Consider the following 144,179-nt stretch of genomic DNA (forward strand, 5'->3'; position numbering starts at 1 on the left):
GCCCCGATCCCCCGCCACACCTGCCTGTCAATCTACCCTGTCAATAATCAAATGTGATTTTCCAAAGAGGTATTTGGAGAAAATGCCTTCTAAGCAGCAACACATATCTTATTCAGACCCTCCAGAAACGGCCACCATCTTTGGCCATAGATGGCTTCCTCTTTTGGTTTCTTTGTCAAAGAAGGCATAGGAATGTGACTGCTGTGTGACTCCAGGTGTGGAGTTGTCACAGCTGTTCACCCTGGGGTCAGGGTTGAGGCTCTTCAGGAATCATATTGCATAGACCACAGCACAGATCCAGAGGGTGCAAAGGCTGCTGGGAGAAGTTGTGAAGCCTGTGGTTCGGGAACTCAGGAAGAAGCAGAGAGAGAGCCCTGGAAACTGGAGCAGACCCTTGAGTGTCTCAAGGTCCATGGCATGCGTGTCAAGAGCAGCTCTCTGGTTTCTGGAGAACAGGGGCCAAAGCAAAGGCAGTCTACTTCAGGATCACCCAAATGGCACCTCTTTGGCCTTCAAGAAGCATCACATTGCCCCTGCACAGTTGCCATGGCAACCACAGTGCAGCGCCTCCTAAGGGCATGCAGCGAGGAGAAGGGAGGTGTCGAAGGCACATGGTGACTTTTCTGGAAAATCCCATCTGCTCCTTTCCTTCACCTTGGGGGTGGGGAAGGAGTAGGTATTGGGGTGTAGAAGAGATCTTTAAGATAGAGAAAAAACAGCCTTTTGGCTGCAGGCGCTTCCTCCCATTAGGGGAGGCAAGTCACCAACAAGGACAAGGCACGGTGGGCCTTGCCAGGTATTGCTACTTAGGAGACCAAGCGCTGGTTCAAGTAGCCATGTGACCTTGGCCTTTGGAGGATTGCTGGCTGAAGATGACCATGGGCACGGTTAGGGTGGCTGCAGAGGGCCTCCTGTCAGCCACAACAGGATTTCTTCTTGGCTGGGGGGCCAACCTGAATGGTGTCCTTCCTCACTGTGTCCTCTTGCTCCTTGAGTAACCTGGGCAGTGTGGGGATGGGGGAGAAGAAGAGATAGTGTCAGCCGCAGAAACTGCCAGGCTGGGCGCTGGCACCGTGGACCAGCAGCCCTCACCTGAGCACCAGTGTCTAAAGTCTACACGGAAGCATGACTATAATTGTGAGGACAGAGCTCAGTCACCATGGACTCGTCACGACACCTCCACCGGGAAGCCACCCCTGATCACCTTGCTGAACCTCTGTCCCTGCTGCACGCTAATCCCTCTCTGTGTGACTCCATCCCTCAGGGTGACCAAGAATGTGCCTTTATTCTGGGGACTCTGCAGCCAACACAATAACAGATACATATCTGAAGCTCAGCAGATGTTCACAACTAGTTGACTAGTTGTCAACTCTGCAGGATGGCGCCTGTGCCCAGGGCTCCAGGTTAAACATAGGAGGTAAGAGGTGACAATGGCAGGGTCTTCCTCTGTGCACCCCAGACACCCGCACCTCCTTTGTCTCCTTTGATTTCTCCAACCTGTTAGCAGGCAGGGAGGGTGTGACTTATTGTCTTACATTCCCAATGTAGTCAGTGAGTCAGTGGCAGAGAAAGGTCGAGTACTTTCCCCTCAGTATATGCCACAACCCTTAGCCTCTCCAACACATAGAAGACTTGTTCTTGAGTCTTAACTCCTCAAAGTCAGATATTTTCAGATGCCCCAGCAGGAGTGCTGAGTGTAACACCAGCAGCGCTCAGTGTTGGCTGGAAGGATGGACCGAAGCTTGGGTGCTGAAAAGGCTCTGGGGTGGTTTGGTTTGCCTGGTTTTTTGTTTGCTCTTAGAGTCTTTCTACGTGGCCATCCCTTTCAGCACCGTCCTGCCTTCAGGAGGGTGCCCTGCTGGCTTCGCTTCTACACTGCCCATCTCTCTGGTTCCCCACTCTCCAACCCATGAGTCCATACTGTGAACTTCACATGCTCCCAAGCAGGCTCTCAACTAATCCCGCTGCAAAGTCAGCTACTGCTAAGGCGGACTTCTGATGGGACGCTTTGGAGGTGCATTTTCTGGGCAAAGGGCAGCCTCTGTGACTGAAGGGGACTGCAGTAGAGGTGACAAGCAGGGGTGCTTGTCTTCCCCCCACTACTATTTCAGAAGGCTGACTTTGACCCCCAAAGTCCCCCCATTAAAATCCTATTTGTGCCTGCACTCAGGGGCTCAGAAGACAGGAAAAGAGGCTCGGATCCAGCCTGACCAGGAACTAGGGAGGGCAGCAGGCACCATCCAGGCCGACTGCAGCTGGGCTCAGCATTGTTTCACTCGCTGGGTGCTTTTCCTACCTGGCGAGGTGGAGCAGGGACTCTTTGGTGTTGTGACCAGAACAGGCGCTGCATTCATAGAAGATCAAACTGTTATCCTGGAATCACAGAGCAGAAGGGGCATGTGGAAGGAACTGGAAGAGTGTGGGGACCAAAGGAAGCTGGGGAGCAAGCCCTGTGACTACAGCCTCGCCTCCTCATCCGTCGTGATTGGTTTCTTTCTCCTAAGGCCCCTGACGAATGCTGGTTCTGTATGGAGCTATCGGCAAACAACAATATAGCAATCCAACGATAACAATCTAGTGCCGGCCTGTGCTTTACACTTTCTTGAAGCTTGGTCAAGACTAGACTTGCTTGTTTCAGGTTCACATCCGCCTTTGGAGCAGGTAGAAAGGCCAAAGTAGACAACGCTGCTACCATTTTTTAGGCAGGGAAACCGAGTTAGAGAGGCAGTGTGGCAGGTCTGGTCAAGTCAGGCATTTAATGAGCAGAAGAGCTCCCCTAAAACTGCTGTTATAGGGACATTGCTCTTCTGTAGACTTGGGCAGAGATCATGGGGCTCCAGTAAGCTTGTACTCTGGCTGCCCAGGCTGTGAGCATCATTATATGGGGCAACTGTCCATCACTCATTAGGCAGAGGTGATGCTGTGTACCTGGGGGCTCTGGCCAAGGACCCCATGTCCATTGATCACTTCCATTAATAGGTAATAGGTTACTTACTTCATAACAACAATGCTAAAGGAACCGAGCTCTGGTTTGGATGCTCTGCCTTTGGAAGGTGGTGTCGGTGGTGACTGAGACCCCCTGAAGACTAGCTCAGGAGGCATTGAAAACAGTGGCTTCCAATTCAGCTCTTTTCGTCCACGCTCAGAGACCCTGCTCCAGTCTGTGCCTTGTGCCCCACATGTTCTGTATCTTCCTGTCTACTTTCTATACAACACTGACTCTGGAGAAGGCTATAAGAGGAGCCACATCAAGGATGGAGGTGCAAACAGAAAGGTCCAGAACCTAGACCTGGAACACATGGCTTGCCTTTCATCTTCAATTGTTCACCCTGCACTACTACACTTGGAATGAATTATTCAGCTCCTGTCCACATGTTTATTTATTTTTTACCAATTGAAAATTAAATTTGTGTGAGTGTGTGTGCACGCACGTGTGTGTGATCCCCGGCACTACATAAAAAGAACATGCTGGCACACATCTGTAATCCCGGCACTTGAAGGCAAAAGCAGAAAGATCAGAGTTCAAGGTCGTCCTGGGATATAGTAAATCTTGCCGCAATACAAAAATAGAATCAAAAATGAAAAAAAGAAAATATAAAAGAAAAAGGGATGATAATAATAATAATTCAGGTTTGTATTCTTCAGCTGCAGTTTTTTTTTATCTAGATGTATTTGGAATTCCAAAGTCTCTTATTTCAGAAAGGTAATAAATATATACTACATATTACATAATACCCTCAGTGGGTCTGGGACAGATCATTGTAATCAAATATATTAATATTTCTCTAACGAGACATTTGGATATTCACTATAAGTGAGATAAGGTTTATAGAGAGCCTCATGCCAGTTCCAGTTAGATATCCTGATAGATGGGATGCAAAAACAAGCAAACAAAGGAACAAAACCCAAAAGCCTGCCTATCGTCAAATCCTTCGAATGTCAGGACCGTGGCCGTGCCCAGTGACCCCGCCCAGACACCAGTCAGACCTGTCAGCATCTTCTCCTATGACCCTTACCACCTGTGCTCATTTCGGGATCTGAACTTAAGTAAGTCCTGTTTTGAGTAAACAATTTAAGAACTTAAAATCACTGGGCACTGTGCCTTCTCCTGAGTACACAGTTCCATGAAACCAGAGGCAAGAAAGGAACACAGGGGGAGCCTTTCTGCTCCCCCAATTTCCACTGGGCCCTGTTGGTCCCAAAGGCTGCTACTTATTTTGATACTTTTCAGACTTTTCCAGCCTCTCCTTTGAGTTTTTCAGATCTCACTTTTGAGATCTTATATCAAAAATATTCCACAGCAAAGTGGTCCACACTACTGCTTGGGAGATGGTGAGGTTTTCATTGTCTTGGATGATCAAGTGGAGATGCAGATGGTGGTATTTCAGCACACGAACAAGATTCTTAGAACTTGTAATTCCATGTTCCACATAAAAGGGTTTAGGGCAACTCTCCTCCCAGTGTCTATCTTATGAACCTCACCTCTCTTTACAGTTGTACACATATAGGACCCGAGTCATTCCCAAGATGCCAAGATGTTCAATTGTTTCCCTTCAACAAGGCTTCCAGAAGTTCCTACCAGGGCTCCTGAGCTTATTTCTGCATACTGGGAGGGTCTCCACCCTATCCAGAAAGAGGAAAATATGGGCTTTTTACCTTGGCAAGTTGCTCTCCCAGGCCTCTGGGGACTTCCCGCTCCTTCTCATTGTCAAGTTTATTGCCCAGCAGCAGAACAGGAATTCGGTCTCCCACAGCTTCCTGCAGAACACATCATCCCTTCACTGAGAGAAATCTCTCTGGATGATGCCAGACAGCCGGTTCACAGGGCTGCCTGGAAGAATCCAGACTCATAGGAAAGCGCAGCAATGAAGAGTGAGATTAGAGTCTATTTGCCATGCTTCTGCAAAGTGCTAGGACCTGTCTCTTCCCTCCTCTCCACTCCCCATCCATGCAACGATCTCTCTCTTTTCACCAACCTCTGGCTCTTGTATTAAACACACCAACTTTCCACTTGTTGAAGAGGATGAGAAAGAGAGGGAGCATGGACACCAAGGGATGGTGAATTCTGACTTACAGAGCTTTGCTAAAGTCACCAGACCCAGGCTAACAAAGCAGAACAAACCTAGGAAATTAGTCATTGTAGATTGGAGTTGGTCTGTGGTTGCTTTGAGGAGAGGTTGCATCTTGAGCCTCTGTGACACATGAGCTCCCTGAGGGGACACTTAACTCTGAATCATCGTTGGCTTAGCTGGGGAAGGCACTAAGGACTCACACTCCTGGGAGCTCTGACTCCTAAGAAGGCCCGGCTTAGGGAAGAGCTATGTGCCGTGGAAGCCCCACTTCTCTGTTCAGAAGAGATGACTTCACACAAGGTGACAACCGTGTTTGTTCTTGTAGTGGCTGTGGCATCTCGGCCATATCCTGGAGGCTCTGCCCTATCGGCAAAAAGGGGAGTGCTACATGTGTGTCCCCAGAGGCGGAACAATGGGCCTGGGACACAGTTATATAGTAAGTAAATACAGTAATGTTTACATTTAAGAAGGTTGTTGTTTTACTTTTTGAAATACTTAATTAGGGGCTTTTAATCATAATTTGGTAACAAATAGTTATTCACTGTAGCTAAATGTTTTGCTAAATAGAGGGGCTGTGGGAAAATAGACGCTTATAAGCCTAAGTTACCGCTTTGCCAAAAGTCTCACTGCTTTACCTCGGCATCTCATGCAAACGGCTAAAGTGCATATGATCAGAACGCCTAATCTAAAGTTTAAATGCAATTACCTCTGAAATTAAACCCTCCGTGTTTACTTAATCTGCACGTTCACTTTTTTACTGCAGTTCAGTGGGAGAAAGTAATCCTCATTTGCTAACAGGGACCTCAGGCTCAGAGGACCAAAAAGGCACAATTCAGCTGCAGAACAAGAGATGAAGGCCGCCGAGTCCACGGGTCCATCCTTCTCTGAAACTGCTGTCTAGACTCATATTTCTAGGGAGCACTCTGCTGCCTGGTACGTTACTAAATAGAACGCTCTAAAAATGGCACCCACTGGGAAGAGAGAAACGTATGTTCACAGTGATATCTCCCATCTTCTGACCCACTAAAATAAATCAAATCGCATGGGCAGTTGACAAGTGAATTGTACTTCTCTACAGTGAGAAGACCAGCTAACAGCATCTATGGACCGCTACATGTGGCTCCTTATTAGCCGAGAGTTGCCTAACGGGAATGCCCCAATCCTTCCTGTGAGTGCGCAGACAGCAGAATGCTTATGCAAAGTATTTTTCACATTAAAGGAAGAAAAGAGGAGGATTTGGGGAACTGGGCCAAAAGACTTGCTGTTTAGAGCACATGAGAAAGATATATTTGTAGACGTATGTGTGAGAATGACTAAGGTTTGTGGGATTTCTTGACATGGAAATTCTGCAAATATGAGCATCAGACCTAAAATCTTGGCACAGAAATTCAACCCAGGTTTTATTAGTAGGTAGGATGGGTCACGGCTACAGCTTCCTTGCACAGGGGATGATGGGCACCGAATGTCTGAGTAAGATAGGGTGGAACCTGCATCTCATGCCTGATATGGACCTTCTTCAGAGCGAACACCAACGCTGCTCTCAGGAAGAAGGACACGCTTCTTTGGGAACTATTCCTAGACAGAGGAAGGGGAGAGTTTAGAAAGAACAGAAAAGCAGGCCACACTCCCAGCTGCATCCCATTCCTGTCGTTTGCTTACTTGTCCATTTGCACAAGCACTCTGGACAGCTCACTTCCCCTCTGTGGGCTGCCCTGAGAACAGAGAACATGGCACAGGTCTAAGGTAAAGGAGATCGCACAAGGCCAGGGGGTGTGACAAGTAGCAGTCCTCATGACCCTGACCCCATCACCCAAAGAGTGATAAGGAGGTTTGCTTGTGTCTCTGTGTTCAGATCCTCCCTGACTCCTGAAGTATCTACCTGAAGTTGATGCCTTCCTTATTTCTAACAAGGTTTTCAGCCTATCTGGTACTACTTGGTACAAAGAGGCATAATTACCTATTAGATGATGCAACACTTTCCTCTTAAATTTATAATTATTTTAATTTATCATCATTTCTCATTATCATTATTTTGGTGATGGGAACAGAAGGCAAGGCTGGCACTCTCCCACCAAGCTCTGCCTCCAGTCGAACATCTCCTTTCGAAAGTGCAAAGTATTCTTCTACTAAGCCTGGGAGACTATGGTGAACAGTTCTTTTTTACCCTCTGTTGTTGATAATGCTCTGGAATCCCAGAATATGCACCATGGGCTCTTAGCCCATTGGCCAGGCACAGACTCTGTCCTCAGGAGACTGGGAGCTGCCACCTTCTCTCTGGATGATTCCTCTAGCAGGTACTGCTCTCTAAGCCACTAGTCTCTGATTCTTAAAATAGGCTTCTAGAAAATGTCTCTGTTCTAGAATGTTCTAACAGAGAAATCTCTCCAGAACTTTGATTTGCCATAGCTGCCTTTCTTCATATTTGAGTGTGATGGAAGATAGATTTGTTGAAATTTCATATCATCCATCTCTAGCTTTATAGAATAAGAGCTGTCAACTAGGAGCAGAGGACTGTCACTCAGCCCTGGGTGTGCAGCTGCTGGGTTGAGCTGGTGTGTGTGTGTGAGCATGTGTGCGCATGTCCAAATGTGCATGTGTGAATATCTGTTTGCTGGAGGCATGAAAACGCACTTAGCTGGGAGAATGTTGCTATTTCTCTGGAGCCAGAAAAAAAATTTTCTCAGCACATTAAAGCACGCCGTTATACTAAGAAAAAAAATGACTGCAAAATTATATCTTGAGGGTTTCCATATTTATCCACCCCCTGGACTATGAGTCAAAACAAGATTTATTTGTACAGTTCATTTTAAACTGCCAGCACTTCAAGTTCAACTTGGAATGGGTGTGTGTGGAGGGAGGGGGGGAATCAAACTGCTATTTTTGTTCCCTGCTGTGCATTGTCACCAAGGACAAAGATCACAGGCTGAGATTTTTGCTTGCAACCAGGAAGGGAGAGGGAAGTAGGCCAGAACCTCTACAGATGAGACTGGAGAAACAAGGCCCAGAGAAGAGACCAATACCCCTACATTTTAGGAGATTTTTGCATGGTCATATGAAGAAAGAATGCAGGGGCAGAGCCAAGAGCCAGGTTCTAGCTGCACCTCACAAGCTGTGGGTGCTTTTGGACAAGTCGCTTCCTCTCTTTGTTCTCCAAGGTGAGGTAGGTGTGTGTGTGTGTGTGTGTGTGTGTGTGTGTGTGTCTGAGAGAGAGAGAGAAAGAGAGAGAGAGAGCTCGCGCACACATACATACATGTGAGCGCATGAGTGTGTTGTTTGTTTAGCTCAGAGATGCTGTTCTATATGGATTCACCTTCCCATCATTTCCTACTTCCTTAATGGATAGGCATTGCAATATGCTACCTGAATAATTAAAAGAGAAAATCTGAACGTGAAGTTCAATAAGCAGAACAGGCTTTGGAGATTTGCAGCCTGGACTTGGGGTACACACCAGCCCTCATTGTTGTACCCAGGTCTGTGACCTCTGCCAGATAGAGGTCCCTGGGGATCTTTAGATATCTATCTTGCCCATGGTCTTAATATGGCGTGCTTCAGGCCAAACTGTTTCCTTCTCAAAACCAGAATGGTCAGATTCATTCTCCTAGAGGTGATGAGAAGCTGAGGGGCTGGGATGCAGATCTGGCAGGAAGGACTTGTGGCTCACAGTTGAGTCATTAAAAACCATGACTGGGCCAAGCCAAAGCCTCTTCTGAACATGGCTCGTAGGCAATGTGGAGCTACCTGGTGTGGGGAGAGCTAGAAGGGGATGCAGGAGAGATGTAACGGCAGAGCCACCTCATCACACAAGCCACTTCTGTTCAGTGAGACTGATACCCATACCGTCATTGCTCTCAGTGTGACGTTGGCGGGAGAAATGGGGCCTAGCAGGTTGTATTAGGTCATGAGGCATGCACTCTTGGAAGGCAGTGAAAATTCTCGTGAGTCCCTGGTTAGTTCTTTTGGTTTTGTTTTTCAAGACTGGGTTTCTCTACGTAACCTTAACCATTCTGGAATTCACTCTGTAGACCAGGCTGGCCTCAAACTCACAGAGACCCGCCTGCCTCTGCCTCCTCAGTGCTGGGATTAAAGGTGTGCGCCACCACCACCTGGCCCTGGTTACTTCTTATAAGAGAGTTGTCATAAAGAGAGTAAGCCTGGACCCTCCACTTCTCCTTGTCTCCCCACCACCTTCCACCATGATGCAGTAGAACTACGAGGGTCCTGGCAGGGTGAAGCCAGTTCAGGTACCATGCTCTTGGTTTTCCCGAAGTGTGGGCCAAGCGAACTTTTCTTCATATACAATCTCTCTAGATATTTTTCCCGCGAAATGAGTCAGAGTAACTGTCCAGATGTTCTCTTACATGACGGTCTCTAATATCCTTCAAGCTGGAAGGACCCTCAGGTTATCTCATGTGTCCACTCTTGTTCTGCCATCCTCCTGACCCCAGGAGTTCAATGCTATGCACCATACATAGAATTCCAAGATTCAGGACCAGAAATTGTCAGAGCTGACAGGGTAAGAACTGCCTTTTCAGGGAGCTGCACCTACTTCCCTGTGCACCTGTCCCCTCTCCACACCACCTCTTCGAAGACCACATCTTCCTCATTCATGGCAAACACAACAGTTTATGGCTTGGTTTCCCAGATTTTAGGTGGATGAGAGGTTACGGGGAGGGTGCTGGGAATAGCTGGCCACCATTCCGTTAATAACACAGCTTCAAGCCCTGAAGACTGTTATTAAAGCTCCCCCCCCCCCGCCCTCCTTTGGCGAGGGAGTTGGCGAAGTGCTCTGAGCTCTTTGACAAAATAAGGTTCTCCACAAATATAAAGCACTTATTACTTTCAGTTCCCCTCAGATCAAATTAGGTGTCAAGTTTTAATCTATCACCTGACACCTCTGATTGCCGGTTGCCAAGGCAGAATGACTTAGCTTTTCAAGAATGGAGGAATAATTACATCCATGATGCTTCTTTTCCACACCTTCAACACACAGTCAACCATTTGACACAGCCTCCTCCTCTCGCTCCTGAACCCTGAGCCCTGGAACAGGGAGTGGGAGGGGAGCCTTCCCTGGTCCAGCTTCTCAGGTTCAGCAAGTGCTGGGCACATGGCCCGTGTTTAGAAAAGTCCTGGTCAGGGGCGGAGGTGCTTTAAAAAGACTCGGAGCCTTGCTATTCTGAGAGAGGGAAAGCAGCATTGGCCTCCCTGTGAAGTTGTTAGAGATTTGAAATCTCATATGCCTGCACCTATGAGTGGCTCTGCCTTTTAACAAGGCCCTCGGGAGACTCCCAGGCATGGAGGAGTTTGGGAAGCTCTTATTCGTGGTAGGAACTATGAAGGCTGAAAATCAAAATCACCGGCTGGTTTTTGTTTGGTTATTTGTTTTGTTTTTTGCTTGTTTCTGTTTTCCAGGCCTGGGGCTGGTTCATCTCTAGGGAGGGCCTGGCCTTCAGTGTTGAGCCCAATGCTTAGGCGCTGTCTCTTCAGAGTTCCTTCAGAGTTCATCAGCACCTTCTGTCAAACTTGTTTTAAAAGACAAGATTCAAACTACAAATTACCCACACTTAGAAGATCCCAAGTTAGTAATGTACAATTTACCACCTCAGCCTGGTGTCTAAGCCCATGAGTGAGTGACTCAAGGCTCCTGTGAGGTAAGGTACCTGCCTAAGAACCTGCTCACAGTGTTGATGACCCCATTCCACCAGGAAGAGGCACACAGCACTCTCTCGGCACACGATTGTGTGAAGGACCAAGCTCCTACCTCCCAAAATTTCTTCCTGCTCACCACATTCAGCCTGATCTCTTCCTCTCTAGTGAGATCCCAGATTGTCTGGGAGCCCTGGAGACTAGTGACACCCTTGTGACAGCGGAGAACACAGTCCTGTGTTTGTCTCCATCACTGCCATCAGTGCCAGACATTAGGACTGCCCAGCTCAGATCCAAACTTGTGTGTGTGGTCTGAGGCTAGGGGAAGAACGACTAGATCTGTAGAAGTCACAACTCAGTTTCTTCACTTTGAGGTGTGATAGGTTATACTAGCGTGTACTAGATTGTACTAGACTATTTTCAAATGGAAACCCCGTTGTCTAACAGCATTTTATGTAGACCTCCAATGTGCAAAACTGGAAAGAAGTTGAGCAGATAGTACAGAGAAAGGAGAACATATGTAGCCAGAGACCGCTCTTAGATTTCCCAGCCACCCAGACCCAAATAATCACACAGAAACTATATTAATTACAACACTGTTTGGCCTATTATCTCAGGCTTCTTATTAACTAACTACATTTTAAATCAACCCATTTCTATTAATCTGCGTATCACCACAAGGCTGTGGCTACAGGGTAAGGTTCTATTCTAGCATCTTTTTCCTTCAGCCGCTACATGGCATCTCTTTGACTCCACCTACTCTCCAATATTTATTTCTTCCAGCCTGGCTATATTCTGCCCTGCTATAGGCTGAAGCAGCTTCTTTATCAACCAATGGTAATAAAGCATATTTATAGCATACAGAGAGGAATCCCAGTCACTAAACCTTTCCCTGCCCTGCCCTACCTTCCTGGAAATGTCACCCTGATTCCAGGACTTCAAAGGCAAAAAGTATAAAACAACAACAACAACAAAAAAAAAACCCCAGATCATCAGTATTGTTTCTCCTGGTACTGCCAACAACAAAGAAAGTAGATCAGGAAGAAGGGGGGGAAGGGAGGACAGGAGAAAGAGAAAAAAGGAGGATGATGAGGATACGAGGAGGGAGGAAGAAAATGATGCTGACAAGATGAAAGGATGGGAAGGATTATGTCATGAGTTTAAAGTTCAAATAGGATCTACCCATATATGCCATTGCCACGTTCATTAGTTAAGTGAAAAGACAACCCATGGCATTTCAAATTTTAGTTCTTCACACCCATAGGTGTTTTAAGGACATGAATTTTGAGAAATGATTTGTATTAGCCATTCTCTCAGAAACTTTTTTTTGGTTTTTCGAGACAGGGTTTCTCTGCAGCTTTAGAGCCTGTCCTGGAGCTAGCTCTTGTAGACCAGGCTGGTCTCGAACTCACAGAGATCTGCCTGCCTCTGCCTCCCGAGTGCTGGGATTAAAGGCGTGCGCCACCACCGCCCGGCCTCTCAGAAACTTTTAAATCTGCTTATATTTTGTCCCTTAATGTTCTTGGTAATGGGGCACACGCAGATCGGCAGCTGACAAAGAGCATGGTTCAGCTGAGTGATGCCGGAGGAGGGGCAGATTAGGGTGGGAGAAGTCAGACATCAGAGCCAAATGGGAAGAAGAGTCCAGGATGGGTAGGCGGGGCTGGGATAAAGTTGTGAATGTGCTGAGGGCCACAAGGGAGAGTCGGGGAGCAGAGAGAAGTCTGGCAAGCCCAAGACCTTCCAGGAAGGGGACTGCTCACCTCCACGCTGCTCAGCCACTGCCGGATCGACAGGAAGGATTGCTTGGCTGTGAGGTCGTACATCACAACCACGCCATCGGCCTTTCTGAAGAACTGCTGAGTGACACAGCGATACCTGCCACGGGAGAGCCAGCGTCAGGTACACACCTTCCTTGGGAGCCCTGGCCTAGGACCTGGGTGTGCAGCACCTCACCTCTCCTGCCCAGCAGTGTCCCACAGCTGTAGAGCCACCTGTGCATTGTCCACAGTGACAGTCTTCACTCGGTAGTCGATGCCTGCAAGGTGAAACAGGCCCATGAGAGCTGCCTTGGTCATGGGCATCCTCGGTTCCAAGTTCAGAGACAATGCCTCTCTGTCTGGAACCAGGGCAGCCCATCTTCGCTGAATAGTGCCTGTAGAACAGCATGGGAAGATCAACTGAGCACTGCACAGGGAGCCATGAGACTTGATTTCTGGTCCTGTTTCAGACTGAAGGACTTGATGACATAAAAAAAAAAAAATCTTAGTTGTGGGCTCCTTACTATACCACCATGCACCTACTCTAGGATGCTTGGTGTGGGAAGTCCTTCTGTGATGTGTTGTTTTTATTGGTTAGTGAGTTAAGAGTATGTCTTGGGCCTGGCAGGGAAGAATAGAGGTAGGCAGGGAAAACTAAACTGAATGCTGGGAGAAAGACATCAGAGTCAGGAGACACCATGTAGCCGCTGCCAGGAACAGATGATCCAGAATCTTTCCGGTAAGCCACATCCATGTGATGATACACAGACTAACAGAAATGGGTTAAATTAAGTTGTAAGAGCTGGCCAGTAAGAAGCTAGAACTAATAGGCCAAGCAATGATTTAATTAATATAGTTTCTGTGTGGTTACTTTGGAACTAAACAGCTACAGATACTGGCTAAAGTCATGTCAGGGCCTACGTACAAAAGCAACATGCAATGAGATTTGCTGAGATAATGACCGTCGTCACATTTATTCCTTACTCTGTAGCTTGCCCCTCTCATTCTCTTCTTTTGGTGAAACCACTTTCAAAATGTTCCTAGTAAATTCAAACATCCTGAGGGATGGAGCATACTTTAATATTCCTATCAGATAATCCAAAGGCATGTAGAGGGTGAGTCTGAAGAGGAGGAAGATGACTGGAGGAGGAGCAGGAGGAGGAGGAGAGGGGTTGGCAGGTGGCAGAAAGAACAAAGAGGAGGTAGGAGAATGAGACAAAGGCAGTATTCACTCCTGAGAAGGGTCTAGGTCTCTCTGTTTGTGTTTATTTCATTCGTTAATAAAGAAACTGCCTTGGCCCATTTAATAGGCCAGCCCTTAGATGGGTAGAGTAGACAGACCAGGAAGAAGGAAGTGAGGTAGATGCCTCAGACAATCGCCATGTCTCTCCTCTCTGAGCCAGTCGCCATGAAGCCAGTCACCAGGTCAGACATGCTGAATCTTTCCCGGTAAGACACCACTCATGGTGCTACACAGATTATTAGAAATGGGTTAAAGCAAGAGATGTGAGAGTTTGCTAATAAGAGGCTGGAACTAATGGGCCAGGCAGTGTTTAAATGAATACAGTTTATGTGTTGTTATTTCAGGGCATAAGCTAGCCAGGCGGCTGGGAGATGGGCAGGACGAAGAGCAGGCCTGCCCACAGCTCATCACTACATCAGTCATCATGATCATAAGTTTATGATCGTCTCTTCAGTTGTGTGGCCCTTACCCTCCCTGGGATGGACTACCCAGAGGGTCAGGGGCAGGTCAGTGACAGGTAGTCTGTGCAGTCCTGAGAACTGAAAATCTCAGCACAAGGTCTTCTAGGATTCTCCAACCTTCCGGATTCTCTGAGCTACATTGAAAGATGAATAATTGTCTCGGGCCACACATTAAACTCAGTGGGGGTATGACTGTGGTTTGCAAGCATACCTGTGCTTTATTTTGTGTGGCATAGCTTATTCTATGTATGTATATATGTATGTATGTATATTGTGTGATGACTACACAATTGAGTCACACACAGAGAAAATCAGGTAATGTTTCAGGTAAGTTTACACTTTGGTGTTAGGCCACATTCACAGCTAGCATAAGACACATATGGCCCTCTGCTCACAGGGTGAACACCCCTTTCATAGGCCTTTTTCGCTCCTGGGAGCCTAAGAATGTTCAAACATGCATAAAGATGCTTTTTAAGCCTTATTATTTATTTCTCCTGGTTGCAGACCTCGAAGGCATCCCTTTCCACTTTCCCAGAGGCCCAAGACTCCTTGCCCTGCAGGGAGAGAGAGCAGAACAAGGAACAAGCCTTCACAGAGAGTAGCAAAAGAAACTCAGCAGTTATGGAAGAAGCAGGAAGTGGTAAATGTCACCCCAGGCCCTTTGCTTCACAGACAGGCTCAGACAGGAATGGATTCATCTGGGTGAGAAAAGAGTAGAATGTTTTCGCTATATTTCCACTGTTTCCATGTAGGCCTCCAGCCTTCAGTGTCTTCAAGATAGTCATGAGGGTATGCAGATACACACACACACACACACACACACACACACACACAGGGGGGGGGAGGAGAAACTGCAGTCAAGGCTCCCCACCCCATTCCAGCATCCTTATCTGGAGCACAGGCTACCTGAATCTTCCTTTCCTCAGGCAGTCCATGGTCATGTGTACCCATCAAAACAGTTGACAACTGCTAGCTTCTGAACTGGGGGTGAGTTTTCTTCTTGGTTAAAAGCATGAGAGGGAGAGATACCCCAACTCTATATGCTTTGGAGAAGCCCCCTTTCCTCCTTTCTTACTACTTTTGAGTAACCACCACCAGCAGGGTCAGATCTGAAACCACTCATAGGGCCTGAGGCCCCATGAATATGGAGATTTCTGTTCTTGGCATGGGAAACTGGGAAAGGATGAGTGGGTATTGCTGGGGACAGCTGGTGTTGGCTGCTTCCAGAAAGCCACCTCTACCTTTTTGATTGGTTGCTAGAGGATGGACAATGTCTATTTTGCAGGGAGTGAGGTAGACAGAGGGCTGGACAAATGTGTTCTGTGCAGTGATGGAGGATTCTCATTGGCTAATAAACAAACTGCCTTGGCCAGCCCTTAGGTGGGTGGAGTAGACAGAACAGGAAGAAGGAAGTGAGGTAGATGGCTCAGTCAGATGCCACACCTCTCCTAAGTTAGTCAGACTGCCGTGCCTCTCCTCAGGGAGAGAGATGAGATGGAGCCAGCCACCAGGTCAGACATGCTGAATCTTTCCCAGTAAGACACCACTCGTGGTGTTATACAGATTATTCGATATAGGTTAGTCAAGATGTGAGTAAGAGGCTGAAAATAATGGGCCAGGCAGTGTTTAAAAGAATACAGTTTCCGTGTAATTATTTTGGGGCATAAGCTAGCCAGTGGCTGGGAGCCAGGTGGCCAGGAGCTGGGCAGGATGAAAAGCAGGCCTGCCCACAGCCCCACACTACAGAATAGCACCTACGTGGATAATTGAATCCACAGAAAGCTTGAGAAAGCTTGGGAAAGAATTGCTTCTTGGTAGCAGCAATTTCTCGGGTCTGAACATGTGTTTTTCAGTTTTCAGCCATAGCAGGTAAAAAGCTGTGCCATTTTAAAATGCCAGCTTTCTGGGATGTCCTGCCAGGGCAAACTCTGACTCTTTCCAGCAGGCAGTCCTGACTATGGAGCTTTTGATTGTTGTTTAACACTGTTGCAGCTTGCTAGCTGGCAGGGACCTTGAAACTCTGTAGAGCTGTGGCAATGAACATGGCTCTGGCTGGTACCTCAGCCACAAGGCTGTAATCGCAGAAAGCTAAGGAATGGGCTGGATCCAGCCACCAAAGTCAGCTTTAGTCCTACCGATATTGCTCAGTAAATTAAAGACTCATGTGGTCAGAAAAAGAGAGACAGAGTAAAGAGAGATTCAAAAACAAAGAAAACCTCTAAATGATTTACACTGTGTTAAAAATATATGCATGACGAAGGTTAAAGTTCTTAAAAAGAAAAAAGAAAAAAGGAAGTAGCTAGGGTGTGGTGGCACACACCTTTAATCCCAACACTTGGGAAGCAGAGGTAGATTGACCTCTGTGACTTCAAGGTGTGGTAGCACACACCTTTAATTCCTGCTCTGGGGAGGCAGAGGCAGACTGATCTCTATGAGTTCAAGGACAGCCTGGTCTACAGAGTTATTCCAGGACAAAGATATACAGAGAACCTGTTTCAAAAAGTAAAAGTAAAAATAAAAGAAATAGAGGTTAAAACAAAGCTGCACAAAGATGGAAAATACACAGAGAACCTTGATACTGTATGCTATTATGCTCTCTTTGAATTGTTTGAATGCTGAGGAAGGAAGAACAGGTGCTAAAAGATATTTGTTTGTAAATGCTGCTGAACTAATCCAAGAAAGATATCTTGAAAATACCTTGACTTCAGAATTTGGATCTAAGGATATGATACTTTGGAAAAGAGATTCTTCTTTTGTTTTTACAGAAAATGAGACTCTGTGGATTGCTTCTATCCCAATATGGTATGATAGACCACGTCCTCCTGAAAGGTTGCTGTGAACACCTTCAGAAAATTACTTTACCCAACTGATGACTGAGATGAATCTGGCATACAGGTTACACCATGAAAAATCTGATTAACAGTGTCCCCATTCAGCAGGAAGCAGTTTGGAGAGAAATAACTGCGCCCATGTTCCCAAATATTGCCTATAAATGTTCTTTTACATTTAAAGGGGGATATGATATAGATATGAATAATTTGCATTGGTATAGATTTTAAGGTCAATTTTGTTATATGTATATGTATTTCTGCTCTTGATTAAGGTATTGTGATTGTGTAATTCATTTAAAAATGTAATGTATAATTAGGAAATATAGGTTGTTAATGGATAATCTTTGATAATAGTTAAGCTTGTAGTCATGTTAGTTAGATTTTCTAGATGTGCATAGATATATTTTAGATAGACATTCTTCATACATTCCAAAGACTACAGAATATGACATTTAATGTTTTAATAAGTTGGGACTGTTCTTAACAATGAGACATTTCTGCTCCTGGCAGCACCAATCTACTTCAAGTGGAAGATGGGCATCGAAGAGGCTACTTATGGACTTTGTTAGCCATTTGGGCAAGAAACTGCTCTTGCCTGGACTGTTGCAGAAACTGGACACAAAGAACCCACAGAGAGAGGACTATTGAACTTGCCTAAAGGTGAGATGATTCTTTGGGGTCCCTAACTCATGAAAGAGTCTGCGAGACATTCTGCAGGACACAGCAGATAGTGACTGAACTGCCTTTGAAATTTCCTGCTTCATGGAAATGTCTGCTGGAAACTATGGGCCTGAAGGCCGAAGATGGATGCCCCAACGGTACAGAGGAACTTTGGGTGACTGTCCAGGCAGCGAGTTGTCTCTGTCATTTCTAGAGTTTCTAAGTTGCTTACTTCTTATTTACTTAGGTAATATTATATCCTTCTGGAGTCTTTGATGGAGTTGAAGAATAATAGATAGATAGTTATAGTTTTCCTTAGTTATGATAAGATAAAGTAGATATAAATATTGTAACTGTAATTCTTGCTTGATAACTGTTTCGTTATATGTAATTTTACTATGTTAAATTTAAAGCCTTTCTTTTTTGTTTAAACAGAAAAAGGGGAAATGATGGAGGATTCTCATTGGCTAATAAACAAACTGCCTTGGCCAGCCCTTAGGTGGGTGGAGTAGACAGAACAGGAAGAAGGAAGTGAGGTAGATGGCTCAGTCAGATGCCACACCTCTCCTAAGTTAGTCAGACTGCCGTGCCTCTCCTCAGGGAGAGAGATGAGATGGAGCCAGCCACCAGGTCAGACATGCTGAATCTTTCCCAGTAAGACACCACTCGTGGTGTTATACAGATTATTCGATATGGGTTAGTCAAGATGTGAGTAAGAGGCTGAAAATAATGGGCCAGGCAGTGTTTAAAAGAATACAGTTTCCGTGTAATTATTTTGGGGCATAAGCTAGCCAGTGGCTGGGAGCCAGGTGGCCAGGAGCTGGGCAGGATGAAAAGCAGGCCTGCCCGCAGCCCCATACTACAGTGCAGTGGTGAGCTTGGTATGAGCTGGATGCGAAAGGCATTTCCTTGTCCAGCATCAGGCAGGCAGCCAGAGAAGCATGTAAGCAAGTCCACAGAGGCTGGGTGTGCAGCTAGAGAACACAAGGACAACATAAGGTGAGCATAGAATAACAATGACCACACCCCGACACCCTGGCAGGAGAATAAGAGCTCAACAGAAGAGGCAGTAGATTACTGTGCAGCCAAAGGGCCCGGAATAGATGAGTTTTAAGAGCACCTGGCACTCTAAAGGTCCAAGCACCGGAAGACCTGGGCCCTGCCAATGACAGGCAGCACGACCTTGGTGATGTCATCCCACCTCAGTTTTAGAGATTCTTTGAATAATAAGGTGGATGGAGGTTTGAAGGAACTAGATTGGTGTTTCTTAATCTCTAAATTCGGCTGGAACATTCCATGATGATATTGAGATGTCCTTCAACTTGCCACCTGATTAGACTGACAGCTACAGTAAAGAAATCATCAGTCACTAGAAATGAGCTGCAGAGTGGTATGGGTTAAAGTTGAGCTGAAGGGTCCCCCAGAAGGTGACACCAGCCATTCTGGTGAAGGCAGTCCAGGCTATCACCATGCAAGGAGGGGAGGGGATATGTCCACAAGTTGCCTTACAGGAGGGCCCTAGGGTGCTTCAGGAATTCCCTACAGGACATGGGGATGGGGACCTCACTGATTGTCAAGAGAGAGCAGAGGGCATTCTAACAGGAGATGATCAAAACAGGGAGGGTAAGAAACCATGTGGAGTAATGCACCCGAGCCCTGGGGATCAGCCAGTGAAATTTGGTCACTTTCACTGAGGGCCTCTCTCCCCTCACGATCTGACTGGATGTGAATAGACCTTTCCCAAGGGTCTTTCCAGCTCCAGGGCTCCACAAAAAACATCAGTTGATGTCTACAGGTTCAAACAGCTGTTCATGAAGGAGCAGGCAGGGTCCTGAGGTAGAGTAGGCAGGACCCCACATGGTTCACCTTATTGTACACAGAGGCAAGGGTTCTACACACCATTTTTCTCCTGGAGTGTAGGAGACCAGGAAGTCAACTCAGTGAGTCTGAAGAAAGGCCCAGTGTTTCTTGCTGAGTGGTGTTGTGGAATATTAGTTGAAGATGTGTTACATTCATTTATGCTGTGAGACATTTGTTTAATGATGCAAAGACACATTGCACTCTTTTATGCTGCATTTGTTTAACTCTGTGAAGATGTGTTACTTTGCCTGTAAAACACCTGATTGGGCTAATAAGCTGAACGGTCAATAGCAAGGCAGGAGAAAGGATAGATGGGGCTGCCAGGCAGACAGAATAAATACAAGGAGATAAAGAGAAGACTGAAGAGTAAGAAATGGGAGGAGAGGAGGACACCAGGGACCAGCCACCCAGCTACACAGCAAGACACATGATGTGGGGTTCCCCTCTGTATACTATGAATATGTTTTATTACCATTGGTTAATAAAGAAAGCTGTTTTGGCCTATAACAGGGCAGAATATAGCCAGGCTGGAAGAGATATATAGAGAGAGTAGGAGGAGTCAAGGAGATGCCATGTAGCTGCTGAAGGAGAAAGATGCCAGAACAGAACCTTACCAGGTAAGCCACAGTCTCATGGTGATACACAGATTAATAGAAATGGGTTAATTCAAGGTGTAAGAGCTAGCTAGAAATACACCTAAGCTATTGGCCAAATGGTATTGTATTAATAAAGTTTCTGTGGGATTATTCAGGCCTGGACACCTGGGAAATGAACGAGTAGTCTACTACAGTCACAGAGTAAGAAGTACAGAAATGTATATAGAATAGAAAAAGATAAAAGCCCAAGGCCAAAAGGTAGTTGGGATCATTTAAGAAAAGCTAGCTAGAAACAAGTCAAGCTAAGGCCGGGCAATCATAAGACAGAATAAGTCTCCGTGTATTTTTGGGGGGAGCTGAGTGATGGCTTACCAAAGAGCAAAGAGTAAAACCAACTACATAGTGGAGTCCTATCTGCTGTTCTGGACAAGGGGTTGGCCAGAGTTCTGGGTTGGGGTTGGGTTGCTGTGGCCTTGGGAAACTGACTCTGCTGTGATGTGTCATCCTTAAAGGAACATATTTGGTGGTTGGTGTGACAGTTGCTAATCAACTGACACACAAAGGACAAGGTCAGGCTCCCTGGGCTCGAGAACTTGCCCTAGAGAACCTGCTAGTACTCTGGTGTGTTTGTGTCCTGTGATAAAGGACCTGTAGTTTGTCCTTTTCCTAAATTGTGGAAGTTTCTCGAAATGTGTGGTGGGCTCCAGGGAAGTACAAATGGGTAGGTTTTCTTCATCAGAGCATTCTATCTCAGGCCTGAGGTGGGAAGTACAAATGGATTTGACTCCACTGTCAGGAGAGACGAGCCTGGGGTCTCAAAACACATCTTCTCGGTCACCATGAGCCCATAATAGACCCTGACTTATAGGTCCCACAATGGAGCACCCTCCAGGAAAGCCAGCCAGCCCGTCTGCCTCCAGTCACTGTGGCACTGTTAGAACACGATTTCCCCTCCTGGAATAGCTAGGTCAGACTGTCCTGGGTTTTCATCCAGTGCTTGTCCTGTTTCCTTTCATGTCTTTTGCTTTGTATTGGGATGTCCTCCGTCTTTATGTGGAGTAACGCAGGAGGGAGGCACAAGATGCAACAGCATAAGAAAAGGCCCGCCAGGAAGCAGAGGGCACGGAAGCATGTGGGAAAACACATGGGGCTGCATCTCCCCCAGGAAGGGTCCTGGGTCTTGGAAAGCTTGGCGTGTAGAGCTAGTTTGTCAGAAGCCATTGGAAAGGGTAGTATGGCCAGAGACCTGGGCTTGAAAGCAGGCAGGGTACCCACACCCAATCCTTTTTTTTCACATAAGAAAAATTAAAGCCCAAAGGGGAACTGTGTCCTCTTGGGGTCACAGAGTCAGACACGTTGGTAACAGAGTCAGGATGAGGACCTAGGATTTTCAATGGTCCACTGAAACTCCCAGCCTTTCCTGCTCCCAACTTCTGCCCACCTCTAAAGGCAGAAAAGGGACCCTCCCACTCACAGGGTGCTCTGGGCACACGATGCAACATTGTTAGGGTCCTATGGAAAGGGCTAGATGATGTCCTGTGTGTGAGGCGAGGGAGGGTCAGCCCTAATTGTGGGAATGTGGATAGGGCTCCTAATCTCTCTGGACCTGTTTCTCAATCAATCAGGCTGATCACAATGATCACAGGTTGAAACGGCGGCTATATGGTCATGGCCAGTGTTCAGATGGTAAGATTACGTTGACTACATTGTCAAGTTCAGCTGGCTCATCAGTTCAGTTAAAGAGGCACAGCGAGCATTCACACTCTCTTCTTTTGTCGAGCGACTCAACATGGTGGAAGCTAAAAGGTTAACCTGCCCTTGATCCCGCCACACACTCCAATGCCATGTGCAGCTTTGGGTAAAACAAAAGCCTCTCTTTGAATAAAGGATTATCCATAAGTGGATAATTCAGCCATGATTATCTAACGGCGGCTGAGCCTAATACACTCCTACAGTTAATTTCCCATGACTCCCAGCAAATCCGGGATATGGGACAAGGCAAGTCAATGTGTAAAAGAAGCCTTGCAGGGTGCTGGGTGTACATGTGTCCACAGGCCTAAGGGCGAGGCAGGCAGGGGTAGGCCCATAGGAAAGGTTGGGGGTAGCAGGGCTTGACTCTGTGGGAGTTCCCATCAGAGCTGGGGAAGTATGAAGGTCTGGGGCCCCACTGATTGAAACGGGGACAGAGAGCTAGTGAGATGGCTCAGTGGGTAAAGGTACTTGTTGTCAAACCTGATGTCCTGAGTTTGATCCCCAGAACCCACACAGTGAAAGGAGAGAACCAACTCCTATAGACTGTCAGAAGACCTTCATACTTGTATTCTCTCTCTCTCTCTCTCTCTCTCTCTCTCTCACACACACACACACACACACACACACACACACACACAGAGTAACATATACCTGTATGCATGCATGCTTGTATACATACATACATAAGATTATTTTCTTAAAGTGGGGCAGAAGTAGCAAAAGGTAGGTGGGGGCTCACAGAGGGGAACAAAGACCTTACACCCACCGCTGCCAATCACAACTCCCTAAACACAAGGTTGGGACTATGAAGCACTCGCCCCGCCCCACCCCACCCACACACCATGAGCCCAGCAGCCCAGCAGGTTGAGATGGGCCTCTCCTTGCTCCTCCTAGCCCACTACTGAGCAGCCAGTGCCACCATTCCTCCCGTTAGCCCTTGAGGAGAGAACTCACCCACGGTGGCCGCCATGCCTGGGGAGAAGCGGGCCTCACAGATCCTCCTCAGGAAGGATGTCTTCCCCACAGCGGAGTCACCCACAAACACGATCTTGAAGAGCCGGTCTGGGGTAGAGGGAGTGTTTTCCTCCTGTGGACAGAAGACAGTCTGTTGGGCACTGTCACTAGCCCCTGCTGCTGCTACGCTGCCTTTTATTGTCACTGCGATGGTCCACTGAGACCCTAGCACCAGGGAGGCCACTTCTGCCCCAGAATGCAGCTAGCACTGGTCTTGGAGCATGGGGCTCCTTCAAGCACGAACAAAAGATTGTTAGGAAAAATAACAGCCTTTCCCACGTGTTCATGCCAATGGGACTCTGGGACAAGCAGGCAGGCCCTGGCTGATGGAGTGGATACTGAGAGTGGAGTGTCCAGAGCTCTGGAGTGTGAATTACAAGGGGCCAAAGGGCCAGACGGCAGGGGCTTGGTAAGAAGGCAGAATTCTCTACAGGGGCAGGGGAAGGCAAGTGTGCTGGGATTGCTTGTTTGTTTTCGTCTGCTTGATATAAGATACAGTCATCTGGGAAGAGGAAACTTCAACTGAGAAAATGCCTCCATCAGAATGGCCAGTGGAGAAGTCTGTAGGGTATATTTTTTTTATTGTTTTTATTTTTCTTCCTTCCCCTCCTTCCTCTCCCCTCCCCTTCTACTCTCTCCCATGAACCCCATGCTCCCAATTTACTCAGGAGATCTTGTCTTTTTCTACGTCCCATGTAGATTAGATCCATGTATGTGTTTCTCTTAGGGTCCTCTTTGTTGTCTAGGTTCTCTGGGATTGTGAATTGTAGGCTGGTTTTTCTTTGCTTTATGTCTAGTGAGTACATGTAATATTTGTCTTTCTGGATCTGGGTTACCTCGCTGAATATGATGTTTTCTAGATCCATCCATTTGCCCCCAAATTTCAAGATGTCATTATTTTTTCTGTTGTGTAGTTATCCATTGTGTAAATGTACCACATTTTCCTTATCCATTCTTTGGTCGAGGGGCATTTAGGTTGTTTTCAGGTTCTGGCTATGACAAACAATGCCGCTATAAACATAGCTGTGCACATGTCCTTTTGGTACAATTGAGCATCCTTTGGGTATATACCCAAAAATGGTATTTCTGGGTCTTCAGGTGGGTTATTTCCTAATTTGGGTATCTACTGATACCCAAAGCACCTATACCAGTTTGCACACCTACCAACATCAGAAGAGTTCCCTTTACCCCACAACCTCTCCAGCATAAGTTGTAATCAGTGTTTTTGATCTTGTCCATTCTTACAGGTGTAAGATGGAATTTCAGAGTTGTTTTGATTTGCATTTCTCTGATTGCTAAGGATGTTGAGCATTTCCTTAAGTGTCTTTCAGCCATTTTAGATTCCTCTGTTGAGAGTTCTTTGTTTAGGTCTGTACCCCAATTTTTTATTGGATTATTTGGGTTTTTTGATGACCAATTTCTTGAGTTCTTTGTATATTTTGGAGATCAGACCTCTGTCTGACATGGGGTTGGTGAAGATCTTTTCCCATTCTGTAGGCTGCCGGTTTTGTGTGTGTGTGTGTGTGTGTGTGTGTGTGTGTGTGTGTGTGTATGTGTGTGTATTCTTTACTTTGCAGAAGCTTCTCAGTTTCAGGAGGTCCCATTTATTAACTGTTTCTCTCAGTGTCTGTGTTACTGGGGTTATATTTAGGAAGTGGTCTCCTGTGCCAATGCATTTTAATGTTCTTCCCACTTTCTCTTTCATGGGGTTAAGTGTGGTTGGTTTTATGTTGAGGTCTTTGATCCATTTGGACTTGAGTTTTGTGTCTGGAGATAGATATGGATCTATTTTCATTCTTTTACATGTTGCTATCAAGTTATGCCAGAACCATTTGTTGAATATGCTTTCTTTTTTCCATTTTATATTTTTTGCTTCTTTGTCAAAAATCAGGTGTTCCAAGTAGTGTGGATTGATATCTGGGTCTTCAATTTGGTTCCATTGGTCTTCCTGTCTGTTTTTATGCCAATACCAGGCTGTTTTCAGCGCTGTAGCTCTGTAGTAGAGTTTGAAGTCAGGGATTGTGATGCTTCCAGAAGTTTCTTTATTGTACAGGATTGTTTTGGCTATTCTGGGCTTTTTGCTTTTTCATATGAAGTTGAGTATTGTTATTTCGAGGTCTGTGAAGAATTTTGCTCGGCAATGCATTGAATCTGGAGATTGCTTTTGTTAAGATTGCCATTTTACTATGTTAATTCTACCTACCCGGTCTGTAAAGGATTTTGCTGGTATTTTAATGGGCATTGCATTGAATCTGGAGATTGCTTTTGTAAGATTGCCATTTCACTATGTTAATTCTATGTACCCAAGAGCATGGGAGATATTTCCATTTTCTGGTGTTTTTCTTCAGAGATTTAAAGTTCTTGTCATACAGGTCTTCTATTTGTTTGGTTAGAGTTACTCCAAGAAATTTTATGCTTTTTGTGGTTATTGTGAAGGGTAATGTTTCTCTGATTTCTTTCTCAGCCCATTTATCATCTGTGTACAGGAGGGCTACTGATTTTTACGAGTTAATCTTGTATTCTGCTACATTACTGAAGGTGTTTATGAGTTGTAGAAGTTTCTTAATAGAATTTTTGGGATCGCTTATGTAAACTATCATATCATCGGCAAATACTGAGAGTTTGACTTCTTTTCTGATTTGTATCCCCTTGACCTCCTTTTGTGCTAGCTCTTGCTAGGACCTCAAGAACTATATTGAATAGATATGGAGAGAGTGGACAGCTTTGACTTGTTCCTGATTTCAGCTGGATCATGTTGAGTTTCTATTTAGTTTGATGTTGGCTGATGGCTTGCTGTATATTGCCTTTATTCTATTTAGGTATGTTTCTTGTACCTCTGCTTTCTCCAAGACCTTTATCATGAAGGGATGTTGTATTTTGCTGAAGGCTCTTTTAGCATCTAGTGGGAGGGCTCAGTACATTGTGAATGGTGCCCCCTCCCTGAACAGGTGGTTTTGGGTGCTACAAGAGAGCAGGCTGATCAAGTGATGGGAAGCAAGGCAGTAAGCAGCATTCTTCAAAGGCCTCTGCTTCAGTTCGTGCTTCCTGGTTCTTGTCTCAACTCCTCATCATGACTACGAGCTGTAATTTTAAATAAACCCTTTCTTCCCCAAGTCATGATGTTTATCACAGCAGCAGAGAAGTAGAAGATAATATTTAGAAGGTAAAGGAGAGAGAGAGAGAAAAAAAAACCTCCACAGGGTTGGGTACCATTGCTTAGCTTCTTCCTTTAACTTGAAGCATTTCTCCTGGAGGGAGGAGGGAGCTTCCTAAGACTCAAGAAACTTAGGAGGTTTTAAAAGCTCTGAAAGCTCCAAGATTCACAGACTCCTTAAGGTTACATAAATAGAGACAACTAGTCTTGGGGAGGGGACTCTCTGGAGTTCTCTCTAGAGGGGAATTGCCTGCAAGGTGTGCAGGCAGATCCAGTGATACAGCGTTCTGGAGTCACCATCCTTGCTGGGGTAGGCTAGTTGGTGGTAACACTGCTGTTGAATTTTTCACCCATGCTCTGGTAAGTAACCCCAACTAGCCTACAAGTTCTCTCATTGACTGGAACCCTTTATTTGCTCTGCCATAGGTACCCTGTCTATAGTAGATAGTTGTTAATGTTCATGTGTCCCCAAGAGAAGTCACCGCATAGTCTCTGGGTGGAATGGGGACCCCTTGAGTCTCTGCACATGGCCCTTGCATCATCTCTTCAACATCAATTATCACGTGGTCATCGGCCACGGATAGCCAGGTGGTGACTTTCCACATTGTGCTAGTTAGTTCTTGTCTAGAATCATCCGAGAAAGGAACCATTGAAGATGTGCCTCCATCAGACTGGTGTGTAAGCAAGGCTGAGGGACATGTGCTTGACTGATGACTGATATGGGAGGGCCCAGTCCACTGTGGATAGGACCACCCCTGAAAAGATGGTCCTAGGTCGTATACAAAAGCAAACTAAGTAAGCCCTGGAGAGAAAGCCCGAAAGCGGCAATTCCTTCACAGTATTTGCCTCAGTTCCTGCCTTGAGTTCCTGTCCTGACTTCCCTCAACAACAGACTGTGACCTGAAAGCGATAAGATAAAATAAGCCCTTTCCTCCCTTTCAGTTGGTTTTGGTCAGTGTTTTGGTCGTGGCAACAGAAGCCAGGCTAGGACACCCTCCCACTCAGGAAGTGGGGAATCTCCACAGGCAACCACACCTCGCTCCGTCACCGAACCCCAGAGAACAAACCTGGACTGAACTACCATCAATCAGCCTTGGACTGTGACCCGGGATGGCTGAACTTTCTCTGGGACAGACAGTGAGCAGGAGGTCGTTAGGGACACCTCCCACAGGCAGCCATTCCTTCCAGAATACTATCTCACCACGTGCCTCACCTTCAAGCTTGGCTCAGCACCGCAGGTCGGTCAGAGGGGGAGGCTCTTTTGGGTGGATTTAAAAGTGGATTTGAGGGAATTAGCTTATCTGGTGAGCAAATACTATAACAAAGCACAGCTGATGTGAGCAGCACTTGAATTTCGGAACAAAGCCACAGTAGACTTCAGGGGAGAATTTAAAGTCAACTACAAGAATATAAGATAAAAGTAAAACAATGCCCTGCACCCCATATTCTTTATCCATTGAAGACACAGGGCACGGGCTTCTGCCTGTCTTTTGTCCGGGTGTCTCCAACTGTTACTTGTTCACACAAAATGTGGCAGAGCAGAAACAGGTAAGGGGTGGGAATGTGGCATCCATGGAGGGGGTGGTAGAGAGTAGTTGTGGCTGTGATTGCAGGGTTGCCTGGCCTTCAGTCCCATGGCTACCCTGACCTTCCCTGGGAAGAACTCACATAAGAGACCATGAATGGTCCAGACATGGCAGCTTAACCCACAGGAGCAGGGAGGCCCTTCAGCCTGCTGTCTCTTCTTGGGGTTGGAGGGACAGGCAAGGTACAGGAAGCCTGATTATCACATCAGGACATATGATGTCATCTTTCTTTCCCTCCTACATGCTTAAAAAGCAAGGGTTAGGGTGTACCTAAGACATAAGGGATTTGTCCCCCATTACAGGGCCCTGAGTTTCTGTCCCCAACACCACAAAACAGATGACAGACAAACAAGAAACAATAACACCAAGAACCCAAGTCAGAAAATGAAAACCTCCAAGCAAAAATGATATACTCTGGGCTGACAGGATGGCTCAGCGATAAAGGCGCCTGCCACCAGGGTTGACAACCTGAGTTCTATCCCTGGGACCCACAGAGTGGAAGAGGAGAAGCGACTCCCACAAATTGTCCTTTGACATCTACACAGGTGCCTCACACATTCGCAAATAAAATAGATATTTAAAAATTTAAAATAATATAATTTTTAAGTTTGGGAAATATACAGTTGTAGGAAGAAAAGTAAAAATTCTTTATGATCTAAGATAGCCACTATTCACATTATATGCATTTTCAGCCTTTATAGATATTAGAAAATGTTTTATTTAAACAGAGTTGAGAGATAAATAATTATTCAATAACAATACAAATCCCTCCAAATCACTAAAGACGTTTTTGGAATTGTGATTTCTTTTAGCAGGTATGTAACAGTCTACTAAATTATTGCAATATAATTTATGTCCCTTTAGTAGCCTTATTTTTTTCTGTTCTTCTATTCTAAGCACCACTTACAGTCTTGACCTTTTACTAGTAGAAGTACAGGTTGAAAGGTCATGGCCCTTGATTCCTATTACCAGGTTCTCTCCAGAAGATGGCATCACCTATGCCTCATGGAGGTCTGCCTCGGGGCAGCCTTCCATACGAGGTTCTCTCTGTTGTGGCAGCAAAGGGGCAGTATGGCCTTGTGAGGCACCTTGGGGGCATTGGGGTGCTCTGTGAGAGACAGACAGCTACAGAACACAAAGCTCCAAAGGCTAAGAACCCAGCAGAGAAGCAGGCTGCCCCATCATCTCCCCTCTGGGTTCCTACCTTTCCTTGTGGCAGGGGGGGAAAGCACTTGTCAACATCCATCAGACCATGGAGAAGACAGGCCTCAGCACACAGGAGCATAGACTTCCCCTCTAGGCCTATCTCTTACAGACCTCTTGGTCACATATTGTGATACTGGGTGACATCTTGGTGACTTTGATATTGATCCATCCGGGCCCATTCAAAGTGAGTGTAGGCCTACGTATTAAAGGGATTTATTTGGATGGGAGTACAGGGAGAGGGAGGGACCCATTGGCTGGGAGCTGCCCAAGGGAGGTGCCCCTTGCATACCGCCAAGGAATTTCTAGAGATGTTTTGAAGGTGATGGCCAAGGGCTGCATGGCCTATTTCAAAGTGCACATTACAAACCAGCAGAGGGTCATAGGTCCCACAAGACAAAGAGGGATCATCCTTCTGGAGAGCATTCGGGAATAGAAAGCAAGTGCCATGACCTTTGAACTGTTCTCCTTACAGAATTCAGAGGGAAACCTGAATGAGAGGGGGGAGTGCAGAAACACCCGGAGGGAGGAGTTCATGGGTCACTGGGGAATGGAAGAGACTCAGCCGACCGAGAGCAACAGAATGAGGATGGCTGGCACACTCGACAGAGCTGTACAAAATGAGTGCTTGTAATGGGTCTTAGCAGACACTGACTCCAGCGGGAGTGTTCAATAAATGCTTCAGATCTGAGTTAAAAGAGGGCGTGTGAAATATTGGGGAGCAGAAGTTAACAAGGGAAGTTATGAAACCAATGAGTCTCTCTGCTGCTCAGCTGAAAAGGTGTAAGGAAGGGAAGGAGACCTTTGGGACACAGAATATGGTGAATCCCAAAGCCCACTGCAGCCCCTAAGTGTCCTTTGGGGTTCCTGGGCTCAAAGGTAAGGGGGCAGATCTCAGTAGCGTTGCCTGGAACTCACCTTGTAGAGGGCTTCTTTTCCAACAGGCTGCCCTCGGGGAGATGTAGGGATGAGTTCCAAGGCGGGGGCTGTCACACTTTGCCCTTTTGCCCCCTGGTCAAAGACCTCCTCCTCTTCTGGGCATTTGCTCAGTGGCTTCTCAAAGCCACCGTCCAGGAGGTGAGGCAGGGGGTCTTCCTCAATGGAGATGATTCTGCGGAGTGCATGACGACGTGGAACCCCAGTCCCTGGCTCCCCAGTTCCAGACTCCTCCTCTGCCAGGAGATAGGCACTCAGGCCCAGAGAGCTTCTCCTCCTCAGGATGCCAAAGGCCTCATCCTCCTCCACTGACTGGCTATCAGAATGGGGACGGGAAGAAGATACATAGGAGAAAATGATAAAATATCAATATGGAAATGGAGAGATACTTGCCTGCCAGCAGCACTGGAAAAAGCTCTGGGGAAGGAGAAGCGACAACAGACCCATCATTCAGCTCATGGTTTTGACAGCCTCATAAGGGCTGCCACCTGCTGCTGCTGCCGCTGCCGCCGCTGTCACCACTGCTAGTGATGAAGATGCTGGTGAATATCATTACCAAGTATCAATTAAAACTAAAGGCCCTGTCCTTGTGTGGTACCGGACTAAGAGAGGATTGATGCAGCAAACAGCACACATACATTCTTACGGCCTGGTTTTTTCAATGGAGGAGAAGGGAATGAAGAAAGGGATGCACAGGGTTTGAGATAGGTACCCTAGGAGAACAATAATGCAGCCAGGCTCTGCTCCCGCCACATGCCCTCTTCAACTGCATGTCCTTATGGAAGGACATCGACCCCTCACGCCTCTGTTTCCCCATCACAAAACTCATCCATCCACCTAGCCTGTTCATATGTAAGAGAATGCATGAGAGGGATAGCCAAGTAGCACACACACACACACACACACACACACACAGGGCACACTCATACAGGACATACCCACATAGCACACACTCATATAGGATGCACTCATGCAGGGCACTCTCACACAGGGCACACCCACACAGTGCACACTCATACAGGATACACCTACGCAGGGCACTCTCATACAGGGCACTCCCACACAGGGCACACCTACACAGCACACTCTCATACAGGATGCACCCACACAGTGCACACTCATACAGGACGCACCCACGTAGGGAATTCTCATAGAGCACCTGTGCACAGAGCATCCCTCTGCAGTGTACGGGTACTGTCGCTGTGGGGGACCTCCTCCTACCCAAAACAGATGTCTCCTGACGCAGAGACAGATCATTATAAATGGGCTTGGGTCATGCATCCCCCTCTTCCTTTCTGATTTCCTAAAATAGAGGGAGAAGCAGGTGGCCTTTACTTTAGTATATACTTGCTTCTGGAAGCATTTAGGTGCTGCGAGCAAAAAGGACAATAGGAGAAAGGAACCCTATGCAGTTGGGGCATAGGGCACAGATTGTGTTTTCGAAGGGTTTGGGGAGCAAAATCTGCACAGGTATCCAGAACACTGAGATCCTTCTCTGTCTTAGTGAACAGTTCAAGGTGAGAGTATTTCAAAGGAAACAGGCATGATCTATGAACACATACACAGGCACACACACACAGATGCACATATGCATATAAATGTGTGAAAAGGATTGCAAATGAATCTGCAAGGTGACAAGATCAAAGGACGAATGGAGAAAGGAACTGAATTAAGGGACACAGTAACAGTGCCGAACAAAGAGAAGCATCATTGACCCTGGCTTCTGGTGTTTGTTCTTCCTAAGGTCAATAATAGGAAGGGAAAAGAAAACCAATGTGAACCCATCACTTTCTGAAGATAGCTATGATTCTGAAGGACAAAGGACAAATTAAGACAGTCTTTACTTTCAATGGCGGCAAATTGGTTTTGATAGACAGTAAAAGATTTATAGAAATTTGAACACTTTTCCCTACTTATGAAACAGTTTAAATAAAAGCCAACTGGCTTCTCTCCAGCACATCTTCCTCTGTATCTGAACACTATTGAGACCATGATCTGATTATCTTGTTCTCAGCACAGTATCCCTGTCCATTCTTAGCTGCTTGTATATGCAACATGAACATGTACATACACACGTAAACACACGCACACACACACACACACACACACACATTTTCCTGAAAGTTTTCTACCAGAAAAAGAAACAACCATTTAAGTGTGCTCTAAAATGAAGCTCTTCTTGGAAAAAGTGTTTTATTTGGGAACATCTCAAGTGCTGTTGACATTCCGTAATGGCTTCAGCTTAGCATGTCTAAGCTCATTTTTGTTTTGCCACCAAACACTTCCTGCCAGCAGTAGAGAGAGTAGCTGCTTTTGCCAAAATCGATATTGGAATTCAGAGCACACACTTTGATGTTTAGCGGATTATTCTCTGTTTCTGCCGCTTGGCTGTGAGCTCATGAAAGAGGGAAGGGTCTATTTCGCAAACCTCTGCTCCAGTGACTGGCACTGGACCTCACGAATAGTGGCCACTCAACACCTCTCTATTAAAGGAGCATTTGCTAGTGGATAGACAGAGTGGGAAAGTCGCAAGGCCTGTAAGAATGTCAGATGCAAAGTAGGTAATCTACAAATGACTGTCAAATCAATCAATCTAGAAATCCATTCAGTTCTGAGAAACCAGCAGGCTAGCAATTACAAGAGTAGAAATTTGGCCTCCAGATTGTTCCTCATTATTGAGCTATTGCAAGATAATTCATGATGATCTGACCCAGGGTTTCCCTGATCAGCCCATCTCCATCCCAAAGTCACTTTTACTTTATGCATCTTTTCAGTTCATGCTTGCACGTCTCTGTGATTTTACACATCTTCTCCCTCATTCTGACACTGGAGAGAAAAGCTGCCTTGACCTCTCTGTATCCATCCATGTGAATGGAGTACCTGCTCTAAAGAGGAGGAGGTGACTGGTTTGTCCTGTATGAATGAGCAGCAGGCTGACCCTTTTCGCAATTCATGTGCCCTCCAACAGCTATATGACATGTTGTCTTTGAGTTAGTTAAACATGAATCGTTGGAATGATCTGTCAATCACAAGCCTTAATTTTGTCTCTAAAGGGGTTCAGCTAATGGTGACTCTATATGGCATTTTAATTCGGCTCACAGTCAGTATAATTATATTCCAGAGAAACCAAGCAGATCCAGAAAATGGCGCAGTGTCTAGTCACTCCCTCCTTGGTCACCTTCTCTTCTTCCTCCTTTTCTTCTTCCTTCCTTCCTTTCTCAGCTGGTCTGCAGTTCCCATCAACGGCTGTCTGCAGGCTCACAGCAGGGCAGGATAGCCTCAGAGATGGCGTCCATCCTACAGGTTTGCTCTGAACGGTCTCCCTCCCGTTTGGATGTCACAACAGAGAGGACCATGTCCTCCAGGATTCACGGCCTCCCTCGTAGGGCCACGCCTCAAAGACCAGTAGATGTGGGCCCAGAGGCAGCTCCCAAAAGGTGTGAAATGACAGAACGGAGGAAGGAGGAATGGTGGGTGATGACTTACCTCCCCAGAACTTCCCTGCCGTCCACATATTTGCCGATCACAGAGCCAGATCTCTGCTTCCTGCTTGCCTTGGAAGCAGCTGTGTTTGCCTTGGCCGCTTTATCTTTCTGCAGAAACACAAAATGCCCTGAGATCCACGCCTGTGGATTCATCTTGATGCTTGAGCAGAAATGAGGGAAGGCTCTAGACAGGACTCTAAATGGGAGAAGCAGGGCAGGCTTCCTGACCACCCCCCCCCCCATCCAGTTCAGTCACCCACTGCCACACACCACAACTAGGATTCCCCATCTCCTTTCCAGAAATCCACTTAGAGGAGGGAATACAGAGTGGAGTGCCTGGGGCCTTTGGGGTTATTCTTCTTGGATGATAATTTGCAAGAGATCAAAAAAGAAGACAAAGATATTTACTACATAGGAAAATTTGTACAGTCCAAAAGCTCCTGGTATTTTAAGCCACATTCTTCCTTGTGGCTCTAATCTCCCTTTCCCACCAAAGCCCATGAGGTATTGAGATTGGGAGCCACCCAAAGGGGCAGCTAGCTCAGGGCTCTGTCCACCACACCCTCACTAGCCCAAGACCTCTGCAGTCATTTGTGGAAGCAGGCTGGATGTGGATGCACTGCCCAGATATCTGTAACACAGAACCTTAGAGGAGCAGGGCTCAGAACCTGAGACAGGCTTCCTCCAGGAGACACGTGGAGTCAGATCACAGTCAGATCACAGGGCAAGTTCTACCTTAATCAGCCGACCCAGGCTTCCTTCTGTGGACTCATAATGAGAGGAGGAACTGCTGAGCCCCCAGCACCCCTGAGGGCATGACTTTAATGATTCCAGGCAAATCTTTAATGACTATTTTGCATCAATTGAGCTTTACCCCTGTTCTCTGATTTCCTCCTGGTGTTCTTCCCTCCACCCCGTCTCTTTCAAAACAAAATGAGTTGGGCAGGTGAAGGGAAATGAGGTGAAGGGTTTAGGAAGGCATTTGGTTGGGAGTTTTAAAAAGATAATATTTCTTCCAAAACAATTATAAACATTATCATTATCAGACCAACAAGTGTAGGCTTAAGTCTTGCTCTGACAGTACACACGGGTGGGCAGCTGAGACAGTCGCCCGCTGGCCTGTGATGTCAACGAGGAAGTGGAATGACAAGGACCCTCAGGACAGCAGCGTAAGCCAGGCAGGACCCGAGGCAAGGCACACCAGCCCTCAGAGGCTGACCTTATGGGCTCAGCCAAGGCCTCAGTACACACCACCCTCTCGCTGAGACAGTCTTTTTCCTCAAATATCCTTACAACCTGGGAAAATGAGGACAGGAACTCCCCTTCCTGCAGTGAGAGTTGGGATCATGGGCAAAGGTAACCAATTCCTTCTCCAAGGACACACAAGTTCACGGCAGGAGAATCTCACAATGAGGAGTGTCTCCTGTCCTAAAAGGGAGGTGGAGAAGGAGGTGCAGTATTCTAAGGTCTCTTCGGCGTGCCCCATTGTAAAGCCCTGTGGGTGTCACACCATTCCGGAGAGGGAGGAGCACTGTGCTCAGGTATGGAGAAGAGATGGAAATGTATGTGAGACCAACTGTGTAAACAGCTAATGTGTGCACTGTAAATTTGCTCTCCGACAGTGCAAAGTCTGAGATTTTCATCAGGAGATAAAAATTTAAATGAAAGAACAAACTGAGCCTTTCACTTCAGGTGATAATGACATTTCAACTGTGCCATCTCACAGATGGAACCGTCACTTTTGCCTCCAAGAAACACGTGGCTCTTCCAAACATTTGAGTCTGATTGTGCCAAGAAGAAGGCATTTCCCTTCATGGAAAATTGATGTGTGGTTACCTTTTTATTGCTTGCATAATATCTTATACTTCCATCCTGTCCATATAGAAAGGACCCAACATGCCATAAGGATCAGTCTTGATCAGTTGTGGCATGTTGGGTCAGGTTGTCCCTGGGCCTTGTCTAACTCTACCCCACCCCCAAGACAGTGTGAGTGAACCAATTACCTGAAAACTCATGTCCCGTTCGTCCCGGAGATGCTTGTTCCTTTCCCTGTGGATAGTAAGGGAAAACTATTCAACATGGAGTCTGCGGTTGACAGTGGCTTCCCATTAGCCAGCCAGATGGCTGCAGGAGAAAGCCCGATATGGGGTTGTGGCTATGGACAGAGGGGAGTTCATGTGCAAATCAGCTCAGAGGCAGGGGATAAGACCGAGTGCTCTTGCGATATACACTGCCCTTGAGGAACACTCAGCCTCCATCACTTTGGGGCAGGATGGCGTGTCCCCCTTCCAGGGGCTCTTCCTTTGCCCAATTCATCCATTTGTGAACTTGGGTGGAATGAGTTACTTACCACTTAGTTTAGCATCAAGGATGCAGGAGTGAACAGCCACCAAGTTCTAGACTCAGGAAGCTTGTGTGAGGTTGGGAGTGAGCGCTACTAGGAAACTAAAGTGGGGATGTGGGAAAGAAGAAGCAGAGAGTGCCAAGCCTTTCAACCCAAATGGTCAGGGAAGCCCTGGCTGATGAGGCAGCATCTGATGAGGCAGCATCCCCCCTAGGGAGGGGGGAAGAGCTGGGCGGGTATCTGGGGAAAGAGTATTTGGGCAGAGGGTTGAGCAGGACAAAGGCTGTGATAAATTCATGTGTGGGAGAAATGGGAGGGAGGGACAACAGGGAGCACATAGAGATGAGGTTGGGGAACAATGGGTGGCTCGAGACTTGACAAATCACAGCCTCCTGGGCCACAGTAAAGGCTTTGATCATCACTTCAAACCAGGCAGGAAATTATGGCATTTTGGTGGGGTTGGGTGGGATATCTGACAGGGGAGGTCATGCTCCCCTCCGAAGCTCTGCTGAGAAGAGACTGTCAGAGACAAAGGAGCAGCCCTGAGAATGGACTGATATTTTTGAAAAAGTGGAAGTCATTGGTGATGTGGGCACGGACAGTTTGGGTGGAACTGTTGGGGAGAAAGCCAGACTGGATCACTGGAAGATGGGCAGTCAGTGTGAAAGCCCACAGACCAGGAGAGGATGGATCCATTTGAGAACACTAGTCGGGAACAAGGATGACGTGGGGATAGCCTTAGCTAGGAGCACTGGGAGCTCACAACACATCCACAGAGTCAGAGACATGGGTGCTGGCCACGGGGAGCAAGCCCAAGTGAACTCATCCAGGCAATTCCTGAAGCAGGAGACCAAGTAGGAGGGTAGAAAGTGGAGAGTTCCTGAAGGGTTAGTGAAAGTTCAGAGTGGGTGAGTGAACACACTCAGGATGTGGGCTGTTTGTGAGGCAAACTAGTCACAAATAACTGCAAGGCTCTTGCATTGATGCAAGAGGGAGGAGGGCAAGAGGGAGGGCCCCCTCCCTCATATCAGGCCTGTGATTCTGCATCTATTTGTGCTGGTGGCCGCGAACCAGTCCTCACTTGTGGAGGGGACGAGCAGGCTTAGGAGCAGTCAGACACTAATGAGCATAATGCAGGGATCTGCTCACTGTGACTGCGAGCCTAGCACTTTGCTAAGTGCGCTGTACCCTGCAGGGTCAGATTTCAGGCTGTCCCAAGGAGTGAGAACCAAGATAAGGGACCTGCAATGCCATCCTTCTTAAAGGAAACACTGGCAGTGTGTCTTATTGTGTTCAGTGACAGCCAGGCCTTTGGAACGAGTCTGGGAAGGGGCATGGAAGGTAAGCCCCAACGATGGCAAAGTGAGCTGCCCGTGCCTGAAGAAGGCTCATGCTCGCTGAGTGGTGAGCTAGCGACCTGAATGAGGGTTTAGTAGGCCTTCAAGCTCGACCCTTCCTGGCGAAGTACGCAGTGCTGTTTTCTGTTTAGTTTATACATTCTATGCAGGAACAGGAGCAGAGGTTAAGGAGGTCGTGTCTCACACTCCAGCCACGGTCCTTGTCTCACTACCACCCCATGGCCCACTGCCCCCCCCCCCCATTTTATCCTTACTCCACCCTCCCACAGTCTCTCTCCTGAATTCTTGGTGATTTCATGGATGGAGAAATCTGTCATGTCCCCTCCTTCATCTTTGCTTAATTGTGATAGCACTTAATTAATTAATTAATTAATTGTGATAGTACTTAATTGTGATAGGTTTCAGACATGTGTGTCAAAGTCTCATAAATGCTGATTTCTAAGAGAAAGACTCCTGGACATCTGTAGAATGCCATGCCCCATTTCTTCCTATTCATTCTCTCTGGTCTATGGTATATTCCTCCTTTACATTTTTCTAAGTACAATAGAATGAAGAAAACAAGTTAAAAAAACGAACAAAACAATGTACTTATGCATCTTACTCTCTTCCTAAAGCCTCCTGAGAACAAAGGCCTTGTCTCTAGTGGGATAGAACATGGCCTTCTGGGGGAGGGACAGGGCGGAGGTGGGGGCTGGCTCATCTCCTAAGTAGAGCGCATCTCAAACACAAGTGGCTTTTTGAATCCCTCACCACTCAAGACAGCAGACCCTGGCCTCACCTTGCTGTCACGAAAGCGGACACAAGGCGTCTCATGCCTACCTAGAAGTGAGGCCGAGCCACTTGCACTTTCAAAAACGGGACCCAAAGCCTTCTGTCATCACTTTTCCCCAGGAAGCCATCAGCAGGTGGCAGGCGCAGCCTATAGAAAACCTAGACAAATCCCTAACTTCCCCCTTCTGGCTTTGCTTTTCTTGAGAGTGAACATTTTCTAGGTTAGTGAACATTTTCTAGGTTAGTGAACTTTGAGTTTATTGCGATGGGTTTTAGAATCTGAGGAAACTCCTTTCTTGGCCCTATGTGTGATTCATTTACTCATTCCAGGACTGAGGGAAGAGTCAGCCAGACATGGATTTCATTTCTCTAACACCAAGATGCTCTTGGTTGGCTCCAGAATTCACCATGTCCTGACAGACGCAATGCTTCTGTTGGAGGTGAGACTGTATACTTGCCATAGAGTAACTGCACATGCAGATCTAGTCCTTCTCAACCAAGGATTATGCACTGTCCCATAGGGACACCAAGCATGAGGCAGAGCCTGACACAAAGAGGAATGGACCATAGAGGAAGGTGGGCATGCGAGGAGACAAGGACATATCCCTAATGGGCAGCACTCAGCAGTCCAACCCATATGCTGGTGACTGGGGGAAAGGTGGGCACTCTTGGTTGTTGTGGGATATTCGTACACTGTGTGAAAATGTATTACTGTAATCGGTGTAACAAAAAGTCGAAAGACCAGTGGCTAGGCAGGAGCGTATAGGTGAGACTTCTGGTCAAAGAGAGAGAACTCTGGGAAAAAGAAAGGGGGTCAGTAGGCAGACGTGGAGGAAGCAGAATGGGCAGTACAGAGATAGGGTAATGGGCCTTGTGGCAGAATGTAGATTTTAAAATATGGATTAATATAAGTTCTAGGAACTAGTTCAAAACAAGCCGAAGCTAAGGCTGAGCTTTTATAACTAATAATAAGTCTCTGTGTTATTATTTTTGGGCTGGTGGTCCCAATGAGAAAGTACCACTCCATTTGGTATCAGTGCTGTTCCAGAGTACAGGCATGGAAGAAGCCCCTGACAGACCCACCTTAGGAAATCCAACTGCTTCAGGAGGCCTGACTTCTCCCGCTGCAGACTCTCGGTCACTCGGTACACTTCCCTGAGGAGGAGGGAGACACCGCCAGGTGAGCGGAGGCAGTGGGGAAGGGAGGAGGGGGATCAGCTACTATTGTACAAGCAAGCAGCAGCATTTCAGAGAGAGAAGAAGGGAGGTGAGGAAGGGAGGGAAGGAAGGGAGATGGGGAGGGAGGGAGAGGGATGACGGAAGTGGGCAGCTGTATCTCATCTTGCTCCTGGGCTCTGAATCTCCGCACAGTATCCAAGCATCTCTGCCATCTCAGCACCAAGGCCCCAGGGTTCCTGTGTCCACAGCAGTGTGGTTCTCTGGCAGAAAGCACCCAGCAGCCTGATCAACTTGTCACTTCCCATCTGACTGTGCTCACTGGGCTGTAGGGACAGTCACCCCTCTGCCACCTCTCGAATGTCCACCTGGGGACCCTCCCACCAAGTGCCTGATAACTTCAGCTCTAAGCGTCATCTGTGTCTTTCCTTTCTTCTTCTTTACAGAACAATTACAAAGTCACTTGACAACCATAACAGACTGAATCAAATTCTAAGTTCACCTCAGACAATCCTAATTAAGCAACACAACTCTGCCGGCTCCTGCAGAGATGTGAATTCCTCACATTTTATTACCAATTATATTTAATTTCAACTTAAGGGAAAACAGTGTATTTCCCATTATACAAACCAGGTCCCTGAGCCCCTGTCTGGGACTCTGCTCTGGTTAGCACAACACATACATTCCTGCCTGCTCCTGTCTGGGTCCCAGCTGCTAAAGAGGCCTATGCCCAGCTCAGGCACTCCTCCCCAGCTCCTACCCCTGCCTAGCAGGGACAGCAGAGAAGTTGTCCCCTGCTGAGGGCAGGAACTCACTGCAGAGCCAAGGTCTGTGTTGTCAGTGTTTGACTGAGAAAGCAGTTGACAAATGCTATTTAGGTCTTCTTTGCCTCTGTGTACAGCGCCAGCAGACACACACACACACACACACACACACACACACACACAGAGAGAGAGAGAGAGAGAGAGAGAGAGAGAGAGAGAGAGAGAGAGAGAGAGAGAGAGAGAGAGAGAGAGAGCATGTCTATGCAAATACATGCTCATCTGTCTATCAAGTGAACACATATCTATGGTGATTGGTATACACATACATGCACACATATAGATATATCCAGCTATACAGCTTTTGTGTGTTAACCAAGGGACATCATTAAACAGTGGCTCTCAGATATTTGATTGACTAATCTTTTAATCCCTCTGAACTAGAGGTCACCTCTCCCTGGGTGATAGCAGACTGGGACAGAGAGGACCAGCTGCCTTTTGTTACAGTCCTTGGTGGGAAGTTGGTAATTTCCCACAGAGAGCTGATGTTGGTTTTGTTTTTAGGAAAGAGATGAGCTATGGAACATTCTACAAAATATGTTGTTAAGTGAAAAAGGCAAAACAGACCTGTATGTCTGGATGGCTGCCAGTCTCTAAAGGAAAGCGTTTGTGTGTGTGTATGAGTGTGTGTGTGTGTGTTTGTACATGTGTGCTTATGTGTATGCATGCATGTACATGTGTATGAGTGTGTGCATGTACATACACATGTGCATTTATGTGCATGTACATACACACATGCATTTATGTGTATTGTGTGCTTGTGTGTGTGCGTGTAAATGAGAATGTATTTACACATGCATAACAGACTCCAGGATCCACAGGAGAAAAGGGTCATGGGAGGAGACAAACTCTTGGGGAGTCATTCTTTTGTATCTTGTCTTAAACTGTATCTTCAAGATAAAAGTTAATTAAAAATCAGCTCAGAGGTACTTTTTTTTGGCTGGCCTTCATTTTTGTGTTATCTCACTGCTTGAAAGGTTTTTTTCCCCTCTATCTCATCCCCAAATCTAGTTTTCCTACCTTCAATGTTTTCAGAGCATGGGAAAATTAATTTTGTCCATTTGCAATGCTTGCTGATAAATTGTCGAGTCTGCTCACTCCCTGACTCCTCCTTCTCCCGTCCCAGCAGTTCTGAAGCAATACAGCACCATAAGACACCCAGGAACACTGGGAGAAGGAGGTTTAGACCCTGCCTTAATCTTAGCTGACTGTGGCTTCTCTGAGCCTGCGATCTTTCTGACTGGGAGCTTTATGGTGCTGTCACTAGTGTTGGTCTGAGTCTCTGTTCTTCAGAAAACCAATCCAAGCTCTTGCACTCTTCCCGACTTCTCAGGGCGGGAAGGCTCTCCTGGATCCACCGTATCCGTACCGTACTCCTGGCTCCTGAACATGTGCTTCCTGATTCTCGTTCCTCCTCATGCCCTTGACCCCATCTTTTCAGAGATCGCATCTCCGGCTTCTTTAAGGAAGAAGAGATGTGTGAAGGCTTCCAACTCTGTGCTGGGCTGGGATGCTCGCTCCACACAAGTGTTTATCTCCCTTTACTGTCTTAATGTTTCTACCTTCCGATGTTTACAGTTTTGAGAGCTTGGTTGGATTTGAAGTGCCCGAATCCCCAATTCTGTCATAATTAGGTGCCTATGCCTTGGCACCCTGCTCTCAGACAGGAAGAACTGACTCAGCCTGTTTGCATGGTGCCCCTGACTAGCAATCCAAAGCCCTGACATGGGGGACGGGGTTTTGTTCTAAGTCAGCTTCTTGGGAGTCATTTCTTTATCTTACAATTTGAGATACTAGGATGACATTCTCAGGCCACACACATTTTGTCCCTCTCATTCAGACAGTCCATCACAAATGGCTCTGACTCTACACGGAAGCAGAACCGTGGGGGCATTTTGGATGTACTTCACGTCCCAGAATCTTGCCGGCACTCAGATAAAGTGAGGGCTTTCATTCTGAACAAAGGCACTTAGGATGTGCAGAGCCTTAATGCTGGTCAGCCTATCATCCCCATGCCCTGAAATCAGAACCCTTGATGCCTTTCAAGCACACAGTGACCCCTGGCAGGATGGATGTGTCGATGGGTGAAGAAGTGAGGAGTGAGCGAGCGAGGTGGGTGCTGCTCTCAGCTGGGAATGGGTGTGTCCGGAAGGCTTATTATCCTCTGGAGTGTGAGAAGGGCACGTGTCACAGTTCACATCTGGGGCTTCACCTTGCTTGCCCCTTCAGTCAGACTGACAGTCCACCAGCCCTGTAAGGACATGGTGTGATCGAAAGAGAGGAGGTCCAATTCCTGACCTTGGTGGGGCATGTTGAAGGCCCAAGGTACCTAACATGGAATAATTTGGTATGGTCACTTATCAGGGGAGGGTATCCATGAGTATGTAGATAAACAAGTGGCCAAATAGATAAGAGAGTCCCTTCGCCTGGTCTCAGAGTCCTTTGCTCTCAAAAATCGAATGTCCTCAAAGGTGAAGGCTGCTTTGGCATCAGCCCCTCCAGCTGTAGACCAAGAGCCCCTTGATTTGCTCTCAGGCATGGCTCTGCCTCAGTCTAGCTTCCCAATGGCGGGGTGCTAAGGACAGTGAACAGGAAGCCAAACTTTGAGAGCTCTGGGGTTCCCTTGTGGGCTCAGACAGTCTTCTCAGAGAAACATTGCTAGAAAAAAAAGTGGCTAGGGATTGAGTCATGGTTCCAGTCATGATTCACATACCACTCACATTGTCAGCTGACCTCAGAAGCCTCCCCACTCCCATTCACCTGAGGCTCCTGGTCTCTAGCCTGCCATGGGCATCAAGGGCCCTCTGCTCTTTCAGTCTTTGCTCAGTCTGCCTCCTTATGTGTGGGTAGAATAGGGGATCTCTCTATCTGATAACACATTTCTGGAGACCAGGGCCTTGAAGACAAACCCTGGTTGTCACCTTGACATACCTAGGAATTACTTAAGAAGCTGAGGCAGGAGCATGATAAGGTCAAGGCCAATCTGTGCTCTGTAGTGAGACTCTGTTGAAGAAAGGAAGGAGAGAAGAGGAGGAAGAGGATGGAACCTCAGGGAATAAGGATCCTAAGTCTCCACCTAGCACACAGGCCAAGGAACAGGTTTTTGGAAAGAAAGATACTGGTCCCCAGCCCAGAACAGAGCAGCCGGCAGTGTGGGGGTGGGGTGGGGGAGGGGTGGGGGTTAGGGTGGTGGGCAGGCCTCACATCTCTTTCTCCTGCTGCAGCTCACAGGCCTCTCTCTGCAGGCTCTCCAGCTGCTGCTGCGCCTCCTGGAGTTCTCGCGAGGTGCGCTCCAACTCGCGGGCCAGCTCCTGGTTAGTGAGTCTCAGCTTGGTGTTCTCAGCCTTGGTTTCATGTTTGTCATTGTGGAGAGCTGTGCACTGGCCTTCCAGCTACAAAGAGGGGACAGAGAGGAAGGATGACCTGGGCCGGGGCTATTGCTGCCTCAGCTCCATACTGCCCTCAAACCCAAGTTAGCACTCTTCTGCCCCAACACTCCCGTGGAGACAACTGCAGGCAGGAGCAAACTTCACAGCGCATTCTGTCCTTCCGGTCTGGACTACCGGATAGGCCCGGGGTGGCCTCCTTCTATAGGATTGCTAGCAGTGAAAATTCCAGAGATGATCTGCGTCTTCCTTCCTGAAGGCACCATGGGCAGGAGACCTCATCTAAGTCCCTTTTGCCCTCTAAGCCAGCATCTTTGCCTTGGTCCCCGATGGGAACAAAGAACAGTTAAGTGGCTGTTCATCAGAAAGCCACCTTCCCTGTGGTGAACACAGGTAATAAGAAATTTGTCCATATCCTTTCTCCTCTCCTCTTCAGGACCCCAGTTCCCTTCATCTAAGAGACAGACTTGCTTGGGTGCCATGGACCTTGGGGATTCTGAAGAAGCAACCAAACCAGGTCAAACAGACCCCATGCCTTTCCTTGCATGCCTAAAGCAACTTTAAAATGTCCATTTGGATAACTTCAGCTCTTCTCTGCTGCCGAAAAGTTTTGTGGGGCTTCCAAGCCTCTCCAGACGAAGCAACACACCAAGGCAAATAGATCGTAATAAATTTAGTTTCCGGAATGTGGCCAGTGAGGGGAGCAGAGCAGCAACAAGGAATGTCGTAAGCCTCTCATGAGACTCCTGTGTTATCAGCAAGCGTGCAGTAATTAAATGGAGTGGCAATCATTCATTTGAGGGATAAATGTAATTGCTATGAATTTAATGCATAACGGAGAGGAAGCAAAGGAGGAGAGAGACAAGGTACGACTGTGGATGGAGATGGAAAGGCAGCAGGCAGGTCCCAGGGTTTGCAGCCTCTTGCTACAAGAGGAAAGAGGATTAGACCTAAAGCTTAGCAATCAGCAGGGGCAGCAGCCCCAGCCTCAGGAGGGGGATCTTCAAGCTTATGTTTGCCTGTTGCTAAAAATAGTCTCTGTTCCTAAGAAAACCATGTGTCCGGGTCTAGTCAGGGCTGGGTTTCTTCCAGGACCAGGCGAACCGAGACTAGAAATCAGTGCTACCATGGCCTCGGTTCCCCCCACAAGTTCTTGCTTTCCTGAGGAGGCTGCTGAGAAAGACATTTGGCCTGGCAGCCTGATACCAAGAGTCTGGTGTCCTTAGTTCCAGGCATAGCTGCCACCTTGCAGTGTGTGCCACTCGGTCTGTTTCTCTGCTCAGGCATTGAGAAGGGAGTGATGGATGTTTCCATCTAGTTGTGTTCCAGAGAAAGCAGGCCATGGACCCTGGCCAGGCACATGGGCAGTTTTTGAAGAGACTTTACCAGCTGGGGTTGTACACAACTTTGCTGACGAGGACAACTAAACCTGCACTTCCCCTGAAGTATCAGGGTCTCACAAGCGACTCTGTACTCCCTTGGATTCCTCCTTTCTTCTGCAAGAGACCTAACCCAGCTTCAAGGTTGAGCATTCTTAATTACCTTTGGGTATATTTATGTGAAACTGTCCTCAGACCCACGGGGGTTGGGGACTCGTGGGGACTTTCCTAGGTTAAACACACAACTGGCGTTATCTAGGGTCATCTGTGACTTTGTTTTAAATTTAAATTTTAAAATGCTTAAAGTACTTTTAGCATTTTGAGATAGGGTCTCACTACAAAGCCCAGGCTGTACTTTGAACTCTGTCCACAAGGCTGTCCTGGAACTCACAATCCTTCTGCCTCAGTCTCCCCAGTGGTGTGATTGCATGCATATGTCGATAGATCCACCGTATGGAGACTTTAAAGGAAGACACATACAGATGCACAAGTCTTCTCTGGGCAAGTTTAAAAACCTATGAGAGGGGGTGGGGCAAAGGTGAGTTGGATGCACTGAGGGGCCACGGAGTTTGTGCAGTAACCTACTCTGCTCTGCTTCTGGGTAAGACGCTCCAGCTCCTGCTCCTTGGCGCTCAGCTTCTTTTCCAGCTCCCGACTGCGGGCTTGGAACCTCTCTGTGTCCTGCCAAGGCAACAGAGAAGACAGTGGGTCCTACACCCGGCACACCTGGCTTACAGCCTTAGATGCACGCATGTGAACACCCTCATCAGCTAGGCCACCTTTTCACTCTGAGGCCCTTCTCCTGAAACCCCAGGCTTTAGTGACCTACCTACCCCACCATTGACAACCCATGAGACCAAGTTAGTGCTTAGAGATAGGCTGGAAAATGTGAGTGTAGCCACATTCAGTGGCAGCACCTTACTAAGCTTTTGCACCCAAACAATGACCTAAGGACAGCCAATGGTGGAGCAGGACAGGAGAGGAGAAGCCTGAGTGACTCCTTGGCCAACCTCCCATCCATAAATACCTAAGGCGGCCTCCAACTTGGAGATGCTATTTCACAATGGACACTGTCACTGGTCCCTTAAACCACACTAGCTCAGGACACAGCGCATTACTCCTGCCTCCTGGAGGATCTGAGTGCTCACTGCTCATCCACCAAGACTCAGGGTTCCTGGGCCGTGTTCCCTACGATATCACTATCCTGAATTCCACATCCTCTTACCCTCCCACCCTAGAATGGGCTTCTCCACACAAACAGAGTAAGTTCGGAGGGCACAGATGTGATGTTGTCTGGCTGTAGTGTCACGGATAATATGGGGTTTCAGAAGCAGGCCATTCCTGGCAGAGCCAGGTCAGGCGGAAGGCTTGGAGGCTTTGAATTGGGAAACTTGGGGTTGGGTCCCTGCACTGTTCATCTAACTTGCTGCATTTTTCTGGATTTCAGCAGAAGAGATGCCAACAGCCCTTTGCTTCCTACAACACCCTATCTATGGCAAGGTAGGGACAAGCTATCGAATAAACTGAAAAACCAAAACACATCAGGAGCTACTGAAGGCACCAGGATAGCCCCTGGCAGAGGAGCCAGCTATGAGGTGCTACACTGAGTGACTACAGGAGTCCTGGCTACCATGTCTGGCAGGAAAGTTGTTCCTAGCTCACAAGTCTTTGGTCACCTTTGTTCAAGGCCTTGGGCCCTCTTCTGGTGATGCTGCTAGCTCCTCTGCTCATGTCCAAACAGATCAACGAGCAGAGAAAATACAGGAAGACCTGTGCCCATCCTCATCTGAACCATGTGCAATGGTTTGCATGGTGCCCACTCAGTTTCTGCCCTCACCTTTCTTTGAAGAAAATCAGCTGTGAGGGACCAACTTAGTTCACTCAGCCACTTTTCATAAAGCAAGCAACTCATGAAATCAGCTGGAACAGGAAGCGGCTTCTAAATCCCAAGCTGATACACCCATTCTCACAGGGTCCAGGGAGTATGCTATTGACCCTATTGGGACATCATTGAGAAGCGTCACCCAGTCTGGAGTTGGAGGATGCAAATGAGTGGGTAGTTTTCTCATTGTCAAATGTACTGATATGGCTATGATCAGAATCCAAACTCTGGTCAGAGGCTCTGGCCTTATATATGATGTCACAGACAGCAATATCCTACTCCTAGCTCCAGGACCAATGAAAGTCTATATATAAAGGCTTAATGGCACTGCCAAAGCCACCCTTGGAGTGTGCGTGTTCACAGCAAAAGCTCACATGCAAGCACTGAGCTCTCTGGACTGGATATTTAGAACTGAGAAGGGAGAGGCTGGAAGGGGACATAGCACCACAGCCAGATCATCTAAAATGATGCTAACTTCTTCATTTCTTTCCTGCAACCTCTTCTCTCTCCCAGTCCCCATGCCTGCCTGAGTCCCTTTGTCGCTGGAAGTGTATCTTAGCTACAGCCATGACCAGGGCAGAGGTGGCAAAATGTCCTCAGGGCTTGTCTCCTCTGTGCAGCCTGTCACAGGGATGGAGGGGGTGGCTTTCCTATTGCAGAGGTGGGGATCTGCTGCTGTGAGAAGCTATTTTAGGTCTGCTGATGGATGTGTGTGGATTCTGTTGACCGCATACCCATCCAGTTTCCCAGAACACTGGAATGGTCCAAAGGGTTTAAAGCACCCAAGGACAATAGGGGTGGTCTGGAAATACTGGCAAGCCTCCATGGGCTCCAGCCAGATATTTCTGGAAGGCATTCTGATTTCCCTGCCGTGTGAATGGCATCTGTGATTACAAGTGGAGCAGTGGTGTGGATAATCCAAAGCAGCGGAAAATTGAAATCTGGATCAAGTGAAGAGCCCGAGACAATAGCCTGGGCTTAGCGCTGAGAGGCAGCAGAGGCTGCTGTCCAAAACCAGCAGCCTTTTGCTGAGAACTCATGGAGGAGAGAGAATAGAGTTTCCTCAGTTTTTGTCTTTGTTTTTCAAATAGGACACACCAAAATTGATCTTGCTTAGCTTGGACTTGGTAGAGGAGAGGGCCCTCACTTTGTCTGTCCTCACCTCCAAATATAACAGCAAGGGCTAGAAAGGTCTAGTAACAGGGGTACATTAGGAATAGGAGTTCACCAGGAATGGGGTGCACCAGAACAGGGGTACATTGGGAACAGGGGTACACCAGGAATATGGGTGCACTAGGAGTAGGATGCTCTGGGAATAGGAGCACATGGAGAACAGGGGTATATTAGGAACAGGGTACGTCAGGAAAAGGGAGTGCCCTAGGAACCAGAGTGTGGGTAAATGTACCTAGGAGCAGGGGTATGGCATGAACATGGCTGCAACAGAACCAGTGTACACTGGGAACAGGTATGTACTAGGATCAGGGTATACTAGTAAATAGGGATGCACTAGGAACAGGGGTGCAATCTTCACATTATCTCTCCCGGTGCTGAGGATGGTGGCCTTGTTTCTTCTTGGTGATTGTATTTTCTAGTTGTCTAAAAAGAAATGGTGGGCAACCTGGTCTCTAATGACTGTTTTCTTTGGGGCTGATGCTTAGAGAATAAAATGAGTGGGTGTGTTTTGATGGTCCTGCTATATAGGTGCAGGGTTCAGCTGAGTGATACCCAACGTCCAGTTTGCTCTGGTTGCAAAAGTATGGTCTGCAATCCCACCATTACACATTTACTTCTTCCTTCCTCCTCCTTTCCTATTTCCTTCTTACTCTCCCTTTCTTCTCCCTCTCTCCAATCCACAAATCAACAATCCATCCACTTATCTTTCTTCATCTGTCTGTCTGTCCGTCCACCCACCCATCCATCCATCCACCCACCCGCCCACCCAGCCACCCACCCACCCACCCACCCAGCTGCCCATCCATCCACCCACCCACCCATCCACCCACCCATCCATCCATCCACCCACCCACCCACCCACCCATCCATCCACCCATCCACCCACCCACCCACCCCCCCCCCCGCCCCCCCCCCCACCCACCCACCCACCCACCCACCCACCCATCCACCCACCCATCCACCCATCCACCCACCCATCCACCCACCCATCCATCCACCCACCCACCCATCCATCCATCCATCCATCCATCCATCCATCCATCCATCCATCCACCTGTCCATCCATGCTTTCTCATCCCTGGTCCCTCCCTCCATTTCTTCCTTCTTTGCTGTCAGTTCATCCACCCACACCTCCATGCATCACCTGCTCACTCACGTATTGGTTGAGCAAATATGGGGCATCTCCTACAGTCCAGGAATGCTCTAGAAACTGAGGTTAGTTAGCAAGCAAGTGAACTCACACATTAGTAGGAGGAAACAGACACCGTGAGACAAGGATAAACAAGTCCACTATATATTTTGCTTGAAGGTGATAAGTGGCTTGAAAGTCAAGGCGGAAGAAGACAGTCGCGGTTGTGTGCTGGGATCTTAGTGGGGAAAGGTGTTCAGAGTACAGGCCAAGCAGCCATGCCCAAGTACCAGACCCAGGAGGGCAAAACTCACTTTTAGGAGGAACTGCTCCCGTTCGCTTTTGATCTGCTGCTCCATCTCCTCATAGAGATGCTGGATTTCTTCATCATAAGCTGCGATTTTCCTAGAGGTGACAGAAGGAGAAGCTGACTGGGTCCTTCCCAAGATCCACCTACCCTACAGTCATGGTTCCTGGAGCTGTGGATGGCTGAAGGATCGCCTATGTCAGGCCAGCCCTGGCTTCAGGATCATTCCTTCAAGGCTAACTAACCAGACAAGGCTGAGTGCACAGAGACCAGCCACACCAACTGCAGATGCTAAAAGACATCATAAGCCCTCCCTTGTCTTCCAGACCACTGCAGGATCACCCATGTGCTCCACAGGGAAGCTGTCCCAGATCCCTTTCTGAACTCTGCTTCACTCCAGCACTGAGCCTGGCCTCCTGCACTCTCCATCCCTACTCCCCCTGATGCCTCTGCAGCTAGACAGTCTGAAATCACAACCTGGAGGGGTTCCCTTGCTGCTCGGTGGATGCATTCTCTGCTTCTCTACATCAGCCTTGGCATTGTACCAACAGAGGACCCTCGTGCAATTGTGAGCTTAAGTCCATGCCGCTCACAAAGATTTTACCTTGACAGTGGCCTGCTGCAAAGGACAGGGTCTCCTGCCGTCACAGGCACAGGGCCACAGATGCACAGTAGGAGACAGGTGGCTCTGATTAATGCCTGGTGATGACAATGAGGTGACCTTTTCCTGCTATGCCTCTGAGCATCCTCTCCCCATTCTAAGAGCCCATGAGACATGGGTAGCGGGATAAGCACCTGTCCCTCTGCCCGGCTTTTTTATTTTTAAATGCAGTTTTTGAGGATGGAACTCAGGTCCTGATGTTTGAAAGGCAAGCACTTCACCAACAGAGTTACCCTCCAGCCCATAGTAACCATATTTTTATAGCTTTTCTCTGGACATACATTGAGACTCTCTGTGGCTCCCACTTCCCATACTTTCCCCCTCTTATAAAAGGAACTCCAGCTTGGTGTTCAAGAACCATTTTGAATATATAATACACACTCATGCACACACACAAATCATCACTTGCCACTCTAAACTCTAAGACGGCAAGCCCACTTTGACCTCCATGGGTGGGTGGAGGAAACAGCCCTCATTGCCAGGTCTCAGAAAATACTGAGGAGACATCTGAAGAAAATTTGAAGGTCGGGACTGGAATTATGCCCCTGAGTCCTCCATCAGTTTACCCTCACATCCCACATCCACTTTGGACTCCGGTCTAGGACCAGCCTTTCTCTACTGCCCCAGGCTTTGCCATGGCCCAATCGCTGCCCTTTCTTCTCCAGGGGAGAGGGCTTCACCACATGGACATATTAAGCAGAGAGGACGAGCCATTTTGAGCCGGGTCATTCCTGCTCTTCAGAAACCACACATTGGATCCAGACCAGAGAACTGGAATGAGAGCCATGGCCAGGGTTATCATCTCAGACTCTGAACCCCAGTTCTCAGCTCTCCCCTGAGAGCCAGAAACCTGAAGCGACTGCACAGTGGTTTCAGGGCATGTTTGGCAGAAGCTGTCAGTCCCTCCAGGTTTCACAGTCCAGGGCTGTCAATGAATCTGCTCAGCATCTGGGAATGGCACGTTTCCTCTGGGCAGAGTAAGGCATTTCTTCTTGGAAACGACGGGTATAAGAGCTTGCTACTTTTTCTCTCAGCTAACCCATCACAACAGAAAGAAAACCACGGTGGGAAAGTAAGACGAAAGGAACCATGTAGTGAAACAGGGGCACCTCAAGGTCAGGGATAGACACAGTTCAAAGGAAGCACAGTTTTCCTCCAGCCCTGAATTCTCTTTACCCTCTTGAAACAGTCCAGGCGCTAGATGGCAAATGGCTTCAAGAAAAACTTCAGGCAGCAAAATGCAACTATATAAATACCAGAGAACCAACAAAGTGAGGCGAGAGCAACTTCAAAATTGGTTTGGCTCTGCTAAAGCAATTCTAATTAGAGTCGTCCGTATAAGCTGTTTACCATCTATGCCTAACAGCCACGCCGGGCATTAATTCTATGATACCATTAAATGCGTTATATTAATTTTGCTCTAAGTTTTGCTTGATTAAATTAATATTCTTGATGTTTTTCCATGCTCACATGACAGTTTGCTTGTCGTGAATTAACTTATTTTACAACCATTATGAGATAAATGAAGTGAAAGCAGACAGTCCCTAACTAGTACCCGGTGCTAGCCCTCCTTTGCATAGTACCCAATGCTAGCCCTCTTTGACATAGTACCCAGTGCTAGCCCTCCTTTGCATAGTACCCGATGCTAGCCCTCTTTGACATAGTACCCAATGCTAGCCCTCCTTTGCATAGTACCCGATGCTAGCCCTCTTTGACATAGTACCCAGTGCTAGCCCTCCTTTGCATAGTACCCGATGCTAGCCCTCTTTGACATAGTACCCAGTGCTAGCCCTCCTTTGCATAGTACCCGATGCTAGCCCTCTTTGACATAGTACCCAATGCTAGCCCTCCTTTGCATAGTACCCGATGCTAGCCCTCTTTGACATAGTACCCAGTGCTAGCCCTCCTTTGCATAGTACCCAGTGCTAGCCTTCTTTGACATAGTACCCAGTGCTAGCCCTCCTTTGCATAGTACCCAATGCTAGCCCTTCTTGCTCTACTGCCAAGAAGCCCTGGGACCTCAGGGGGAGACCCATCTGGACTACTCTGTGGACTTCAGTCTCCTGGAGACTTCTGCAGGCCTAAATAATAGCATGATCCTCCTGGGTCAGAAGACACCAAGCCCCAGGGGATGGGGACATGAGGGCATTATTTTTAATAGTCTAATACTAAGCCTGTTCAAGGGTCAGAGGACCCTTATTCCAGAACAGGCTTGTCTCCTCAGTGTGACAAGTGCTCTGGTGTTCAAGAAGCTCCTGTCCTAAACATTCTTTCCCGCATTGTCAGGATGAACCAAGGAGAAAGTGAATGCAAAAAGCGTCCAGGACCAAAATGGCCTAATAAACATATGGAATTACTTATGTTTGTAATTAGGATTAGGAACAAGCAGAGGAAGGAGTGCTTACTTTCATGGATGAAAGGGCTGGGTTTGGAAGAGCTCAGAGGCATTGGGAGGTGAAGAAAAGGTTTAGTGGCTAAAAGCTCCCATCAGTAGACTCCATCAGAAGCTCTGGCTGGGTGTAGCGGGAGCTGCAGAGCTGGAGTGTGCATATCTGTGGGAGCTCCACAGCACTGTAATAGCCAGACACCCTGCAAAAGATCTGCGCATGCGTGGAGCATCAGCCCAGTTAGATGTGCCGTGTTCTGCAGTCAAAGTAAAGAGATGACCCGTGGTGTCTGCTGATTGTGTGCACCTTTGTTGCTGGGATTTCTACTCTCACTGCAGAACACAGAAACACAGACTCTGAAGTGTTCTCTGAGAGGATCCATCCATCTTTCCAGCCCTCACTGATGGACACCTTCTTGGAACTCCTAGGATGCCTGTACTTTCATTTGACCATTCCACATGGGATTGTAAGTAGTCCTGACCTATGCAGGTCTCACTGGGGGCTTAGACAGCCTCTGTTAAGTTGTGAATACCCAGACCTTTACATTAACAATAAAACAATAATATAAAAACCTCTTGGGCTCAAGAGATTAATACTGAAAACCTATAACAACCCACCTTACACTTTGGTTATCAAACTCAGATGCTAACAGACCATAATGAAGGAATATTAGACTCTAATTGAAGAATTCTAGGGTTGGGAGCTTTGTCTCATTCAACCACTTCTTATTGGTATTAAAATCTTTTCTGTGTGGTTACAGAGATGGCCTAGCAGTGAAGAGCAAGCCACCAGTATCATATGGTTCACAATAGCCTGTAACTCCAGTTCCAGGGGATCCAATTCCTCCCTTCTAGGGTACCTGTGTGAATGTGATGTACATGTGTGTGCACACATGGTGTGGGAAAATTGTCTGTATTCTTTCAATCATGTTTTAAATAAATGCTGGTTGGCCAGGCAGGAAGTATAGGTGGGTCAACCAGACAGGAAGTAGAGGCAGGGGGATGAGAACAGGAGAATTCTAGGAAGGAGGAAGCCCATTCCTCCCAGTCCTGCCCAGACCACGGAAGAAGCAGGATGTGACCTGCCCTGCTGCAAAAGGTACTGAGCCATGTGGTTAACATAGATAAGAATAATGGGTTAGTATCAGTTATAAGAGTTAATACAAAGCCTGAGCTAATAGGCCAGTCAGTTTATATCTAATGTAGACTCTCTGTGTGATTTTTTTGGGACTTGCCGGTTGTGGGAACTGGGCAGGACAGAAACCCCAACAAGCCCGGCCCTCATGTTACACACACACACACACACACATAAATAAATAAATAAAAATAATAAACCATTAAAAGATAACCCATGTTGCTATTTACACTGAGTATGTCAGACTACTTCCTATGACTGGAGACTGCCCATCTCTCTGAGCAGTTCTGTCCTCTTTGGAATATTCTGAGTCATGGAAATCTGGTTTCCCATGACCATGCCTTTCTACATAAAAGCCCCCCATAAACTTGAGAACAGCTTCAAGTTCAACGGGGTGCCTTGGTTCAGGCCACACCTTTTTCTCCCTCCTACCTTGCCTCACACAGAATCTCTTTGGTAAGCCATCCACGCTCAGGTGTCTTTCAACAGACTGGATACCCTTCTACCACTGGAGCCCTGAAACAAATGCCCAGGGCAGGAGTGAGTGTGATGTGTGCGGAGTGGAGCTGACCACTGCCTCTCTTGTTCTAAAAACGCACATATCTATTCATGCAGCAGAATTAGATTTGCCTGGCAGCCCCATGACAATTGATGGATTTTGTCAGTTAAAACTTCCACACTCGATGTGATGTTTTCTCCTTAAAGACAATGCTGTCAAATCCTGGCTCTCCAGCCTCTGCCTCTGTGCTTAGGACACAGGAGAATACCCTGTGTCATTCTGTTAGCTGCCGTGTTTACTGGCATTATGTTAATGGATCCCACTTGGCCATCCAGTGTATTCAGTGACCTTCTATGTCTTATTGACATTACACTTTTAGCTTCTGTTCAGAAAGGAAGCTAAATTATCCATGATACTTGTTTTAATGACTTAGCTTGTCTGAGGGTTGTTTTTAATAATTAAATTTGTTTCTTTGGTGATGTCATGTATGTATGTAATGCATTAATTACTTTCACCTCCTCCCTGTTAGCTCTCTCCATGTGGCCATGGGGATTAAAGCCATAACTTTGCATATCCTGCCTAATCTTGCCTAAACACCTTACTACCAAGCTATACCCTAACTCTAGAAGAAAGTTTTTTTTTTAAAAAATATGCCAACTTTTTATTTCTTGTCTTAAGGTGTAAGAATCTAGAATATATTGGGAAAGTGTTTATGGTCTGGAATCTATTAACCTTTTGTCTGTAGCCAAAACATTATTAATTTTTTATAACTTCTGTGAGAAGAACACATACTCGCTTTTTAAGGGACGTGACTCTACACTCACTTCTTCGCTTGCTGTTGGACAGTTTGAAATGCTTCCTGCCTTTTACTGCTTGCCTTTAGTGCACCTTTGCCTGACTAATGTGTCAAATCTGAGGTGTTGTCAGCTTTGAAAAGTCTGGGGTTTGTTCAATTTATTTTCTTTGTTTTTTTTTTTTTTCTGAATGTTTCTTCCTGTATACATTACTGCTGTGTTACTTGGTGCATAAAGGTTTATATATTAGAATTTCGGGAGGAGGTGCACTTTTACATACAAGGGTGTGCGTGCGTGCGTGCGTGTGTGTGTGTGTGTTTTGCTGTTTGTTTGTTTGTTTTGAGGCAGCGTCTTGCTCTGTAGCCCAGGCTGGCCTCACATTCGGCCTCACTTTAGCCTCTTAGGTGCTGACTCCTCTTTCTGGGTAGAGTTTTATATTGCTATAAAGTAGACCCTCTACCTTCTTTTATTTATACTTCTGAGCTACCTGTAATATGTAGTCATAAGTAGCCAACAGCCCTTCTCCTGGCCATTCCTAAGACACTCCCTTCTCCACCTAACCCCCAGTGATGTCTGATTATCCAGTTCTCTGATATCTACTGCTGGTCACTTAAGCTACAGGAGGAGGATGATACACAGACGAGGCGGACAGAGAGGACGGGAAAGCTGGGGAGGGGCAGTAGTTAGTTCTCAATGAGGCAGAGGAAGTAGTGTGTGGCGAGGCAGCCATCCAGCGTCAGCAGCAGCCGTGAGCACTAACATGTATCTTCTGTAATAAACCCACTGCGTTGACTGGCTAGTGCTGTGGAAGGCACGGAGATAGCTCAGGTGAGAACCCAATTGCTGAGACAGCTCTGCTCACATTGCCATTCATTAGACCAACACCTGGGAGGCCTGGTTCTCCATTTACAAGTTTTCTGACCTCAGCCAAGTCGCTTGAGACCAGTAATCCCCAAGTTTCTACATCTGAAAAGTCAGGACGAAGGTGTGACAGTTAATGAGGCTAATGAGGTTATGTTGAGGTTGAAGATATCGCCTGTGAAAATACCTAGAACTGGTCGTAGACAGAACACAGCTAATAAAATTCTAGTTAAAGGAAGTCCCTGGGACCCCCCATTTTGAGAGTCACTCCTCCATAGATGTTTTAGACATCAGCCAGGGATAAGCAGGAATGGGAAATAGGAATGGGAGGAAACCATACCTCAGCATAGAGGGCTGGAAAAGGATGCAGGTGGGAGGGCTGAGAGCTACGGAGGTTCGGAGGCTCGGCTAAAGAGTCAATATTCGGAGTTCACATAACCTCCGACGTGACAGTGCTGACGAAGCTCTTCTTAATGTACCACTATGGGTAGAATGGTTTAGCCTTCAGCTCTCCTCTGCACCCCAGGGGTTAGACTCTTAGAACACCAAGTCCAAAGTCACAATGGTGCAAGAGAGGATGGACCAGAAAGAAGTGACCATGTACCAACAAAGAAATCCCAGAGTCTCTTCATGGGCTCTGGCCAGCAGTCACTCTGTGACCATAGAGTCCTGACCAGAAGGCGTGGAGGGGGCTGCCTGTTCTGCTGATGGGGAAGGTGGTAGAATTTCCTGGCTGAGCCTAGGAAAGACAGACAGGTAAGGGGAGTCACTGCTACATACTGAGAAGCCGCAAGGACAGTGGTGGTTCTGAGAGAGTGAGTCCCATGGAAGACAGGCTGGAACCCCAGTTTTAATTCAGAGGAGCATCACTTGAGATGTCTGACTCTGACAAATATTCCCTCCTGCAGGATTACCGCTGATGGTGGTGGAGGTGGTATGTCAATATGAGTATGTGTATATGTCTGTCAATATCTCTGTGTGTGAGAGTGTGGGTATGTGCATGTGTGTTTCTCTGTGTATGAGTATATATCTGTGTATGTGAATGAGCATGTATGTGTGTATGTGTGTATCTGAGTGCATGTTGTGTCTGTATCTGTGTATGAGAGTGTGGGTATGTCCATGTGTGTTTCTTTGTGTATGTGTGTCTGTGTATGTATTTCTGGGTGTATGAATGTGTATTTGTGTGTATATCTGCGTCGGTGTGTGGTAGTAGGCAAATGAGTGCTAAAGGTGGGACACATGGGATGAAGGAAGTGGAGAACCCAGACTTCAGGGTAAGTTCTAGGCTTAGGGCTGACAGGCCTTTCTAAGAGCATTCGTAAAAACTCAAAGGTGAGGTGTGGTTAGCAATAACCCACCATGCCAGCCTCCCACGGGGACTGAGAGACTTAATTAACCTTCACAAAGTGCTTTGCACCTCGAAGATGAAGGTGCTACCAGAAGGAAAGCATTAGCACTCTGTGCTGTGGTGCTCCAGCTAGCAGTGTGGGGCTCCAGATAGCAGTGTGGGGCTCCGGCCAGCAGTGTGGCGCTCCAGCCAGCAGTGTGGGGCTCCAGTCAGCAGTGTGGGGCTCCAGTTCGCAGTGTGGGGGCTCCAGCTAGCAGTGTGGGGGCTCCAGCTAGCAGTGTGGGGCTCCAGTTAGCAGTGTGGGGGCTCCAGCTAGCAGTGTGGGGGCTCCAGCTAGCAGTGTGGGGGCTCCAGCTAGCAGTGTGGGGGCTCCAGCTAGCAGTGTGCAGGCCTAGCTCCCTGCCACAGATGCTGCAAAACCAGGTCCAAATTCTGCATTCCTGCTCCCTTTCTCCTCAGCCTTTTCTTCAAGGTGCTGGAGATTTGGAGAGGTCTTTGAAGCCAGTCGAGTTTCTTCTAGGCAAGGATGTGCTAACACCATCCAGAGACTAATCCACTCCTCCTTTTCTAAGGGAAGGCATGGCCGTGACCTTGGAGAGAAGATGTGGTCATGCCCTACATTTTGGTCACACATCATCATGAACTTAAACTCTAGGCAGTCTCGGACAGTGAGCCCCTCACCATTGCAGATGGAACAATGTATGAGGAGTGCAGACAGCCAGCAAGATGGCTCAGCAGGTAAAAACACTAACTCATAAGCCTGGTGACCTGGGTTCAATCCTGGGAACCCACAGTGGAAACAGAGAAACAGTTCCTGGGAGTTGTCTTCCGACTTACACACATGCACATGCACGCCTGTGTGCACACGCGCGCGCATACACACACACACACACACACACACACACACACACACACACACACACACTGTGGCACACAGCTGTACTTTATGTCTAACTAAAAATAAAAATGATTTAAAACATTTTCTTAAGGGAGCTCATGTATTTCCAACCCAAACTGTTTTCCTTTGTATGTGAAGAAAATTACTCAGATCAGGGGAATGAGCAAGTGCGCAGGTAAGAGTCAGAGTGGAAAGAAGACGCAGGCTTTGACTTGAGGGAGGGCACGGAAGGGGCACGATTCCCCCACAGCCCACCACCTAGTGATGCTTCCACCAAACAGACTCCTGTGTGAAACTGACAATGTACATTTGCAAGTAGGATTGTCAACATTCCCAGATCACCCTGGAATCTGAGCCAGGGAAAGTGAAGGAAAGAGAGAGGGGTGGGGATCAATTACATTGCCAGGCACTTGACGGACAGAAGGCAGGAGAGCCTTGATGCCCTTCCCCATACACCCCACAATGCACCACCCACCACAGGGTGGGAACCTTCAGCTGGAGAACTGAGGAGGGAAAAAAAAGCAGGTTCTGCTGCAGCCAGCTTTGAGTCTGAAAACTCACCACTGCCCCCTACTGTCTTTGTCAGGTAACTGCAGGCTCTGAACAGCAAACAAAAAAAACCTGGCTAAGGTTTTCACTGTTCTTTGAGGTTGGCCTCTGTGCATTAGAGTACAGATGGATGGAAGGAAAGGTAAAAGTATAGAAAGAACTGCAAATGGATGCGATTGACAATGGATTTCAACATAGATGGCCTCTTCCTAATTGATTCTGCCACCTGTGTAAACCACCGCCGCAGCATGGCTTCACCCCCAAAAGCAAACCACTTTTCATGGGTCAGGTCTACAGATTATGACTGTGATATGCACAGAGCACAATCGGTCACCACCTTTCAACTCGCTCCCCGAGCAGCGTCAACAATGTGTGGTGCCCTCGGATCACGTTATACCTGTAAAACTCCCACACTTGATTAAGCCAGGCATCACCAAGCAGCCTCTACCTCAACCAATGCACATGATGGCCAAACTTAGATCATAGCATTTGTGGGCGGAAAATAAAAAGGAACTAGCAGTCTCCGAGGGGCATGAAATGACGAGGCTATCTGGAGCCGCATGGATTCAGACCGATCTTTTTCGGACGTCTGTGTTTTTTGTTTTTGGGGGAGGGGTTGTTTTGTTTTGTTTTGTTTTGTTTTTTGTTGGATTTTGGTTTGTGGACGCCTTCTGGAAGAACAAACTGGAGTAACGTGTCTCAGTGTGTGGTCTGCACCCTATGTGTTCCACGGCTACCTGGATGCATGGCCACGCCTAGTCCCAGGCCCATTGCTGAGACCTACGTGTTTAGCCCCTGTAGGAGAGGGGTGCAGGGCTCTGTGGCATGTCCTCTGCTGATTCCAACACACATGAACATGTGGGAGCTACCACCAAGGTCTTCCAGAAGGCAGTGAGCACCAGTGGCATGGAAGGGCCACCTGCCATGTACAAAACACGTTGTCATCCTATTAGGAGTCAAGGCCAAGGGCATGATGGCTTCCCTCCCCTGCTAAGCTTTCCTGCTTCTAGAGCTCCATGCCAGGGAAGATGGTGATGCCCGGATGGGTGCTGGCTGCTCCGGTGTGGTGGTTGTCCTACTGCAAAAGTCCCTTCCTAAAGTTTGAAGAGGCCACTCAGGGCTGTAGATGAACAAGGTGAGTTTGGGTAGATGAGGAACTGTGGTCAAGGACAGAGGGCTTAGGACACACACATGGGCTCCATCAAATACAAGCGTGGTCTTCCCTGAATCAAACGAGCGAACCAGACCACGGAACTAAGGGGATGAGCCTGAGTTAGATTGGCAGATCAGCCTTGCTGGCCTCTGATTCAGGAAGCTTTAGGCCCTCTTCAGGCAAAAGAGGACATAGTCTCAGCCTGATTAAAAATTAAAAAAAAAAAAAACATAAACCTAATCTCTTTCCCACAATCAAGCAACCTAGACTCCCCGAGGTAGAATCCTGACATCCTCGTGACTCAGAAGATCCCTCTGAGTCCATGAAGCTCCACATAGCTTCACTGTTCATCCCCTTTAGAGGCTGCTAGCTTCTTTTGGTTTCCAGAAAAGGGGGAGAGCTGAGAACCCTTTCCATGGCCAAGTACTTCCTAATTCTGGCAGCCGGAAATTCTTCCACACGTTTAACAATCTACAGCTCTTGCTATGGTGTGGGTATGAAACGTCCCCACCGGCTCATGAAACCTTGGTCCCTGGCTGGTAGCATTGTAGGCCCTCTAGGAGGTGAGGTCTTGATAGAGATGGATGGCTAGGAGGTGAGCCTTAGGGGTTCAGCCTTACTTGTTACGGAGTTGGCTCTTTCTCTTCCCCGCTACTTCCCTCCCTGCCCCTCACACATGAGTGCCCCCCCCCCGCCCCGTGTGTGTCTGTGTGTTTCCTGGTCTCCTGAGATGAGAATAAGCCACCAGACACTTACAAAGCCATTCTCAGCCATTCCTTCCCAATGACTGACTACGTCCTCCAGCCACGAGTCCAAATCAGTCTTCCCTCCTCATGCCACCTGCTTCTCATCAGGTAACTAGTGCACCCCTTATGCTGGAATGCACAGTTTCCCCAGTTTCTGGGAATGAGAAAGACGGCAGCTGAGGTATCATGGCACTCTCACATCCTCAGGGAAAAGCAAGGCCCGGAGGGAGCAATTCTTACTGAACACTGGACAGAGGCTGTGGGCTCTCACCCAGGCTCTTGCATTTCACCCAGCCTCCTGGGGCTGGTGTTCCTTCCCAATGGACATGCAAACAGGATAGGAAATGGATACTTCCAGAAAGGTCTCCTCCTATTTCAACCATATCCATGGCAACAAGGGTAGGCAGGCCCTGATTCTTTCTGACAACACCCTGGCACACTCTGTGGTTGGTCTCTGATAACAATGCTTTCCTGAGCATCCCCATTTCCAGGGGCAGCATCCTCTCCCTCCTACAACCTGGGACTGGATGTGAGGAGGAAACGACACTCTCCATTCACCGTAGCAAAGCTGCAGCCCAAGGTTTCCAGTCCAGCCTGCAAAGCTGAGGACAGAGCTGAGAACAGGAAACGTGTGCCTCAATCAACCAGAGGGAGACCAGACCCAGACTGCCCCAGGAGTCAGCCCCATTTTCTCTGGACCCCATAGGAGGAAGAAGCAAGCTGTGAGCCCTGCGAAGAGAAGCAGGAACCGTCTGCACCTCTGCCCATACTGCCCCAAGCTCCAGTCGGGGTTTTCTGGCAAACACTGGGCAGGCTTTTTCCAAATCTGCCTGGTCAGAGTGACCATTCGCTCTTCAGGGATGGTGACTAACTCAAAGGAAGCGATAATTAAATGCTACCCACTGGTAACGTAAGTGTCAGTCAGTCGGTCCGGCATTGAGACTGAGGGGGGACGGGACACAGCAGCCATGACTTGCTTCTGTCACTTCCAGCCTCTGTGACAGGCAATCATTTCAGATGGAATTGAAATGCCACACCTGTCCCGAGCTGGAGTCCAGCAGAGGTGGACTCTGGCAGCTCAGCAGGATGCAGGGTTCCCAGGAGGCTCTGGTTCCATGTTGCCTTAGGAAGCCCTTCTCTTCTCTGAGCCTACTTCGTTCTCCAAAGCCTGGACACATCCTCCCCTAACAGGCTCCGAGCTTGAAGCCTCACCTTGTGTCCCTTTCAGAGACCATTTAAGTCTCACACCCTATTTCCGGTTTCTTGTTTCTTTCCTGAGCTGCCAAGGTTATGAATCACATGGTGCTTTACAAACCATCTGGCCCACTGACAAGATGTGACCAATTTTTTTAATAGAATAAATGAGACTTTTATAAGTCTCTAATAGAAAATCTCATTGTCTCATGAAACACAAGCAGGCGCTATCTTATGAAACTTAGCTTTCAGTCGTACATACAAAATAAAGCAAAGAAAAACTGCATTTCTCCTTTTTGGCTGGTCACAACCACAAAAGGTCTGAAAAACTCTCAACCCATTCACACATGTTGTTAACAAAATAGCCCATGCACGGAGAGGTAAAGCAAGTAACTCCTAGTCACACAGTTTATAAGTGTCCAGACCTGGGCAAGAACTCCAGCTCTTCCTCTGTCCCGCATGGGTTTTCTACTCCCTACTACCTGAGGCTCTCTGGTTCTGCAGCCAGAGAGTCCCCCAGGGTGAAACCGGCAGACATCACAGAGCCCCTCCAGTCATCACCCCCACCCCCAGACCTGGGAACTGGCCACAATCAGCCTCAGCCAGCAGGACTATTAGACAGAGGATGGCTAAGAAGGGGATGAGATAGATTTGAACACACGGCCAAGAGTGCCCTTGACTTTCATCTCAAGAATGTTAAAAGCAATTACTAAATTAGGGCCTGAGTACTTCCTGCGGCCACTCTAAGAGGCTCTGCAGCACGGCGGGGGTTGCCTCTCAGGAGTGGGAGCAGCAGAGAAGGCCTCTCTGTGAGAGCAGGGGCCAGGCAGGCCACCTGCCCTCAATTCAGGAAGCAATTGCTCTCCTTAGAGAACAAAATGACCGCCTCCCTGTATGGGAGGGGCCTCCTGTCTTCACTATGGCTCCACTCACCCAAGCCATCAGTGCAGCTGGGGTCAGGAAGGAAACAAATTCGTGCCCCTGACTTTCCAGATATGCAAACAGAGGTTCAAAGAGGACAAGAGCCAGTTAGCTGCCAAGCCCTGCAAGAACTGCTTCAGATGTCCTGGCTGCCAGTCCCTTCCTCTCAGGTATACACCAAAAGCTCACGGGCATCACGCCAGTATATGGCCTAGCGGTGCCACATTGGGAATACGCTTCACCTAGGATTATGCCAAAGCTCAAACTCTCTCTTTTCAGCCAGACGATTTCCCAAACTGACCGAGATACAGTGAACAACAGTTATCATTCCTTTGACATTCACAGTGCTCAAATACAAGTGTGATCCCATTGGCACTTCCAGCTCCGTGAGATGGAGACTGCTACCCCGTCTGTCTCACAGGTAGGGACGCTGAGACGCAAGAGAGGTTCAGTAGCTTGGTGTATGGTGCAGTTAAGTTAGTTAACAAGTGGCCGAACCGAGATGCAAGCTGACCTCTGCCTGATTCCAAGTTTCCTCCCCATCCCTTCCCTCCTTCAAGCCTGTGGGCTGTCCTGAAATACTATGAACAATCTTCTAGGTATCTGTTTGGGTATCATTCTTCATGACGTAGCCTCAGTCTTACCGACCAAAGCAGAGTTCGAATGCCTTTTCCTTTCGAAGCAGCTCTTCCCTTGGCAAGTTAATTTAGAGTTAGTTTGGGAAAGCACAAGGGAAAAGAGTGGGTGTGGTACGCAGGCTGAAATCTATCCAGCAGCACTCAGTGAGGAGCCTACGGCCTTCCTCTGAGGTATTTCAGCCCAGCTCCTCTGTACCTCTCGGGAAGAAGTATGTCATTGGGCAGGTGCTCTGCAGAACTGCTCGGTAAGATGGGGGCTCACTGGGGAGTCACAGAGAATGTAGGTCAATCTGGGCTCAAAAAAGAACACACGAGGGGCATGAGGTGTTCTGCCTGCTCTGTCTTGGGTCTCCGATTCCACTTTAGGGTGTTTGACCACCCTTCATTATACCTCATTCAACGCCATGTTTCCAAATGTCAGCTCACTGTGTGAATGCATGCTATATGACCAGGAGCCAGAACAGCATCCCAAGCACAGGTAGTTCTCTGAGGGGATCCACCTCTACAGGCTACCTCTGATCTGATGCCTCTGCCTGTGTGGACCCTTGGTTGGCAGCAGTTTCTTGGAGGTCTTGGTCCTGTCTTCTGATATACCATGGTAGCAAAGAGAGGAGGTTACAGTGGGGGTGGGGAGCTGCAAAGCAAGGTATACTGGGAGCTAGGGGAGGCCCAAAGTGCAAGGGCTTTACTGTCTCCAGGCAGGTAGGGAGTTTTTCCTTCTTGTCCAGGGCTCTGGGCTATCTACCTCTGAATCTTGCCTCCACCACTTACAAGCTGTGCATTCCTGGGCACGTGACTTCCTGGATCTTATTTTCTCATCTGGAAATGTGGGTAATGACTCAGCAGTTAAGAGCACTGTCTACTCTTTTGAAGATCCTGAGTTCAATTCCCAGCAACCACATGGTGGCCTACAACCATCTGTAATGAGATCTGGTGCCCTCTTGAGGAAGAGACCTGGTCAGTCATCCTCATCAAACTCAGACAATAAAATCCAATATGGACAGGTTCAACAGAATCGCCATAAGTGGGCTGCTCATGCATGCTTCAGCAAAAATAATAACAGTGGATAGTCCCCAGCAAATGGGATAATGCACATAAAATATTTAGAAAGGCTTCCAGCAAACGGAAGGTGCTTACTAAGGGTTAGCTGGGACTGGAAAGCAGATAGACCATGCTGGCTGTAGCACTCTGACCCTCCTTGGGAGACAGTGACAAATAAACACTCTATAATGAGCCCATGAAAAAGACAGGAGGAAGGGCACACCCCACCCAGGCCAAGATGGGCACCTACTTTCTGAGGATATACTCCAGTTCAGTCTTCTGCTCGTGGGCTTCCTGGAGCTGAGCAAAGATCGTGGTGAGGAGGTCTTCGAAGTTGGCCAGCAGGTGAGGTTCATCCTTCTTCAGCTGCAGCCACAGTTGCCTGACGTCACTTTCACTGTGAGGGAAGGAGAGACCGCAACAGGGAGTGGGTAAGTGAGGGTCTCTGGGAAATATGGGGACTCCCGACCGGGGAGTGAACAGCTGGAAACACACCCACATCGCCTTAAAAATAGCAATAGCGAGAGTTGATGGCACAGTGTTCGCTGTGCACCGCCTCCCTCCGGCCTCACTATGACCTGGGAGACAGGAGTGGCATGCTAGGACCATCCCCTGGTGCAATGGGTGCAATGATAGATCCAGGCTCATGCCCAGCAGCCTGACTCCTCCTGTGCTGCTCTCTCACTGCGCCACTTCCTTCCTCTGTGAGGGTCATAATGGACTGACCACACTGCGCATGCATGGCAATGTGCTGGCCAGCATCGCAGGAGTGAGAGGACACCGGAGGCAGTTGGGTAGACCCAACACAGAGAGCCAGAGAGGGGCCATCGCCCCTGGGAAGGATGTCCTCACTGCTGAGAGGCGGACATGCTGTTTTATGGATGGTAGAATGTAATTGTCGCTGTTAGGGAAGGAGGCGAATACACAGCATCCCACTGGGGTCTAGTGGCACTAGGAAAGACTGGCAGGGGAAAGGATAGGGAAGAGCCAGTCTGAAGGAGGCAGAGACACAGACAGACAAGTAGGAAGTCAGACTCTGAGGTGTGCAGGGAAGAGGTGCGGAGTCACGGGTCCCGAGAATCACTCGCAATCAGGCATGTGCAGTCAGTATTCACCTAGAAGAGCAACAGAGGCAGGCCATGGCGACCTTGTCACCAAGCGGCAAATGTGGAGAGCTGCAGGTGTGGGCCTCACTCTCCCTCTCTGCACCTAATACCTACCGCTGTGATTGCAGTACACGCAGCACAAATCTGACTCATCCCCCATTAAATCCTAAAGCCAATATGATCAGACAACTGGGCCAGGCACTCCCAAGATAAAGGAGAAAAATCCTTGAGGCCATTGTAAACACTATATTCAGAAGCCTTGCTCAGAAGTGATGCTGGGTTGGGCCATGAGAGTAGTGTTCTCAGGGCACAGATATGAACCTCTGTATCCAACAGAAATGATTACTGCTGACTGAATCCACTTCCTGTCACCCCCTTCCTTCTCTTCTTCCTCCGCTTTGTCCTTTATTTCCATCCTTTCTTACTTCTAGCCCATTGAAACGTCTGCCTATTCATTGAGACCATTCAGTCACCCATTCCCCTATCTATCCATCAGTTCTCCATCTGTGCCTTCTGAACTGCAGCCCTCTGAAGTTATCAGGAAAACTGAATCTTCCTTCCCTTATGCTATTACCATCAGGCCACAGAAACAAGAAAGAAACGAACAGAGGCGAAAACTCTCAACTTGTGATAAAAAGTCATTAGCTCACTAATGGGCAAAATTATTCCACCAGACCTCCAAGACCAGCTGTGTGTCTGGATACCCGCTTCTGGGCGCTACCTCTTGTGGGACCACCAGGCAGTGCAGGTTAGAGTGGTCCAAGGAGGCCCACCAGTCTGCCCCTCTGCTTCTACCAGAACAACTCACGAGCTCTCTATTGAGCAACAGACAGCTCTGAAGCCAGGCCAAGCTGCTGTGCTCTTTGTGGTTATGCCATCCTGAACAGGCCCCTCGGGCTACCGGATGAGCCCATGTGGGTGAGGATGGGGACTGCCACTGTCCTCTCTGCTGGTCCTTAGAGGCCAACCTAGAAACAGTCTTTCAGACATATCATTTATCTTAGTCCTACACAGGCATTTGGCATGGTCCTCAGTGTGACATCTAGTGAGCACTGTCTTGAAAGTCCTTCAGGATGGTGGCGGACAGTCCCTGCCCTTCGTGACGGTGGCCGGCTCTTGGCAGTGCCCTCTCTCTCCTCTTCTTGCAGCCGGAGGATTTTATGGAGTCCCTGGCAGTGGTACCTGGGCTCTGGCCTTTTGTCCGATGTGAAGCTGAGTTGGGAGTCTGTCTGATGAGCTCCCCAAATGCCTGCCTATGTCCCCACCTTCTATATCCTGAGCATCATCCTGAGTTATTCACAGCCTATGTCCCCATCTTCTGTATCCTGAGCATCATCCTGGGTTATTCACAGCCTATGTGACCATCTTCTGTATCCTGAGCATCATCCTGGGTTATTCACAGCCGACCTTCCTGCTCTGCTTCTGCTGGCCAGTTTCACTTCCTACCCATCCTCCTCCACAGTCACACTCTCTCCTGGGCCTTTTCCTGGATCCTTCCTGCCCGGCACACACTTTTGCCAGCCTTTCTCACCTCTGACACTAGACTGGTCTATTATGAGCAGGACACTTCTCGACTGACCTTGCTGGATCGCTTTCCACCCTGGGCCCTTCTCTTCCTGAGGTCATGACTCTCCAATCATTAAACCATCTCCACCCTGCATGAACACACACCTGTGCCATCTCTGATGCAGGGTACCCTTTGCAAGGGGAGCAGACCCAAGGCCTGTAATGATGGCAGTAGACAGCAGGAAGTGAGGACAGTGGAGAGCGTGGGAGAGAGGTAAGAAGGAATGGATAGGGTCCAGCATAGACTTACTCTTCCAAAACCTTCTGGGCTCCAAGTCTATCCATCAGCATCTGGAACTGTGCTTCCTCATCGTGGTCCATGCCTTCCACATCCTCACCCCTAGACTGATACACCTTCTCCATCTGCTTGTCAGCTTCCTCCTCACTTTGGGTATTTTGACTGAAGAAGAAGTGACCTAGGAGAATAGAGAGCAAAGACTTGAAGCTGATATCCTCAGCTCAGGGAGGACTTGGCTTCCTCTTTTCCCGGGATCCATGCAAGGATTGCCCTAGAGAACAGAAGGGGGTCCCTCAGTAGCAAAGATCCATGGGGCACCGCGTCTAGAGATTGTTCCCTCTGATCTCCCATTTGCATTCTGCCAGAGATGCCAGAGCCTGGAGACAGTGCCTGGGAGGTAGGCTGGCTCCTCCATGAATCTCTAAAAGTCAGATGGAGAGCATGTGTCTCTGAAGAATGTAGCTCAGGGGTAGAACATTTGCCTAGCATAACCAAGGTCCCGGGTTCAATCCCAAGTACTACCACCAAAGAAGAAGAAAAGCATGTCTTTTCCTGTTGCTCCCCATCACTCCCCAAAGGCCTGCCTTGCCATCCCCACCATCAGCACCACCACACACGTATAGGCAGCTCTCTCTATAGTCACGATGGCTGGCATGACAGCAGTGTGTCCTATCCTCTCAAGTCAACAAAAAGCTCCTGGAGGTCAGGAAAAGTACCTGATGTGTTTAGGGAAATTGCATGGCACTTTGCAGGAAGCAGAAAGATGGAGAAACTGGCCTACTGGTTCATCTCATCTGGAAGCAGGATCTCAATTCTTTATCATGCCCACAGACCTTAGTTCTCTTTCCTGCTGGTGACCTTGAGAATGACTGTGCTTCTCAAACCTAGATATTTCTGAGAGCCACCACCTCTCAGCTGGACTTAGGCTGAGCTATCCTGCTATCACACACCTTTGCTGCTTACTTTGTCTATCAAGGCAGGAAAGATGGGTAAAAGATATCTGGCACAGCTTCCTGCTGATGACATACCTGCCTGAGCTGCCATCTGGGGACCCTGGCAATGACAGTTGATGGGCACAAAGTTTGCCATGATATGAACAACCAAGGTGGGCAAGTACAAAGAACCCAATAATCTACTCCCCTCAACCTCTGGCTCCGCACCCCCAAAGAAAGAGCTGAAAAGCCCCAGAGACAGAATCTAAAAGAGGTGGAGCGAGCAGGACTATATGTTACACAGCTACAGGAAGACTGCCAGCCCTGGGTCCCCATCAGGCAGCAGAACTTACTGAATCCAGTGGTGAACTCCTCTGGGGTTAGAAAGCCATTGCCGTCAGCATCCAGGGCATCAAACACATGCTCCAGTTCTTCCAGACTTAGGGGTAGCTCCTGATGTAGCCTCTGAAAGCAATCCAGACCACACTAGTCAGCATGCTGATGGTCATGGGGGCCCAGAGCATGGCTCAAGCCTGCAAAAGTCTCAAACATAGTCCTCCCTTCCATATTAATGAAGAGACCCTCTGTTGGGTGCCAACCAAGGCATCAGACAATTTTCCATATGATTTATAAAGAAACCTATGTATCTATTTGCATTTAATTCTCATGATACCCCTTTGGGGTAGATATCATTATTCCCATTTTAAAGATGGAGTTTAAAGGTGAATTGCTAGCCCTAGGGTCATACAGCCAAGAAATCAAATCCAGGTCTGCCTTCGAAGCCGGCACTTGGGGCATGCTGAGGACCAATGCTGTACAGGACTGGCTAGATAGCCCCAGGTAGATTCCTAGAGGATGTGCTGTTCTGATGGAAAGTGAGACCACAGATGCGAAACTGGAGGCACAACACCCGGCATCTGGAAACCACTTGAACCAAGCAGGAGGGGGAGTAGGGCCTGGCGGCACAGGCCTGTAACCCTAGCTACTGGGGAAGTCGAGACAGGAGGACAACGAGTTCAAGGACAGCCTGCATAACTTTGGCGAGACTGTGTTTCAAAATCGAAAGTAAGAAACTGGCTGAGGATGTAGTCCTGCCCAAGGTCCTAAGTTTGACCCTCAGCACACAAATAAATAAATAAATAAATAAATAAATGGAAAGGACAGGGAGAGGGAAAGACAGAGGCCCATGGAGCCACTGTGTGCATCCTGGTCTTTTCCTCTGGGTACTGTAAGCCCAGGTCTCTGACCTCCATCTTTGGAGGCCCCATCTCTGTGCCTGCCAAGCCTGCCAAAATCTTGACCACTCCCTCATTGACCACTCCCTCAGTGTATTTAAACTGCTTCCCAGGAAAGTTCCCTAGTAGCTGTCCCCCTCCCCGTTATCGAATTAGTAGCTTCCTGGTCTCCCCTCGGGGCCCCTTGAGAGTACAGGAACTTATTAAACCTGGATATTTTTTTTTAACTTGGCTTGTTGTGATTTGGCTTGATTGGGATTTTTGCGTCGGCAGAGAGCTTGCGTTAGGAAAATTCCTAACAGGTACCCCCTTTCCTGAGTCATGCTACCCCCATATTATGTGGGTCTTCCTTGGTGGAGGCCTTCTGCCTCAGGACCCCAGCGCTATTCTGCTAAATAGTTGTGGACTTATTTGGTTCTTTGGCTCTGAGGATGCTGGATAAGCCCCCTCCTAACTTCAAGTGACCCCCCCCACACACACACACGGTGTCCCACTCTGATATGAATGTGAAAAGTCCCCCACAAGTTCATGGGATTGAATGCTTAGTCCCTCAGCGGCTTTTGTTCCAGGAGGCTGTGTATCTAGCTGGTGGAGGGAGGTCAGTAGGGGAGGCCTTGGAGGTTCAGAGCCTGCACCCACTGACAGCCCGGGGAATGAGGCAGCTGAGCTGTTGACACTTCCCTCTGGCATCTGTCTGTTTGGTGTGAAATGGCCCCAGGCCAAAGCAAGAGTCCTCCTGTACCTAACGACCCATCTCCAAGTGAGGAGTCCCAAGGGACTTCGTTACCTCTCAGCTGGCCCTCCTTCTCCTCAGGAACCCAAGGGCCAGCTGCACAAACGCCGCCTGTGCCAGTGACTGACAGACAGCCTTAGCCGGCATGCACAGGGCTTTGGAGGAGGGAAAGCGGACCCACATGTGGACAGTTAGAGTCCAGGTGTGACAGCCCATGACACACCTGGAGGGGGTGCTTGGCTCAGTCTTTTAGCTGCTGAGCCATAAAGCATCATTTGGCTGGTCTGTGCATTAACGGTGGCGTTTGATACACATTACCAAGTGGGAAGAGAGGCTAACGGGAAAGCCATTTCGAAGAACTGAATTAAATATGAATGGGGTTTTTCAAGAAAGGAAGGAGAGGGAAAGTGTGTGCAAGGACTCTAGAAACTCAACAGCACAGCAGATATCTGCAGTCCATAAACCAGCTGTGGAGGACCAACAGGGAAGAATTCAGGGTAGGAGAGTGTTGGATTTGCAGATAGGAAGCTTTTTGGCTCCATTGGAAATGAAAGCCATTCCCCCTGGAGGTAGGCTGAAACTTCCCTGGTTCCGGTCACAGCTGGATCCCAACACTTTCTTTGGGATTCAATTTCCTCCTTCCCTAGTGAGCCTCTGGTTGCCTGATCTGGCAGAAAACTGATAGCCTCCACCCTACTTTAGCTGAAAAGGATCAGGAAGGACATCCAAGGTTAGCAGGACCCTCAAGTGGCCTTTTACCCTTTGAACCTGTCTGTGAGCACGTGAACGCACAGGTGCCATACCGAATTTGCAGATAGTGTGAACCAGGGAGGAATCTTTAGACTCAGGCTCGGCCACCTTCCTCAAGCACATGGCTACACAGTTTTACCCCTGTTCAAGTGATACTCACATTGGAGAGGAAGCTGGAGGAGAGCCATCTTTAAGGCCAGAAGTGCATGCACCCTCTTCCTTTGGGTGGCCCCAGCAGTCTGAGCAGACCTGTTTCCTGCCTGTGGCATGCATAATTCTGAGCACCATCGGGAGAGCTGAGGCTATATCAGCCTCTGCCCATGACAGATTGCAATGTGCTTGGCTTTAGTATAGTAGGTTGGTTGGTACCATACGGGCCTGCAGCGGGCCATTTCATTCTCAGGAGCTGTTGAAGGGACAAGGGGACAGGGAACAAGGTAGGAGCATCCTATACACGATACTCCTAATGCTAAACCTGCAACTGCCTAGTTTTGTATGGTCAGTGAAGTAAGAATGGATTTTACATTTTTAAGTGGCTAGATGGAAAAAAAAGGAGGTCATAGTGACACAAAAGGAATTATATAAAACTCAAAGGTCATTTCAAAAATGACCTTTTATATTTTCAGTACTGGACCTTGAACCCACGGCCTTTGAGGTACTAGGTAAGTGCTCTAATATTTAACTACATCCCATATGTTTTTAATTTTATTTTTGAGAAAAGATCTCACAGAGTCACCCACTGGCTTTGAACCAACAGTCCTACCTCAACCTCCTAAGTAGCTGGGTGTACAGGTGTGTGGCACCACACCCCATCTATGTAGGATTGTGTGGTGCTGGAGATTAAACTTGGGGTTTCATCAACGGCAGCTAGACAAGCACTCTACCAGCTGAGCCACATCCTCGGACTCCTATGGTATAGTAAATCCATCATGTGACTACCACCAGGTCCAATAGCCTTGCGGTGGAGTCAGGGAAGGAAAACAGCCCAAAAGCAGGTAAGGGCATTGAACAGAGACCAAATTTCCCTGCACAGTACACACTGGCAGCGGCTCCAGAGCTAAGACCTTTTCTGGAAAGAACTCTGGCAGGTATCTCATGTGAAGCTCGAAGTGGAGACCCCTCTCACCTGCATGTCTGTCCTGGCGATGAAGCCCTTGCCCTCGGCGTCACATGTCTGAAAGAATTCCTGTGCCTTCCTCCGCATGACACTCTGGGCTGGCATCTGCTCCTCCACCTCCAACCTCTCTGGGCGGTCCATCTGCTCCAGAAAGGCTCCACGTTCCTGCCACCCATGGCCTGACACCTGGGAGCTGGAGTCTCCCCTCCCCTCGGGGGTGGCCATCAGACCTGTGGATTTCCTTGTGGATTTTCAGAACCTGAGCAGCAGAGATGAGAAAAATAAGGGTGTGACTAGGGTGGAACAAGACAGAAGAAGAGCAGGAAGGGAGAGAAACTGTGTCCAGAGCTGGTCACTAGCGTGTGCTGGCATCTCTTAGCAACCAATTCTTAATTACCGGGCTCAGGACCAGTGTGGTTTGCCAGGATGGCTGATAGATCAGCCAGTCTTTCAAATGAGAGAAGGGAAGAAATACATGGAGACTGAGCGGAGGCAAGCTATAGGGCGCCCTATATGCTCCAAATTTAAATAGCCACACAACACGGAAGGAGAAGAATGGATACACAAACTGTAGTGTGTATGTGAACACAACAGTAGCTACCCTGCACAAATAGGGAGTGAGTAACAAAAATGGATACATTTCAAACTGATCACACAAACGCAAGAAGCCAAGGGCTGATATGTGCCACGCCGTCCTGTTTACATAAATTTGTTTACAGTTGTCCAAGTTTACTATTGCTTTTGATGACATTTATGGAAAACGGAAACAACCGTGACAAAAAGACGATATAGAGTGAGGAGGGATGAGAACGAGGCGATCGGGGAGACGGATGGATATGATCCCTGTCGTCATTTCCCGAGTGTGGCATGTGAAGCCGCGGTAGGCTCACAGCTCTACTAACTTATTCATTGATCCATAGTGGCCTCTCAGTATCCCTGAGGGATGCTCCCAGATGCCTCACTCTCCTCAAAATCTGCAAGTGCCCAAGCTCCTTACACAAAATGGATTGTATTTACACATAACTTATGCATAGCCTGCTGTATATTTTATTTGTTTATTTAGAAACAGGCCCTCACGGTGTAACCCAAGCTGACCTCATATTTGTGATCCTCCTGCCTCCGTCTCCCATGCGCTGGGGTCACAGATAGGCATCACTGCACTTGTCTCCTACCACATGCCATCTAAATTGTCTCATGTCTGCTACAGTGCAAGCGCTGTGCAAACAGTTCTTATGCTGTATAGTCTAGAGAAAACAGCTTACACCTGCTCAGTGCACACATGGTCAGCTGGATGTAGAGCCTCCACAAATGGAAGATTGATTGACTGCATTCATGCACACACACACACACCATACACATGTATGTATGTATATGCACACAAATCTATGTCAAAATTTATCAGGCTATAGACTTCAAAGTCATGCAGCTTACTGTATGTCAATAACCCAATGAGTGTATTGAGAAGTGATGGAGGACTCTCATTGGCTAATAAAGAAACTGCCTGGCCCATTTGATTGGCCAGCCCTTAGGTGGGCGGAGTAGACAGAACAGGAAGAAGGAAGTGAGGTAGATGGCTCAGTCAGATGCCACGCCTCTCTTAAGTTAGTCAGACTGCCATGCCTCTCCTCAGAGACAGATGCAATGGAGCCAGCCGCCAGTTCAGACATGCTGAATCTTTCTCGGTAAGACACCATTCGTGGTGTTACAAAGATCATTAGATATGGGTTAGTCAAGATGTGAGTAAGAGGCTGAAAATAATGGGCCAGCCAGTGTTTAAAAGAATACAATTTGTGTGATGTTATTTCGGGGCATAAGCTAGCTGGTGGCTGGGAGCCGGGCGGCGGGAAGCCGGCCCGCAGCTCCACACTACAGAGAAGGAGGAGGAAGATAAGTAATTATTGTTGTGTTGGGGCCACTACCACTTTCTGTCTACCCAGGCCTAAACATTATAGCCTTGTCTATTGCATATGTATATGAATATATAATTTTATGTTTAAGGATGTTTTGTCTGCATGTGTGTCCTGTACATCACATGTGTGCAGTGCTCATAGAGGCCAGAAGAGGGTATTAGATTCCCTTAGACCTGAAGTTACAGTTGGTTGTGAGCTGGCATGTGGGTGCTGGGGAATGGAACCTGGATTTTTGGGTAGAGTAGCTGGTTCTCTGAACCACTAGCCACCAGTATATTGTATTTAACCCAGAACCCTAATTTTTCCTTGGATATTCAATTCTGTCAAGGAGGAAAAAATGGCTAAAATTAAGCAATTTCCCTGTGGAAACTTCCAGACTGAGCAGAGAGCTAAGCAAACCCTACACCAGTGGTTCTCAACCTATCTAATTCTGTGTCATTATAAGTTCCTCATGTTGGGGTGACCCCTCGTCGTGAAATTATTTCGTTGCTACTTCCTAACTGCAATTCTGCTACTGTTATGAATTGTAATGAATCTCTGACATACAAAATAGTTAATATTCCATCCCAAGGTTGAGATTGCTACCCTAAACACATAGAAGTAGGGCAGAGCTCCCGGGGAAAGCCACTTATATATTGGCATCCAGGCTTCTTTCCCTACCCTTGAGGCCCCTAGATTGACTTGAAATCTTTGCACAGCTTGTGTGGGTTTTCCAAGGGCAGTGGGGGGGGGGGGCAAAATAGTGGAAGCAAAACTGCTTCCATCTCCAAGTAAAGAATCCCTGTCCTAGGCTCAGCTATCTCCCACCTGAGAATGCCCAAGGAAGCCTTAACCTTGGGGATGGACAGGATTCTTGTCTTCAAGATTTGCTGTTAGAGAGGCTGGTGAAATGGCCCAGTGGGTAAATGTACTTGCCATGCAAGTCTGGTGAGCCCAGTTCAACCCCCATGACCCAGGTAAAGGTAGAAGGGGAGAAATGACTCCATAAACCTGTCCTCTGACCTTTACACTCATATGGTGGCACTTGTACACACACATGCATACACAATAGTAATATATTTTCATTTTTTATTTCAAAGATTTTCACTAGCTCAAAAGACATTACAGTCAGAAAAAGGGCAGGCTAAGTTCCACCTTCCTCCCTCTCTCCCTCCCTTTTTTCCTCCCTCCCTCCCTCTTTTCTCCTGACCAAACCCAGGACCATGCCATGCTAAGCACACTCTATCACTGAGATATATCTCTCAACTGAACATACTTCGTTCCTGCCTGTGGCTAAGTTTCTAAACCGCTCTTTTCCTCTGGGATAATTCCATAAAACACTTTACATGCAGATGCAAATTATCCAGTCTTCAAATATTCCTAGGAAAACTTCCCAGTTATCCAGAATAATTCCAGCAGCTTGAGTGTGCAATCAGAAAGTCTGTAGATCAAACCTAGATCCCTCCTGAGGGTTTAAAGGGAATTTCTCCCTTAATCTGGACTTCAGCTTCTACCTCTCTCTCCACTTTACCTGCTGCCAACTTGAAGGCAGCCACTAAGTCACACAGATTCCCCTTGAATCCCTTCTGCAGCAGGCAGTTAGGAGATCAAAGTCCCAAAGTGTCCAGGGGAGCCATTCAAATCTCTTCAACTATCCAGGTTTCAGTGGTAGGAGAACCCCTGTGTAGTGGGACCCCAAGTTCACAATGACTAGCTCAGAGTTAGCAGGGCTGAAAGTAGACAGTTCTTGCCAAACTGACAACAGACTGAGCATGCAGCCACCCTGCTTTTTTGCTGGGGAGAGAATAAAGGGTGAAAGGACCATCACACTTGAGCTTCTGGGGGGTGGCACAGCAGAATGGGAAAAGCCAAGTTGCCCCAGGTTCAAATCCTGCCTCCGTCACTGCCTAGCTGAGTGACACTAAAAGAGTTAGGTGACATCTTCACGATTCCTTTTCCCATTTGTAAAATGCAGGAGACAGAGCAAGCAGAGCTGGGAATAAACATTATCATCAAGAGAAAAGAGATTTGCCACACGCAGGGGGATTTGACAAGCTGATCTCTTTCCCATTAGAAAACAGCATCTTCCTCAGCTGTCTTTGGGCAAACTACCTTTTATCATTACCACTATTGTTATTGGGGTATTATCATTACCACTATCCAACTATTGTGGTTGAAATCCAGCTGGCTTCCTCCACCTTGGTATATTTCAGCAAGCCAAACCAAAAAAACGTGTGTGTGTGTGTGTGTGTGTGTGTGTGTGTGTGTGTGTGTAAAATATTGTATCAATTAGTAACTTTTTTCAGTTGCTGGGATAAAATGCCATGACCAAGGCAACTTACAGAGCAGGCAGTTTAGTTTTACTTACGGTTTCAGAGGGATAGAAACCCACCGTGGTGGGAAAGCAAGGTAGTAAGAGGCAGGGGCAGTAGCTGGAGTGAGATGCTGAGAGCTCAGATCTTGAACCGCAAGCACAAGGCAGAGAGAGAGAGAGAGAGAGAGAGAGAGAGAGAGAGAGAGAGAGAGAGAGAGAGAGAGAGAGAGAGTGGAAGTAGTGAAGGCTTCTTAATCTTCAAGTGACGAACTTCCTCCTGCAAGGCTGCTCTTCCTAAACCTCCCAAACAGCGCCACCACCTGGGAGCACGTGTTCACATGCCCAAGACTCTGGGGTGATGTTTCTCATGTCTCAGTTTCTTATTCAGTCACATATATCTTCATGAGCTTTCATTTCTTCCCCTCTCTCTCAGGAGTGAGAGGAAGGGGGAAAGTGAGCAAGCACATGAAGAAAAAAAAAAAAAAACCAAGGTTCACTAATCTAACACGGATTGTCAGCTGGATGGAACATAGTGAAGTGGCCTCACCCACACCAGACCACCAGGAAGGGGACAAGCCTCCAAAAGGGTCAGGTGTGTGCAGACACCATAGATAAAGACTATCTCTTTTCCCTCTGGCAACCTGCTGTAGCTTATGCAATCCTGCAGTGAGCATCCTTTCTCCTCAAATTAGGTCCAATTTCCATGTTCTGGCCTCCAGGGAGACAGGGAACAGCTGCATTACCTCTATGAAATAAGTCTTCCAGGTTCGGACAGCTGTTATTAAACACCCCCCGCCACACTGCCCTGATCTATTATAAGATACATTAAAAGCCCTGGCTAATGGCTTCAGGTCTCACCAAGATGGTTGCTATTCATCCTAATTCCTCTAATAATTAGTGGTTGTAAACCACTTTGAAGATAAAAGGCATTTTATAAGAGCTAAGTCCTATTATGATTAGCTTCCCTATACTTCCTCCCCAACGCTGATGAGCACATCAAAGCCAAGTGCAGTCCCAGTAAGCTAACTGCTGCTTAATTAGATGTGTTTCAAGGCGGCTGGTATATACGAGAAAAGCTGCTGCAAAATTTATCAACATGAGAAGAGTGGTCGCTTTCTTCCTAATGTGAACAAGATCTGTTCAAAGGCTGTCAGCTCGGATGCCTGGGAGACAGGAGCTCAGAGAGTGCTAATACAGACTCCAGGTCGGCCAGGGAAAGGCACTCTCGGCTCCTGGCTTTGCATAACATCTTGTCAACAGGATTCTACATGCCCTGTCTTTTGATTTTGCAAACATGCTGAGATGTAAACAAGAAAAGGCACACGGTCTCTGCTTCATAGATGAGCCCCCTGCATACGGCCATGGTTTGCAGCGATTTACGTCAGTGTGGTGGAGCTGACCCTGGCAATAGGAATGGATGTGCCATGATTGATGTTCCACTCAGACACTCTGAAACATTTGTACACCGTTGCCGGGCTCCTGGGTGCTCTCGCTTTTCATTGCCTGCACCTGTGCTTCTTATAGAGCCAGCTCAGGCTACTGGTCCACAGAGGTGGGACCAAAAATGCCTGTAAGTTTCCTCAATGCTTCTTAATAGCTTTCAACCAGTGACCGAGCTGTGTGTGAGGGTGAAGGGTCAGTACCCTTGTCTCAGAGAGGTTGAGTTGTGGGCTGTACTCCCAAACACTTGGCAGGACCAGAGCCTGGAACCTTGCCCCAGTTCTTGCTTTGGCTTCTTCCCCTTTGCAGCCTGCCCTCTCCCTCTTACTGGACTCTCCTGGGCATGTATATACCCTGTCTAAAGCACCCACATGTAAAAATTCCTCTTGGGCTAGGCTTCTGCAACCCTATGCCAGGGCCATTCTCCTGCCTCAGCACTCAGGAGCATTTTGCATATTTTCTACAGAACCAATGCTCCTAGATTCTCCTAGATCCAAGTCTTTCTTTCCAAGCCTCCAGTCCTCAGTGATCCTCCTTCAGCCCTGTGCTTTCAAATCCCAGGTCTGAGTTCTCAAAGGTTTTCTTTTGTATCATGATGCCCCAACTGTTTCTTAAGGAAGTCTTTATGCTTCTCTCCCGATGCAGACGTCATCAAAGTAGGCAGGAGGTGCCATGGAAGACGGATAGAGGAATTTAAGAGTTGCTGTTTCCTTGGTGAGTTTACACTATGGCAAAGGAATGAGTCAGAAATAAGGAGACAGAGGATGTGAGGAGAACCACGTGTGTGTATGATGAAACCTCTCAAGGTGCTACCCCGAAATGAACAATTATTATTGTTCCCCAATAATTCACCATGAAATTTAACTCTGGCTTGGGTCATTTGCCTATTTATTTATGGGTGAGGTAGGAGGCAGTGGGTATGTGCCATGACTCACATCTGGAAGTCATAGGGCAACTTGCACGGGGCCAGTTCTTTCTCCACCCTCTACAACACAATGATTAACTGCCCTTCTCAGGCAGCTCTCATTTATCCAACTTTTGAATCAGAAGGTATTAACAAATGCTTAAGAAAAGCTGGTTGTCATGGAGATCATCAAAACAGGCAAATAACACCGTCAGAGGAGCTTCCATTTAATTTGATTTGCCCTGTCAACACCAGGTTCAGAGTGGCGTCTCAAAATCCTGCTTCTGGGAGCTTCAGTAATCATTTTAGTGGCAGACTATGGATTCCAACTTAGGTCCTCTATAACATCTCAGATTCTCTCTCTCTCTGTAAAATGGATCTATGAGACTTTACTTTGAACAACTGCTGCAAAGAATTATGTGTATTGACCATTACAATACTTGGTATATAATCAGCATAGCAGAGTAGGTAATTACTACTTTTAAAAAACTTTATTATATGTGTGTGTGTGTGTGTGTGTGTGCTTGAGTGCAGGTGCCTACTTAGGCCAGAAAAAGGCACCTGAAACCCTGCAGGTGGAATTACAGGGAGTCATGAGCTGCCAGATGTGGGTGCTGGGAACTGAGCTCTGGTCCTCTGAAAGAGCAGCAGGTGCTTTTAACCTATTAGCATCTCTCAAGCCTTGCAATTGCTAATTTTATGCCCAGATGTAAAACTGAACCCAAGAGCATCCACACAGTTTGGATGTGGTTTCTTCCCCAAAGTTCCACATGCCGAAATACTACTGAAATACTACTGAAAGTGATGGAATTCGTAGTGGCAGGCCTGGTGACGAGGTAGGTGCTCATCCCTTGGGGTGAGTTGGCTCTAGCAGGAATGGGTCCATTTCCTCAGAGGAGCCACTGGGAGAGAGTGGGCTGCACCGTGAATGGTCTCCAGCTCCCTCTTCACCCTTGTGTCCCTGCCATATGGTGCTATCTATCATTAGGTCCCCTCCAGAAGCTGATATTGATAAAGTCCCCTTAGAAATCCAAAATTGTGGGGTGAAGAAACCTCTTTCCTTTATAATGAATCTAGTCTTAATGTAGTGGGGAGTTGTGGGCTGGCTTCCCGCTGCCAGGCTCCCAGCCACCAGCTAGCTTATGCCCCAAAATAACAACACACAGATTGTATTCTTTTAAACACTGCACCAATCTACTTCAAGAGGAAGATGGGCATCGAAGAGGATCCTTATGGAGTTTGATAGCCACTTGGGCAAGAAACTGCTCTTGCCTGGACTGTTGGCAGAAACTGGACACAAAGAACCCAACGAGAGAGGACTGTTGAACTTGCCTAAATGTGAGATGATTCTTTGGGGTTCCTAATTCAAGAAAGAGTCTGCGAGACATTCTGAAGGACACAGCAGATAGTGACTGAACTACCTTTGAAATTTCCTGATCATGGAAATGTCTGCTGGAAACTATGGGCCTGTAGGCTGAAGATGGATGCCCCAACAGTACAAAAGAACTTTGGGTGACTGTCCAGGCAGTGAGATGTCTCTGTCATTTCTAGAGTTTTGGAAGTAGCTTACTTCTTGTTCACCTAGGTAATATTGTGTCCTTCTGGAGTCGCTGATGGAGTTGAAGAATAGATAGATAGTTATAGTTGTTTTCCTTTGTTATGATAAAAGATAAAGTAGATATAAATATTGTACCTGTAATTCTTACTTGATAACTGTTTTTGTTATATGTAATTTTACTATGTTAAAGTTAAAGCCTTCTTTTTATTATTTAAACAGAAAAAGGGGAAATGATGTGGGAGAGTCTTCTGTTTGAGTTGATTTCATTGGCTAATAAAGAAACTGCCTGGCCCATTTGATAGACCGCCCCTTAGGTGGGTGGAGTAGACAGAACAGGAAGAGGAAGTGAGGTAGAAGGATCAGTAAGATGCCACACCTCTCCTAAGTTAGGCAGACTGCCGTGCCTCTCCTCAAGGAGAGAGACAGTGATGAAGCTCCAGCCCAAGATGGACGTATGCTAGAAACTAAACGGTAAGGCACCACTTCATGGTGCTACACAGATTATTAGATATGGGTTAATCAAGATGTGAGTAAGAGGCTGAAAATAATGGACCAGGCAGTTTCTTTATTAGCCAATGAAATCAACTCAAACAGAAGACTCTCCCACATCAGTCTTAATGTCTTCTAAGCACCTCTTTTGCTCTTATCCCACATGCCTAAGCCCATATTACAATATCTTTATTAAACCACAACTCTGCCTTATATGAATTATGACATCATTGTCTGGGAGATGTATCTAACACAAAGACCCCACCACTGCTTTCAGGCTAAAGTTTAAACATGTCAGACCATTAATATCTCTTCGTGTCACCTCCCATTCTCTGTGCCACACTCTCTTCCCTCCACTTTATTTCCTGTTCGCTCAGCTTACTTGTGCTCTGGTGTCTTCAAACATCCCCCCCCCCCCACTCTTCTTCCCCTTTGTCTATGCCAAGTCCACTAGGGTTTAATGCCTTGATCCCCGACTAAAATAAGAATGCCATGGATATATTGGTCAACAAACATTATATACTCATTTCCTATTTGTTCCTTAAATTAGGGAATCCAAGATTAGGCACCACTATGGCTGCATTCTGGTAGTATCCTGTTGGGGACTGTGGATCCCCAGACCCTGAATTTCCTGTGACCCTCTGCCTGCTGGAGTAAACAACTTGTTTTCCTATGCTTGCAGCTGCTCTGAGCAAACAACTTGTTTTGCAGCTGCTCTGAGCACAAGACCCTCAGGAGCTCCTGATGGCAGGGGAGTGGTTTCTGGTGGGCTTGCAGCTGAGAGTTAGGGCATGGAAGGAGACCCTATATAAACGGCCCTGGAACACAATAAAGGGGGCATTCTTGGCTGTTTCTGTGTGTGTTTCAATCTCCAGCCCCTGGCCCGATTCACAAACTGCACCATAGCACATAGAGCAGGCCTTATGCTACAAATGGAGGCCCAAAGAGATCAGGAACTAGGGATCCCTGAGAGATTGCCCCGGGAATGGTAAGGGTGGATTGAAGCTAGACTCTTGCTCCATAGCGATTCCACATGGTATAGGCACCACAGGAGGCACAGCTGAGATGGGGAACTAGAGACTCTCTGAGGGATGTCCTCTGGAAGACTGGTCAGCAGGAAAGTAATAAAGAGGAGGTGGGAGGGTGAATTGAAGGCCTTGAAATGATGGAATGAATGTACACAGAGAATCTGGATTATGTATATTGTTGTGTTTTAATTTTTTGGCTGGAGAGAGACATTTGATTCTGGGGACTGCTAAGAAAGGTATCTTGATTTAAGGACTTATTGCTTTGGAAAAGAGGTTCTGCTTTTGGTTCCACAGAAGATGAGAACCTGTGGATTCACTCCAAGCTAATGTGGTTTGATAGACCAAGCCCCCCCCCCTAAAGGCTGCTGTGAATATCCCCCCAAAATTACTTTGCCCAACTAACAGCAGGAAGCAGTTTAGAGAGAACTACACCCAAATTCCCTAAATGATTTGTTTACTGGAGGTTGTGGAGCCAAGGGAGGTGCTGTAGGCTGCAGCAGTGCCAGGAGCATCAGCAACCACAGCAACAAGTGCTGGAGCTGAAGCAAAGAAGGCAGCATAGGGGCAGGGAGGTGGCAGCAGTCCCCAGCACTGCATGCCCAAGAGTTTGCAGCATGAGCGGCATTCAAGAGTTTGCGGCGTGAGCAGCAGGCTTTTTTTTTTTTTTTTTTTTTTTTTTTTTTTTTTTTTTTTTTTGGTTTTTTCGAGACAGGGTTTCTCTGCGGCTTTGGAGCCTGTCCTGGAACTAGCTCTTGTAGACCAGGCTGGTCTCGAACTCACAGAGATCCGCCTGCCTCTGCCTCCCGAGTGCTGGGATTAAAGGCGTGTGCCACCACCGCCCGGCTATGAGCAGCAGGCTTTCTTGCAGGACCAGAGGGGCCCACACAGCAGCCACGGAAGGTCCCCGAGTTGACCTGCTGTCCCAGCTCCCAGAGGGAGGCACATCACCCTGGCCCAGTTGGTGCTGGTCTGATAAAGCCGTCCTGGTCAGTTGTGATGGTGCACACCAGTAGGATTTGCTGAAGGAGGCAGAGGCAAGAGGATCTGGAGTCCGAGGCCAGCATTTCTATCAGCTGGTGCTGAGCCATCCCAGCTGAAAGAGATTTTGGAATGACTGCAGCTGTATTAGCCGCTATTGTCACTGCTGTGGCCACCTTCGTGGCAGCTGGAATTGCCATCAGCCAGATGGCTGCTGTGACTATCTTGTAGCTTGTGACAAGAACAGTTGGATTTCTTGTGGGATTTGCATGTGGTTAGTTGCTCTACTTTTTTCCATCATATTTGTGCCACATCCGGGCCATTCAAGAACTTTAGGTCTAATTATATAGAAAAGGGGGAGATGTTAGGGACTATGGACCTCTAGACCCTGAATTTCCTGTGACCTCCCCCTGTCTGCTGGAGCAAACAACTTGTTTTCCTATGCTTGCAGCTTCTCTGACTAAACAACTTGTTTTGCAGCTGCTCTGAGCACGAGACCCTCAGGAGTTCCTGATGGCAGGGGAGTGGTTTCTGGTGGGCTTGCAGCTGAGAGTTAGTTAAGGCATGGAAGGAGACCCTATATAAGTGGCCCCGGAACACACTTAAAGGGGCATTCTTGGAGCATTCTTGGCTCTGTGTGTGTGTGTGTGTGTGTGTGTGTGTGTGTGTGTGTGTGTGTTTCAATCTTCAGCCCCTTGCCTGGCTTGTAAACTGTACCGTAGCACATAGAGCAGGCATGGCACTATGATATCCCTCCGCCAGTGGCAGACGCTGACTTCTTACAATGCACTCACACAGTAGAGGGGGCTAGGGAGTGTTCTCTGAGGGTTGCCCTTCTGAGCCTGATGTCTCTCAAAGGCCTCCCTTTTTTTTTTTTATTGTGATCTACATAGGAGTCAGGTTCATCTCAGGAATTTTGGAAGACACAGTTGTAATTCAGGCCATAGCATTCTGTCCCTGGTCCTTCACATCTTCCCACGTGAAAACAGTTCATCTTCCCATATGCAAAATAGCTCTCCCCATCCCCGTAGCTTCAAAGGTCTTAGTTCATCTCAGCATCAACACAGCCTGATGCGCTCAGTGTTCCAAGCCTGGGCTCTCACTACTGATTCATTAGGAATTGAATCAGCCCTCCAGATCACCAGGCTGCCCCTCGGCAGATTCAACCGGCCACTGAGAAACAATACTAAATAATGGCGTCTGTACTGAGCATGGAGAGGTGCTTTTGTTATTATTCTTCAAACAATACAGCCTAACGACCATTTGTGCTGCTTTCACCTGCATTATCAATCTTCTAGGCATGCGTTGAAGCATTTGGGAGACAGCGTGGGGGTTACACAGAATTATCACCGCGTGTTCTATCATGGGCTTGAACATCCACAGATTGTAGCATCTGTGGGCCTCTTAGAACCGCTCCCCCTTGTGACTTTACTAAACGGCACTGGCACTGGCACGCACATGGCCTGGAGCTGAGAGTCTTAAGGACAGATGAAGCCTGTGGGCCTTTTGTCCCTTGCTCACCTGGACCTCTCGGCTCTGGTGACTGGTGACTGGCAGCTCTTTACACGGGCAGGAGGCTTTTGCTACTGGGTACTTGAATCCCCCCTTAAGCCCCGCAGAAGAACTGATACACACCTTGTTTGTCATTAGCGATACAGTGGGAGGGGCTTTATAGCAATAAGGGAAAAGGTGATAGAATATGGCCCTCCTAGCAGGATGCAAAATCCCACAGAGAATGGGCCTAGTGCCCCTCTTCCAAGCCTAGGAGAGGACGGGAGAAGGTGAGGGCACTGCACTGAGAAACCTGCTTAGCAGCCCTAACCTGGCCTGGTGGGTTGATGGCATGCTGGACCCAGCTCTAGTAAGCCTTTACTGCCTTCAGTCTGCTGATGCTCCCCCCAGCACCAAAGCTCACCTCGAAGGCAGAGATGCAGACTGCGGCCAGACTCTTGGCCCTGACTGACCCAAGTATGCACTGGGGTTTACAAGAAAGTTCATAATGGCGACCTGATAAAAAGGATTCCCCGTGGTTTTGTTGCGATTGATCCCCCAAGGGCGTTCATACTTTGGAAACTTGGTCCAAAGTGTGCCAATATTGACATAGGAAGACCTTAAGCTCCTAATGGGTGCTGACTGCGAGCAAGACCCTTGGACTGGTGTTAGCACTCACAAAAGCAAATCGCTACAGAGGCCAGAGCCGACCCCTGAACTGCTTCCTGCTTCCTGCCTTGCTGTGGAGTCCCTTACTCTCATGGGCGATCCCTCCACGATGCCATCACTGTGATACGATCCAGAAGCAGGTAACAGGACAGCTGCATCTTTTCTTCACAGAGTGCCCAGCCAAGGGTATTTTGTTGCAGTAAATAACAGAAAATAGACTAAAATAGCGCCGAAGAGAACAGGCTTTGGAACAGGGAAGACATGGGCCCTCTGTTGGCAGTGAGTCTGAGTGTTCAGACTGAGCCAGGAAAGAGTGTTGCAGAATATGCTGGCCATTGTGCTGAGCAGTATGGACTGAGAGGCCAAAGCTCCAGCTAGGGCTAGATCCAGGTAGTGCTGAAGAATCTGGCCTTTCCGGAGCTCGGGCACTCAGTCCAGGTGAGACCAATACTCATCGGGTGCTTCCAGTTCTGTATGAGGTCACCGTCCTCATCCATTCACTCTGGGATCATTTACTACGAGCAGGAGCTCTCCTATGTGCCAGGAGTCAGCAGCAGGTGATGTTAGCAGGCGCACACCACAGGGAATGACAAGCAATAAATATCCACACCCCATAAGCACATCCAAAAAGTGAAAGGTGATGAGGGAGGGAGGGGCCTCTAAGACGCCTGAGTCCATAACTCACCGCCTTGCTATCAGGATTCTGGCAGCAACCTCAGTGGAGAGGCTTCCCCTTCTACTGGTTACCCACTAGCAACAGCCAGAGGAATGGGAGGAGGGAAGAACAATGCTGCCCTGCCCTGGTCCCAGCCGCAGACACCTGAAACGCTTCTATGGAAAACCATGGCAAGGGCCAGACATGAGATGTTAATAGCTGTGTTGCTTGGATATTTTGTCCCTGAGGGAGAAAGATTTGTTTGGTTTCAAAACTTTCAATCTGTGGTTAGCCAGAACTGTTGGGGCAGCTGGCCCAATCCCTGCGTTCAGGGGCGTGGCTGCTCCAGCGGGGTAGCATTCCCCTTAAATAGGATTGGGGAGCCGGAAGCCCGTCCCGGAAGCCCGTCCCGTTCGTTTGCGCTGCCCTGCGCTCACCTTCGGCTTCGCTGGACCCTTGGTTCTGTAAGTTCCCTTATCTCCCCTTGTATTAAAATTGAATAATTATAAAAGGACTATTTTTGGTTATTTCCAATCTTCGCCGCATCACAGAACTGTTGTTTCTGGGCTCTGGTGAGGCTGTATGGATGACAGGGAGGAGACAGAGGGCCCTGCAGATCAAACACAACCCCAATACAGGCCCCAGTGACTTATACCACTGGGGAGGCACCAACTCCTATTTTTCACACCTTTCTAAAACAACACCAACAGCTGGGGGCCAAGCCTTCAACCATGAGCCCTTGGAGACATTTCACAACAACGGTGTTCTGTCTAGCTGAAAATCTTAAAGGGATTGTTCTGATTTTCTTCTATATCAGTGGTTTTCCACCTGAGGGTCGTGACACCTTTGGGAGTTGCATATCAGCTATCCTGCATATCAGATATTTGCATTACAATTCATAACAGTAGCAAAATTACAGTTATGAAATAGCAACAAAAATAATTTTATAGTTGAGGGGGTCACCACAACACGAGGAACTGTACTAGAAAGGCTGAAAACCACTGTTCTATATTTTTTCTTTGGGTATTGCAATCTATTATTGTATTTACAATAAGGGGAGAAAAACAACTTTGTAAATAAAAAGGCTGGCCTCTCGAACGTAAATGAATAAGACGCACATTTCAGCCAAGTAGGCAGAGGCCAGACTGTGATGCTGTTCCCAGGCTTACAAAACAATTTCACAAAGGTATGTCTTTTGAGACTTACAAGACTTTCTCAAGGCTACATAAGAAACAAGTCTTAGTGTATGAAAGGGGTTCTTGAGTCCCTCTCTTCAAGGCCAGTGTTGCAGAAAGGCCGCTTGTTTTTTCTGGGCACCCGGCTAGCTTAGACCCCAAATAATCACACAGAAACTGTATTAATTAAATCACCACTTGACCCACTAGCTCTAGCTTCTTATTGGCTAACTCTTACATATTAATTTAACCCATTTCTATTAATTGCCGCATGGCTGTGGCTTATGGGCTAAAGTTTCCAGTGTCTGTCTCCAGCGGCTCCATGCTCTCCCTGACCCTGCCTCCTTTCTCCCAGCATTCACTTTAGTTTTCCGGGCCTAGCTCTGTTCTTTTGCCCTATCACAGGACAAGACAGTTTCTTTATTCATTAACCAATAAAAGCAATACATAGACAGAAGGACCTCCCACACCAGGCCAGTGCATGCTCCATTATTCTACAGGCTGTCTGTAGCTGACCTTGCTTCTATTTGGAGCTAAAGCCTTCTGGAAGCTACTGAGTACCTATTATGGTTTGAATATGAAACGCCCCTCATAGACTCAGGTGGTAAAGCCCAGGTCCCCAGTTGGTGGCACTATTTTGAAATTCCGAAAACTTTAGGAGGTGGTGTCTACAGAGGGCAAGTCACTCGCTTGGGTGTGTCCTTGGTGATATCTTGACCCTGACCTCCTCTGCCCCGCCCCCTGTTTGTTGTCCACCATGAGGTCCTTACTACTACATGCTTCTGTTTCCATGATGCGCTCTGCAGAGTATGAGGCCAAGCACCTGTGGACCAAATCCTCTGAAAGAGTAAACCAAAATAAGGCCTTCCTCCCCTACACTGTCTATGCCAGCCAGGTATGCTGGGCACAGCTATGCAGAAGCAGCCAACGGGCTACCCCAGGGCCTAGCCCCCTCCTCTGTCCTCCTGCCTCGGATTTGGTCATGCTTGCACTTAATGAATTCATACCCCCCCCCCCGAAACCTGTCAATTCCCAGTCATTGCAGCAGCTTAGAGCTGCTGATGTAAAAGAAAAGGACAGGGCAGCATGCAAGCAGCCAGCATCAGAGGGGGCAGAACTAGGTTGGGACATTAGCCCTTCGCTCAGGATCCAGCCAGACACTGTCCCTGATCACCGCCAAGAGAAGTCAGACAGATGTTCAGAAGTGGAGACTGAGATTGCCAGAGACCAGCCTGATTGTCAAAAGATGCATGTTCTAGATGAAGAGATGGCGGGCACAGCAAAATGAAAAAAAAGTTAATTAAAAACAGGGTGTGCATCTCCAATAACGAAATGGGCCCCGTTCCCCCTCTTTGGAACAAGGTGGGCTATCACCCAGCCGATGAGAGATGCCCCAAGTCTGTACATGGCTATCTCCTACAGAGGTCATCGAAGGTCAGGAATTGGGGGAGGGGTGGGCACAACCAGTGATGAGAGCTCCAACTAGCACAAACACAGTGGAGGAAGGGATGACACAGCAGTTCTACAGGACACCAAGGGCGTCGGGGAATGGCAGCTAGTGGCTGAAATGTAGGACCATCTTTGGAGGAGGAGGCAGGGCTCAAAGCCCGCCTCAGAAAGGGATGGATTTAGGTGTTCTGTTCTGTTTGCGGTCTGTCTTGTATGGGTGGGGGGTGTGGCACATGGATGTACGTGTATGTGCAAGGTCAGAGGTTGATATCAGGCATCTTCCTTAATTGCTTTTCCAGACATTTGGTTTTTTCAAGACAAGGTTTCTCACTGAGCCAGGAGCTCACAGATTTGGGTAGACTGGCTGGCTCACAAGCCCCAGGGATCCTCCTGTCTCTGCACCCCAGTATTGGGGTTACAAGTATGCACCACTGGGGATGAGAACTCAGAACCCCATATACACACAGCAAGCACTTTACCCGCTGAGCTATCTCTCCAGTCCCAGATTTGGATATTCCTTGGAGTGATCCTATTTAGAAAGGGTATGAACATGGTTTGCCTTAGGAGTGAGCCCTTTCTTTTCCAGATGTTGGTGGCTAGATTTCTGGCCTCTGACCTGTCCTGGGCTTGTTGTCAGGTTGCTAAGTATCTCCCTACTGTGCTCTGAACAGCTAGGGAAACTCAAGGCTGAACATGAGGCCTGGTGTCCGCACTGGACAGGGTGGCCAGCGCTGAAGACACCTGGCTAGGCGGGTCCCTGCACACTGAGCTTTTCCTGCAGTACCTTCACAAGCACCCCCTAGAACCTTCCTGGAGCTCTGGTCCAGTAGGGACACAAATTTTGGCTCACAGTATGTCCTCAGTTGCCATTAGACTTTCCAAGGAGTGTCCCAGTAATTCAGACTCTGGTGACTTCCTGTACACACCATCAGTTGGATAATGTCAACACTGTTAACCAGAAAACCTTATATGGCATTTTAGGGTCCACAAAGATGTCTGCCATCTATGCCCATCATTTATGAGTTACTATCTTATCTGCAATACACAAACATTCTCATATGACTTTCAAAGTTTGCTCTATCTCATTTGTAATAAAAACATGCCTGCCGCTACAGCTCCTGGCTAACAGCTGGTGGAGGGCTGGGCCTGGGCATGCAAATGTCTCATCTGGACCCTTTCAGGTGACACCTTTGCCTTCAAACCCTTCCGGCTTGGCAGAGTGACCTTCAAATGGGTGAGGCTTATGTGGAGGCTCGAGAGCCTGTGCTCGGCTGCCATGTGATCCCCGATGGGAGTTGCTATGTTTTCTTTGTTCAGAAAACACAGGGCTGTGGATTTAAACAGCCTTAGGTTTAAGTGCTAGGACAGCACTCAGCGTGTGTGTGGCTTACAGCAGTTATCATCAGATTGCTTTAGTCTCTGAACATGTATTAAACACCACCACTATGGGAAAGTCGTGGTGAAGACTGTGAGCCACAGCCCGTACGGAGTCCTCAGCAAGGGGCCTGGTACATACTTGGTGTTCACCAGGTACTCACGGCGTTGTTATTGTTTTTGATATTTTTGAGATTTGTGTGTGGCTGTTTGGCCTGCATGAAGAGCTATGCACCACATGTAGGTGGTGCCCGGGGAGTGGAGCTAGAAAAGGCCACCAAATCCCCGGGAACTGTAGTGACTGGCAGATGTTAGCTGCCATGGGGGCGCTGAATCCAGTCCTGACCTCGGGCAAGTCACTTGGCCTCCAGCCCCTCCTGTCCTAACTGGTGTCCAGGGAGTCGCCAGATTCCACCTGCTCACTTCTCAGTGGTGTGTGTCGGCTGATACACTGTCCTCTACCTCTTCCTCCCCTCCCTGCTTCGGCCTCTTCTCCCCTCTTTTCCCTTCACTGCTCCAAAAACAAGAGGTTTCTTAGCACCGAGTCAGATCAGTGTTTGCTCATTTACAGGGACTCTTTACTTTGATTTTCCACACATTTGACCGAAAGTCAAAACCTCACTAATTTTTTTCTGGATCTCACAACAAACTTTCCTAAGAGATAATGAATTCTAGAAATGGCCTCCATACGGTCACAGTCCTTTGCAAGAAAGAACAGAAGAAAATCAACATGAATGGTGGTTATCTGCTTATTGGGCTTATGGGGGGGGTGCTTTCTTTTATGCTGTTTTATATACACATTTATTACTTTTACAATAAGATGTTTTTCCAAAGAAATTAGGAAAGATAATAAAGGACAAAGAGGAGGGTAATGGGTTCATGGTGAGTAGCTTATACAGACCTCAGCAGGCTCCTGAACTCTTTGAATTCTAACAGGGCTATTCCTTTACTTGTAGAGTGGATCTCAGAACAGGAGTTCATATGGGAACGTGAGGCAGGCATTGGGCTAGACCCCTCAGCTGCTTTGGTAGATCCTAACCAGATTCTGAGGGATACTGTCCATCCTCATTCTCACACTAAGCTCTGAACTGTTAGGTACCATGCCCAGCGTCACACAGGCATTAGAGAGCAAATATCAGTCTAGAGACAGTCTGGAAACTGGAGTTAAAGAATGGAAAGCAGCGACCAGACCAGCACAGGGCCACCATCTAGACACTAGACTTTAGCTTGTTAACTGTGGGCTGCGGCTCTGCATGGAATTGAGTAACTGAGTGTGGGGGTCATGAGAAATCTGGTAACAGTAAAGAAGTTTCTTAACACGCAAAGACCAACAATTAATTCAAAATCAAACACTCAATGGCCCCAAAGTGTATGTGGCAGTGCTTGTCCATGCTACAGGGCATGACTTCAGAGCAGCCCTGGTTCTGAACACAGAACATGCGCACTTGTATTGCACACGCCATCACAGCAGGCAACCCTAAAGATGCATCCCGAACCATCACAGCTCAGATGTGAGACTACAGCACTGTCACGAATGGCGTGCTTTCACTACACATGCATGCGTTCTCTTCTCAGAGAGACATAATGGGAACCAAGGAAAACCAAGGCTTTTCCTTCACATTCCTTCATATGTTAAATTATCATAGCTTTAAATTGTATTGTAGTAGATGCTTGGTTTTAAAAATTGGTGTTTAGGCCTGGTGAGATGGCTCGGCAGGTCAGGATGCCTGCCACCAAGCCTAACTACCTGAGCTTAGTGCTCTAGACTCACACAGTAGAAGAAAGGACTCCTGAAACCTGCTCTCTGACCTCCATACAGATGCTGCCATATGTGCATGTGTGCATGTATGCATGCATGCACACACAAATAATAATAACATAATAACTAGAAAGCAATCAATTTTAATTGGTGTTTGAATTACTGACTTGAATTTGTCTTAAAAACTGTCAAATAAATAGAATTAGGGCAGAATTTCCAGTGATTTCTGAAAGCATCCTAAACCTATTTATGGCATTTCATACTGTGTATTTATGGAGGCAGCAGTCTTAGTATTGATGACTGTAAAATCAAAATATTGATTAAAGGTGCAGCGTAAAATATTCAGTCAATATTTAATTTTTATGTAAAAATAAATACACACGGCTGCCTCATTGGTATGCAAAGTCTCTCTCCTCTTTAACAAATAGAAAGGTTATGTGTCGCAAAAAATTGTTTTACAATAAATTTTATTATGGTTTACTAGTAGTAAATATTTGAGTTGCATTCTTATTATATATATCTACAAGCCCAGATAACATAAAAATTTCTCAGGTGAAAAAGGCTCGCGAGGATAACCATTTAAGAAGCCCTAATGTAGACTAGCACAGACACTCAGAGAATGGAAGTAAGGAAAGGGGCTGGGGCGTGTAATGCACTGCTGTGTCTGAGAGCTGGCCTGTTTCTTAGCAACCGCATCATACGTGCTTACTATCTCTGATGCCAGCACAGGGGCACATAGTACCCACAGGGACTAACCTTTTACTTAGAATAGCTCCTGCTTATGTATTATATTATATTATATATTATATTATATTAATTATAATATATTAATTATAATATATTAATTATATTATATTAATTATATTATAGGAATATAGGCAGGAGCCTATATGGAACATATTCACCAATATTCACCTATTCTCCTATCCATTATATTACTCATTAAAAGCCCCTTGGTCTAAACAAGTCCACGAAGATGCTGATACAGCTGCCCCTTACTACACATGTCAACCCATCCCCAGCTCTGGTGAAAGCAGGACTGGGATGGGGTGGGCGGTGCAGAAGTGACTTCTGTTTCCATATCACTCATAAACCAGACCAGGCCATCTTTGCTAATTTTTTTCCTTGCTCTGAGCCTTGGATTTCATCTGTTGATGGCTTGAGCTGGACAAGAGGATCTTGCAATCCTCCAGGCCTTTGGTTGCATGATCTTGTACAAGGAGAACAGACAATGCACTCTCCTCAGTATTTCTATGCTTATGCTAATTAAGTGATCCCTGGTGTAACCAGGTAGAACCAATCTTACTGCAAGATTCTGAGCCCTGATGTAGGAGGGTCTTCTATCTATCTGTTGTTTCATTGGTTAATTAATAAAGAAAACTGCTTGGCCTGATAGGTCAGAACATAGGTAGGCGGGAAAGACAGAACAGAATGCTGGGAGGAAGAAGGCAGTGAGGCAGACGCCATAGCTCTCCTCTCCAAGACGAATGCAGGTTAGAATCTTTCCAGTAAACCACCACTTCGTGGTGGTACACAGATTATTAGAAATGGGTTAATCAAGATGTAAGAGTTAGCCAATAAGAGGCTAGAGCTAATGAGCCAGGCAGTGTTTAAACGAATACAATTTGTGTGTTGTTATTTCGGGGCATAAGCTAGCCAGGCAGCCGGGATCCAGGTGGCAGGAACACAGCCCACAGCTCCTTCTACAGAGTCCTTTGGGGCCAGGATCTGTCTGTCCTGCTCACAGTAGGATGTCCTTCTCTATATGTGTTGCTTTTATTGATTAATGAATTAAGAAGCTGTCTTGAGCCTAGAGCAGGGCAGAACAGAGGTAGGCAGGGAAAACTAAACTGAATACTGGGAGAAAGAAGGCAGAGCCAGGAGATGCCATGTAGCCACCACCAGGAACAGACAAGCTGGAACCTTGCCTGTAAGCCACAGCCACATGGCGATACACAGATTAATAGAGATGGATTAATTCTAGATGTAAGCGATAACTAGCAATATGCTTAAGTTATTGGCCAATCAGTGATTTAAGTATATAGTTTTTGTATGATTATTTTGGGAGTCTGGGCAGCCTGGAAATGAACAAGAAGCTTCCTACTACAGTAGGGTGAGCCTAAAGGAGCAGTCAGTGTCTGGTGTTTGCCATGTCTTGTCCTTGGTGGAGTCATTCCTCTTTCCATGATTCAGGGTATCTGTTAGTATGCCTTTATCCACCCTTCTAGCCACTCTGGGAAGACCCTGGTTTTGCCAAGCAGGAGGAGGCATCGCTATTGTTCAGCTGTACCTCTGTCCTAGAGGCACAGGAGAAATACACCAGGAAGGGCTAGCAACAGCATGTGTGTGCGCACAGGGCATGGAAACAGAAGGAGAAACAGCCAGGGGAAGGAAAGGAGGGAAGCAGAAGCGATCTACCTGGCACTACAGATGACCTCATCCATCCGTGGAAGGAAGAGCTCTCCTTTTGTAAAAACATTCTTCTTACAAAGTAAAACAAAGGTATTCCTATGCCTTTGTTCATTTCTAGGACAATGGTCCATCAAATGTCAACAAAGCTCACACCTAGAGACTAAGAATAATGAATCTTTGCTCTCCTTTCCCCACCCCCTGTTCTTTAACTAAGCCCTTGCCCCTAGTCAAGACATTGCTGTCCCTAGGAGTTTCTTTCCAGGTACATTTAGAAGACAGTGTCACCTTCAGGTCACATCTCTGCTCCCACACTACTGGCCCTTTCTGAACTCATGCTTCCAAATCAGGTCTGGGAGTACACATACAAGACCCACTAATGCAGTTTGTGAATTCCTATACAACAGTCTGCAAGTCTCTCAGCTTCTCTCCTGCTGAGCCAGCCTTGGAGTCAGGGAAAACTCTGCTTCTTGGGCATCGTTAATGAAAGGTTCATTGTGTAAGTCGGCAGGAAGCAGGACATGGAGCTGCACTTCTGCATCCTGGAGATGCCTCCGCACATGAGATAACTGGCTGATCATTAACCAGGGGCACTCCCATGTCCACTGTTCTCAGTCCAAGCTGGTAGCCTGAGGATGGGATGCTATGATCCCGATGGAGAATTCTGCAGGAAGGGGTGTACAGGATTTACTTCAACAGCAGACACCCCCCACCTGCAATGATGCTGCAAGTATCAACAGACCTTCAGGGGTGGGACATAAATGATCTGCCCACATTCATGAAACCACCATAGCGGGACAGTGGGGCATACCAGTGTGAGCTGACTACATGCACTGTTTAACAATCTCACTGAGCAACAGAAAGTCAAGGGCTCAGACATGCAACCTCAGGCAATCAGCTACTGTCCCATAAACACGGCACGGAATGTTTCCAACCTTAAAGATTCTTTAATTCTATAGTAGTCCAAGTGCTCCATCTCCATGGCAAATATTTAGAGATAGTCACATTTTACCTCCTGGAATAAAATTTCTAGATAAAGTAGTTCTGTTATCTGCATCACTTAACCTTAATTGAAGTCTTAAAGGGGGGAACCCCCAGAACATTTTAAATTCTTTTTAAAGTTTTATTGTTTATTTCTATGTGTATAGGTGTTTTGCCTGCACAAATGTCTGTCTGTGCACAACAGGCCCATAGGGCCAGAAGAGGGTGTCAGATCCCCTGAGACTGGATTCACACATGGTTGTAAGATACCCTGTGGATGCTGGGGTTTGAACCCAGGTCTTCTGAAAGAACAGCCAGTGTAATTAACTGCTGAGCCATGTCTCCAGCCCCCAAATTCGCAATTTTTAATGGCATGTATGTCAATATGAAGATGGTCATAATGACTGTCCTGAGACAGGTGGCCAGACAGTCAATGCGTACACAGCCTCACCATGGGCACATTTAGATTGAATGAAAGATCAATGGGATCCACTTCCCATAAAAATGCAGGTAAGTAACAGATCTATGTAGGAGGCAACAGGAACTGTTTTTATCAGTGTAAGACTAAGGGACAACAAATCCCTTTCCAGCCTGTGTGGGAGGAGAGAAAGAAGGAAATGCCTTCAGTGGAAGCACAGATGACCGAAACCAACCACAAATGTAAGTGCAGAGAAAGCGAAGGAGTAGGTTATCCATGCACAGGGGCTAAGCCTCATATCCACGTCCAGGGACACTGTGCTGTGATGTGGCACAGGTCATGGCAAACACATCCCCAATCCACATGATTGAGACATAATTCAATCGTTAACATATTAAGAAAAAAATGCCAGGAAGTGGTGGCACATAACTTTAATCCCAGCACCGGGAGGCAGAGGCAGGTAGATCTCCACGAGATAGTTCCAGGATAGGCTCCAAAGCTTCAGAGAAACCCTATCTCAAAAAAAAAAAAAAAAAAACCAACTAAAACAAAGAAAAAAACAGTGCAGAGAGAGAGGTAGAGCTGGGGGGTGTTTGGAGGGTTTCAGAATATATTTTTTGAGACAGTATCTTATGAATTTCAGGCTGTCCTTGAAGTTACCATGTAGCCAAGGATAACCTTCAACTTCTGAGCCTCCCTTCCCTTCTCTGCCTTCCAAGTGCTGAGATTTGATGTGGGATTTCCTTCTATATGCTGTGAATACCATTGATTAATGAATAAAGCTGCTTTGGCCTACAGCAGGACAGAATTGAGTAAGGCGGGAATTCCAAGCAGATAGAGGAGGAAAGAAGGCGGGATCAGGGAGATACCATGTAGCCGCTGGAGGAGAAAGATGCCCATGCACCAGTACTGGTAAACCACGAGCCTCACGGTAAAATACAAAATAATAGAAATGGGTTAATTTAAGATGTCAGAGCTAGCTAGAAACACGCTTAAGCTATTGGTCAAACAGTATTGTTATATTATATTAATACAGTTTCTGTGTGATTATTTCTGGTCTGGGTGGCCAGGAAACGAACAAGCAGCCTCAAGCATGCCACACCATGTGGGGTTTCACACATTGTTAGGGGTGGAATCCAGGATCTCAAGCAGGTCAAGCAATTCTCCCAACCAACTGTCTCCCCAGTCCCTTGAGGTGAATACTGAAGAACAGAGATCTCTCAGTGGACCTGGGACTCACTGATTAGGCTACTGGCTGCCCAGTGAGCTCCCCTCCCCCAGGGTCTGCCAGTCTTTGTGCCACCAGGATTAGGATTACAAGCAGCTGCTAGCACACCAGTCTTTCATACGCATACTGGGGATTGAACTCGGGCTCCCAAGCGCTTTGCCCACTGAGCTTTCTCCCCATTTGTCTCTTTTGTTGCCATGTAGGTGGACATATGGACAAGCGGTGGCACTGCTGGAGCCTGAACTCTGACCCTAACAACTTCCGAAGCACCTCCACTCCGATGCTATAAACAGTGGGTGGCTTCCGGCTTTCACAGAAACGGCACGCTACACTGGGGCCTTTCAGTTCAAAGAGTGTTTGGAAATGCTCTAAGCTAGACAGATTGATGAGGGGAAAGGATCCCACCACCTCAAGATTTTATCCTTATGTTATTTATACTTTTCTTCCCCCAACTAGTTTTCCTGGGCTTCTCGCATAATTTCTCTGACAATTTATGACTCTGCCCTCTAGGGGGCAGCACCGACCTCATTAGGACTCCAGCTAATTTCTCTGAGGAGCAAAGCTAGAAAGGTTGGGTAAGCTGTCCAGTTTGATCCCCTGCCCATCACTAGCTCCTTAAGGACAGGAAGGGTACAGGACATCTCGAGTCACCACACGGAGATCAACACCGAGACACGCACTAGATATGCCTGTTGTCTGAACTCCATCAGGAGTCTGTTGTCCTTTTCAACCTGGAACAAGTACTCCCTAATTTCTCCTTCATCTGTAGCACAAGGCAGAGACCTCAGCGACCACTCAGAGGCTGTTTCAGCACCTTCGTTTTCTACCTTGTCCCTGCCAGCACCAGCTGCTGCTGTGGACCGAGCATTGTCTGAGAAACGGCAGGCTCCCTCCCCACCAGTTCTGCCTGCAGGTTGCTGTGGTTTGTTACTGCCACACTCGGAGAAAGAATACACACAAAGCAAAACCCAGTTATTCAAAGATAACCACAGATACTAGATGCTGCTGTCTGCAAACTGGGGGCCATGGGAGGCACACGGGGGACGAGTAAGAGGTGGGGGGAGGGGAGGAGGGGCATCAGTACAAAGCCACGAAAGCAGCAAGCCGCCCAGGCCTGCAAGTCTGAAGATCCCATCTCTGGGGATGTGGCAGAATGCTGTGACCCATCAGTCATGCCTTCCTGGTCCTGACCCTCCTCTCCTCTGTCCAGTGACTATCTGGGCTTCATTACCTTCATTGGGAAGAGGTGAGTGTCCAATGAGAAGGCCACCCGGCTAACAGGCTGGAGAAGGAATGGATCTTGAACGTGAAAAACTGAAAGCAGGCTCAGCCCATCTGGCCGTTGTTACCTAGTCATGGCCAGTCATCGGAGCTGTGGGCAGGATGGCTCAACACCTTAGCTCACAGCCTCCACTTCCGGGCCCCCACTTCCTTCCTGCATCAGGCATTGTTTAAAAAAAATGATAACGATTCTAGACAGTCAGGAACTGGCCGCCTCCTGACTCCGGGGTGAATCCTTTCCGTTTGTTTCTTTCATGAACCAGCCGACACACCGGCATCCTTCCCATGCTACACTTGCCTGGTAGCACTGCAGCCCTCTGCTGCCCCACCCTAAGAAAGATGTATCAGGATGTAACTCTTTCATTTTAGCACTGAAAACCCAACAGGGGCCCGGCATGCAGAGGTTGCTCAGTATCCATGTTTGGGGTCCACAGGGACTATGGATAGTGGTGAAACTTCTTCCCTGGGGCCGTGTCTTTATCTCATATCACCCCACACACACATCCACGAGGTCCAGTTGCCAACCATGGGCTAGTGAGTTTGAATGCTTTGTCCCCAGCTGGTGATGCTGCTTTGGAAGGTTCTGGAATCTTTTAGCTATGGGGCTTCACCAAAAGGTGAAGGAAGGCAGAGCTAAGGATTACGATTGATAAAGGGGCTCTAAGCTTTCTGCTCCCTGGTGTGCTGGGATGGGAGCAAGCCATGCCACTGGCTCCCACCAGCAACCACTAAAGCCAACCCTCCTACCATGCCTTCCCTAGAGAGAGCCAAAGAAACCTTCCTGCTTACATGCTACTTCTCATTGGGTATTTGAATGCAGCAAAGAGAAAAGTAATCCACATATAATTCTACCCATTTTTACTGCTGGTTACTAAGTCACTACCCAGACAATGGTAGGACAACCAAACAACCCAGTTCCTTCCTGTCTTTGAGACAAGAACATGGACTTCACAATGCAAACCAACTTCAAGGTTTAAGACAAAGGAAGAAACAACCCATCTAGTCAAATAAGGTAGAGTCCCATTTACAGAGAAGCTAGCCATATTCTGGGTCCTCTGACTACTTCAAAAGTAACTCAGAAATCTTAAATGTTATACGTAGTCAGACACAATACAACAAGGCAGTGAACTCAGGCCAGTATTACCTATAACACTAAATGACTTAAGATACCCTGTCGGCTATACAATGGGTACCGCACAACGGGGAAACTCCCAGCTGGGGATGTGGCTCAACTGGCAGGGGACTTGTTGCAGTTGCACAAAGCCCTGGGTTTGGTGACCAGCAGACTGGGCTGTGGAGCTACACATCTGTAATCCCAGCACGCAAAGTCATTCTTGGCTACACAGTGAGTGAGCTCAACGTCAGCCTGGGCTGTGTGGAACATTGTCTCAGCAAATCAAAGAAACTGAGAAAGCCCCATGGGAAGAAAGCAGGATGAGTTAAGCGGGAAAAGGTGAGGTTTAGAAGAAGTGTGGACAGTCCGCTGTAGCTATACAATGAGGAAATGGATAGAGCAGTAATACCTGTCTGCAGCCCAGCACTAGACAGGCTGAGGCAGGAGGATGATAAATTTGACATTAGCCTGGGGCAAAGGTGCCTGCTGCCAAGCCTGATGAATTGTGTTTGAACCCCAGGACCCCTATAGTTGAAAGAGAGAACTGGGCTCCACTTCTACACTGTCACACACACACACTACATTTTTAAAAACAAATCTGGAAGGATGCATAAGACACTACTAAATCTACTAGGGACAGGACAGGATGTGTAAATGAAGCAGGGACAATATCTCACTAAACACCTTCTGTAGTGACTTGATTTTTCAGCCATTGCACCTATAAATAACCCCAGAGGCAGGCGGATCTCTGTGAGTTCGAGACCAGCCTGGTCTACAAGAGCTAGTTCCAGGACAGGCTCCAAAGCCACAGAGAAACCCTGTCTCGAAAAACCAAAAAAAAAAAAAAATAAAATAAAAAATAAACAATCAACGTGAGAGGAACACAGTCAGGTTTCAGATGACCTGGTAGCCTCAAGCCCATGCCCTTCACCCTGAGGAATTCCTAGATGGCAGGAGCAGAAGTTGGCAGCAGAGAGACTGAGCTGCAGGTTTGGGAGCAGGAGTGGGCTTAACCCAGCAAAGCACTGATTGAGCCCAGTAGCTCTCCCCCCGCAGGAGTAATGGACCCTCCATAGCTGCCTAGGGAAGACATTTCCTTCAGTTCTGCCATGACTCAGCTCCTCAAGACAGCGAGGACTTCTGAGGTCTCCAGCGCTGGGCAGGTGGCGTTTCCAAGCGTCCCCCAACGTTTAAGGCTGCCTTGTTCTTTTCTGTCACAGTAACTGACCTACTTGTCCTATGACATGGGAAGGGACCGGAAGGTACAGTTTCTCCTCTCAAGCCTGGTATTGTGGGGTACTCCTCTAAACACCACCTGTTACACACATGTCTACACCTTGCCAGGAGCAGAGGCTGCATGCTCCTTCTGGCTCTTACTTCTCCTTGCAGCACAAAGGAACACGGTTTACACTGACCCTTTGCCCCTCCTTATGTCCTTCTTGTCACAGTGAGCAAATTAATGTCATTGGAATAAATTTGACCTCAAAAAGAAAGGCTCTAGTGAAGTCCTAGTGAGCACCTCAGTATCTCAGAGTACAATGTCATTTAGACAGTTGGTTGTGGGGTGCAATTAATTAATATGAGGCCGTGCTGGAGTAGGAGGGGCCCCAAAGCAAATGTGACTGTATTCTAATGAGCCATCCCAGCAAGGATGCACAAGGATTCTAGAATGTTGTATGGAACAGAGACAAAACGGAGCAATATGGCTGCAAGCTAAGGGATCCCTCAGCTTGGCGCAGATGGCCAATAATTAGAGAGCCGCAGGGAGGAGTCTCCATACATCAATAAGGAAGCAAAGCCTGGGAAGTGGATTTTCCACTTCCAGCCACCAGCTCTGGGGGACAGGATATTTGTGTGTCAGAAATCACCCAGCTTGGGTTTTGTTACAACAGCCCTAAGAAAGTCAACCTCAGAGGGACCTCCGGTCTGATACTGTCACTTCTGAGTGTGTTCTCAGCAGAGACGGACGACAACACTGGGAAGGGAAACTCTAGAATCTTGACTGGCCTGCTTGTTTTATAGGAATGCGTCAAGAAACTGTAATTGAAGATTGCCGCTGTGGAGAAGAGAAATAAAATAGTTCATGACTTCTCTGAAGGAATCGACACTCCAATGGAAGATTCTAGGAAGGCATAAAAAGACAACCTCATCATGAGGGGCAAATGAGTCTTATATATTCTTGCCCTGCCAATGGATGCCCCAGAAGTCACTCTCAGCTGCCTGTCACTCTGCTGTTCCCTCCGGGGTTCAACCTCCTACTGCCTTTTATTTTAGCTGCTCCCCAAACCTGTGTCTGCAGAGGAACATTTGCCAGGTCTGCTGGACACACTTTAAGATGCAGCCACGTTGTGACCAAGAGGCAGAAGCATGAGGGTAAAGCAGAAGGAACCACAAACCCGATGGTATCGCTGACTCACTGATCAGACACTCCTGTTCACCTTCCTCAGGCTTCTTGCTGTCTGTGTAGTAACTATCATCATTCAATTCATTTAGCTGAGGATTTGGGGGTGGAGGGGAAGTAACCTACCGCTGAGATAATCCTGTGATATATATGAAGAGGCTCCTAAGATCATATTCCAGAGTCAAAGACATATGAGCCTGATTACAGCATCCCCAGACTACAATATCACTTAATCGCTGTTTCCTTGCTGCTCAGAGTCCTCAGTCCTTTCCCATTTACTGGATCCATTTTTTTTTTGTTTACTATACAGTGCCACATGCTACAAGTTCAAATTCCATTATTTATGGAATGTTTTGTACCTCCTCTAATATATTACCTTTTTTGGACTCCAGGAACTCAAAAATGAAGATTTTTAAGATAGCAAAAAGATTATTCCAAAATAGAGAATAAAACTATTTAGCCAAATGTTTAAAAAAAATCCAATGATTTAAATGCATTTCTGCATTTTCTTGCTAATTTTCAGCACTTTAATCAACAAGCAAAACAGGAAACAACCTCCATGTCCACTGACAGGGTAATAAAGTAATTGTGAGATACATATACACATATACATACATGTGCGCGTATGTGCACACGCGCACACACACACACACCCCTCTGGAGCCTGCTGAACTTGTGAGCTCCAGGTTCATTATGACCTTGTCTCAAAAACTAAACTGGACAACATCTGAGGAAGACATTCGATGTTGGCCTCTGGCCTCCACATGAACATACATGCACTTGTACACTCATGCACACGTATGCACTTGTACACACATGTATGCACTGTACACTCATGCACATGTATGTACTCACACACTCATGCACTTGTACACTCATGCACACACATGTACATGTACATTTACACACACATGTACACTGGTACGTTTACAGACAGACAGAGAAAGTCAGCATTGCATGGTCTGACTTTTGGGTAAAACATAAAAAGCTGAACTCATAGAGGAAACTAGAGAAGTGGTTGCCAATGACTGGGGGTACATGCACAGACAGGGAAATGCTTGTCAAGGGTGCAGCACTTGGGAAATGAGCAAGCTTATGCACTTAGGAAGGGGACTGATACACAACGTGGCCACCAGAGCAGCCATTGCTGGGTGCACGCTTGACCCTGCTAAGAGATCACTCTCCTGTAATTATTTTGTCATTGTTTGCTTGTCTTCTGTCTTCTGTGTACCTGTAAGGGCTCACTTGCATTCTGTTGTTAGTTACACCCCCAGCAACCAACAAAAAGCCCACGATGGAAGATGTTCTCATTTAGAGGATACACCTACACATAATTCTGGCTTCTGCTTACATCCTTCCACAGACTGTCACCAGGACCTTCTCACTGATAGCCCAGTGGTTTTCCTATGTCCTAAAAGCTGTCCAGCACACAAAACCACTGCCAACACTCTCTTCAAACCATCCCCATCATTCTTCATCCTTCGGAACATGAGCAGCGAACTTTGATAATATGTCCAACCTTGTCACATACACAAAAGCAAAAGAACCAAGCAACCAGGAACCCAAACCTCCAAAGCCATGAGTCAAAATAAGCTGTGTCTCTACAGGCTTATTTTATAGTTGTCCAGAAGTTATGTGTTATAGTCACAGAAAGGTGAGTGACACATGAGTATCTTCTTCATATCTCCAGCCATCTTGTATAGCTTTCCATATTATTATTTCTAATGCTCTATAACACAGCATGGTGACTATAGCTGATAGTAATTACCTTAGCATTTCAAAACAACTGACAGAGAGCATTTTGAATGACCTTTCTCCCCCTCCAAATCACACTTGTCTGTTACGGTTTGAATGGGAACTACCCCTCCCACAGACTCATGTGTTGGAACACTTGGTCCCCAGAGGGTGACACTGTTTCAAGGGGGTTATGAAAATTTTAGGAGGTGGGACCAGGCCTGTGGAAGTAGATCACTGTGGGTGGGCCCTGAGGCTTTTGTAGCACAGCCCCACTTCCTGTCTGTGACCATGTTGTTGTTGCCGTTAATTATTTGTATGTATGTGCATATGAACACGAGTGCCAACAGAGACCAAAAGTGCCGCATGCCCCTGGAGCTGGAGTTGCAGGTGTTTTTGAGCTACCTAAAACATACGGGGACCTAGCTCAGGACCCTCTGAAAGAACAGAGTTTCCTCTTAACTGCTAAGCCATCTTTTCAGTTCTTGTCATGGGTAGTTTTAAATGTCAACCTAGAGTCACCTGGGAAGAGAGCCTGGTGGAGGATTGCCTGAATCACAGTGGCCTGCCTGGGCATCTCTGTGTTTTGAATGTTAATTGATGTAGGAAGACCCTGTGCATTGTGGGAAGCACCATTCTCTAGGCAGGGGGTACTGAACGGCCTCAGAGTGAAGAAAGCTAGATAAGTAGTGGAACGGGGGAGACAAGATCTCCCTCAATGACCTTGGTGCTCCCTGATTGGCTGACTGCAGAGGCCTCCAGATCCTTTTGGTGGTCCCTGACCCCATCCCCTAGCCCGGAGATTACTAGCCTGTATTGCTACCGAGGGTTGACCTCAGTCCTTACTCTATACCCGCTGAGCCACCTCTGCACTCCCAAGGTAATGTTTTAAAAGCAGCACCGAGGTTTAGAGACTTTACAGCGGCTCACCTCAGAGTAGCTGGCTTCTCACCAGCAACAACCATACCAGAGGAGGAGGGAGAAACCCCTCCTCTCAGAACAAGAGAAACAAGGGCATTAGTCAGGAACGAGAACAAAAACTAGCATGCATGCCCTCATTGGAGGAAAGTTTCTGAAATGTATTTCAGAGAGGAAGAGAGAAAACCTAAATAGAAGATCTGAGATTAAGAACAGAGAAAATGAAAAGGCTTTCTTCTGCATGTCTCGAGGAAATAGCAGATCGGTTGTAAGATAGATCCATATCTCGCTGCATCTCTTGCTGTCCGGGGAACTGGAGCCAAGTTGCTTACTGTTTCAGAGTGCACATTTCTTCATCTTAAAAACTCCTACAATGGGGCCAGGCACACAAGAACTTGGTGAAGAATAAATAAAGCAGACGTACATGAAACAGTCCCTGCACGGCTTCTGATCTGGACAGCGAATCCCTTTGAAAATGAATGAACAAACAAGCGATCAGCGGTTCTCGGCAAAGACCGACTATGTCTGTCTTGCAGCCCCTTCATATTACACACATCTGCTGCGGAGCCCATGCTGACATCTTCCACGGGTCCAGGTTCAATCCTTGGATCTTTCTAAACAAACGTACTTGTTTTCTTTACTTAAGAAGTTTTGCAATGGTATTATGTGTACACTGAAAGAGTGTACCCTGAATTCCAGTTTAATTCCGAGTTTTAAAATAACTCATTGCCTGGGTTTTATAGGGTTAGAAAATCCTTCCCGCCCCCATTCACAGAGCAGCCCAGCCTCTCCTCTCCACCCACCTGCCCCAGAGCTCTGCCTCCAGCTAGAAGACTCAACTACCACAACCCCATCCTGAGAGATACCACCACCACCCCCTCCACCACCCGCACACCAACCCCTGCTTGACTCTCAGTTTCACTAAGAGCTGCTAAAAAGGAACAAAAGCTCAAGCAACGGGGAGAAGGGACACTAAAGACCAGCACGGGCTTCTTGGTTCCCTTGTTTACCCTGCAGTCCCAAGACTAGGGCTGGCACCCTGGTCGGCACCATCTGATGTTCCCATGCCCTTGGGGAAACCTTTCAACATCTCTGATTGTCTCCTGAGCATACATTAGATACAATAATTTGATCTTATTTGCAGAGCATTTTACAGCTCGGAGACTACATGTTTCCACTGCCATAATTTCATTTGAAATGCTAAATGCGTCATTGGCTGTATCAGACCTAGTGTTTAAAACCCGTGTTTTGCTATAAAATTTGAAAAGCAGAGCCCAGCAATGGCAGCATGAACAGCAGATGGCACCGTAGAGGACATCAGTTTGATCATGTACCCTGTGGTTGGGAGTGGGCTCTGCCGCTGTTGGGCCTAGACTTGAATTCTGATCCCTGCTTACGAGCTGCGTGTGACAATTAGTGTTGCCAACCTGGCAGAGTCTAAAATCACCTACTTTATGGCCCTCTAGGCCTGCCTGTAGGGAGGAGTTAATTATCTTGAATGCATTCGTTAAGGTAGGAAGACCCTAGCTGGCAGGTATGTTGAGTCTGGCATGCAGTGGAGAAAGCAAACCGGAGCATTGCTGTCTGCTCCCTGTCTGAGGATGCAGCCTGACCAGTTGCTTGACTTCCTTGTCTGGATGGATTATACCTTGAACTGTATAAGAAAAGTCCACACATCCACAACACATCCTTCCTTCCTAAAGCTGTTTTCTGTCAAGAATTGTATCACAGCCACATAGCAGTCACTAAGTCACCGTGTGCTGCTCTAGCCTCAGATTCCCCCTCATAGTACAGAGCTTTGCATATGGTGAAAACCAAGGGAACAGGACTGACTGGGATCTACATCCGGTTAGGTGCACAGGTGTCCGACCATCCATAGCCACTGCCTGGAACCCCTCTTTTATATCCTGCATTGTGGCCTTCACCCTCCACACCCCTCGGCAAATATTTGCAAAAGGAGGGTAGACTCTGGCTGTCGGGACCACACCAAGCTCATTGTTAGAGACTCGTTTCTCAACTCCACAGAATTCCCTCTCTTTCACCAGGGTCTCAGCAGGTGTGGATGGAAACAGCCCAAGGTTCCAGGGAGCCTGAGTGCCAGAGAGCCTGGACCTCTTCCTTCTGAGAGGTCCTGACTTGACAGCCTCGTTGCCCTTGCTGGACTCTGCAGGTCACTGTTGTGACAAAAGTCGTTCAGTACTGAGCCAGCGCTGACTGGCCTGTCTTAACACAGAGATCATTACTGTGACCCAACACAGTGGCTGGGAACTACAAGGCTGCAGAATTAGATAAAGAACCTTATTTTAAAGGGTGGCAAGACACATAGTAGCACAATCCTGCTATCCTAGCACCTAGAGACTGGGAGTCCTGAGGCAGGAGAATTTCAAATTTTAGACCAGTCTGGGCTATACTACCCAATGGAAAACAATGCCCTTAACTAACTAACTAATTATAAGGTTTTATCTTTAAAGGCTTTCACACTGTCACTGCCTAACAACATCATCAAGGCCAACCTCAGAGACACAAAGGACCACTGTTTTAGAACTGAGGTGCCTGAGATCCACAGAGAATGAGTGGTAAAGCCAAGTTAGATCAGGTTCCTCTTGCCAGCACCTTATGCTACTGGTGGGCCCAGCTCCTCTGCTGCTCTAGGACTTAGCTGCTCTCCTGCCCTCCAGTCTTCTGTGGGCCCAAGTCCTGGAGCAACAGCATAGAGGCTTCTATCACACAGCTTTATGGGATGAGACTGGGACCAGAGAGAAGGGCAGGGACCATGGTTCAAAGCTCAGTTTGTGTTTGAAACCAGAAAATGAGAGCTCTCCCTCAGGTGCCCAGTCGAGGGCTTCTGAAGTCTTCCTGAAGTTTATAGGCCAAGCATTGTCAGCCACGTACTGGGCAGTGTGCTTCCTGAGCAAGGACAGATGGGTCAACTGTAGACATCACTATGTTCTTTCCAGGGCCTCTCTGGGATGGGCCAGCCCCAGAGGTTTCACAGGCTCCAGACAGAGCCCCTGCGGGTGACTGCATAAAGTAAGCGTCCCTACACGAGAGGCTGGGGCAGAAAAAGTTAACTGGCCTCATTTATAGACCTAAGCCAGGGCTAAAGTATAAACAGCGGGCTTAGGCCCTGTAACATGAATCTGCGACCAGAGAAGAGCAGAAGGAAGTCATCAGAGAGCCTGTTGTCCAAAGAATGACCTTGTAGGCTCCCCTTCTCCTGTAGGGAGTCAGGCTGGTGCAGGGGGATCGGTGGCACAGGCTAGATGCCTGTAGCGTAGGTAGTCCCACTAGGACTGAACACAAGAATCCAGATCCTGTCGTTGGACTTCTCTGAGGTTTGCTGTGCTCACTGGAGAAGTGGATTTGGCCAAGACACAGCTAACATGGCACATGACCTCATCCTGGATATAGAACTATGAAGGTCTGCTGGAGATCTGGCTATTCCCCCAGGTTTAATCTGCATCTACAAAGTTTGAACCCTAGGGCTTACCCCAAAGCAAAGTAAAAGCCCTAGAATCTGAGCACTAGGTAACATAACAGGGGTGGTGTGGTCTATGGAGAGGTCATGGCAAGCAGCAGGAAGTGGGTTGGAGGACACATCCCAGAAGCTGGAGATGCTAGAGAGAGAACCCTCTGGAGAAGCAGGAAGTCGATAGAGATGGTTACTGTCCGTGACCACTCTGGGAATAAATAGCTTTTACCTGAGCAAATGCTGACTCCGACTACAGCAAGAGAGAAAGAGGTGACAGAAGAGCCAACCAGCCACATTTAAGAACAGGAAGAGGGACAGTGCCCAGCCTCTGCATACCAGAAAAGATGCAGAGGGTTCTCCGGAGCCTGGAGGGGGACCGTAGTCAGAGCTAAGCTCACACTTGTATAATATGCTTGTGATTAGTGGAAAAGCTTAATTTAGTAGTTTGGTAAATTCCATTAGGAGCTTATCTATGGCATATAATTAAGCTATTTTTAAGCAAATCCTTTTGGCTCAAGGCTCCAGTTACGAATCTTAGTGGAACATGCTTCACATGATATATAGCCCACTCCATCATACAGTGGAATATTTGGGGTAGATGCTAATGTACCCAGGAATGCAGTTTTGATGGTTTTATATAATAACATCCCTGTCTAGACCAATGAGAGGGGATAAGAGAAGCCAGAGTGAGTCCTGGCTCTGAGGCCATCTTGCTGAGAGGGAAGTGAGACACATGTCAGAGGGGGACACCCAACAGCCAGTGTTAAACACACCCTAAGAGTTTGGAATGTGGTGCTACTTAGTTACAATGGTCAATTTTATGATATATATATATTTTTTTAAATATATATATATATATATTTTAAATTGAGATACGAAAACCAAACCCAAATCCCAGCCCCGAGTCAGCCAAAGAGATGAAAGCAATTAATGAAAGACAGAGGCAAAGTGGGCAAAGTGGGCAAAGTGGGCTCTTCTCTGTGGGTCTGTGGCGAAGGTGGTGTCAGTTAGGAGAGACACCACACCGGAGGCCTGTGTACCACGGTCACCCTCTGGCAGACATGAAATCTCTCTGCCACCTCTTTCTTTGTCTTCCCTCCCTCTCCTCCCCCTTCTCATCTCCTCCCCTCGACACCTTGATAGGTAGTCCAGGCGGGCCTTAAACTCAAGACCCTCCTGCACCCTCGCCTGGTACTTGGATATCTTTACTGAGGATGACTATCAAGCCATCTGCTAGAAAGTCACTCCAGGCCACAACACCACAGAAAGATGCAGGGCTCCTTGTAGGGACCAGTGGACCCTTCCAGGGAACTCCTGAGAACCTGGTCCCCTCACCGCTTCCTGCCCTGTGCTCCTCCAGGAACCATCACTGCTGCCTCTGTCACCATGAAGCCTCTCCTTGGGAAGAGAGCCTCCGATGGCTCCAGTCCTGCCCAGACCAAGGCAAGCTTTAACGCATCATCCCAGGAAGCAAGCCCTGCATGTTTACCCATCCCTGCAAACCTCCCTGATGCTTTTGTGTCTCCAGAAGGGTAAAACCTGATGTGGCCTGGTCAGGGTCAGAGGCTGTCCCTGGTGGGAATGCTGCCAGCCATGGCCTTTGGTGCTCTAGAAGCCACCCTGACTCCAGAGCTCCAGAGCATCTCCCGTTCTCCTTCGCTAATGTCAGGCTATTAAATTTAAGTTCCCCAGCTCAATAGGGTGCTCTGCTGGAAAACAACCAAAGCAAGTTCAGGGCACAGTCCCCTCCAGGGGACCCCTATCTACCTATCTACTGAACCCCCGCCTGTTGACCCGGCCCTGCTCATGAAGTTCTGCACTGCACACGGTTCTGCTTTGACCACCCTGCACTTCCCCTCTGCCAGAGGCTGCTTGTCCTTCTAGATACCGTGTGCACACCTGACCTCCCCTGAAAGCTTCAGGGACAGGCTCCACACACTTGCCTATAAACACAGCCTGAGCTGTGTCCCCTCGCACTCATCCATTGGATCCAATGCTATGTAAGCACAAATGCTAGAGAAGTAGCCACCTTTGTCCCTGCCTTCTGGAGAACCTCAACCAAAGCTGATACCAAGAAGACCCAGCAAGGGACAGAATGCACTAGACAATGGAGCTCAACAGAAAACCTTGAGACAGGTAAAGCCATCACAGGGAGCTGTGGCCACCATGCCACTACAATCCTTGGGACGAGCATTTGAGACAGACAAGTAGGAAACCATCCTCATTTCACTGAGGAGGAAGGAACTTGGTTCCAGTGGGCCAGTGCTGAGGACATATGGCTGCTTGGAATCAGAACTGGGCTAAGTTAAGCCTTCAGAGGAGATGGACAAAGCAATGATTGAGGAAATGGCCTTGGAGCTGAGCTGCCTGAGTTCAAATCCCAGCTCAGGTCCTTACTAGCTGTACGACCTTGGGAAAGCTATTCCACCTCTCTGTGCCCCAGCGCCTGCTTTTGGAAGGTGGAGAGGCAATAACCATAGTCCCTAACTCACAGGCTTTCCTAAGGACCAGATAATTTCCATCCAGCTCTGAGCCAAGTGTGGGGCACTTCTCTGCATCCGATGGCCAGCTGTGGGGCAAAATGTTTCCCTCCCCCAACTGCACCTACAAAGCTCCCCACCTCCCAGAAGCCTCCTTTGAGAAAGACATTGTAGCACAGCTTCATCCAGGGACCAGAACACTGGCTGGATCCAGATTGACCCAGGGCTCTATAGCAAGCAATCTCTAAGGTAAATAAAGTGAAGATAAACCAATCTTGCAGGTAATAGGAGATTTTCCTCTTGCCTGCACTGGTAATTGAGCCATTGTAGCTCATCTCCTGTTTTCTTAGGTGCTCCTGAGAGTTAGTTAAAAGGATAATGAAGACCTGGTCAGAGTCACAAATGCAGCTTCTTGGAGGAAGGGTTTCCCACTGGATGCCAAGTGGGTCCTGGTACACCTGCAGTTCCCATGCCAAGCCTTACCCATGTCCCTTCTCTGGCTAACTCTGGAAGGGCATAGGAACCATAGACCCAGGAGAGCACTAAGAGCAAGAATCAGGATGCTGAGCCCACCCAGTCTCATTGATGGGTAAAGCACCATCTCCATGGCTGTGGTTTAGATACACAGTGAACTGTTAGATGTTAAATGTCCAAAATGTCGAGTGTTGAAATTTAATCCCCGCTGAGAGATAAAAAGAAGATGGAATCAACCACACACACACACACACACACACACACACACACACACACACACACACACTGGGTTAATGGAGGGATGAACCCAGGGCCTCCTTTTTGTATGCTAGGCAAAGACTCCACGGTAAGCTATAGCCCCAGCTATGTGTGTGTGTGTGTGTGTGTGTGTGTGTGTGTGTGTTTTGTTTGCTTATTTGTTTTGTCTTATCTTGTTCTGTATGTTCATTTTGAGACAGGTCTCATGCTGTGGCTTAGGTTTGTCTTGAACTTCCTATGTGGTCCAGGCTGACCTCAAATTCGAGATCCCCCTGAATCAGTCTTCTGAGTATGTAAGATGACAGGCATGTGCCACCACCATACCTAGCAAGAAGGTGGGCTATTGAGTCAAGTCTAGTGTTAGAAGTAGGACCATCAGAAAATGCCTAGATAAGGTAATTAGTGTAGATTCCACAGGGTTGAATCCTAGTGGCTTTATTGGAAGAGGGAGAGACATGTACTCCCCTATCTCTCTGTCTCTTCTATGCCTCTTTAGAGACATGTGATGCCCTGTCCCACTGTGATGGCCAAACAGTCATCATCAACCAGACTGGATCTGGAATCAGCTAGGAAATATACCTTTGGGTGTTTCCAAAAAGTTTTAACTGAGGAGAGAAGACTCATCCTGCATGTAGGCAGCGTTATTCAGTGGACTTGGGTTCTGGACTGGATAGAGGAGTAGAGAGCTGTGTCTATCTCTCTCTGTTTCCTGGCTGTGGCTGCAGCATCACCAGCTGCCTCCGCCCCTGCTGCCATAGCTAGATCCATTCTTTCTACAATGCTTGCTCTACCATTATGGACTGCACCCCCAAAATGGAAGCCAAAACAAACCCTGCCATCCTCAAATTGCATTTGCTGGTGTTTTGTTTGTCACAACAGTGAGAAGTCTCAAGTAACACCAACACAGAACCCATTGTGCTGCAGAACCTTGGTCTTGAGACCTCCAGAATGACAAGCCAGGACTTACTTACACAGTCTGCTAGTACACTGCTACCTACATAAAAGCAGCTGATATGCCCTCCCCACTCCCACACCTCTCAGTTCTGGCCTCCTTCATCTCTCCCAGGTGGGCCACATTTTGGAAAGATCCTTGGCCCAGATGTGTGGCAAGAGAGACCTTGGAAATTGGAGCTTGTTGTTACTTCTCAGGATCTTCTAGAAATGTGTGGTTGTGGCAGGGTAACCTGGAGTCTGGCTCTACCCACCCTGAGTTCATGGCCACTGTAGGCCCCTCCCTCGGTGACCTGTGCAGGATGTGTCAACAAATAGCAAGAGAAGAAAGTGTCCCGCCAGCCTTCTGAGGAAGCCAGAGCAGGCTGCCAAAATAAACTACCTAGGGAACACGTTCTCTACAGAAGAACCTGCCACAAGAGAAATCTTACACTCTCCACATGGGAAGAGGCACCCACATGTGACTTTGCCCAGGCAGGAAAGGGCCTTCAGCACCCATTCCCTGCATTTGCCTTTAAGAGGTCCAGTATATCTGCCTCAGCCCTTGATACTCAAGTCTGATAGGACACCTCACTAACAAGACCGGAACGGAGCAGGCTGATGGCCAAGACCAGCTGTTCTGCACAAGGGCAAAGCTGGCTGGGCATGAGACCAGCCATGTGTGTCCTCTTGTGGCCACAGGAGAGCGCTAAGGAGCCCTTTAGAGCAGCCGAGCAGGGGAGACAGAGCCTGGAAGGTGACTCTGGAGTCCCAGCGGGGACAAAAGTTGCTTATGACAAGGGCTCTAAAACAGCCATTTGCCCAATGTCTCCACCATTGCCAATCAAAGAGAGCAGAGGAGGAAAGATCGCATGGACAGACTGAGTGTGCCTTCCATCCCCCCCCCAGTTAACTTCCCTGCAAAATGGAAAAGAGGTTTTACTCGAAGGGGTGTGTTGAAGCTCCTGCGAAGAGAATGGCCAGAAAGTCACTGGGACACACCTGCCACAGGCCGGGCTTGGTTGCCATGGGGACCATTAGAGTGGCAGGAGTCACATTTTCAGCCTTCTCCCTGTCACCCACAGTGTCCTAGTTTGGATAATACTTCATAAAGTCATCCTGCCCTTGTATTCGTCATGTCGGCCTGTCTGTCCGTCTGCTTCCTAAGCAACAGGGACCCCAGGTTTCTAACGTGTATACCCCCAAAGATGGCTCTGCACAGGTTAGCAGCTGTCCACATCATGAGCTCTGTCAGCTCTTGCTTCTTTCCTCCCTACTTGGTTTTTCCTGCCTCTGTTCCCACAGTCACTCACTTTGGGGTTCCCCTGTCTGTGCTGTGGGGGTCTGTAAGTCCACACATGTGTTTTTTAACTAGGGGCTTCCTGATCCTGCACATTCAGACAGGCCAGGTTCGAGCTCTCTCGATAAACTGTCAAATTATTCTTAGAAGAAGCAAGACTTTGAGAAGTCAAAGAAGTTATTTAAACATTCGAGAGATGGTGTACTGGGGAATGTGTGTTTGTGTGGTGTATGCATATGGGATGTGTGTGTTATGTGTTTGTGTGGTATATGCATATGGAGTGTGTGTGTTATATGTTTGTGTGGTATATGCATATGGGGTGTGTGTGTTATGTGTTTGTGTGGTATATGCATAGGGGATGTGTGTGTTATGTGTTTATGTGGTGTATGTATATGGGATGTGTGTGTTATGTGTTTCTGTGGTATATGTATATGGGATGTGTGTGTTATGTGTTTATGTGGTGTATTATGTTGGGGTGTATATGTGTTACATGTGTTTGTGTGGTGTATGGATATGTGTGTGTGATTTGTGTGTGTGTGTGTGTGTGTGTGTGTGTGTGTGTGTGTGTGTGTGTGATGTTTATGAGCTGAAGAAAAGAGAACCCTCACTGGAAATAGTCTACTTGGTGCTGGGAGCTGTTTACACACTGCCCTAGGGCTGTGTGGTGCATGCCTGCAGGCTGCTCTCTAGCACGGTCATCTCCATGTGCAGGAGGAGAAGGCAAAACCTAAGAGCTGGATTCACAGGGTCCAGACTATTTCTGTCGGTCACTGACGGAACACTTTGATTTTCTAAACTTTCCGTTTCCCCATCTGTCCCTCCAACACCCTGATGCTGTGGCTCCATAAGAGGCCTTTGTGGCTGCTCTGCTCCTCACACATAATTCATACTATTCTGCAACCGTCTATTTAGCTCTTTTATGGGGAGACACTGGAGGGAACTGGGCTCTGGGAAACTACAATAAACAGAAGCCATCCTCCCTCAAGGGATCCCCTGTGCACTGTGATCTTTCTGTGTGGGAGAAAAGAAAGCAAGGGGTGCTGGGAACTCGGTGACTAATGCTGAGTCCCTGGAGACTCTCCTGACACCTTCACCTCCTGCCAAGCTTCTCCCAGCCACCAGGCCAGCGCCTCAGCAGCCTGTAAGCTCATGCTCCCTCCCAACAGTAACCCAAGCAACTGTCACAAGGGCCAACCAAGTTCTTGTCCCGAGGCAGGGCCTACAGGCTGAGATGAAAAATGTGACAAATGACAAGTCTCTCAATACTGACACACCTGATCCTGTACCGGCTCCCTCCATATCCAAGCCCTGGGACCAATTCTGTCTTTACAGTTCTCCTTCCTTCCTTCCTACTCCTTTTCTTCTTCTTCTTCCTCCTCCTCCTCCTCCTCCTCCTCCTCTTTTTCTTCTTCTTCTTTCTTTTTTAACATTTAAGCATGTGTGTGGACAGAGGACAAATTTCTGGAGTCAGTTTGCTCCTTCTGTCATGGAGTTCCAGGGATGGAATTCACATCCCCAGGCTCGGCAGCAAGTGTTTTCAGCTATGGAGCCATCTCACAAGCTCGTCCCTCCTAGTGTTAAGTGTCTGGGTCCTCACAAGTGGTCGTTGACTTACTTGGTTACTGGAGTGGGTCCTCCTCTGGTCTCAGATCCCTGGCTCCACGGATTTGCTACGTGACCTTGGACAAACTGCTTAACCTTTCCGACTCTAGAATCTTCTCCTGCAGTGGAGGCAATGATGATCTCAGGTGGGTTGTTGTTGGGAATCCCACCTACAACTGTCACTGGCCCACTCCCCTCTCTGCACGCCATCTCTGGTGGCACCTTTTCCTCTGCATTCCCACCAGCCCAGCTCGGTCTACACAGTCAGTTTCCCAGGCCTCTTGCAGCCTCAAGCAGCAGTGGATCCCATTTAGAACTGTGACAGATGCCGTGTTTCTGAGCCTAACCCTGAAAGAGGCTATCACAGTACTCCCAGGACTGACGGCAAAGCTCAGATTCCCTGATCCAAAACTCAAATCACTCTGCCCTCTGCCACAGCCAATGTTCCTCAATGTATTGCATTTGCCATACTTCTCCTGGTTCCTCAGCACAACCTCCAAGACTTGTGCCCCTCTCGCTGAAGCATCCAGACTCAGGCTCCTTCTCAATATCTGGACTAAGAACCACATCCAGCTTTTTGTGCCAGTCCCACACCTTCCAGAAGGAGCAGCCCCCTTCTCCCTGTGCATTCACAGTATTATAGTACTGAGAGGCCAAGGGATCTCAGAGGTCACACCGCCTTTTCAGCATCCCCAAACAAAAGTCTGTAGGGTAGCTTTCATGGATGACTATTACCCATGAAGACATGTATGTTCATTCCACCTGAAAAGAGGCCATGAACCTGGCCACTCAAACTAAACTTTGACTTCACATGGGACAAACTGTCCTGGCTGCGCACCCCTGTGTCCGCACCGTTGAAAAGAGACCAATGTATATGTACTGGCTTCTTCCAGAGTTAAGGAACTTAATTTATGTGCCAATCAGGTTCTTCCTCCTTTCCTGTCACCTCTGTGGTCATTCACACCTTCTGCCTGCTAAGGCCAAAGGCTAATGCTGAGGAGATTCCTGTTTTCCTCCACAGAGACAAACAGGGCAGATTTCCCCGGGGCACTCTGTGGTTAGTGGCTAGACATACCGGTTCAGACTCAATCAAGGGTAGAAGTCACTATATTCTGGTACACCATGGTGTGGTACACCTGCGTGAGCACACGCACACACACACCTGGACCAGAGGCAGCATAGGTCCACTGAGTCACAAGTGGGAATCAGGAGGAAGCCAAGTCACAAAAGCCACCCATTCTCTGACCTGGCTTTCTGTTCTGGAATCTCTCTCTCTCTCTCTCTCTCTCTCTCTCTCTCTCTCTCTCTCTCTCTCTCTCCTCTCTCTCTCTCCTCTCTCCTCTCTCTCTCTCTCCTTTCCTCTCTCTCTTCTTCCCTCTCCCCGTCCCTTCCTTCCTTTCTTTCTTTCTTTTAAACTATCTCTGAGTTGTATTTTCTTCCACGTGGGGTAGCAGACTCCACCACCGTGCCAGACCACGAGGGCTCCCAGCACCTCCCTCCCCTTCCCAGTCAGCCAGCAGTGTGAGTTTCTAGTCACTTTACCACTATAACCCTCAGTTTCCTCTATAAAACAGAGTCTGGGTGTGACTAGAGGGTCGCGGGGAGGGGAAGCAGGGTCGGGGAGGTTACTTCTTTCTAAACCCTGATGCTCCGGGCTCCTATAGTCCCTCTTTAGGGTGCAGGGCAGAGGGCCTAGAGGAGCGGGACCAGTCCTGGGGAAGTCAAGGCTGATTTGTCTGTCCTTGGGGCCATGCCGCCCAAGCCAGCCTCTCCCATAATTTCCATGTGCTTCGCTGTTCTACAGGAAGTTTGGCCTCCAGACCCAACAGAGGGGCTGGGGCGAGGCCTCCCAAGACCTTCCTAAGGTTACCTGGCCTGGCGGGAAGTTCAGTGCAGCTGTCCGAGCTGTCCCCTGTCTTCTGGGTTCGCAGTTGTCAGGAATTCGCCGGCCAGCCCTACCTGTTCCACTGTCCCCGCCCCCCACCCTGCTGCGCGTCCGGTCCAGTTCCAGCAGCAACCCCTTCCGAGAGTTCCACTATCTACACTGTGTTGTGGGGTCCCAGCCAGAAAAGCAACACGCGCGGCTGCCAATGCCTGAAGCCTAGGTGGCGAAGGCGGGGCCACTGCTGACAGTGTGGAGCCCGGTGCTTCCTGTGCCCTCCCTCCGCTGGTCCTTCCTGGGCCCTTGCTCAAGGAGCTAAGCGGTTCTGTCTCTAGAGCCCCTCATGGCACCATAAAAGACCAGCTTCACTCTGGGCTTTGTGGACTCACGGGAGAGAGCGCATTCACCGCTGAAAAACCAGTTCCAGCTGCTCAGTCTGCACATAGAAACCGAAAAGGATTTTGTTCTTGATACTTGTCTGACCTTTCTTATGTATTTGACAGTGGGTTAGAATACTTGCATTATTAAAGCCCATGCAACACGTGCTTTTTAACAAAGTACCTGTAACTCTTCGAAGGCTTCCATGCTAGAGGATGCCCCCCTCAACCTGGTCCATAAGGTCCCCTGCACTTCCCCAACCCATATTCATCTTCCAGCCCCACCCTGGGGAACCTCACTTCAGCATGAAGCATACTACTTGTTGCAAACACCAGGGCCTCTGTCTTTGCTCAGAATCTGCCTCCTCTTCCTTCTCTTCGGGTTGGAACTCTACTCACCCAGGGTCCCTGAAATGTCAGCCTGGGGACCCTTCCCCAGACACTACCTCTCTCAGCAGAAGGCCTAGTCCTTTCTGGGTGTTCTCCTCTGCTAAGTTTTTATTAGTACCCCTGTCCTACATACATATAAGCACACTCTAATCCCAGATCAGAACTAGACAGAAACCCACACTATTGACTCAAATTACCACACTCCATCCTTTCTTCTTGCAGCCAGGCAGCGGCTAGTTCACCGTCTCCTGTTTCAGGAGTTCCAGAAGTGACCAGCATCCTCTCACCCCTTCCTTTGCCTTCCCTGGAGTTCCCTTCTCCGTGCTCTGGCTTTCCCTTTCATGTTCTGGACTGTGCCTGTGTGTGTTGGCCCCTAGTGTTGGGAGGGGACAATATGACACGTGAGCTGAGGGCTGGCTAGATAGGTAGAAAACCTGGGCCTCTAGGTTGTGCCAAAGATAGCTCACCCTTCTTTATCAGCTACGTCTAAAACAGAGGCCCTTCCTTCACCAGAGCCCAAGGCAAGAAGAGACTGCAAAACTCATCTAACACAAAGCCATCTCATTCCCATTCTATAGAGAAGAAAACTGAGGCCAGATACATCAAGTTAGAGGTACCTAAGGTCATCCTGTGATTATCACCTCTGCCTTTGCAGGCTTGGGCTGCCTTCCACGCCTACAGCCATCCCATAGGATGGCGGCCATGCGCCTCTCACAGTTTCGCCAGATATTCATTGGTTAAGACACCAGCAGTCAAGAGCACAGTCCAAAGCCCACAGATGTGAGCTCCATCTTGGCAACGACAGCCTTGGCAAGTTGTTGAGCCTCTTGTCGGTGGATGGCTAACCGTTTCTGCATCATGGACATTCTAACCTTATACCTAAGGCTCAGGGAACATCACAGAAGGGAAGGGGGGATTGGGAGAAGCAGAGAACCAGGGTGTGTGCCTCAAGATAGCATCTTCTATTTACGACAGGGATCTGCATCCATGCAGTCTTAACAACATGGTCACCCAAAGCAGACTGCACAGTGACATCAGTTGACCTCCTAACATGGATGTAGGAATTCTCACACGGCCCTACCTCTGGGTAAAGAGCTACAGAAAAGTAATGGCCATAGAGATGGGGAAAATGAGTCTTCTTCAAGCTCCCTGATAGGTTATTCAACACCAAGTGGTCAGCTCTAAGCACATGATCATGTAAACAACACTGAATGGCTCAGCAGGCTGTATTTATATGTACATTGTGTGTGTGGACATGTGCATGTGTACAATAATAATCAAAGAAGAGGGGGTCAGAGTTGAGAGGGGGTTGGAGGACACGAGAGGAGTTGGAGGAGGGAGCGTGCAAGGCGGGGATGATATATAGTCCTCACGTACTAAATCCTAAAAATAAAGACAAAGCAAATACGGGGGGGGGGTGTTTTAGGATCCTCGCAAATGCGCCTTTTTAGAGGGTTTAGAATGGTAGCTGGCGTGTGAGAAAATGACCAGTTCTCCTTTCTTACCAATGACTTTGATCACTGTCAGGCCTCACCACCCTGGTGGAATAACAGGCTAGGACTGGCTGGGACTAGTCGCTGCCATCTAGGGCTCCAGGTTCGTGTTCAATTTCACGAATTAAAATTAAAAAACTAACAGTCAAAAAATAAGAGTCCTGGGGGTTCCCAGCAGAGTCATCGCGCTACCCAGGGGATTTGGAGTCCCTTCTTAGGGTCTTAGTCTCATCGCTAAGAGAACTTATAAGTGACGTAAACAGAAACCTGAGGACGGTTTATCACAGGGCAGTAGAAAAACTCCAGGGCAGGCAAGCTGTAAACCTCACAGCTTCCCAGAGGAAGGAAATAGAGAAGGTAGCTGCCATAGCGGTCAGCTCCATGGCAGCAGAAAGTCCGTTGCAGGGTGGGGGCAGCTTTAGAAGAAGAGCAAAACGGCCCAAAGCATTAACTGAGTTAAAAGCAGCCTCAGGCTCTGCCAGCATCTGAAGGAAAAACACAGAAGAGAAGAAAAAAGAAAAAGCCTTGAAAGGTAGGCTGACCCAGCCAAATGAACTTCAAGCCTGCTTAGCTGGTAGGGACTTCTCTGGGGGATGGGAATTCTGGGAAGGAAAAATACATTATCTTATGGCAAACCCACTTCCTATGTATGATCCCCTAAACAGGTCCCATCGCATTAGCCTTTAAGAGAGGAGACCTGAGGTGTGAGGCCACCTAAAAGCAGATTATATTCTTTACACACAATAGGGAACTGTTCTCTCCCAATTCCATATGCTCCTGTCTCTGACATCATTCTGCTTCCTGTCCCCATGGTCCTGTGTCTAATGATACTTCATCTGTCTAATGACATTCTGTTCAATGACAGAAAAATGGCTGCCACTTGGGGATGCTGGTCCAGCCCAGTTCATGGCCACTTCAGGACAAAACACTAACTGTGTCTTTATGGTGGTGCCTACAGTTGCAGACACCATTTCTTCCTAGAGCTGCCCGGAACAAGCCTGAGGATGCGCTGAAGGTCAGCTGCTGCACTGCAGACTCTTCCCACAGCCGAGAAGAGATGGAGGGAAAATGGCTCTTCTGTGTATGGACAGGAAATTGAGGCACAGCAGGTTGGCCCTGAGCTGTGCATCCAGCCTTGGACACAAGGTAAGATCCCTGGTTCCTCATTCTCTACCATGATATGGCCTTCATGATCCAAGGCTGACCAACTTCAACCCTTTTTATTTACTGGGCATCTACTAGGTGGCAAATAAGGCCTAAGCAAGGCCAGCTTTATCAGAATGTGACCTATGGACGCATATGTAGAGCCTGTAATTAGAAAGACTTGATGCTAGGTTTAATTCTCTGTCACCACATCATTCTTGGATGATCTTGTTTTTGAACAGGCCCTGACTCTTATTCCACACTGGGCCATGCAGAGTAGACAGCTGGGTCTGGATGTGGTCTTCTCCTTAGGACCACTCGGCATTGCAGGATGTCTGCCACAGGATTGACCAGGGCAGTGTGGTGTGGCAGAGACCATGGAGAGACAGGGGGTGTGGATTAAGGAGAGGGACTTAGCCATGTAAGACTTACCTAGGCAATGCTATCCAGCTACATAACCTCCCAGAGTGCTAGCCATCCACCTATACTCCCTGTGTGGGGAGAACAACGTGAGTTCTGGGACAGAGGGAGACTGTAGCCCTAAACATCAGCTACAATCCCAATCTTGTAGCCCACTACCAGGTCTTGGCAACAATAGGAATATCCAGAAAATCTGTACTCTTAAAGTTCTACTTTTTCTATGTGTCTCTTACCCAAACTTCCTTACTCCTCCAAACTCCTGTTGGCCTTTTGTTGTCTCTACCTACCCAACCCGGGCCAACCTCAGGAAAAGGGCAGAAAAAGTCATCCATGCTGAAAAGCAAACGGCAGACAAAATCAGTGGGCTATTCATCCAAAGGACACGTGGGCGTTTGGGGAATGGATTTGCATCCTGCTGGCCTCCATGCATGACATTTTGCAGGCATTTGAGACATGACGGTTAAGTGAGTGCAGAACGGGTAAATGCATACGGCCAGTCCTGGGAGTCTGAAGGTCAGCTAATAATAGAAGCTTTGTTGTTTGTGATGGTGTCTTCACTTTTTTTCCGTGGGATGCAGGAAGACGAAAACCATGGCTTCAGATGTTCACAGGCCAAGGTTAGGAATCTGGAGCAACAAGAAGGGATGGAGAGGGAGCAAAAGTCCATGACCCAAGTTCACGAAGAGGCAAAAAGGACCAGAGAGCACGGGTGAGGTGGGGAGCCCTAGAGTCTCAGGAATCGGGTGGAAAATGATGATGGATAAGCAGAGAGAACCAGGTAGACGGAAGTTCTGAGCAGTGATTCCTGTCTTCTCTGGGATACAGGGAACCAGGCAACAGGAAGGGGTTCTGTGTGGATCATCAGAGTAAGTGACATTTAGACCCTTGTAGTATATGCTGTTTCCCCTCTGGAGCTTGGGAAGGTGTGTCTTGGTCTGGTTGTGTTCTGCTGTTTTTGCTGCTGCTATATCAAAATACCTCAGGCTGGGTGCATTGTCCAGAAAAGAGACTTATTGGTTCACAGGGTTAGAGGTTGAAGAACCTGCTTAGCTCTGTGAGGCCCCCCCCCCCACCCGGAATACAAAGCAATACGGTGGAAGTCATGACAATGAAAGCATGCGTGAGAGGAAAAATGAGGAGGCCAGGCACACTCTCTTCTCAACAACCATCTGTGTAGGAAACAAGCTGTGGTCTGGTGTGAGAACTATTCTCACTTCTCCAGCAGAGGCTCTCCCATTGGACGACCTAACACCCTTTCACTAGGCTGGCTCGTAAAGGTTTCACAGTCTCTCAGCATCACTACACAGGATCGACCTTCTAGCACATGAGCCTTCAGAGACACAGCTGAACCATGTCCAAACCACAGTGGGGCTTCTCTTTGGGAGGGGGAATATCGATGGTGTCCATGGGCTTGAAAGGCATAGGGAATCTATGGACATGTGCTAACCTCTGTCTGAGTCTCCTATCAGCTTGCTAGCAGCTTTCTTTCTGGCATCTCTGGCTTGGATTCTCTCACTCAGTTCCTATTTCTTGGTCCTTCCAAGGGAAGAGCAGAAAGCCGGGCTGTCCCAGAACAGAAATTCCTCTGAGGTCCCTTCCCCTTATCACAAGTGGCTACAATTGTTTTTCCCACCAGGTGGAGGCCAAAGAAAACAAACAGATCTTTCAATATTGACTCTCCTGGCTCCATGCAGAGGCACAGCCTCGCTTCCAGAGCCTCACAGTAAAGGTCATGTCTAACAGCTGCTGAAAGCTATGGGCTGGCCAGCTCTACCAGAATGAACAGACTCCAGGAGACAACCCTGTATTCACATCTTCTGTTTTTCTCCACCACGGACATGGGGGGATTGGTTGGGAAGAAACCATTTTGTACGGAATTATGAGAGGAAATCAGGCTAGATGTTCATCGCTATTCTGAAGAAATGAGTGAAAATGGGGGCCTCCTTGAAGATCTTTCTCGGGCATGGCCTCCCTTTATGGGAGTCTCAAATCTGGAATCCTGCAAAATGCCAAACAAGTAAGACACGGTCAGTGGTTTTCTACTTTGCAGCCAGAGCATCCTGTCACTCAGATGGAGCCGGGGAATTGTATCTTAGTGAGGGGTTTCTATTGCTGTGAAGAGACACCAGGACCACAACAACTCTTATAAGGAAAACATTTCATCGGGGTGGCTCACTTACAATTTCAAAGATTCAGTCTATTATCATCATGGCAGGGAGCATGGCGGTATGCAGACACACGTGGTGCTGGCTACATCTTGATTAGAAGGCAACAGGAAGTGGTCTGTGACACTGAGAGTAGCTTGAGCATAGGAGACCTCAAAGCCCACTCCCACATTAATACACTTCCTCCAACAAGGTCAAACCTACTCCAACAATGCCACACCTAATAGTGCCACTCCCCTTGGGAGCCATTTTTCTTTGAACCACAACAATTTACAAAATCTAACAGGAGTCACAGAGCCAATCCTGTACAATACAGAAGAAATGATAGCCCCGAGAGACTCGACCAATAAACCCCAGCCTGTGGGTGGCCATGCCAGAACACATGGCTTCTGTTATGGTTTTGATATGGTGTGTCCCAAAAAGGTTCACATGTTCGGGGCTTGCTCCCCACATGGTGATATCTTGCCAGGTTTTGTAAAGTTTAGGAGATACAAGCCCAGGGGTAGGAAGTAGGTCACTGGGGGTAGCTTATCCCTGGCTCCTTTCTGTCGTTCTGTCTCCACTTCCTCTCTGCCATCAGGGGAATGCCCTGCTGCTCCTGCCACCATGACCTCACTCCTCATGAGCCTAGAATTCACAGAGGCCGTCTATGAACTAAAACCTCAGAAACTATAACCAAAACAAACCTCCCCTCCCCTTAAATTGCTTATGTCAGGTAACTGTCACAGTTATGAAGAGTCTGATTAGTACAATTTTCTCCCATCTCCACCCCCAAGCAGTGCTATCTGTGTGGGAACTGCCTGGACATGGATTCTTTTTTCTCTACCACAGTACTATGAATCCTGTATTTCTGAAGGATGGAAAGGTGTGTGTGTGTGTGTGTGTGTGTGTGTGTGTGTGTGTGTGTGTGTGTGAAATCATGGTGTCCTCTAAAGAAACCATATCTGCTAACAAACAAAGCATAGCCCTGGGATTCACAATGCAGTGCCACAGAAGCAAAGGAGAGTGGAGACAGAGCTACAGTGAGAACTAGGTCTCATCTCCAGCAGCACACTGTTCACAGAATGTTTGAGGAAGGCAAGTGCACACAACGTCCACTAATTTTGCTTTCTTGTGCATGCATATATATCTATATAAAACCCAAAATCCAGGGCTGGGGAAATGGGTCAGCAATTAAGAGTACTTGCTCTTCCAGACGAACCAGGTTTAATGCACACACCAGGTAGTTCACAGCTGCCTGTACCTCCATCTGCAGGGGAACCAATATTCTCTTCTGATCACTAGGGGCACCTGCATGCATGTGGTGCACATAAACTCACACAGTCACACACACACACACACACACACACACACACACACACTAAATAAACAAATGAATCTCAGAAAACGTACAAGACTCTTAAATCCAGCCCTAATTCTCTGACTTTTCATGCAATAAATAGGGAAACAAGAATCACAGCAAGCAGAGGGTGATATATGTCACAGAATGTCTTCAGGCATAGAGTCTGGTGAGACCAACCAATTCCCCAAAGACATGAAGATGAAGAAATGCTGCTGGCAATGACATTATGGAACAGCCCCAAATTGTTTAATTTCTCTACCATTAAGTCAGGGAACATCAGTGGCTTTAAGAGCATGCTTTTGGTTTTGACAAAAGAAAACAAGAACTGGCATTTCTAAACTGATACACTCAGACGATAATAGATTTTAGGCATCAAAAATTATCCTAACAACTTGGAGTTTAAAAAAAAAGATAAAATACAAAATAATTGATCTATTTAGAAAATCTATGGCTATCTTTTGATCCATTAGAATGCAAAAATAATCAAAACAACATCTGCTTGATATTATTTCTAGGACAAACAATTGAGACACTGCAAAATAGCTAAGTAAATAGAAAACATCAGCATTAGAACAGAATTTTACAGCCTGCAGAAATGAGTCCTCCTGAGCCCGGTGAGCTTCCTCCGCAATGCGTTCATCGGCATGGCTCACAGCTGCCTTTCCTCCGCACAACCACAGCCCAGACTTTCATCTCCTCACTTTGACTATGACCTTGGCCTTCTACTTTAGGTATCTCCTCTACCCAACCCTCCAGCCTAAGTATAGCTCCCAAATGAGGAGAGACTGAAAATCCCAGCCCTAGCTATGCCTCTCGCCAGAATAACAACAAACATCTTTCCGTGGATATAGCTTCTGAGTTTGCAGGATGAGACTCAAAATCCTTCGGTTGGTCTTCACAGCCCTCACGAACCTTCCCATGTGAGCTTCTCACTGCTCTGTCCCAACCAGGCTGTATAGAGCCCAGCATCGTTTTCCAGGAGCAATGCCAATGCCTTGCTAACTCTGTTTTCTCTGTCTAAAGGGACCTCCTTGCCACATCTACCCAAAGCCTAGTGGTAGATGCAGCTCTGCTCTTGCCTGCCACAGAAAGAGAGAAGACATTCCTAGGATCTCCCCACCAGGGGAGCTTTCCTCATCCCAGTCCTGACCAAGACATGATCACACCCACTACACATTCAAGCTGTCCACTGGGTCGCTATGGCATGGATGGGGGTTGAGAGATGGTGGGTATTTAAAAATCTTTTTTTAAAGTGTGTGTGCATGTGTGTGTGTGTGTGTGTGTGTGTGTGTGTGTGTGTACATGTGTCACAGTATGTGTGCAGAAGTCAGAGAGCAGCTTGGTGAGCTCGCTTCTTCCCTACTACCTTTCACTTGGGTTCCGGGCATCAAACTCAGGTTATCAAGTTTACTGGGCAAGCACCTCTGCCCACTGACTTCTTTCTCTAGCCTGACAGGTAGAGATTTAATAGGTATTTAGCTTTAACTAATCCAGGAAGTTTCTTCAACTTCCTCATTCATAAAATCTCACTAAGGCAGGGCACAAGTATCAGTTAGATTGTGGTGAAAAGCAAATGAGACACACCACATAAAAAACAACTTGTCCAATGTCTGCTTCACAGTCATTGGAGGAGGGAAAATGCGAGGTCAGGGAGGGGAACAAAAGAATGAAAGAAAGGAACAACAAGCAAGCTCTCTCTTCCTTCTACCAGAACCATAGGCTGCATTCCTCATGTTAGGAGGCTCCTGCCCGTATTATCTTCCTTGGGCACAAAATTTGGGTAGGAATGATCCCAGGACCCTGGAAAATGTAGGAGTAATAAATTTTCCAAATATTTATTATATTTGGTATGTGTAGTCGTCTATAAAGACCAGAAGAGAGCACTATCTTCTGGAGCTGGCATTACAGGGAGCTGTGAGCCTGTCATGTGAATGCCAAGAAAATTCTGGTCCTCTGAAAGCTGCAAGTCCACTGAGTCATTTCTCCAGTCCCGGGTTAATTTGGGGGCTCTGCTGTGTAGAGTTAATAGCTAACTCTGAGCTGTACTAGACATTAACATTTTCAAGATGGAAGGAAAAGCAGAAAGTTCCCGTCCCAGGGAGGAGTGAACTGCAGGGGAGCTGCAGGCGATAGAGTCCAGACTAGAAAGCGCTCAGTCCTGTGCCCTTCCTCTCCCCAACACCCTTCTCTAGGTCAGCTGACTGAGCTCAGAGAGTAGCTTCTGGTATCAGAGAGTCGAGAGGTTAATACACTGTTTTCTCAAAGGCGATGACAATGCTTGTTCAGAACTGCCAAGGCAATCATGCCGTTCTGGAAATTGACTTTTGGCAGGCAAAAAGCTGAGATGTGTTTGCTCACGAGAGCTTCTGTACTTAGAGGGAAGCAGTGTGAAGCCGGTAATCACAACCCTTCCCACTCCTCTCTCCAGCTCTGTGCTCTCTGACAGTTCCGTCAGGACAAGGCAGGTCAGCAAAGCCTTGGGCCACCAGTAGACACCTTGCTTGATCCAGAGTAAAGCTAGCTTAAGAGACGATCTCAGAAGCAAGGGTACAGACAGAGTAGTGGCTCCCCTAGCCAGAAATTGTACAGCAATCCCTGGCCAGGTGACTGGTAGGCATTTAGCAGGGTATTCCAGAAAGTGAAGCATGCCTGGGGAGACTGCTAAAACCCTGGGGCATCATGGGCTAGCCAAAGGTTGTGTGTACCTATTATCAGACAGGAACAGCCTAAGCACCCTAGCAGGGGGATGGCCACCCATGTGCAGGAGCTTAGAGATGCCAGAGGAAACTAGAACAAGGGCAGCCTTAGGTTAGGGGTCTATAATCCAGATGGTTTCTGTAAGTCACTTACAGATCCGTCAGCAGGGAGTGGGAGTCTTGCTTGAAAAGCTTCTAGGCAGGCAAGAGGTGACATTAGATTTTCAGAATTAAAAATAAAATAAACACACACACACACACACACACACACACACACACACACACACAAATCAAGCATCAGACTGTTGTGTGACACTATTTCCCCCAGGGAATGTGACCAAGCATCTTCTCACCCAGACATACAGCCTACAACAGGCCAAAGCGAGGAACATCTTCATGAACCAATCAATGTTTTGTTGGGGTTACTTGTATAAGAATGAGTGAAGGAAGGGTGACTTAGAAGAACAGAATTGTTATGCCCAAACTCTGGAACCTGAATCACCACCACAAGAATAACTCCAGTGCAAAAACAAAGGCCTTATTGGCAAGTTAACTCGGGTCCCTCTCTTCGTGTATCAATGTCAAGGACAGCAGCAGCCCCAGGAACAGCGCAGGAGAGACCCATGGCAGACCCATAGCTCAGGAAATTCCGAGCCTCGGGGCTTGTGATTGGCTGCCCTCTAGTGGTGTGAGGGGGAATTCCAGACTTCCAGATTTGGGATTGGCTGCCCTCGGCTGAGGGTAATTCCCAACTGCCAGTAACTACTGCCTGAGACTCGAACTGGCCTGTTTTCCCTGCTCAGGGATTGGCTGGTTTCAATTTAAGGGCAAAAGTGGCTCCAGTTCTGAGGCCAATCTATGTTTCTTTTTCTGGTTCTTTCTACCTTTTTACCTAATCTTGGGGCCAATATCTTTGGTATGCCCTGAATCTAGGAACTTAGTGCTTTCTTTTGGTCCTAGTTTCAGGGTCAGAGGGGTGTCATCTCTCCGGCTCTAGGTTTGGGGTACAAAGTGTCTCTTCCCCTGGCTCTAGTCCTGTTTTCAGGATGTGTTTCATTCCCTGACTCTAAACCGGAGCCAGGCTGCTTGAGGGTTGCAATAGGGCTATGGACTCACTGAATCTGTGGGGGTCTGGGCCTCCTAAAATGTCTCAGAGATACCACATCATCAAAAACTCACCTTAACATGCTGACTGCTCATGAAACAAGAAACCTAGAGCATCATGCCCAGCCAGCAGGCAGGTCAGCAGGTTGGAGAGCAGCCTTTCTAGTAGCTCCATTGGCCCGAATTCCTCCCACTGAGTTTTGCTTCCTCTTAGAAGTTCAGTTTATCTGAAAGTGGCTTTCAGCACTCCTTTCTGCTTCTATAAGCTTGGAGGTGGAGGAAACCTAGTGAATCTGGTCAGTTTCAGGGACTTGCTGAAGCCTTCGAATTGTTTACTTCTTGACTTTAACAAGCTTCCTTATAAGATGGAATGTTTTAGCTCCCCTTAGAACACCCGCTGTCTTCATGAACTTTACTGCAAGAGGGAGGGTTTATCTCAGAGGAAAGTGCTCCACAGAATAGACACATCCAGGAACGCATATTGCTGAGGTGGAAGACTCAAGTTTCAGCCAAAGAGGACACTGTTGCCACTCAAGAGAAAGTGTAACTCCACGGTGGCTTTCATGTGCAACACACAGTTTCGGAGTGCAAGTCATGCAAAGAGAGAAGATACACTGTGTTCAGGATAAAAACACATCCAACAGGAACCATCTCTGGATGTCACTAGATGTTGGGGTAGCAGGTAATGTCTGGAAAGCATCTATTGTAAATGTGTCCAGGAGCTAACAGAAACTCTCCTTAAAACTGTAGGGAGAGTATACAGCAGTGAGGAAGAATTCAATAAAAAGATGGAAACCATACAAATGGATCAGCTCCAAAACCAGGGTGTGGAAACATGGCGATCGTTTTCAAACTAGTTAAAAATATATATACCAGTCAACCAAGATTTTATATCCAGCCAAATGATCCTTCAAAATGAAGACAAAGTAAAGTCATTTCCAGGTGGCCAAAGACTGGACAGGTGATCTCCCAGAAATATATACATTTGCCCATTTCCTCCAGAGCACCTATGTCCTGCTAGCCCTTGCTTAGAGTTCCCCACCCCACCCCAATGGTCTTTCTTTAACTTCCTTGTTTCAGAGATTACTCCAGGTTATATAGTCATATCCATTCGGTGGCTGAAGAATATGTAGATTGCTTCCATTTCCTAGCTGTCCTGGTTAGTATTTTTTTTTTTGTTTGTTTGTTTGTCAAGTTGATACAAGTTGGAGTTATATTGGAAGAAAGAACATCAATTGAGAACAGTCTTACATAAAATTGGCCTGTAGACAAGCCTATGGGGCATCTTCTCTATTAATAATTGATACGAGGGGGCTTAGACTCTAGTGAGCAGTGCCACTTCTGGTCGGGTGGATTGTGTAAGCATGGAGACTGAGCAAGCCATAGAGACCAAACCAGTAAGCCATGTTCTTCACAGCCTATGTTCTCCATGGCCTGTGTTCTCCATGGCCTGTGTTCTCCATGGCCTATGTTCTCCATGGCCTATGTTCTCCATGGCCTATGTTCTCCATGGCCTGTGTTCTCCATGGCCTATGTTGCCATGGCCTGTGTTCTCCATGGCCTGTGTTCTCCATGGCCTGTGTTCTCCATGGCCTGTGTTCTCCATGGCCTGTGTTCTCCATGGAGTCCGCTTCACTCCCTGCCTGACTTCCAGTGATTAAGTATTTGAGGCATGCAAACTAAAATAAACCCTTTCCTCTCCAAGTCACTTTTGATCATTGTCTTTATCATAGCAATAGAAAGCAAACTCGAGTACCATTTAAGAATATATCTTTTCTTCCTTTCCATTTTATGTGTATGGGTGCTTTGTCTGCATGTGTGCCTGTGTACCTCGTGCATGTAGTGCCTGTGGGGACCAGAAGGGGGCATTGGATCTACAGAACTAGAGTTACCGATGGTTGTGAGCTGCCATGTGGGTGCTGAGAACCAAGCTTGGGTCCTCTGGAAGAGCAGCCAGTGCTGTTAAACCCTGAGCCATCTCCCCAGCATCACGTTTCACATTTTTATTGGGGTTCCATTCACGAGTGGGACTATTCACAGGTACTTCAGGCTTATACCTTAAAAGAGTCCTCGGGGTGACTGGGCACATTTGGCATGGGCACCAGATGGTTGTAGGATACATCCTAGCAACTACGGCAGCACACTTGGCTTAAGGGCTGTGTGAGGGCAGAATTATCACAAGACTGCACACAGTGATGGACGAGGCCAGCACCAGTTCCTTTGTCCAGGCACTCTTGAGTTCAGTGGAGTCTCCCAGACATCATAGCCACACCCTAAATATTTTGCAAAGAACACTTGATATGCTAACACAGGACAGAAAACAGGATCACACAAAACCATCAGTGTGAACCAGAGAAGGCAGAAAGGTAGGGGAGGACTAGGAAAGAGACACTGGACAGAAGAACAAAATAGGAGACAGTTGTGCCTGAGGTTGAGGTTGGAATTGATCTGATTTCACATGTAAATGGTCTGGATATATAAATAACAAGAGATTATCACAATGAAGAGAGAGGGAAAGAGGGAGAGAGAGAGAGAGAGAGAGAGAGAGAGAGAGATAGAGAGAGAGAAAGAGAGAGAGAGAGATCCTGACTACATCTATAAAAATCTGACTTTAAAGACACAGATTAAAGGCTAAAGAGATACAAAATAACACTAAACAAAAGAAAAGTGCAGTAATTATACTGATTTCAGACCAAGTGAACCACGGGGTATGAAAAATTAACAGGGCAGTGGATGATGGTGATAAAATGAAAGGATTATTCAGTCCCTGCTGTGTGCACTTGACATCAGAGTGTCAAAATAGGTGAGGCCCAGACTGATAGAACTAAAAGGAGAAATAAACACACTCCCTGTTGTGGCTGCAGATGTCAGCACACATCCTTCAGTGATTGAGATCCAGCAAGCAGAAAATCAATAAGGATACAGCGAGCTGAATAGCACCATTAATCAACTGAGTCTAATTGACATTTATAGACTATTTCATCCAGTAACAGTGAAATGTCCATTATTTTCGAGCTCCTATGGAACCCTCGCCATGAAAGAGTGCATTCTAGGCCTGTAAACAAACCACAGCAAATTTAAAAGAATGAAAAATCATACCAAAGTATGTTCTTACCACAATGGCATCAAATCAGAAATCAATAATGGTGGGGAAGCTGGAAACATTCCAAACAGATGAAGAAGACACACACAGAGAGAAGAAAATGCAAATGTTTTAATTAAATCAAAATCAAATGCAGCTTCATCAAAATTTGAAGGATGCAGTGGAAGAAATCAATGGTGGAGAGATTTACCACACTGCATGGGTGATTTGGGGAAGAAGAAACACCTAAGCCAGCAGTCTGTGTATCCACCATAAGAAACTAGAAAAGGGGAAGGAAAATTAAGGGCGAAGTCAGAGCTTCATAAATTAAGATGCAAAGTTCATGGGTGAGATGACATCACATGATTAAGACATCATCTTTCAGCGAAGTGTGTGGCTGCCTGCTCATGGTCTTTGTTGAGGGATATTTGTACCCTGTGTGAGGATATAGTGCTGTGATTGGTGCAATGAAAAGCTGAACAGCCAATAGCTAGGCAGGAAGAATAGGTGGGACTTCTGGGCAGAAAGAGAACTCCAGAAAGAAGAAAGGTGGGATAGCCAGGCAGACATGGAGGAAGCAGAATGGGCAGTAAGGAGATGAGGTAATGAGCCACGCAGCAAAATATATATTAAATAATATGGGTTAATTAAGCTATAAGAACTAATTAGGAATAAGCCCAAGCTAAGGCCAAGCTTTCATAATTAATAGCAAATCTCTGTGTCATTGCTTGTGAACTAGCAGGACAAAATTTGACTACATGATCTCAGCACTTCAGTAGAGGAAGAAGCATCAGGAGTTCAAGGCCACCCTCCAGGAGACATCAAATTGGAGGCCTGCCTGAGCTATAAGAGAGACCCTGTCTCAAAAAACAACAACAGCAGCAACAAACACTCAGTTCTCCCTAAGCTGGTGCAAGCAACATATATCCTATCACCCTTTGTGGTAGAAGGTAACAAGTTGGCCTTAAAATGTTTATGAAGCTACAAAACAATGTGGAATCAAGTAAGACAATTTTGTAAGAGACAAAGTTGAAGGACGTGTGCTCCCCAGCTTCATAACCTACTGCAAAGCTTTCATTCCCTAGACACCGTGACATATCGGGATGCATGTTCTTCGAACAGAGCAGAGAATCCAGATATAAACTTTACATTCATGAGCAATTAACAGTTCACTATAGAAAGCACGGTCTCCAACAACAGTGGCCAAGACAGGGGTGTCCACGAACTTCCATCTTTCTCTTGCCTTCCACAGTAAAGTTATCTCTGAATGGGCTGTCGTCTGAACAAAGGAGCTACACGCCTAGGGGGAAAATCTGGGTGGAATCTTAGCGAAATCTCTGTAGGTCCATAAATAAGAACCATGAAAATCTTACAAATCCTGATGTATTGCACTTCACTAAATGTAAAAGCTTCTGTGCTTCAAAAACAACCCAAATTAAACAAAAAAAGTCATAGATTGAGGTAAAAAATATTTACAAAATGTGCATGAGGTAGATGATTTATATCGAGGTGCTAAATAGAGGCTTTATGACTTGATGTGACAGATAGCCCGATTAAGACTGGGTGGAAGACTCGAGCAAACACTGTCAAAGAAGATAGAAGGGTAATGCGCAGACACAGGAGGAGGCGCTCAGCCGTTAGTCGGCATTAGTCATCAGGAGACACAAGCTTAAGTCGTGTGATGCCAGTGCTCACTGCAGAGCGTTACACAGACACTTGCGTACCACAATGACGACAACAAACCGATAAGATCACCTTGCATGCAGACATGGAGAAAGCGGGGTGCTGGCATGGTCTTGGCAGAAGCGAATGTGGTTCAAACTTTACAAAGCACTTCACTCAGATTTGTGTTATTGCTGCTGCTTCGTTTTGCCTTTAAATTAAATGTAACTCTACAGGAGGTCCAGAAATTTCACTGGGAGAAAATTGTCCAGAAGGAATGAGAATACCTTGTGAGTGAATGTTTGCAGCCGCATTGTGTGTAATAGCCTCAAACTGGAAATAGTGCAAACGTCTAGAGAAAGGATAAACCCACAGAACGGATCCAGACATTCAGTGCAATGTGATCTGGCAATTAGAAAGGATGCAACACTAGGCCGGGCGTGATGCGGACTGACTTCAAAGCGTTTGCCTAAAAAGCCACAGTCAAAGGCTCTACAGTGTACGTAATTCCGTGTGTGCTCGATGTCCAGAACAGGCACTTTACAGTGATGAATAGCAGATTGCTGATGAGCTGGGAGGGGTGGGGAGGTGAGGAGGGAGGAACAATAGTTCACCTCGAGAGAGCACATTTAATGAGATTTTAGGATGAGAGTGTTACAAAAGTGGATAGTGACCACGGTTGTCCAACTCTACAAATGTGTTAAAGTCATCAAGTTGCTCACTTGCAATAGGTAGAATTTTAAGATATAGCAAACATCTCTCAATAAATCTGAAAAACAGAAGAAAGACTAAAACCTACCCAAACCACACCAAGCTATAGCTCCTTATGGTTGCAGAAAATGAATGATCCCTGGAAGATGTGGAAACTCGGAGTGACAAGCTCCACCCCTGGTAAGGAGATCTGTTGTGACATAAATTCTTCCTTCTCTTCCTGACCTATACCACTCCACTGCGGCCCAAGCTACAGCCAGCCCTGCTCAGGCCCGTGCCCTTTCCAGCCGTCTACCATTTCCGCGGACACTTCCATTTCCCTGCCAGAATCTCTGGGGCCATGTGCTAGGTTCGCCCAATCCTTTTCAGCATCATTAAAAGGAAATCTCTTTGATGCCAGGAATGGTATAAATCCAACTGAAATCAATTCTTAGCTACAATCTTGGCCTTTAACCAAAACAGAGCTAAACATTAGAAACATGTCTATATTGCTCGGGCATCACTAGTCCCCTTTCTCTATCATAAAGAACCGTGGTAAAAGAGAACCTGGATGCTGCAGGGGATACATACAAGCTTCTGTCTGATCCCTTGTACATGAGTGTGTGTGCATGTGTATGCACATGTGCATGCATGTGGCTGTGTGTGTGTGTGTGTACACGCGCACGTGTGCATACACACCCATACACACACACACACACACACACGCCTATTCTCAAAGGCATCGGTGGAAGATGGGAGGTAAAGATGTGGTCATTTGGTGTCTGAGCCACTCAGTTTTACTTGGGTGGCACATCTGTGAAGGAATGATAGGCTGACATCACCACTTCCTCTGCCTGCTTGGTTTGTTGGTTTATTTTCCTAATAGGAAGACGCTTCTCTGGGGCTGCAGCTGGCTGCTTCCAAGGACAGAGCTAAGCAGCCCTTTTTCTTTCCATCTGAACCAGAGCAACTAAGTCTTTCAGGGCCACAGAATCCCTCAGCTACCCATCTCATGGTTCCTCGGCAGTTCGTTTCTTGATCCTTGATCATTTTATAACTGTGCCGGATAGCTTTGTCAACTTGACAAAAACTAGAGTCAGTTGAGAGAAGGGAACCTCAATGGGAAAATTATCTCTACCAAATAGGTCCATGGACAAGCCTCCAGAGGCATTTTCTTGATAGATGGTTGGAGTGGACCGTTCCACCCCTGGGCTGGTGGTCCTAAGGAGTATCAGAAAAGCAGGCTGAGCAACCCCTGGGGAGCAAGCCAGTAACCAGTTCCTCACTGGCCTCTACTTCAGTCCCTGCTTCCAGGTTCCTGCCCTGTTTGGGTTCCTGTCCTGGCTTCCTTTGGTGATGCGCAGTGATGTGGAAGCGTAAGCCAGACAAACCCTTTCCTCCACAAGATGCTTTTGGTCATGGTGCTTCATCACAGCAGAAGGAGCCCTAATAAGATGGCAACAGATGTTTATTGGGCTCCTATTAGGTGAAAAACTTCATCTCAGATGCTGTGGGGATACAGGGATGAAAAAGAAGGACGTTTGCTGACATAACTTCCAGTCTAATTAACGCAGAAGGTAGACAGGTGACATAAATGACCACATTAGTGGGTAACGGTTGATATCCTGGGTATTAAAAAAACTACCAGAGTCTTAGGAAGGGGACAATCCTTCAGGCTAGAACAGTCCAGGAACCCTGGTGGGAAAGTGTCCTTTAAACTGGGGCTCAAGGATGGATAGAATTTTGGTTGGCATAGTTACCAGAGTACAGGAAATGGAGACTGAAGGAAAGCTGCGTGAGTGGAATAGAGCTTTGTAAATGGGAAAGCAAGCATAGGGCATGTTTGGAAGGAACACAGAATATGCATCTGCCTCCAAGAGACATACATACAAGTCTACACATACAAGTCGGAGTCACATTATGTAGGGCATTGAATGTCAGCTGGGATTTTGAACTCATCTTTAGACAGGCAGGCTAACCTCTCCACTCAAAAGCCATTTAAATCACGGAGACCAGACCCAGCTCTCTTGACCGACTGCAACCCCTGAGAAGCTGCCCAATATGACCACAAGCATATGGGGGGCTGTGCTCCATGACGGTTGGGTCTCCTCCAGTCCCAGAACTGCACCATTTGATTGTCTCTGGAAGGCTATGAACAGAAAATAAACTCTGCCTTTTGTGCCATGGGCAACCAGAGCTTTGTATGGCTCCTGAAAAAAAAAGTTTTAGCCTCTTTGAGAATTGCCGGGGGCGGGGGTTGCTTAGAACAGGCTCCTCTGGAGTGTACGAAATGATCACCATTTATGGTACGGAGCACAGACCCTTCAGATAGGGGGTTCTGCCTGTGTTTCAAATACCAGGTAGACTGACGGGTCTGTGTTACTCACACAATGATGGAGACAGGAGGTATGCACCATAGTCCTAAAACTGTGTCACTTTTGTTACTCTCCAAATGAAGAGTCTCAAGTGGTCCCTACAGAGGAACAGGGCAAGCCCAGGCAGACTTTGAGATGAGTTGAAGAACTCTGACAAATTTTTGGACTCTCCACCTGCTTTCCCTTCCCATGGTGGCTCTCTAGACTCCTAGCGCAGGCCGGTGCAATGACACAAAGCACTTGTTCGGGTTGAAGTCCTGTAGAAGGTGCAGAGGGGAGAAAGAGGGAGGGCTTGCAGACAGCGACACTGGGTCAGCTGAGTGTGGGAGGAGGCTAACAGCGCAGTACGAAGTGAGGCTAGCCGCTGCCTGAGACAAGCAGGAACTGCGGTGGAACAGGAGTGTGGAGTCAGAGTCGGAGTGAGGACAAATGAAACCCACTAGCAGAATGCAGATGACATCTGAGGTTCAGATGCAGTGCCATTGGTGGAATTGACTGGCCAAGTCTGCCTTGAATGCTCTTGAGATCAGGCACTGGGTTAGCTATAATTAACAGGGGCTTTTCTCCCACTCAGCTGAATGAATTATGTGATCTTTGAAGGCCTCTCTGCCTCAACTGTATTCTACCTTGATTTAGTGAATCTCACTACCTGGGCTCTCAGCATGTTAAAGATTCAAAAACAATCCAAGTGATTGGGGGAAATTTCTAAATATTCTGAAGACAAAAGGACTTAATGTTAGAAAAATGAATATATATATATATATATATATATATATATATATATATATATATATATATTATACAGAAACTTGGTAAGTTAAAATATATTACAATGTTCCTGAATTTTCTTTGATTATATTGTAATGAAATATTTCTTGAGACTAATAGTTCAAAACACAAATGGAGAGAGGAACTAAACTTGAAAATAATATATTTAGGAGTCTACTCAACCCCTTCCCTTCATGAATCCTTCCTAGCTCTTCTCCAGATCTAGCTGGTTCCCACATCCAATGTCTGAGCCTAGTCTGGCTACCCCAAAATGCTCCACAACCAACCTCTAGGCTTCTCCCAGAACCCACCTTTCCCTGCCCTCTCCTGACCTACAGCTAACCTCTCCACCCAATCAGATACTACACTTCTTCTCCAGGGACTAGCCTTCCATCCCTCATCAAGGAAATTTCCCTTTGCAACAGAGAGCATGACAGAAAATCACAACCAATCAAAATGTAGAACTGTGGAACACAGCCCTGAATGATCTATCTACAACACAATTCCTGCACCTAAGGCTCAGGGAACATTTTGGAGGAGAAGGAGAAAGATTGTAAGAGCCAGAGAAACAGAAAGTTTGCTGTGAGATTGCGTCTCCCAGAAATGTCAGAAGCCACACCCATAAAGTGTCACCAACATGGCTGCCTGTTGACTGTGGTTTCTGTCCTGCCTGGTTTCTGTCCTCCCACCAGGTCCCACAGCCATTTAAACCCAAAGAAATCACACAAAGGTCTACATAAGTTATAAACTGATTGGCCTATTAGCTCAGGCTTCTTATTAACTCTTATAACTTGTATTAACTCATTATTCTTATCTGTGTTAGCCACATGGCTCAGTCAGTACCTTTTTCAGTGGGGCAGGTCACATCTTTCTATCTTCTGCCTTATGTCTGAGCAGGACTGCGGAGAGAGCTTTTTGCTTCCCAGAATTCTCTGATGGAGGAGGGTCATCTGTCTATGTGTTACTTTCATTGGTTGATTAAGAAACTGCCTTGGCCCTTTGATAGGACAGAAAATTATGTGGGTGGAGTAGACAGAACATAATGCTGGGAAGAAGGGAAGTGAGTCAGTCGCCATGACTCTCCTCTCTGAGACAGACGCAAGTTAGGATCTTTCCCGGTAAGCCACCACCTCGTGGTGCTATACAGATTACTAAATATGGGTTAAAGCAAGATATGATAATTAGCCAATAAGAGGCTAAAACTAATGGGCCAAGCAGTGTTTAAAAGAATACAGTTTCCATGTAATTATTCCCGGTGTAAAGCTAGCCAGGTTGTGGGACACAGCCCACTGTTCCTTCTACGATTCTCCTATCCTCATTGACCCACCTCTACTTCCTGTCTGGTTGTCCCGCCTACATTTCCTGCCTGGCTACTGGTCAATCAGCATTTATTTAAAACATAATTGACAGAAAACAGAATTGTCCCGCACCAGTTGCCTAAACTTGTGATTAACAAGGGTGACACCAATATACATGCTAACATGGATGGAAGAAAAGCTCATGAGGCTTCAACCCTACTCAAAGAATTTAAGGAATGCTAAAATTGGGAGAAATACTCTTCCCCAGAGACCACACCAACTGGTTATCAAATATCAAGTGGTGAGCCTGAAGACATGTACATGAAAGTAACACTATAAAGGTAAGAAAATCCAAGTTCTGTATTAAGGAATACATGTGTCTTTCTATGTATGCAATAAATGTATGCATGTAAATATATGTATGTAATATGTATGTCAAATATTGAAAAAGACACATGAACTTGAAAAAGAGCAAGAGAAGTTCTGTGGGATGGTTTGCAGGGAGAAAGGGAAGGGAAAAATAATGATTATAATCTTTAAAAAACAAAAGAAATAATAATATACAAAATTAAACACCTCCCCAAAATGATATGTTTAAAGCATGCTGAAATCATAGAACCATGGACAGCCAAGTGGAAATACCTGTAATTCAATTCCATAAGATGTATTTGGAACCCTACTGTGTTCTGCAGATGGAGTCATTGTTGTTGGCCCCATTCAACCTTGCTGCTCCTGCTCCTCTACCCGAAGTGCGTGCGTCATCCCAGTGGCACCATTAAGACTCATCTTTTACTCTTTCTCCTCACTTCTCACTCACTGAACACCAAGTCTACTGACTGGGTCTTCTTTGATACACAGACACTCTGCTCCCCAACCCCACACTACTATTTATTCCCAACCTCCACAATCTCTACATGAAAAATGTTCCCATACCCAAGATATGTGTTTTTAAGCCAGGGTCTCTTTTAATTTCTGAAGGTACTGTGGTGAGATGCCTGTCCTTTCATGGAACTTGTATTTGGACGAAAGTTCTAGCTAATGAAAAAGCCAATATGGGAATGTCACAATGGTATGTTCTAGAAGGCAAATGAGCTAACACAGGAGAATAACTGAGGGCCGAGGAGGTACAGATACAGAGTGGCTACAGAGGACAAATGGGTACTGGGAACTAAGAGCAGCCAGCCTTTCCTACAGTAAGCCAGGAATGGGGTTGTGCAGCGGGGGGTGGGGGACACAGAACAAAGTACAGAGAAATCATGGGGTTTTGCCTAGGATGACGTAAGAGGGGATTAGAGAGAAGGGAATGAAGTCAGCTTATGTTTTAAACACAAACCAGACCTAATGAACCAATTTGGGTCAGACTTGAAGATGAAAGAGACTTACAATGGTGAGTGGCTTGGGTAACAGACTGAGTGGATCGTGGTGATATTTGCTATCCTGAGAAAGAAAGGAAGACTTGAGACAGAAGAGAAGTCTGTGGCAGTGGAGGAGGCTCTAACTTACCGTTCTCATGCAACCCTCTCGGAGGTCAGAATGCTTCCATTGCTCAGCTCTGCCACTACTCCTCCCTGCTGCAAACACGGGTCTTCACTGCCATCTAGGGAAGTGTACATGCTACTTCTCCACATAGATCCAGCTCAATAGTCCAAAGTCACCTGTCACTTCATCATAGAGATTTTAAAACTGCCTCGTGCTCATCTCAACACACAGGGAGCTCTGTTGTCTATTATATGATTATAATATAATGAAACTGGATGAAACTGGAAACAGGATTCCATCATCGTTGCCCTTGGCAGTTTCAAGGTCTGGCACACAATGGTACTCAGTAACTCTGATGGGACAGAAAGAGGGGGGGGAGGAGGAAAAGGAGAGAGGGAAAGAGGGCAGGGGATGGGGAGGGATGGAAGGCAGGGGTAAGGAGGGGAGAGAGGGAGCGAACGACTGTTCTTTTGGTGAGAGCCTTCTCTGGAGAGTTGTGGCACCATCTGTACCATCTTCTGGCCTGTGGGGACTGAAACATGGAATGGAATGAGAAGAGCGCCATCTAGAGGTCAGAAGACTCAAGAAGGGACCTGTTCTGAAATTTTTCCCCAGAAAAGCAGGCAAAGCAGGAACCTGCTCACATCAAGTGATATTTTAAAGCCATCTGGAGTAACATCATCCAGAAATTGATTCACACGTGTTTCTCACATGCCTCATGGGAAAACCCAGAACAGTAACAAAAATACTGAGTGGCCTGAAAGGTGACTGTATTAATGGAAATACGATTGCTTGTTCTCGTCTGGCGGCGGAGCCCTGAGTATTCAACTTCATGCAGTCAGACCTTGCAGAAGCTCTGTTCCTTCCATATCAGTTGTGGCCCTTTGTTAATAGCCTGATGATTTTGTGCAGGGAAGTCAAACACTTCTGTCCTGGGCTCCCAGGAACATCTGCGAGACCAAGGTAGCTCTATCTGAGGGCATGGTCGCTGCAGTAGGGGTGGGCACAGGTCCAAAGCAGCCTCATGTCTGTGTGAGCCTAACAAATCCAAGCACTTCCCAGAAGCCATCAGCGGCTCTGCTGGTTAGCTGTGAATTGCCCACCAGAATTGCTCTCTGCTACTGAGCGGCTTTCTTTTCCTATTTAACAAAGAGTGGGGGAAATGGTGGGGCAGTGACTGCCATTTATGCCTCGAGCCTATGGCTGCAGAGACCACTATGGGGATATTTTTATCTTCTTGTTTTTGTTTGAGTATTGGGGATGCAGGAATGTTGAGGTCTGGTTTGGCTATGGAGCACAATATTCTGTGTGCTTATTTATAAAAGACCCAACTACGCTGTGTTCCATGGCTCAGTTTAAAACACTAAATAGCAAGTTGCAGTGGAGGATCTCAGCCAAATTATATGATTGCTTGGAACACTGCCTTCCCACACCCACCCAAGTCCACTCAACTCCGGAAACTAAACAAGGGCGGGGGAGAAGGGGTAGGATGCGGTACGGAGGAGAGGGCTCTTCGGAGGGGAGAGGAGCGTAGGTCTGATGATTGTAATAAGAATAATCCTCCTCCTCCTCCTCCTCCTCCTCCTCCTCCTCCTCCTCCTCCTTCTTTGGTTTTCTTTTGTTTTAAGATAGAGTCTCAATAAATAGACCAGGTTAACCTCAAATTTGCCATCCTCCTGCTTCAGCCTCCTCGGTCCTATAGCAAGCCCCTGTACCTAGCTCTGAACGCTGGATTCTAAAACTTGAGATGAGGAAATGATTTGCCGTGTTGATCTCTATGAACAAAAGCTGTAAAGAAATCAAACGAATAAAAGCATTTGTTATTTTAAAGATAATTTACTGAGGTATAATTTGCATACAATGAAATCCATAAATCTCAAGTCCATAGTCCGATGGGTCTTGGCAACTGTATACAGTAAATTTTCTTCCTATCATGGAGCTTTGCCTTGCCTAAAGTTTCCTGCAAGAATTTCCACCCACCATGTGGTCTGCCTCTGAATTCATCCACACTGTGGAATATACTGATACACAACCAATCATGGGGTGCCAAGACCCAGTGGATGCATCCACTATACAAGTCCTGCACCTAAGCTCGGGAACATGGTGGAAAAGAGAGTAGGAAGGATGTTAAGAACCAGAGGACTGGGAAATCTATCCTGAGACTGTGTCTCCTAGAAATAACAGAGGAGCTTCGTACCCGATACCTCAACAATATGGCTGCCTAAACAAGACCTGAGCAAGCCAACACCAATAGAAAGGCTAACAAGAAAGTGGAAATCTCAAGGGCCCCACCCCAGACAAAGAACAAAGAACTACAGGTGCCAGTGAATGCTGAGAACAGGAGAGGCCATCTTTCCCGGGGATGAGGCTGGTTATCCAATACCAAGTTGTAAGCCCTGGAATCATGTACATGCTAGCAACTGTAAGCAGACTGAGCAGGTTGTATTTGTACGTTTATGGGTGTGGGGTGTGTGTGTGTGTGTGTGTGTGTGTGTGTGTGATAACAAAGAAAAAGAGGCCAGGATTTTGAGAGGGATTGAAGAAGGGCAAGGGCGGATCTTGAGGAAGAAAAGGGAATGGGAAGAGATTATATCTTTACATGTGAATAAAAAAGAAGGGAAGAAAAAAAGAAAGAAAAATCAATTTTTAAAAAAAATCAGCAAACCTTGGCCAACTAGAGTCTTGTTATTGGTCCCTCACAAAAGTAAGCCTATTGCTACTCAGGGTCATTTGTGTAATGTATGAGGAAGCCCAAGGTTGACTTTGAGTAACTTCCTATCTCTCGCTGCATAATCTTTTGGCACAGTCTTTCAACAAACCTGAAACTCAGGGATCCTACTAGACTGTCCAATGAATTTGAGGTATCTGCCTGTTTCCACAAACCCCCACAGAGTTACAGGTACCCGGCCCACACAGATCTTACATGGCTGATGGGATCAGAATTCAAGTCTTCATGCTTGGTTGACTTTACCCTTTGAGCCATCCCCCATCCCTGATACTAACTCTTTCCTAAGTTATTGTATTAAACTTACTAGTGGTTTGTCATAAATGTTTGCATCTATGTTAGTAAGAGCACTGAATAACTAGTAATAACTGTGTTTTCGTCAAGTTCATACAAGCTAGAGTTATCTGGGAAGAGGAACCTCCTCAGTTGAGAAATACCTCTATCAGATCGCCTATAGGCAAGTCTGTGGGGTCATTTTCTTGATTAATGATTGATATGGAAGGACTAGTCCACTGTGTGTGGTGCTACGGCCCTGGGTAGGTGATCATGGGTGCCATAAGAAAAGTGGGTTGAATAAGTCAATAAGCAGTGGCCCCTGCTTCAGTCCTTGCCTGATTCCCCTCAGTGACAAATTGTGACTCAGAGTCATAAGCTGAAACAAACACTGCCCTCCCCAAGGTGCTTTTGGCCATGGTGTTTATCACAGCACTGGAAACCCTAACTAAGGCAGACAGGAACACACCTGCTCTTCGGTTTATAAAGGGCGTGAGTAGTGTTGTTGCTGTTGCTACTTTAAATATTTTACAGAACTTGAAGTTTGTAGAAAAGCTTTGAAATTATAAATGCAGATGGTAGATTCTTGAATGGGCATCCCGGTTTGCTTTCTGGTGCTGTGATAAACACTATGGCGAAAAGCAACTTGGGGTGGGGGGGTGGTATCTTATCTTACAGGTTACTGCCTTAATTAAGAGATGCCAAGGCAGGAGCTGAAGCAGAGACCATGGAGGAACTCTGCTTACTGTGTTTTTGCTCTGGCTTGATCAACTACTTTCGCCCAAGCTCACCTACCCAGAGGTGGTCCCACCCACAGTGGCAATTAGCAGTCAGAAAAATGGCCACAGATGTGCCCACAGGCCAATCTAGTGAAGATAATTCCTCAATGGAGGTTTCCTCTTCCCGGATGTGTCAGGTTGACAGCCAAAACTACCCATCACAATGGACTTTGTTAATTTATGTTTTTCAAGGAACCTTTTGTTTCCTTTAAGCTGTCAAATACATTGTCATATTTTTTATATAATATTCCAGAGCTATCCTTTAAGTGCCTATAGGATCTGTAGTTATGCCCTCTTTTATCCCTGACATTGGCAATTCATTTCCCATCTTCTGCAAGGCTATGTGGATGGAGGCTCCTCAGTTTGATCTCATTAGAAAAGCTGATCTTGGTTCTGCTGGGTCTTCTCTTGTCTGTTTTCAGTGTCTTTGATTTAGGCTTTTATTTTATTCTTTTTCTTTCTTTCTGTTTACTTTAAGTTTAATTTGCTCTTGTCTTAGGGTTTCTGTCGCTACGAAGAGACACCATGACCACAGAGGTTTAGTCCATTTTCTTCTTGATGGCATGCAGGCAGACATGGAGCTGGAGAAGGAACCAAGAGTTCTACATCTTGATCTGTAGGTAGTAGAAGCAACTGTGTGCCACATTGGATATATCTTGAGCATAGGAGACCTCAGCACCAACCCCTACAGCAACACACTTCCTCCACACTTCCACACCTACTTCAACAAGGCCACACCTACTTCAACAAGGCCACACCTACTTCAACAAGGCCACACCTACTTCAACAAGGCCACACCTTTTAGTGTCACTCCCTGTAGGGTCAAGGCTTCAAATACATGAGTTTCTGGGAGACCTACCTATTCAACCCACCACAGCTCTCTTTTGTATTTTTGCAAGATAGAAAATGAGATCATTAATTTAAAATTTAATAAATTATGATCAATGAAATAATGCTTTTCTAGGCACTAATTTAAGTTATTTCATAAATGTTAATTAACATTTGCATGGTCCCTTTCACTTATTTCAAAGTATTTTCTAATTCTTTTCAGTCTCTTTTTGGCCATAGGTTTTTGAGAAATTAGTTAATTTTCAACTATTTGGAGATTTTTCTCAATATATTTATGCTATTTTTTTCTGTTGTGACCAAGGAACATATTCTATTTAACTCGAGTTACTTCAAATTTATTGTCAGTTAATCTTATGGCCCAGTTTCTAGTCCATTTTGGTGAAGGCTTTGAGTGGATTTGAAGAAAATGTTTGTTATATTCTTGCTGTATGGGATGCTCTGTAAATATCAACTAGGTCAGAGTTGGTCGTCTTCTGCAGGCTGACAGTATTTTCTACTTGTTTCACCCATGAGTGAGAAAGGAAGGCTGGAATCTTCCACTGTAATTCTGCATTTGCCTATCTTGCTTTCTGTTCTCCGAGACACTGGCTCCCATATTTGACTTTCTATTTTTAGGCCCATATCCATTAGGATTGCTTTGTCTCCCTCATGAGCTCACTGTTTATCACTATGACATGTCTCTCTGTATCTCTGATAACATTTCTGGCCCTGAAACACCGGTTGTCTATCATTGTTATAGTCATTCCAGCATCCCTGTAGCTAGAGCGTTTATAAAGTATGGACCTATCTGCCTTCACACTTTTAATTATCTGTCTTAAATGTAAAAATGGATTTCCTGGATATGGAAGCATCAGGTTTTGCTTTTCCATGAACTCTAAGAGCCCCTGGGTTAACTGGGGAGTTGAGATGCCCCATCTATTTCACTTCCTCTCAGCTCAATGTCACCGGCTTGTCACCTCTTTGTCTTTTTGACCTGTCTGTTCTTCGTTCCTTTTAGACAGTTTTACATCCTTCACTACCGGATAATTTTTAGAATTCTGCTTCATTTTCATCCTTACTTGGCATATTACTTCGATGACATGGAAAATACCCAGCATGCTCTACCTGCTTCTCCTTGCTTCCTGTTAGTGTTTACAGTTTTTTTGTCACACATTTAGAGATCTCCTGCCTCGTTTAAATTTTTGCTTCCGTCAATAGTCTACTCAGTCTCAAAGATGAAAGAAGCCATCTTTTACACTTTCCCACAGAGATTCTATCTTCAGTCGTCACTCTTTTTATAGATTCAAATTTCCATTTGTCATCACTTGTCCTCCGCCTGAAGATTTTCACTTCGAAGTTCTCTTCACACACATCTACAGGCAATGGGTTTTTCAACTTCCAGGAATCAGAAAAGCGCCTCATTTTAGCTATATTTTTATCTTCTTATTTCAGTAGAAACAACATTAAATCTATGTTCTTAAGGGTTTTATTGTTGTTGTTTGCCTTGCTTTGTTTGCGACAGAGTCTTACTTTGGAGCCTGGGCTGCCCTCAA

At 47.2% G+C, this 144,179-nt stretch overlaps 1 protein-coding gene across 1 annotated transcript; it reads right to left on the reverse strand.

The window, feature by feature from the left end:
* Positions 1-606: 606 nt before the first annotated feature.
* Cracr2a (calcium release activated channel regulator 2A) lies at positions 607-115,617 on the reverse strand. Its single transcript, XM_038320374.1, has 19 exons — positions 115,526-115,617; positions 113,669-113,774; positions 71,493-71,742; positions 68,002-68,113; positions 66,729-66,894; positions 64,057-64,203; positions 48,990-49,080; positions 45,077-45,172; positions 42,931-43,118; positions 38,813-38,884; positions 35,260-35,305; positions 33,258-33,364; positions 29,754-30,087; positions 22,833-22,965; positions 12,672-12,753; positions 12,479-12,593; positions 4,657-4,758; positions 2,297-2,373; positions 607-999 (listed from the first exon to the last, which is right to left on the reverse strand). The coding sequence occupies exons 3-19, from the start codon at positions 71,706-71,708 to the stop codon at positions 915-917; spliced, it is 2,169 nt and encodes a 722-aa protein (XP_038176302.1). The 5' UTR covers positions 71,709-71,742; positions 113,669-113,774; positions 115,526-115,617; the 3' UTR covers positions 607-914.
* Between the last annotated feature and the right edge of the window lie 28,562 nt (positions 115,618-144,179).

Source organism: Arvicola amphibius, chromosome 2 (genome assembly GCF_903992535.2).
Source record: "Arvicola amphibius chromosome 2, mArvAmp1.2, whole genome shotgun sequence".
Taxonomy (NCBI): domain Eukaryota; kingdom Metazoa; phylum Chordata; class Mammalia; order Rodentia; family Cricetidae; genus Arvicola; species Arvicola amphibius.

Coding starts and splice junctions, on each gene's coding strand:
- Cracr2a (XM_038320374.1), bottom strand. CDS start 71,708: ATGGCCACCCCCGAGGGGAGGGGAGACTCCAGCTCCCAGGTGTCAGGC. Junction 66,895..68,001: donor GGAGTTCACCACTGGATTCA/GTAAGTTCTGCT, acceptor CTATTCTCCTAG/GTCACTTCTTCTTCAGTCAA. Junction 49,081..64,056: donor CTGGAGTATATCCTCAGAAA/GTAGGTGCCCAT, acceptor TGTCACCTCTAG/GAAAATCGCAGCTTATGATG.